The sequence below is a fragment of the Mixophyes fleayi genome, chromosome 4, assembly GCF_038048845.1.
Source record: "Mixophyes fleayi isolate aMixFle1 chromosome 4, aMixFle1.hap1, whole genome shotgun sequence".
Taxonomy (NCBI): Eukaryota; Metazoa; Chordata; class Amphibia; order Anura; family Limnodynastidae; genus Mixophyes; species Mixophyes fleayi.
The window spans coordinates 63,554,207-63,675,455 of record NC_134405.1 but is presented as its reverse complement, the minus strand read 5'-3'; the positions used below and the strand labels follow the sequence as shown (position 1 = coordinate 63,675,455).

Here is a 121,249-nt window from a genome sequence, read left to right as displayed (position 1 = left end):
CAGTTTGTTTGCCCCTCCCTTTAGATTGTAAGTTCCTTTGAGCAGGGCCCTCTCTCCTCCTGTCTCCACCACTTTTAACTTTGCTCTCCAGCTACTCAGCCCATCTCCTCTTGGACCTTCTGCCCTCTGTCTCCTCTCGCTTTTCTCTGCACCTCTCAGTGGCTCTTAACCTGTCAGCCGCATTCACCCTTTTGGGCACAGGTTTCTAGCTTGTGCTAAATATCCCTCACCCTCAACATTTAAACCTGTCCCTTTAGCTGTGCTTTGAGCTTCATGAGTTATAGGGCTTATTGTTAACTGTACTATACTGTTTTACCTTGCACTGTCCTATTGTTTGTCTCTGTACGGCGCTACGGACACTTTGTGGCACCTTATAAATAAAAATGAATAAATAATAGTGGTATGTTATACAGAGGGCGACATTATGAAACTAATGCATTTCAATATGCTTTTGACCAATAATACACTTGGTGGTGAGTTGGGCGTTACGGACTTGTATGTCCACAGCAGATGGAAAGCCGCAGGTTGGAGGTCAACAGTGAGATAGGTTTCGTCCTCCGCCAAATGCTAACTTATGTTAGTTTCAACTTCACCATACACTAATTGAAACATGCCCACTTGCTGCTTGAGAAGCCTATAGTAGGCTTACTATAAGTGGGTCAGCACAATGAAGAAAATGGCTGCAAAATGGAGTCATAGGTTATGCTAATAAAACAGTACAAGTAGAACATGTGCAGTGAATCAGTTATTAGTCTGAATATACTAGTGTTGGAGCTGGTGAATTCCAGTTGACCTCGTTCACCTCTATCATCACCGGAGGTATTCATAACAGTCCTGAAGAATCCAGTTGTGACAGCATTTGAAAAGGAACTTAGCAAAGCAAGTTTAACAGGTTAGTCTGGACTATTGTTTAGATGATCCAGTATTATGGTTGGATGCCCAGTTTTCAGCAAATGTCATCCCAATATTATTTATTAATTAAGCACTGATGCCTTCCATTTGCTGTTCAGTGAAATGGGCAAAGTGTGGTATACATGAAGTTTACAGTTAGACATTATTTAGGCTGAAGTGTTTCTTTAGGTCCAATCTAAAGCTTGAAGTTGAAAGGCAACAATTTCAGTGCAAACAGTGGAAAATACAGTCATGGATCATTGATCAGGATCAGGCCACAGAACCGATATAATTTCTTAAAAGGCAGGTAAATCTATTAAATATCCTAAACCATGGAGATTTAAATACCTGGCAGTTCTTGCCCACGTTATTTTCTAAAGACCTCTTGTTATTTATGTACAATGGACAACACAACTTTTGTATATCTCCAGGAAGCTGCCAGGATACCAAATCCAGAAGTGTTTCTTACCCACTCTAACCGGAACGAAGTGTATCCGGAGTTACCCGTCAATGACTCTCGCACCTGATCAGCGCTTATCGAGGAACCCTATTGATCTGGCCAAAAGCCATGGTATAGTGTTGTGTAACGTTTTCTTACACCCAGGCAAATATCTCAGTAAAAATCGAGTATTATTTATTATAACACTACAATCACCAATGCTATACACAATAATTCACGTACACTGAATATTACAATATAACACATAAAGATAACAATGCATAACACATAGAGGATTTGTGACAGGTCACCCAGCATGGAGTCTGGTTGATCCAATTATAAAGGGAGTTCTGCTTCTTCCAGCTTGGCAGCAATTTATTCCAATCTGCTTTTGGCGGGAACACACAGAAGAGGATGGACCTCTGGAGATCGATAGCGGGCAGCGCTCCTCATAGGCAAGCTCCTGCTTTGTCATCTTGGTTCCAGACAGTCCAACAAAAGCCGCAACCTCCAGCCAGTCCTGGCAATGCGTCTTTCTCCGGCCTCTGGCATCGTCCTTTTAAAGACCCCATCCCACAGTCTTGGTGTAGTGGAGCAATGTGGAAGTGACCAACTCCAGGATCGAGAGATATTTTGGGGAGTGGAAGTTTGTCCAGGGGTACCTCACGTAGCCCCGGATACCCTGCTGGTAAGGGCTTCTCAAAGTCTATGGCTAGAAGCTCTGCACAATAGAGGTAAAAAAAAAACCATACACATAGCTTTATCCCGCTGGATGAAATTAAGATATTGTAATCTCGTAAACTAGGTTAATGATAAAGGACAGTAAATTAGACAATGTGATTTCTGTATCAAGTGCGAAAATGAGGGAGATGTAAGAGTGTAAAGGATTTATGTGTATTATTTTTGCAAACAACTTACTAAGTATTTCTGTCCTGACCTAAATACTTATTACATTATTTTGACCCAACTACTTATAAAACGGGACTGCTCAGTAATTATTTTGGAGGGGTGCCTTGAAAAAAATATGCAGACTAAGGGTGCCACAAACTGAAAAAGTTTGAGAACCACTGTACTAGAGGGATACATGGAATAGGAGCTACAGAAATTAGAATAAGAGTATGAATAAGCAATACATAAACCAATAATAATATATAAATTCAATAGAAAAACACAAAAATGTTGCAAGTCCTAACTTGGGCATGGACTGCAGTGATATGCAGATATAATGTTATTGTGGAAACTTCCCTGCTGTGCAGAGCCGTAAGGAGGGTGGTGCAAGCGGTGCGACCGCCCAGGGCGCAAGGCCTAGTGTGGGCGCAACACCCGCCCACCCTTTACATATCATCAGTAAAATGGCAAAGTAGTCCTGCGGTACTACTTTGCCCATTGAAGAGAGCCAGCGCGAGGATGCCGGCTTCCAGCTATTGCAGCATCCTGACGTACAAATAATGACGTCAGGACGCTGTCAAAACACAGGTGACGAGAAGCCGGCGCAGAAGGAAGAGGAAGACAGACGAAAACACACTCAGGTAGGTAAAATATTGCAGTGCTGGAGCGGACAGTAGCGGGGGCTGGAGCGGACAGTAGCGGGGGCTGGTAGAGAGGACAGGAGCGGGGGCTGGTGGAGAGGGCAGGAGTGGGGGCTGGTGGAGAGGGCAGAAGCGGGGGCTGGTGGAGAGGACAGGAGCGGGGGCTGGTGGAGAGGACAGGGGCCAGGTCTGGAGAGGACAGGAGCGAGGGCTGAAGAGGAAGGTGTGTGGAGTGAATGGGGGGGGGGGCGAAAAGCAGGAGTGAAGGGTCTTGTAAGAAGGAGTGAGAGGTCTGGAGAGAGGGATTGTGATGTCAGAACTGGTTAGGGGAGGCTTATTTATTTAACGTGGGTGCTATTAATTTGATGTTGGGGCTATATGGGGGGAAATAGACATTTACTGTAAATGCTATTAATAGGATTCTCAAGCTGATTGGGTGGAAAGAGGCTTGTTTTTAAACAGAATAAGCTACTGATTTAAAGTCTGTCTGGTTGTGGGGAGGGAGACCTTGGTTCTTCACTCACTGTTCAACTTTCCAGGAGGTCAGTAATAACAATGTCTTTTCCAAACAGGCCCCCAATATTCCAGGATCCATTTAAGCAGCAACGGAGCATAAGATGCCAGCAGACAGAAGACACCGGCGATGCTTAACCACTGAGAAGCAGCATCTACTCCCATAAAGGTACGGGGGAGGGGGGTATCAAATTCTGTTTCGCCCAGGGCACTAAAATGTCTAGTCACGGCACTGCTGCTGTGTGTATCACACACAAGGCAGTTTTCCCCCATCGGTTTCCTTGCACTGCTTCCCATTTTGAATGCAGAGAGGGAACTGCTGTGCAGGTGAGGCCCTTGTGTCTGAGTTCTTGGACAAACGTCCGTGTTACTGCAGAGTTCTTCTTATATTTGAACATATATATGTACTCTGTATGTGCATAGACTGGTATAATTATCCTGCACTTCTATTTATTTAAGATAAGCATAATCTTGTTAAACCTTAGCAAAATAGAACATATTGTTATGGACAGACAGCAGCAATAAACTTATCTACAAAATGGATGAATTTTGTGGACTAAAGAAAAACTTAAATGCATACTTGCCGACTTTTTATACCTCCCTGCAGGAGACCCTGGAAGGGTGATCCAAGACCCAATTGTGGGGGCTGTGATGCCACATCATCGCAGCCCCACCTCCCAGCTGTATGATGATGTGATTTGCGTCACTGTGCAGCTTAGTACGGGGTCAGGGTGACGTGATTTGCAGCATGGCGTGCCAATTTATCAGAGAAGATAATTAGGATCTGGGAGGGTGGCCTTCTATCCTAGGAGGGGTCCTCGTGATCAAGTAAGTCATCATAAGACTTGTATTACAGGTAATTTTTCAGTGTTCTGTTTATATTTATTTTAGAAGGTAATTATATCTTATATTATGTATTATAAGTCCAAAATGTATATGTTAGCGTTTAATAGAGAGCTTTTTGATCATTAAAAAAATTAGGATCAATTTATGAAGCCCTATTGACACGATAAAACGTTTTCTCACCGTTTTCAGTGATATTTTTTCTTTTTTCTACTTATTTACCGTTATCGCATGTGATTGGACCCCCTAGCTTCTGCATGAGAGACATTATTTATCCAGCAGTGCGGCAGTAATTTCACTGCTGCGCTGCTTTATTTTTCCCAGCATTGATATAACTTTCAAAAATAATATAAAAATAATCTTCCCTTCTACTCTGCTTACATATTCTGGTGGCGAGCCACCCATACAAACCCTCTCTGGCAGCAGGCTGCACGCAGTACTGTAGGTTCCACCAGATGGAGCTAGACACACCTCTTGGCCAGAGCAGGACACATTGCTGCAATCTCCCTTAAATGATTTTTCAAAGGTAGGCAAGTATGCAGGCTCTGACAGCAGATCTGAAAGTACAGACATATGCTATACTTGCCAACTCTCCCTGATTGTCAGGGAGACTCCCTTAAATAGGGGTGATCTCCCTCACTCCCTGAAGAGTCTGGCATTCTCCCTGATGCTGAGCCAGTACAAGACGTGGTTGGCTTCGCTATCTGTGGCATGATGACACAGTTCAGAAATTGTGTCCTATGTCCATGTATTGATGCCTATGGAGGTGGCCATTTTCATGGAGACCAAGATTTAATCAAAGACTGACAGGTAAGACAACAGGACTTCAGTAATGAAGACAGAAATGTAAAAGACACTTCAGTCTCTAGAGATTCATTAGCTGCTTTTCTTTAACGCATAGTTGCCTACTCTCCCGGAATGTCCGGTAGACTCCCGCATTTCTGAGAGACCTCTGTGTCATCTTAGCCCTGCCCCTGCTGTAATTGGTGAAAATTGTGACAATCATTTAGGAGGGGGAGGGGGCAAAATGATGCTATTTGTGAAGCACCACCCCCGCACACCCACATCCTCTGGGATCTCCCTGAAGCCAACGAGAAAAAGTTGGCAAGTACAGAACATATGAAAGTCATAAATATACCAGCTTTCAAATGTATGAGTAGAGTTCCTCTTAGTTACAGTGAACAGTCATCTACACACAGAGGGGGGGGCATCCATTTTGGTGATCTGTACCTGATGGAAATGCCAAGCTTTCAATTCATTAGGAGCCAGTACTTTGAGTGTAGGATAATGGCAGCCATTATTTTTGTAGCGCACCTCTTTCTGTCTGCTGGAGAGTGTGGGCCATTTTCTTGTTGCGCATCTCTTTTTATGCGCTGTTTAGCAGTAGCCATTTTCTTGTGGTACACCTGTTTCTGTGTGCTGCACAACTGTGGCCATTTTCTTATAGTGGGGAACAGGGAGGCTAGCCTACCAGTCGGGGTGTACGGGAGTCTCCTGGATATTCTGAGAGAGTAGGCAACTATGGTACGCACTGACACTTTACGTAAGAACAGCACATTTATTATCGGGACCAGTTTCCCAGAGTCAGTTAAGTATGGGCCTTTAAGGGTACCTTACTTAACAAAGTAAGAGATCTTTAAAAAAATATGAGCAGCTATGCTGAATGCAAATTAGCTATCCTAAGTAACATCTCTTACTTAAACTAGAAACATACACACACACATATAGTAGTGGAAAAAACTATTGGCGCCTTTCAATTTTTTCTAATAATGTACCATTTCTTCTTTAGTATCTGCATATGTACAGTCATGGCCAAAAGTAATGAGAATGACAAATATAATTTTTCTGCTGCCTCAGTTTTTATGATGGCAATTTGCATATACTCCAGAATGTCATGAAGAGTGATCAGATGAATTGCAATTAATTTCAAAGTCCCTCTTTGCCATGACAATGAACTTTATCCCAAAAACATTTCCACTGCATTTCAGCCCTGCCACAAAAGGACCAGCTGACATCAGGTCAGTGATTCTCTCATCAACACAGCTGAGAGTGTTGACGAGGACAAGGCTGGAGATCACTGTGTCAGGCTAATTGAGTTAGAATAACAGACTGGAAGCTTTAAAAGGAGGGTGGTGCTTGAAATTGTTCTTCTTCTGTTAACTATGGTTATCTGCAAGGAAACACATGCAGTCATCATTGCTTTGCACAAAAAGGGCTTCACAGGCACAAATATTGCTGCTAGTAAGATTACACCTAAAATCAACCATTTATCGGATCATAAAGAACTTCAATGATAGAGGTTCAATAGTTGTGAAGAAGGCTTCAGGGTGCCCAAGAACGTCCAGCAAGAGCCAGGACCGTCTCCAAAAGTTGATTCAGCTGCGGAATCAGGCCACCACCAGTGCAGATCTTGCTCAGGAATGGGAGCAGGCAGGTACAGTGAGACGAAGACTTTTGAAGGATGGCCTGGTGTCAAGAAGGCCAGCAAAGAAGCCACTTCTCTCCAGGAAAAACATCAGGGACAGACTGATATTCTGCAAAATATACAGGAATTGGACTGCTGAGGACTGGGGTAAAGTTATTTTCTCTGATGAATTCCCTTTCAGATTGTTTGGGGCATCTGGAAAAACGTTTGTCCAGAGAAGGAAAGGTGAGTGCTACCATCAGTCCTGTGTCATGCCAACAGTAAAGCATCCCGAGACCATTTAGGTGTGGGGTTGCTTCTCAGCCAACGGAGTGGGCTCACTCACAATTTTGCCTAAGAACACAGCCATGAATAAAAGTACCAAAACATCCTCCAGGAGCAACTTCTCTCAAGGATCCAAGAACAGTTTGGTGATGAACAATGCCTTTTCCAGCATGATGGAGCATCTTGCCATAAGGCAAGTGATAACTAAGTGGCTCGGGGATCAAAATATCAAACAAACAAACAAAAACCCACAAATTCTGACAAACTCCAAGCATTGATTAGGTAAGAATGGGCGGCCATCAGTCAGTATGTGGCCGAGAAGTTGATTGACAGCAGGCCAGGGCGAATTGCAGAGGTCTTCAAAAAGAAGGGTCAATACTGCAAATATTGACTCTTAATGAAACTTAATGTAATTGTCAAGAAAAGCCTTGACACTTATAAAATGCTCGTAATTTTACTTCAGTATACCATAGCAACATCTGACAAACAGGTCTAAAAACACTGGAGCAGCAAACTTTGTGAAAACCAATACTTGTGTCATTCTCAAAACTTTTGGACATGATTGTATTTATTTGGTTTGCAGTGGAATAAAACACAAAATGCAGAAAAAGTGTACTAAGTCCTAGCTTATTCTACATAGAAATTCTTGAATGGGTGAGACAACATTTTGACATTTTTTAGAGGTAGGTAGAAATAATTTGAACAGAACTCACCTTAAACGAGCTTGAATAAAGAAAATTAGTCATTATACTGTTTTGTGTTACTGTGTGTACTGCATGGAGCATGGAGAAAAGAAAGATGATTGCATGAGGTCAAATAGAAGATTGCAGCCAAGCATGGACAATCTCAAGGCTACAAATCAATCTTCAGAGACCTTGATGTTCCTGTTTCCATCAAACGTAATGTTATTTGGATGCTTAAGGCACATGGCACTGCAGCTAACCTCCCTGGACATGGCTGCAAAAGAAAAGGTGATTGAAGATGATATCATCGTCATCAACATATATTTATATAGCGCCAGCAGATTCCATAGTGCTTTACGATTATTGCACAGGATTGTTCAAACAATAGAGAAAGCACTTCAATCAACTGCCAAAAACATTCAAGCTGACCCTCAGACACTAAGTACGACAGTTTCAACATGCACCATCCATCATTGACTCAGTGAAAGGGGGTTACATGGTTGGGAACCTTGGAGGACTGTTCAGAAGTGGCTAGCAATGAGTACATTTCAATGCAAAAATCACAGCTAAGGAGCCCAGAATAAGGTGAAATACACAATATTTATTGCAGATACGTTTCCAGAAAATGCAGTACGGTACAAACCCGATTGTGTAGATATAGCACATGGATTGCATGGAGAGGTAATAGGAGCACGGCTGATGCATGTGGACAGGTAGTAGAATCCTTGAGAACACGTGCACCAGGAGCACTACAAGGAACATGTAGCAACAACAATGACCAGCATGGTACAAGGGAAGCAACCGACATAAATACTGATAGACACAGGTGTATCATTAACGAGGAACAGAGATTGTTACTCACTAGTAGGAGTTAATGTTCATCCATAGTGAAAGAGCAGCACCTCTGGCGGCATGGAGGTACTGCATCCAGGAACACAAACACAGCACAGTTCAAAACAAACAGGGGCTGCAGAAGGTAAGCAGCATTCAAAAAGGGGATGTTGCAAAGCAAACGGGGGCAGATCGTGACAAAGATCCAAAAGTACAGATCCTATAGAACACTTGTGGAGAGATCTGGAAACACCATTTGGGAGAAGGCACCATCAAAATCTGAGAGAACTGTGTAAGTTTGCAGAAGAGAGGACCAGTATTGAGCTGCAGTATTAACTTTAGCATAAAAAACAAAGGTTATGTGATATTGACAGAGAAGCTGTAAATTTCTATTTAAAAATTGTGCATTATTTGAAGAAAGCGCATATTTTATATATATATATATATATATATATATATATATATATATATATATATCTCTTGTGACAAATGCGTCCTTCCTGTAGCACTTCTGACACCACTTCTAGTACTTCTGGCACTGACACCCCACAGACATCAGACACAGACAGCTTCAAATCAAACGGTGCTTTATTCTTTGCATCACAATAAAGAGCAATTCTTAGTCAGGATGACACCAGTAAACAATACCCTTTGCTTACATCTCCTGGTGACCCTAATGCTAAGCTAAACACAGTCCAGCTCTCTACTGATTGGCCAGCTCTTCCAGCATCAGTCACACACATAAAATGAACAACACAGTCCTTTAACCCCCACCCAAACACTGCAAACCAATCACAGACAATAAATCAATAACATGCATATGGTACACCTGTGTGTTTATGTTAGATGGGAAAGACTGTGTGGGAATTAACTCCATATGCAGCTTTCCCTTGCAGTCTTCCCAGGACCTCACCTGTCCCTATGCAGGAAAGCTGTGACAAATAGGCCTCTTTGCTACATACTCTTCCCCTTAGCGTTGTAAGATCTAAAATTCTGACCCAAGTCTGCCTGTGGTGTCAAGTATATCTGGAAGCTTCAATCAGCTGGAGAGAATTGACACAGACCAAGTTCTGTATACAAGGAATATTCTCTATTTTATTGATAGAAAGATACAAGTTTTTATAGCCTACTGAATAAATGAATCCTACGTCATATGCATACAATAGTTTATACCATTAGTTTATGAGAAGCGCTACTGATTAACTTTCTCACGTATTCTTGAGGTGTTTATTTTTCTCCCCCTTCTAAGGACAGATGAGTCTATTGTTTTTATCTCAAGGGGAGCTGGGGGTATGCAACATCAAGGGCACAGCTCCCATACTACCAGCTGGATATGAAACTGCTCATTGTTTGCATATCTTGATACATTTATTTTGGTGTTCTCTATGTCAGCTTAACTTCAAGGGCATAGCCTCACATCAGCAGAAAAATGAATAATCTTTTTTAGCAAATAATATTTCTATGGAAGTTACAATAAAATGGCTGAACAAAGGCCTTATGAGGCCTTAACAAAAAATCATATTTAACAGCGTCGCCAACCTTGGTGTCGCAGACACTACTTCTCTAAAAGAGAACCACTTTTATCAACTGTAATGTCCTCTCGACCATTTCTATCAGTGCCCTAACGGGAACCTTACCTTCTTTTAAACTGAGAACACTGTTCCTATACAGCCTGTCTTCTCTCTGTTTCCACTTACAGCCCCTTATGTTTCTAAAAGGACGTTTGTGAGCCCCTCCAAATTGTGGCTGTACTGTGACGTTGGGGTAGATTTTCTGGCACACCGCACAAGCCTACAGAACCTCTTCACTGCTAGGTAGACTCCGGGCCAGTAAAACCTGCGCAGAAAGTGTTCCCTTGTTCACCCTTCCCCTAAGTGTCCGCCAACCCCCTGCGTGTGTGTGTAGCTTCCAACACTAGGAGTACATGAACCCTTGGAACCACTAACTGTTCTACTCTTCTCCTCTTCACAGTAACAATACGAAACAAAACATTTTCTTTAACAACATATGTTGGCACACTGCCTGCTGAGTTGACAGGTTCTGCAACAACACCAGCATTAGCCAACGCATGTTATAAAAGCTCATCATCTCTTTGATCACGTGCAAAGTTAAAAACAATTAACAGTTCTGGATAATTAGTCCTCAGTCCAGGCTTGCCTGAACGGTGACACTTTTGTGGCAGTTTTGCCATGTCCACCAGGACAGCATTCCGGAATAGCAAGTTCCCATCACCAAGATTTACATGCTGTGAGTTCCCTAGCAGATCCTTTAAGACTGGGCGTCCGACCAGTGTTTCAATTACCGGCATGTCCAGTCGGACCCGCTCATTGCGTACCTCTTTCTGATCCTGTTTATGGGGTTTGTTGCACCTAGCTTTAAGGTGTCCCAGTTGTCCACACCTAAAACACCTTCTGTTCCACAACTTCACACCTGGACCTCCATGCAATCATGCTCTGCCATGCCTACATAGTCTGACTCAGGTAACACCAGGCTTGCTCAGAGAGCATCAAATACTTTAACTTTTCCATTCTGCAAAGTACCATGCAACTTTTCAAATTCACCCTGCTGGGAGCCAATTTCAGCCCCACATGTTTGTATACTTTATTTCTGACACAGTTTATTATTTTTCCTGCCAATCTTGACTGGAGTAAGAAAATTTAGGCTGGCAGCAAACTACTCTTGGTTTCTATTTGCAGTTTTTAAAACATCAAACTTTGTTGTTGTTTTTTTGTTTTTTTTAATACATCCAGAACTTTCCACAGACAATTAGTAAAACAGGTGCTTTAGCCTGCACACACAGGTAAACAGCAGACTTCTGAGGACCTCACTCAACTCACAGTTCAGAGAACAAACAGGGTATGGCACTGCAATGCCCAGCAATTTTTAAAACGTTTGTTTTGTTTTGCAAAACAACAGACACTGCACAGTTCCAGTAACATTGCTCATATATATCTCTTCATAGAAAAACATGTCACACAAAATCATGGGGAAGACTTCACCAGCTAAACCTAACGCTGTCGGAGGTTACCACTAGCTATAACCTTTTGATGTATAGGGCGATGCGAATACCTTAGAAGACACCTGTATATGGCAGTAGTAGGGTTTTGCACCATCCATCAAAACAACCATCCGACGTGTATAGCGCAACCTTCAAGACGGAATTCTGCTCCAGGAGCCTACATTATCTCTCAGAGCTCCAGTGTGACGCTCTGCCGCCTGAGATTGTCTGGAGACAGAGCCCCTTCCATGTCCAATATAGGCACAAGCGCTGCTAGATGGGGTTACAGTGCTGCTGCCCTCCGGTTCCTAATTAGTGAATCATTGCGTGGCAGCCAAAACATTCCAGACATTGCTCTAGCAGGGTTCATGAGAAAACTAGGGAGTGTCCAGGAGCCACCTGGTGCTGCCTTCTGCCCGTCCTTGTATCTGGGATTGGTGGGGGCAATCATACTCCACTGGGACTTCTCTCCACCTCTGGGTAATTGCTTGACTTTTAACATAAACATTATAAATACTTTGCACAAGGTGCACAATGTAAGTAGTCGGCACATTCACTTAACTGTCACAATAAATATTGTAGTTATTTCATATATATCATTTAGCTTATTTTAATGGTTGTCCAGTGTTGGACAATCCCTTCTCAATAAAACATTCCCCCTTGTACAACAAATAGGGATGTATCCCACACTTTCTGCCGGGAAATCATCCCTTACCTTAAATGTGCATTGTACGCCATCCATAGCTCTCCCGTAGGTGTGTATATGTCAGCATACAACCTCTAAATTATTTTCTGAGGAAACAGGGCTATTCCAATGTCCAAGATAATATCAAAATCTCCTCTACATATTATAATATTTTTTAGGTTTAGTTGCTATATAGATGATATAAGTGTGAACCTGTTACAATGATACACTGGTTTGATCTTTGACATGTGCCCAGTTAGCCAGGTTCCTAAATGATAGATACACATTATGTTGACATAGAAGAAGTTGCTTTCACTGTAAAATTACCAAGTAAAACTTTTTGTGCTATGGTAACTTTTCTCTGCTTGGCAGGTGGTTATGTGTGTAACTGTCTGGAAGGGATGTGGTTATTGAGAGAAGCAGACTCCTATTCTCTCATTTCTCAGTTATAATGAGGTTATTTCCTGCCGTTCCGGACAGCGGAGTTTGTGGTTCAACACAGACACATCTCAGAGCTTTTTCACAGTACACCAAAAACATGGATTCAGATAAAACTGTGTTTTATAACTATGTGCGAAGTACACTACAAGGCCAAGTGTCTGTGGACACAGCTTTCTGATTAATGTGTTTGTCCATTTCACCCAGTGCTAAGAGGTGCATCAAATTAAGCATACAGCCATACAGTCTCCATAGTCAAACATTAGCAGTAGAATGAGTAGTACTAAAGAACTCACTGACTTTTAATGTAGCACTGTCATAGGATACCACCTATCCAACAAGTCAGTTTGTTAAAATGTCTGCCCTGCTAGAGCTGCCCCCTTCAATTGTAAGTGCTGTTATTGTGAAGTGGAAATGTCTAGGAGCAACAACAGCTCAACCACAAAGTGGGAGGCCACACTAGCTTACAGAATAATAATGACAAGTGCTGAAGCGTGTATCACGTAAAAAACGTCTGTGAGCTTCTTGGATTTGGAAATCCATGGCCCAGCAGCTGTACACAAGCCTCAGTTCACTATGAGCAATGCCAAACGTAGATTAGAGTGTTGTAAAGCATACCAGCCCACCACCATTGGACTCTGGAGCAGTGGAAGACTGTTCTCTGGATGACGAATCACCCTTAACCAGCTGGTAGTCTGGTGGAGAGATCTGGGTGTGGCTGATGCTTTCTACCCAAATGCGTACTGCCAGCTGTTGAGTTTGGTGGAGGAGGAATAATGGTCTGGGACTGGTTTTCATAGTTTTTCCCGGGCCCCTTAGTTCCAGTAAAGGGGAATCTTAATGCTACAGCATGAAATAACATTCTAGAGAACTATGTGTTTCCAACTTTGTGGGTTTCAGCAATGACTGTCCTGCACAGAGTCCTGACTTGAACCCCATTGAACATATTTTGGATGAAAAGCAACGCCGTCTGAGAGCCAGGCCTTAGCACCCAACATCAGTGCCCAACCTCACTAATGTTCTTGTGGCTGAATTGATGCAAATGTTCCAAAATCTAGTGGAAAACTTCCCAGAACAGTAGAGGCTGTTATAACAGCAAAGGTGGGACCAAATCCATCTTAATGCGCATTGTTTTGGAATGAGATGGTCAACAAGCACATATAGATGTGATATCTGGGTGTTCACATACTGTTGGCCATGTAGTGTATGTGTGAATAAACTGATGCACATATTTAAAACTGTGGGTGTCATGTAGATTTGGACAGATTTTATGCAAAAAAGGCAAAATGATATTATGATACGTGTGGCTCAGCATATTATGTTAAACATGTGGCTCAATTCACTAGTGGAATAGGGTCCCCTAGAAGAAAACAGCCCCATGCTGAAACCACCCTTGTCGGTGGGTGTTGGCGAATTTAAGTGATTTAAAGGCATAAAATTCAGCATTGTTTCCTATGGCACGTCTGATTCCAGATAGCCAACATACCGATCACTGCATTGATTAGTAGCTGATGGGCCACCAGACCTGTCATTCCGGTTTCAATGGCACAAAAAAAAATCCAATCAGGCACATTTTGTGTCCCCAGTAATCCCTTCCTACACGTACACAGATCAGCCACAACATTAAAACCTAATATTGTGTATGTCCTCCTCGTGCTACCAAAACAGCTCTGAATCGTCGAGGCGTGGACTGCACAAGACCTCTGAAGGTGTCCTGTTCTATCTGGCACCAAGACGTTAGATCCTTTAAGCCCTGTAAGTTGCGAGGTGGGGCCTCCATGACTCTGACTTGTTTTTCCAGCACATCCCACAGATGCTCGATCGGATTGATAACTGGGGAATTTGGAAGTCAACACCTTGTCATGTTCCTTAAATCATTTCTGAACAATTTTTGCAGTGTGGCAGGGCGCATTATCCTGCCACACTGCCATCAGGGAATACCGTTACCATGAAGGGGTGTACTTTGTCTGCAGCAATGTTTATGTAAATAGTACGTGTCAAAGTAACATCCACATGAATGCCAGGACCCAAGGTTTCCCAGCAGAGCATTACCCAGAGCATCACACTGCCTCTGCGGGCTTGCATTCTTCCCATAGTGCATCCTGGTGTCATCTCTTCCCCAGGTAAGAGACGCACATTCCCCCGGCCGTCAACATGATGTAAAAAAAAAAAAACGTGATTCATCAGACCAGGCCAGTTTCTTACATTGCTCCATGGTCCAGTTCTGGTGCTCATGTGCCCATTGTAGGCGCTTTCAGCGGTGGGATCAGCATTGGCAATCTGGACAGCTACACAGCCGCATAAGCAGCAAGCTGTGATGCACTATGTGTTCTGACACCTTTCTATCATAGCCCACACTAACTTTTTCAGCAATTTGTGCTACAGTAGCTCTTCTGTGGGATTGGATCAGATGGGCTAGCCTTCGTTCCCCACCCGCATCAATGAGCCTTGGGCTCCCATGACTCTGTCACTGGTTGTCCTGACTTTTTGGAGATGCTCTAATTCAGTCATCGAGCTATCACAACTTCGTCAAAGTTGCTCAGATCCTTGCATTTGCCCACTTTTCCTGCCTCCAACACATCAATTAAGGAAAGTAGGGCAAAAAAAGGAGTAGATTTTCTCCTGGACAAACCATGTTACACTGCAAGAGGTGCAAATCAGTTTATTATTTTGCACATAAGGAAAATACTGGCTGTGGTTTCATGTAGCACACAAATACTTGATAGTTTTATTTTCACATGGAAATGTAAAAAATGTAAGATTGATCTAGGACATGCCCTACCCCAACTATAAACCTATCCCCACATTTTAGATTTGCCTCTCCCTCCAATGCAACATGGTTTTGCCTAGGTGCAAAGTTACTCCATTTTCATTGTAGTTCAATTCAAACACAATAATGAATAGCCGTTCAGGGCAATAAGGTGCAGGGGGTGTCCCAAAACCACCATAACTAGAAAAGAGAGGAGAGGTGAGTGAATGAAATAGAACAAACTGAACCTGTGTCCAGGAGTGTAGGCGCATCTAACAGGATCAGAGTCAGTGAATGAGGTGCGAAGATAAGGGAAATGTGGAGACCCAGGGCTACATATTAACAATGGCCTGATTGGGCTGCAGCCCCAGGCCTTCCCATATATATAGGCCCAGGCCAGCCAGGAGGAATCACATTTTCTATTTTTTTAGTGATGGCACTCGCAGAGTTGGGGTGGGGGGGGGGGGCTGGAAGTGTTGGGGTGATGAGTGGTGCCCTGTCGGCTACCATTTGGTCCCAATCGCGAGGCTGTCTGTTGCTGAATGTGGTGGGGTCTGGCCCTGCAGAGGATGTATGTGACTCTTGCTGTGCCAGCTGCCACCCATTCCCGGACTGAGGTCATCAGTGCTCATCAAGGCGGTAGGAACAATTTATTTTTAACAGGGATATGTGGCATTTTGCGAGAGTCTCACGGACTCCCAGGAGAGTGTGGCAATCTCCCGCATCTTGCAGAATTATGCCCACTTCCTAGTGAAGTGGGCAGAATTAGGTCCAAATCACTGTGATTCACCGGGAATCGCGGCGTTTGGCCCCGTCCCCTACTGTCAAATGGCGCGTTTGCGTCATTATGTCACGAGGTGGGGCCAAAATTACTCAAATTTTTGGAGCCCAGCCCCCATCACGCCCACCTCCCGCGGCAGGCTCTAGGAGCAAGTCTTCAGCAAGTTGGCAAGTATGGCATATGTGACAACAGGTTCAACATGGCATATGTGACAACAGGGAATATGTGACAACAGGGGATATGTGACAACCGGGGATATGTGACAACTGGGAATATGTGACAACAGGGGATATGTGACTTCAGGCGATATGTGACAACAGGGGATATGTGACAACAGGGGATATGTGACAACATGGCATATGTGACAACAGGGAATATGTGACAACAGGGAATATGTGACTTCAGGCGATATGTGACAATAGGGCATTTGTGACAACAGGGGATATGTGACAACAGGGGATATGTGACAACAGGGAATATGTGACAACAGGCGATATGTGACAACAGGGGATATGTGACAACAGGGAATATGTGACAACAGGCGATATGTGACAACAGGCGATATGTGACAACAGGCGATATGTGACAACAGGTGATATGTGACAACAGGGGATATGTGACAACAGGGGATATGTGACAATAGGGCATTTGTGACAACAGGTGATATGTGACAACAGGGAATATGTGACAACAGGGAATATGTGACAACAGGGAATATGTGACAACCGGGGATATGTGACAATAGGGCATTTATGATAACAGGGGATATGTGACAACAGGCGATATGTGACAATAGGGGATATGTGACAATAGGGCATTTGTGACAACAGGGGATATGTGACAACAGGCGATATGTGACAATAGGGCATTTGTGACAACAGGGGATATGTGACAATAGGGCATTTGTGACAACAGGGAATATGTGACAATCGGGGATATGTGACAACAGGACCAAAAGGGGATATGTGACAATAGGGCATTTGGGACAACAGGGGATATGTGACAACAGGGATATGTGACAACAGAGGATATGTAAAATATAATATGCATGTGTGAGTGGCCTGTGTGTTTTGGCATAGAGATCAGTTCCTTTTCTTTTTTTTCCTTTTTAAAGATTTATTTATTAAAGATCATCAACATATGAAACAGATGATACATCAACAACAAGTACATATCATTGGTGGTAACAAAATCAACATAGATATAGCAAGCTACAGTATATGAAGATGTGGATTAACCAATTAAAGAGACCATAGTTTTTCAAGGGGTTTGGTACAGGAGAAAAGAGAAGAGAGAGTGAATAAAAGGAGAGAAACAAATAAAAGAGAAGAAGTGGGGAGATGAGAGCGAGAAGGTGGAAAAGGGAGGAAGAATAGTTGGAGAAGAGGAGTAGGTGGCTGAAACTGCAGAGAGGGGGGGGATAGGTATTTAGAGGGCAATGGTTCTCGTTGTGCTATGGGAGGGAGGAGTAGTATTAAAAGAAGGACAGCCAAGGGTTCCATACTTTATTAAAAATTTTAGAGGAGTTATTGATTATGCTTGTCATAAATTCCATACGGTGAACATGCCCTGTTTGATTGACGATAGCCTGGAGGGAGGGAGGCTCAGTTTGTTTCCATTCCACAGCGATTTGGCATGTGGCGGCTGAAATTATGTGATGCGCTAGTTTATTTTGATGATGAGTCACAGCAGGGAATCCAAAGGGGCATGAAAGAGCTGGTGATGACATTTAGTTAAGAAGACACCTAAATATTTCAGTTTCTGAAGTCGACAATTGAAGGGGAATTGTTGTTCTAGCAGTAATTTGTCTGATTGTGGGATATAAAAGTCCAGTGTCTCAGATTTGTCAGCATTGATTTTATACCCTGAAAATTGCCCATAAGTAATACAGAAGTGCTTTAAAAAGTGGGGTTATCCTAAAAGGAACAAATAGAGAGAAAATCCCCCAGCACACTGCTATAGCCAGCAAAGAAGCTGCCATTTCTACTTGTACATAAAAATGCAGAAGTCTCAGTTGCACACATTTGCAAATGTATGGAAAGCCACCCACTACACAACGGCGTTTCTGCTAATAGGGTGGTCCCACCACCGGAACCTGCAGGAAAAAAGAGAGAATACTCACCGCTGGAACGCCAGTATGGTGAGTAGTTTCCTCCTACTTCTTTCTTCGCCCTCTTCTCGGGCACAGCCGTTGCAACGCCCCTCTCCACAAAAAGGCACACGAAGAGGGGATATAAAGACAGCAAGGGAGTGGTTACCCAGTGGGATGATAGGCTTTAATAAACAGTTGGGTTTTAAGTGATTGTTTAAGCTATGCAGGCCAAGGTATAGTGTGATAGAATAAGGGAGATCATTCCAGATTTGGGGGCAGCCTAGGAGAAATCTTGAATGCAGAAGTGAGACGAGGTTACCGAATGGGAGACGGTGGTCATTGGCCAATCACAGAGGGCAAGAAAGAGTGTGTATGGATGTTGGAGATGTAGGCGGCAGAGGAATTGGAGAGGGCCTTGTAGCTGAGGGTGAGGAGTTTGAAGAGAATTCTGTAGGGAGAAGGGAGCCAGTGTAAGGCTTGTCAGAGAGGGGTGGTAGAAATGCAGCAGTGAGAAAGGAAGATAATTGTTGCCGCAGCAAGTAGTATAGTATAGAGTAAAGTATAGATTGAAGACGGGTGTGGGGGAGACCTGTCAAGAGAAGATAGCAGTAAATAAGGCGGAGAAGTGATCAAGGAATGGATGAGCGTTTTGGTGTTATCATAGGAGAGGTAGGGTCAGATAAGAGTGATGTTGCAGATATGGAATTCATTATTCGTCCTATTTTTTAAACAATGATATATAGAAACATTAGGTAACAGCCCTACTACAAGATCTTAGAATATTTTCATTTGTTGCTGTTGCAGTACATATTTTGTGACATTAGATGTCTCTTCAGCAATACAATTTGTTGACAATCATACCATAAAAATACAAGTAGTAGTTAGCAACTGAGGACACTAGATGGAGCTCTTTTCAATTTCCTGTGAAGGAAAATAATGTTTTTCAATTCATTCTGCAGAGTGAAAATAAATAAGTTAGCTCCTTGCCCACATATCATATAATACATATGTTTCAGCATGTGTTCTGTTTCATCATTGTCACAAAAGAAAGGACAGGTGCAAAGCCGTTTAAATGATAATGCTTTGTATTCAGGGAAGATCTGCTACATAAATACATTTGGTGTAACATATTATAGCAATGTCTGTAACACAAGATGAATGAAGCCACTATAAGAGCCTATGTACTACTGAAATGAGGTAAAAGCTACCATATGTAAGGCTGTATAGTGGTGCAGCTATCTTGCATCACTCTAGTATGAAGAAGGTAGGAGGAACAGTAGACAAACACCTAAAACTTGATGGATGCCAGTGATTGGCTTGCATGCTTTTAGGTAATGGAAATACTGTTTATAACACTTATATTCATGTTTGACAGAAAAGAACTATTTTTGTTGTCCCATATCAGTGACTGTTTAGTTACTATGCTTTAGTTTTAACAAAGCTGCAGTAAAGATCACATACTTTAGAATATCTGCAGAACTCAAATATAGATTTTGACTGGCTGTGCGCCTTGATTTGCACAAATGTGCCTAGATTTACACTAGTTTCCCCAGGCAGAGGGGAGACGTTAGCAGAGAAAAGTTGGATGCACTGATACGTCTACTGCAGAGCAGTGCAGAAATTAGATTTAATTTTGTGGATTAAGATTATTGTAATGGGAAAAAAGGGTGAGGAGGGCATGACCACTTCCCCTCTGCAAAAGGATTTCAATTTCTCCACTAACTCAGAGCTGGCATAAATCGGGTCTTGTCTTATACTTTTACTGAAACAAAACATTTCCAAATAAAATGCACTGTGTAATAAAAATAAATAATTTCATTAATGGGCAGTGAAATCATCAACCAGCCCCTGCATTAGACAGCCTAGACATGTTTCCAATGTATTTCCAATGTATTTGGAGCTCTCCTGCTATAGTAAAAAATAGACCCCAGGCGTGTCCGTACCCAGCTGGCACATCTAAGAGGGGAAGGGGTGGGGACTGTATGGCATAAAAGTCTGGCCCATCCCAGAGGCTACCACCCTACACTGAATGTGCCGTGGCTCTTATTATTATTATTATTATTATTATCCTTTATTTATTAGGCGCCACAAGAGTTCCGCAGCGCCGTACACAGCACAAACAGTAGACTAAACAAGGTGACACATTACAAACGGTTAACAAAAAATACCAAAACTTCAGAGGCTCCAGGCAGGCTAATGCAGTAAAGACGGAGCAGAAGAGCAGGTATGGAGAACAGAGGGAAGAGGGCCCTGCTCAAATGAGCTTACATCCTAAGGGAGGGTAGACAGATCTCAGGCACACAGGGAGCAAGTTGAATTAAGTGGGGAGAGAACAGGGGGGCGGGAGGAGAGAGGGGAAGAACAGGTGGAGGAGAGGTTAGGTGGAAGGTTGGTAAGCCTTTAGGAACAGGTAAGTTTTGAGTGCCCTCTTGAAGGAGGACAGATTGGGAGAAAGACGGACGGAGCAAGGGAGGTCGTTCCAGTGAAGGGGGGCAGCACGGGAGAAGTCTTGGATTCTGGAGTGGGAAGAAGTGATCAGAGTGGAGGAGAGGCGATGGTCATTGGCCGAGCGCAGGGAACGGGCAGGGGTGTGAATGGAGAGGAGGTTAGAGATATAGGGAGCAGTAGACTGGGAGAGAGCCTTGTAAGTGACGGTCAGGAGTTTGAAGAGGATTCTGTAAGGAATGGGGAGCCAGTGTAGGGCAAGGCAGAGAGGGGAGGCAGACGAGGAGCGGCGAGAAAGGAAGATGAGTCTTGCAGCCGCATTGAGTATAGAGCGGAGGGGGGCGAGATGGGAATGGGGGAGGCCGGTAAGAAGAAGGTTGCAATAATCAAGGCGGGAGATGATGAGTGCGTGGATGATAGATTTGGTGGCATCCTGGGAGAGGAAGGGCCGGATGCGGGCAATGTTGCGTAGCTGGTAGCGACAGGCTTGGGCGAGGGATTGGATGTGGGGGGCGAAGGAGATTGAGGCCTATTGAGTTTTACTATTCCCCTGGCCAGGACTTACAATAATTACACAATGTGGGATAGGTGCAGTTTCATTTATATGTCTGGCTGCCCAAAGCCTGTTTTTTAAGGCCTTGAATGTCCAGCCTTCCTGAGGTAAGTGGTGCACTTGTGTCATGATGTAGAGTCCATTCAACCAATGCTGTGGTCTTTGCACTTTATCCGTACTTTATCTCTTCGCTATGCTCAATACCTTGATATTTTCTTTTAGCCCCATTATTTACCTCAGAATGTCACCGTATGTGACTGTTCTTTCTCTCTCTACCTGTCACTCTCTCTCTCACTCCTGTCAGTTCTGTTTATGTCTCCTCTATACTCTTACTCACGCCATCACTATTTGCATCTTCCCTTCATAAGTGGTATCCTGTCATTTCTCTGTCTTTATCTCCTTCTCTCTCAGTCCTCTCATCCTCTTTGTTGTTTCTCTTCCTAAGTGTAGAAGTGGTTGAAGGTGGTAATCAACAATTTCTGTACACTAATATCATTTGCGATGCGATTAATATGCAATTGAATAATTATCTTAGTAAACAATAGCATAAAAATAAGATCAATTTTCTTTTAGTTTATATATAATACAATATGGTAAAGAAGGTATTTAATGTTTCCAAAATGATAATCACACAGAGTTCACAATCAGATAAGAATGTTTCCGGTAGTATTTATGAAGCATTCACACATTGCAAACGCTAGGTATAACTAATATTAGATTTCATATACCAAATTGCAATTCCACCCATGCCATAAAGAAACCAGTTTATACAGGTCCAGGGGAGGGAGCCTGAGTATATACACCTGGCTACACATGGAAAGATGACCCCACCTCAGGAAACAATTGCCAGAGGAATCAACCAATGGAGCAGTGAGTTCTTGGAAGGTAATGACCCATCGACCTATGGATGTGGACAATAATACTGTATCTGTGTGATATCACTGCTTTTTATTACTGTACAGTTTATAATTGTTCACCTCTGGCTTTGGAAACCAGAGCGTTCTTATAGAAGTTTGTTGTCGGTACTGACCGCGCAGGCGTATGCATGCAATATTTTGCCCTGTTATATATTTTGCAAATAAAACTGTTGTGCTTTGGAACCACAGCAATCGCATAGGAAAATCTGTTATTTCATACGATACAACAGACGTATCATAAGGTATCTTGTCAGTTCACTTTTTTATCTCTTTCTCTCTGCCCGCACATCCTCTTTGTTGCTTCCCTTTTTAGTGTGCCCTTATTTTCTCTTTCCTCACTTTCATATTCACTCTCCCACTCATTCAATATTGTTCTATCTGCATCCATTTTACCTTCTAAATTATTATTTTAGCTCTTTTCTCTCCTTTCTCCTTCCTTTCACTTCACTGTTCCACACCCTCTCTGTCCCTAGCTTTCTCTCCCAGTTCTCAAATCTCTCTGGTGTTGCGGCTCAGGCCACGCGACCACTTGGTTTGGTGTCCCACTCAGCTCTGCAAATTCAAGTGGAGTCAGTATTGGATGGCATATTAGAAAAAAGCAGAAGAAGAGAAAAACCTTCTGGATAAAGAAAAAGATTTTCCAAATGGTGACTTCAGAAAGGTGTGTGACGTAAAAGTTTCTTTTATTCCCAACAACTTTGATGGCAGACAAACATTCACCCAACAATGACACCAGATGTTCAGTGGGAGTCTAGCTTAAGTTTTTTTTTCACAACCAGGAGAATACTTATTTCAGCACATGTATTTGATATTAGAACTGGAGACTAATCCAACAAAGAGAAAAGATCATCATCATCATTATCATCAACATTTATTTATATAGCGCCAGCAGATTCCATAGCGCTTTACAATTGGGAACAAACATTAATAAGGCAATACTGGGTAATTGTCATGGGCACTAGGAGTCTTGCCCAGGATTTCACCAGATGACTGGGCTTACCAGAGTCGTGAAGTTCACACAACGGTCCTCTGGTAGCGGGGTGACTAGCGGAACAGATATCACAGCAGATGGAGAGAGAATGCCAATAAATAATAGGAAAGTCAGTGACTTGCAGCAATCTTTGGTCAATGAATCAGCGACTAGCTGATATAGTGGAAAGGCAGATTTGAACACGGAGATCAGGATGGACGTGAGTAGATGCAGGGAGGTGCAGGGGAGTCAGTGGTCTGCGTACAGCAAGTTGTACCACTGCTTATGGTGAAGAGACTTGTCCAGGTGCAGGTAGGTAGCGGGGAAGTCAGTGGTCTGCGTATAGCAAGTTGTACCACTGCTTATGGTGAGAAGACTTGTCCAGGTGCAGGTAGGTAGCGGGGAAGTCAGTGGTCTGCGTATAGCAAGTTGTACCACTGCTTATGGTGAGAAGACTTGTCCAGGTGCAGGTAGGTAGCGGGGAAGTCAGTGGTCTGCGTATAGCAAGTTGTACCACTGCTTAATAGGTGAGGAGGTGTACAAGTGTTGATGAGTGGAAGCATACAAAGATAATAGGATGCAGACACTGAGAGCACAGAGGAACTTGATCCCAATAGGTATGCAGCGTATCCAACAAAGTCTATATAATGGTATGTGTGGCGCTGCTTGGTAGAGACTTGCTCAGCACAGATATGCAGGCCAATAATGGATAGTCAATCACAGTTATGCATATAACGACTGAGTAGTACGGTTAATTCCAAACAGGTATGCAGCGTAACAATAACAGTCTATAGCAGATATGGATACCGCTGCTGAGCGTGGAAACTTGTCCTAGCGGATATGCAGAGTAAACGGAGAAAGTCAATAACAGATAGGCATACCGCTATTCAGTAGAACAGTCTGTCCACAGGGAGATGCAGGAACTGCAGAGACGCTGGACGGCAGAGACGAGTGTAGGAACCACAGGTGAGTAGATCCGGTAATCAGAGTCCAGCTGAGGACACAGGCAGGAAACAGGAGACTGTAGCAGGTATGGAAACCAGTGATGAGTAGCACAGGGAATCCACAGGAACTGAAGACACTAGTAGTACACAGGAGATAGTAGCGGGTATGAAAACCAGCGATGAGAAACATGAGGAATCAGCAGGAAACTGAAGACACTAGTAGAACACAGGGAACACCTTCAGAGACTCACAGGGAATGAGACTCCAAGATCAGGCAATGAGGTAATGCACACAGGTGCCTTAAATAGGGAGTTGCCTGATCAACCAATTTGGATTAAAAGCAACAGTCACAAGAGTTCTTGGGAGCTGCGCATGCGCAGACCATCAGGATGGCGGACGGCCGCGGTTCAGGATAGGTGCCGGCAGGAAGGCTAGGGAGCCACGCACCAGCGCAGAGGCACTCACGGTCCGGTGAGTGACAGTAATACACACAGACAGAGAGGTAAGAGAACCCTGCTCGCAAGCTTACAATCTATAGGACAAGAGTCTTCATCTAGGTTCTGCTGGATATAGAATTCAGACATCATTATTACCACCAGACAGATGTTAGTTCTTCTTGTAACCTTAAAGATAAAAAAAGAAGATGGAAATTCTGTGTTTTGTGACCCCCAGCAGTCAGGTAGGCCCTAGTGCATTCAAGGGTTTTTCAAGGAGAAATCTCAAGAACTTGGAAAAAAGAGAGAGACTACCTGGATCATCAGATGAAAGCAGGGAATAGACCAAAAGATAACAGAAAAAAGGGGTACCAGGAATAGACCTGTTTGCCACATCTTATATATAAAAATCATTGGTCTGTTTGTTTGTCTGTCCGGTTATGCATTAGGACACCCCTGCACCGATTGGGGTGGAACCAACACACGGTCGTCCAGTTGGCTCCTGGCCAGGTTTTAGAAGCATTAGGGTTCTAGTTGGATCTCCTGTTGGTGTTTGCTGGACAGAACTTTCACCAAGGGACGCTGTTCTGAGCCTGCATTCGGAATCCCCTGCACCGATTGGGATGAATCCAACAAGAGGTGATACAGTTGGATCTTGGCCAGGTTTTAGGAAGATTAGGGTCCCAGTCGGACTTCCCATTGGTGTACTTTGACCCGTGGAGCCTGTTCAGCACCTTTTACTTGATGGATTTGGGTGAAAACTTCACAGACTGGTAACATTGGATCCCAGAAGACACACTAGGGGGTTGAGTTCCCAGATCGGACCTCCCATTGGTGTTCGCTGGGCTGAACTTTTACCTTTTGGAGTAGATTTATCAAACTTTCTAAAAAGAAGAGTGGAGATGTTGCCCATAGCAACCAAATGAATTCTAGCTATCATTTAGCACATGATAGAAAATTATAGCTAAAATCTGGTTGCTATAGGCAACACCCCACTTTTCCTTTGTAGAAGGTTTAATAAATATGTACCGTTGATTGTAAACTTTTCTACTAATACAGTCCATGACATATTGTTGCGGCCGTTATTAAGTTTTGGCACACAATTTAATGAACAGGCTCTACGGAAGCTGGTCTCAGGTTGCTAACTCATTGGAATTCCTAAGACTTAGGGACTCCAAATTCCAACTCTAAAACCTCCCACTTCTGCCACAAGACTGCATTGGTTATCATATTGTGTTTGGACATTGCTCCCTGTCAAGCGCGATCCTCCTTTTTGAAGGACAAATTCTGAATGACCTAAACTTCATCACCACCTTCTTGGGCACCAAGTCCGTAGGTAAGATTACTGAACCTTTTATAGGTCCCCATTTCTCCCCTGTATGTTCTTCTCTCTCAACTTCTATGACTTTCTCACCATTCCTCCTCATTGAAGGCTCCTCTCTCTGTCACCTCCGACTATCAACTACTTCTCCACAGAAGCAGGTCTTTTGCTTTTAGCAGCCACATTGGCTGAGCTTGAACTTCCCACAGCTCAAGCTCTCTTCTAATTGGTTGTCAATGGAAGAGGGTCAATCATGTGTGGTGGTCTGTGTCTAGTTAGACCCGGAAGCCTCTTTCTTACAGCTGTCTCATCTAGCTCTCATTTAAATGCATAGTTACTATAGTTACTGTACTATGTAACGTGAACACCACTGTACATTGTCACAAGGTCTGCATATCATTATCCTACACAACATCAATGATATGCATCTCCCCAGTAATCATTAAATGTAAAAAAAGGTTTCTCAATTTGTAAGGCACGTCACTAAAATATACCTAAGCTGATAGTTGCACGTTCCATATTTAACTTTGAATATGTGTTTTACTTAGTAATGTGTCTTACCATATATGAATTGTTATTTCCACAATTATATACTTTAAAAAGATTGGGAGGAGAAAAGAAAATTTTCTAATGTCATGTCAGTACTTATTTTTAGAAATGTATATCCATTTTTATCTTATTGAACAATACAATTAAGGAATTATCTGATCAACACACCCAAAATTTCCCTCTATTGATGTTTCCATGACGCAAGCTAGCAGTGGATCATTATTATCAGTGATCTATTAATGCAGGCATACCAGTGAGAATTGGATTGTTATTCCTGTGCCCTGGCATGTCCCTCTCCATTCCCTAAGTGCAGGAAGGTTCTCTATCCCACCAAAGGTATAAAGAATAGTGTTGTTACACCCATATGCAGAGTCGTACACATTAGCAGCATATGCGCCTGATTTACGACAAGTCATCCTCATCAGAGAGTGTTTGCACCACCTGCTCTATAGCATGTGCAACAGATACGCCTCCTAAGAAGTGTATATGCAATTGACAGACACTCAAGTTTGAATTACTGGGCTTGGGGGCTACATCAGTCATCTAGTCATCCCCACCAGATGTGTCGGTGATGAAGTTCAATATACTCTTGCCTCCTCCAGCAGGAAAGTTTACCACAGAGGTTGTGCTAGATCCTCTCTGTTTTTCTAGTTGGGGGGATTAGGTCTTGCTTCTTAACTTATGGTCAAGATTGAGATCTTCTTTAAGTATATGTTAAAAATATCTTGATAATGTAACCTACAAAAAATACATGTGTGCCGTGCTTTAGTTAAACAAACTCACCTATAAGGCAGCATGACTTACTGTGACCCCGTCACCAAGAATTGACATTTTACTATTAAATACTACTTAAAAATGACCTATATATGTAACTCGTTCGCTTTCCTAGTGTCATTGACATTATATATTATGGGCATATGCTGGGAAAATGGGAAAAATCCACCAAATAATTGTACATAGTGATAAAAGTTTTCACGGATTCTACATTATTGTGAAATTTAATTAATTAGCTGTACTCCACGTATAACAACAATATATGACTAAGCCTTGGCTTGTGTCACCGTTAACCACAGGAAGGAAAGACGCAATGGCATATATACGACATTGTTTTCAGATCTTGGAAAATCTGGCTTACAAATATCTTGTATAATATTATAATGTCAAAATAAACAGCTCAGTTTCAGATGCTGTCTTTTCTGAGAACGTTATTTACATGGTAACTCTTAAGTCACACTGGGATTTGTGACCAGGCTGAGATCCATGCAATGGACACACATGCTTAGGCCTGCAGATTATGCCTTTACAGCTCACATGTTGTGGTGACTGGAACCTAGGACTACTGCATTAGGCAGAATGAGAGCAGCCCAGAGGACAGAAATTTTAATCTTGCCAAGTTTGTGACCATAAAATTGGTTAGTTATGTGACACAATCCAAAGCTGTTTCACCTTTTTGGGGCTCATTATTGTAGGTTATGGGAAATATGCTCAACTTGTGAGTATGGGAATAGTAATGTCTGTAGTCCCAAAACCTAAAAAGTAAGATACATGATCTATCATTGTACTAAATGTAGGGTTTACATACAAATCAAGAGTACAATTGTACAATATAAAATGACAGCAGTTACCGCCACTGCAGTGGGTGAAGCTGCTACAAGGCCCAGAGGTGAGGGGGTCCCAGCACCTGTATACTCTCCCAAAGCTACCCATTCTGTTCTTCTAAACAAACAGGTCCTGAGATGGCGATAACAGAAAAAGTATTGCAGCAGTACAAGTACCAGCATGATACTTGTTAAACAGGCTTCCCATGGGGAAACCTTCACTGGTAAAAATTACTGTAACCCTTTGGTGTATCAGGCATATCTAAAAAATAAGCCCTAGCGCCTTGAAAATGGGAGCTTATTGCTCATTGATAAATCAGCCTCTAAGTTTTTATTTTTATTGGTCGGAACCAGCCGAAAAAAAAGTGGAACTTTCACGAACACGGTCCCAGCTTTCGTGACTTTGGGGTGTTTGCTGTATGAGGTTACACACGATTCCAGCCCGCAGTCTCTCACACCAGCAATCAAAGGGTTAACTCTTCACAACTCCAGACTGTTACACAGATGTAAATGCAAGCACATTCTAGGCTTGTAATTCAAATGTATTAACAATTCACACACCGACATTTAAAGGGCTAACTTGGTCGAGCTATATTCTGCTAAAGAGGCTAATGGATTTGTTAGAGTATCAAGGACGCCACTTACTAAATTTATAGATTTAATATACAAAGGTACAGAGCATTCAGATGTAAAAAAAAAACACATAATAAACAATTGACATAACATACATAAGCAAAACAGTTTAAAATAAAAAGGGTTACATTCAGAGTATAACTTACATAAATTGTATAATCTGTGCCATGGGAAATTGGCTAGGCAGATGGACAGCTTATCAATGTGGATTGATTTTCCCAAAAGACTGAAATTTGTCCCTTCACAACACAGGTTTTTAATTAAAACTCAAATGGGACGGCATTCACAGCGGCAGTGTGGATGCTAATGTGGGGGCGGAAATGTCTTTTCGTTGTCACCTAAGGCTTGTTCAAAACTATTCCTAAGCTTTGATCTGTCTTAACTTTTTCTCAGATATATCCCAGAAACATAACTCCCCCGTCAATAAACCGGTCATAATCTCCTGCACATTTAAACTAGCTTGTGTCAGGATATATCACACCGCAGGGCCCTTTGAAGCTGCTACAGGTGACACTGCTATCTTCTAACACTGGGATGTGCAGAGCCACCAAATACACAGCCACACAGACTCGCTGGCACAGACACTTTACACTTTAGTAGCTCAACTTATCAATGGATTCATTTGATATACCATATTTACACTGCAGTTATGATTTAGGCCTTATTCCCCACAATTATGTGATGGTTTAATCCTTATAAATAACTGTAAGTTCTCTATGTTCATGACAGGAACATAAAGAGTAAAAAAAACCCCAGTCGAACATAAAGTGTAAAACAATACAGATTATGCAATGCGTAAAACTACAAAAGAGATGTTACAATATAACATTGATTAAACAAAATGTGGTAGAAACTTTAAGAGAGATGGGGCAGGGGAGAAGGGGGGGGGGTGCCACTGATAACAATGGGTTGATTGATCCTGAGTGTACACTGAATGTAGAGGAGATTGACGAAACTAGGCAGGGCAGTCGCAAATCATGTATCAAGATAGAAAAAGCCTGTCGACCAAGACCTGAGTGAAAGTATTTTCTTTATCGTGTAGGAAGTAGGTAACTTTTTCCACCCGTACAATGAAGCTGATATAATATTTAAGGGAGGAGATGTGGCGTGTGTCTAGTTTCTTCCAGAATTTTAGAGGCTAATTTAGCTGAATGTTTGTTTGAGCCTGTAATGGATAACCAAGAAGAAGGGTCCAAGGGTCTTATCACCGGGCACAGATGAAGTGAGGCCAAGAGATCCCGATCCCTGTCAACGAAAGCTGCGATTTTTCATGTCCACCAAATACGGAGAAAGAAGCCCCACTGGTCACAAGGTCTCCAGCAGTCTGGAGTGGCAGAAGGGTACATAGCTGAAAGTTTATCTTGGGTATGGTACCATCTATTATAAACCTTATAAGCATTTTCTTTAATCAAGGTGTAGATGGTGCTGGCTGAGAGATCACAAGCAAAATGGTAGCACTCAGGCCCTGAGTCATATCTATTTATATCACTTCTCGAGTGATTGGCATTACAAAGTAAAGTAAAGGGAGACGATCAAATCTGGACAGGCTGCTTCAAAATTCTAATTGTGTGGACATTGCATAATGTAACTGTATTTCCACATGGAAAACCTCTACCAAATAAAACAAAGAAGCAGATCCAATGGTTTATTTTTTCCACAAGTGTGAAATAAAGAATTAGCCGCCAACCAAACATAGAATCATAATATGTGGGTGGAGCCAACTGGTGAACTGTATGAACAGTATCAGACTGTCCAGCGTTTGAGAACTGATGTAAAAAAGAAAACGTTCCTACGCTATTATTATTATTATTTGACCAGTTACGTACCAGGAATGAGCACACTGTTCAAAAGGGTTTACACACTAAAAGAAGAGGTATATAAAAGCGTAAGATAACACATAGAGAAAAGGTGTGGAGTTATGTGACATAAAAAAGTGTCAACAGGTGAGATGAGTTAAACATATATGCTTCAGTATAGAGATTACTTTTCAGGGAGCATTTAAAAGCTCGGTGACTATGAGGCTGATGTAGACTTAGCCACAATTGTGCCCCAAAATATCACAAGATACATGCAGGTCTGCACCAGTAGTATATACCATCACGTTATACCAGACATACGTCACATGCACTTACGTGAATGCTTATAACCATTTGTTTTGCTAGTAGAATACATATTCCCTCTTAGGCATCTGTGAAACTCCAAAAACCTCCCTACCACCAGAAAAACAACTCCCCGTCTCATGTACCTGAAAAAAGTTGCTTAAACAGAGTAAAAAAAAACAGCATAATATATGAACTTGTAATGAAGAAAGCACCTATCAGCACCAGTGGAACATTCTCATACAGCCAATCACTAGTTCTGTCAAATGTCATCATCATTACCCGCTATTTGCACTTGCTCTTAACGACCCACTGCTTGGGCATGTGTATATGTGTCTGTGTCCCTGTCTGCATCTGTTCCCAATTGCTCGTACTCTGCCTACGTTAGGACACCGCTTCCCTCCCCCATCCCACCTCTCCAGGCACCAGTGGGCTTATGTGCCAGAATCCCACAAATTTGCATATACGTATATGCGTGCAGCCACTGTTCTGGGCATACGCAGAGCAATTTTATGTAAGATATGCTACACAAACTAGCATAGTGCTGGCTCTGCATCAGCCCCTATCTGAGTGTCTAATGGTATATGGAAAAGAGTTCTAGAGGTTTAGATTGTAATCCTTTACAGGTAGGGCTCTCTTTCCCCTAGGTTACCTGGCTACCCCTATCCTGTGAATACAAAAGGAAAGATAGTCCAGCAGTCTAAAACAAATAATATATAAATCACTATGTGTCAGCATAGACATAAATAGGAGAATTTTGTGCACAATATAACTACGTTGGGATAAGGTCACCTGCCAACATCAAGGAATCTCCTGTAGGTAAGTCCCTAGAATGTGGAACAAATGTATATTCAGGTTGTTACAATAAAACCTTCCCATGTCTAATGCTCGCAGCACCTATGACTTCCAAGTCCAGCCAGGACAATTAAGACCACAATGTATGTAAAAACAAAAGAAAAGCGCTCTGAAACAAACAAACAACCTTCTGCCTGGTCCCTGTTCTCCTCCTTGTTTGTTACGTCTGTGTTCCTGCACACAGGCTTGTCCCCGTTCTTCACCCAGTTCATGTAACTTGTTGTCTTGTTCATTGGGTAATTCATTGTTGTTTTGTTTTACTCCCCATTGTACGGTGCAGCGCCTTATAAATATTTGATAATAATAATAGGTGCAGCACAAGTCCTGTAGACATAAATGAGAAGAAGTGATCAGAAAATTATGAATCTATTGTCATAAATAGTTTATTGGCATTATTTTATTTATTAACTTGTCACAATTTTAAGTATTAATGTATTGCCGAAATTCTGGGGTCTCCCGGACTTTCTGGGAGAATAGGCAAACATGCTCTATCCCCTCCTCTAAAAATAACCTTACATGCCGTGCACACCAGTGGTAATTGTACTGAATGGGATAAACCCGTCAGTAGTCCCAGCAGTCGGGACCAACTGTTGAGTCGACAGGGCAGTCCCTTAAAAGCAGAAGAGTCCACTAAATCAGGACAATTGGGAGCTGTGGGACCGGTCATATCAGATTGTATCCAGGGGTAAAACAAAATATGAATAACTCACTGGGATGTTATTAAGGGTTTGGTGAGACGAATTTAAAGCAATGTATTCAGTTAAAGTTGAAGGAAGGATAGAAATTTACCTACCAATAAAGAAGTGTATTCTGGTAAGTGGAAACACCCTTTTAAATTAAGTGACCGAAACATTCCTTTCTGTAATTTTACACGGTACTAGTTCAGCTCACCTGTCCTGTCTGAGCAGCGTAATTTCCTGAAATATTAGCTATTAAACTAGGGATAGGTGCAGATCAGACTTAGAGAATGTGAGTCATCCCCTTAGAGTCGTTGCAGGAGGAAGTATGGACTGAGAAGATATTGTGTATTGGGACTTCCTGGCTTCTCACACTGCAGAACAATGAGCCGACAAGTAATGACAGCTGGGGATCAGTACCATTCTTACCGAGGAATTACTTTATTAACTCCTTTCTCCTTCGCATGGATCATGTTACCTTTTACAGAATAATAAAGACAAAATAGAGAACTGGACAGGGGAAGAAAATGTGTACCTATGATTTTATATTTTAGTCCTTAGTGTTATAAAAATATAGTATAGTATTTTAGTGTAATAAAGAGGGGTACCAGATAAATAAGGGCATTTGTCAAGTCTGAGATATAATAGCTATTAGTCTTTGTGCTTGCAAACTTTTACAAATATTGTTACTGAACACCTTATAAAAATGAACTGACGGACAACATTTTTACTGTCACATTGTAAGTTTATGTCAATATGTTTCTGGAAGTGAAGTAATGTCATCCTCTAGAGGAGCGGCTGTTGGCCTGTTTGGCTGTTTGGCGGCCAGCACCCCTTTGATTCTGAAAATATGATCTTGCCCCTCCAAGAAAAATTTGTTTCAGATTTTTATATCACTAAAACATACATTTATTTAGAAATACTTTTACATATATGTATGTTTATTATTGCTCAGTGGCGTCATGTCATATGAAACTTTTTGGTAACTAATTACTTATGTGATCTACAAATTTAGATGTTAAAAATAATTTTCTGATAAAAATCTAGCATCAAGGCTCGCACCCCCAGAACTGTTGTCTCGCACCCCTGGTTAAGAACGATGGTCAGGTAAGGGGTAAGGCTTGTTTTTTAAAGATGCACATTGATTTTGTAAACTTGCTCCTGTGCAAAAATGCACAGATGTAGGTTAAATATGTCCGCTACTATGCTTAGGCACATCTCAACTCTAAATATGGAAGTCACTGATAACTGATGTGCAACTAGTCGTTACATAGCAAGAATAGAACTACTTTTTGTATGCCTGAAAAACCTACAAGTCAGGTGTCCCTCAACCCAAAATACGTCTGCAGTTAAAGTGGCGTGATTAGCTTACATCTCTATACCCTACATACACCCCCCACACTGTACTCCATTTGCATGTGAATGCCCCTGATCAGCTTCTAAAAGCACAGGATTCTGCAAGTGTTATATACGTGCAACTACAAATACAGGTGCAAGTTGTGCATATGCTCAGTGCAGGGCCATAACTAGGGCTGTGCGACAGGGGCGACCGCCCAGGGCGCAGCACTGAAGGGGGGCGCAATTTAGGAATATTTTAGGTTAATTTGGTTAAAATTGAGGGCTAGGGGGGCGCAATTTGTCTTTCTCGCCCAGGGCGCTAGAATTCTAAGTTACGGCTCTGGCTCAGTGTGACAGATTTACAAAATTAAGATGTGCAAGTGCACTTGTGTCTAACTCTAAATCAAGCCTAAGTGTCTCCAAATCTTTAATCTTTGGTGTAGTACTTCATAATGGAGTGAAGCAATGTTGGGAAGTTGTCAGATTTGTACTGATGTCTAGTTTTTTTCTTATTGTTTTCACCGACTGTCAATAAATTTACTGATGGATGGCAACTCTGTTAGCCCTTATTTTTGACATAGAAATGTAGTGGCCATTTACCTTTTTTAACTGTTATTATTGATCAAACAATATCTAAATTCAAAAGGGATCCAACAAAACATCATGTCGCGCAAATGTGTAACACGCCATCAATTAGCCAGATTAAGCGGCTTGGTTAAGTGATAAATGTAAAATAAGATTAGAAAAAAAGAAAGTCAACAAATGGGTATATGGAGATACATTAGTTAGCTACAATAAATAACATTTAAAGTCAAATAGAAATGCCCAATGAAGCGTAAAGGACATACAGTACTGAACTTAGTTATTATAAATGTGAATATAAATAAATATAAACAATTAAGGCAGTAGGGCGTATCAGGTCTTCTAAGGGAGTCTTTAGGAAAAGGGAGGGCAGATACACGGGGTCATGAATGGGTAGATAAAGGGGGAATGGGGGATGGTGTGAATGTTGCCTTACTCTACATATAATAAAGTAAATTAATGCAATATATCTTGGTTTATGGATGTTCAAAGAGTAATGTGGTTTCATACCAGCCAGTTGTCTTTTTTTATTTGTAATTTAGTGGAAGTAAGGGAGTGGTCCAATTCAAGAAATCTGTACTCTAGGTGATTTATGGAGTGACAATTGCCTAAATCTTAAAGGGAAAGAATACTTTATCTCTGAATAGGGCCAGTGATGGTGGATTGGTATAAATCCAATCTTGCAAAATATACTTTTTAGCTGCTGCTGAGATTATCAGTAATCATTTTTGCTGCTTTTCTTGTGTTTGGCTTTTGTAGAAGTTATCCCAAGGAAAGTCTATTCTGATGAGAGGGGAACAAGGTGTAAGAGATGGAGAGTTGTATCATGTTTAGCCTGCATACAAAATCTTTTGATCACTGGGCTATCCCAAACACAATGATAGAGGGACGCATCTCTCCCCTTAGGGTAGCCTGGTGAAGGTTGTATTAGAAATTGAGAGGGGGTCAGGCAGCCTCTGTAATACATTCCATAGCACATACTTGCTGGTAAGGCTTTATCGACAATGATGATGTCATTGTGATCTCTTAGAGCTGAGGGAAATGTTACAACCATTGGGAGATATCAATCTCTCTGCTACAAGAGAAGTGAAGAATGCAAATCATTTTGTAGAGATAAGAAATTGCATTGGGCAGAATTTGTCTATTTACTACTACATAGTCTGAACCAGGCAGGAAGGCCAAGACCTTATGCGTATAGTCTTGAGCTTGAAGGAATGTTAAGTTGTGAGATAGGATCAAAGCAAATTTAGTTAGCTGTGTAGTATGTTAGTAGTTTTTTAAATTGTGTCAGTAACAGATTGGATAGTAGTGTCTCCTCTTTGTGTCCAAATGTTTAAAGGAGAGATGATTTAAATTAAGTATCCTGTTTATGGTTCTAATTTCTTCTTTAAGGATTTCTCAATACATTAAGGGTTGGCCTTTGCAAATGCAGAGCCCTGTGCAATATCCCTTTGTAAAAGCTTAGCCCTGTAAAATACACACAGAAGCAACGTTTCCAGGGGCTCCTCTGTTTCTGTGTGAGGTAATGGACTATTTGGCTGCATAAAAATAATAACCAGCTAAATATGTCTGCCAGATGCAGGTGGGTGTGACCCTGTGCACCAATAGGAAGGCTCTCGGCTTCCTGTTGGCCCACATGGTCACACATTGACGATGTATTAACATTTCAAAGACCCAACCGGGAGTTTGAAATAGTATCAGCTGACACAATATGATGTGGCCGGGGTACCTGGGCCATCATTATGTTCTGCTGTGAGAATCTCTGCCCTGTATTGTAAAGTCAGAGGGACTTTGGGGATTTATAACATATTTGGGGGTAAGTATTGTATAGTGGACTCCAGAATAGGGCCTGCATTCTATAATGGTCACTTGTATGTACTGTGTTCTATTGTGTAGTGGTCACTAGAATTATCTGTTTTGTATATTGTATATGATACTCTTTGTATATCATATTGGTCACTAAGATGCTCTCAGTAGAGTATATTAGTATAGCTGGGCAGCATGGTGGCTAGTGGTTAGCACTTCTGCCTCACAGCGCTGGGGTCATGAGTTCAATTCCTGACCATGGCCTTATCTGTGTGGAGTTTGTATGTTCTCCACGTGTTTGCGTGGGTTTCCTCCGGGTGCTTCGGTTTCCTCCCACACTCCAAAAACATACTGGTAGGTTAATTGGCTGCTATCAAAAATTAACCCTAGTCTCTCTCTCTCTCTCTCTCTCTCTCTCTCTCTCTCTCTGTCTGTGTGTATATTAGGCAATTTAGACTGTAAGCTCCAAAGGGCCAGGGACAAATGTGAATGAATTATCTGTACAGCGTTGCGGAATCAGTGGCGCTATATAAATAAATGATGATGATGATGATGATGATGATGATTAGTATAGTGGTCAGCAGAAGCCTCTCTGTATTGTATATCTGTTATCAGAATGCCCTTTGTCTCTTATATCTCTCACTATAATGTTCTCTGTCCTTTATATCTCTCATTAAAATGCTTTCTGTATTCTAGATTAGTCAGTAGAATAAGTTCTACAGTAAATAAGGAACAGATGTGACTGCGTTGTAGTTGATTATACCTCTTTCAAATAAAGGTTTTATATATTTAATAGGCTATGTAAACCCTGCTCACATGTTTTGACCACACCCATTTTCACCGTTGCATGCAAAATGTCTTACATTTTCCTCATGGCAGGCTGACGTCTCTGTATAAAGGAATTATAGCTATAACTATATCAGACCATTTATTCTTATACTGTCAGGTATGATAATATAGCAGTGTGTTATGTAGGGTGACACTCTCTTTCGTAAGGCTTATAGATACTTTATTTGAAATAACAAAACAAACAAGTCTAGTTCTATTACAAAGAACTAGAGCAGACAGTGGGATAAATGTTCCAGATATTACGCGTTATAGCCGGGCAACAATTTCTCGATACATTAACCCTGTTAGCTTTAGTGCCAGTTTTATTATTAAAAATCAGATAATTAAACTATTGAACTTTTAGAAGAATGACACTTGTAGATGGGAGCCACCTGCAAGGCTTAATGGGATGGATTATGAGTGACTTGTCATCTTGTTCTTATTGTTAGGAGGGGTTGAACAGTAAATTAGCAGAGATCAGCAGGTAATTCCCGAAAATACATGTCAGTTGAATGCATCAATCAAAAAGTAGTTTTATTAGTACTTGTGTCCATGACTAGACAGCTGTTAGCTATGTAAGGCATTAAACCAAACCAGTATGTTGATTGAGAGGCTGCACGACGGTTCAACACAACTCAGATAACAGGAAATTGTATAATCATCATCATTTATTTATATAGCGCCACTAATTCCGCTTCTGATGGAACGAGGAAGTGACGACAACTTTCATATTGGGAGCAGCGTGTGTAAGGGCTATAAGACCATAGTTGCCAACATTTTACAATTATTTCCATTGAATTTCCATTGAGCTGGTCCAATGAAAAATAATGGTATTATCTAAGTGGACTTGGTGTAGATAATATCTATCATAACAGGTTTAGTAAACTTTGCTATAATGTAATGTTTGCATTTTAAATACATATATTCCATTAAATATTAACTTATAAAGCCCATAGAACAGATGGTGATAATTGAATCTAACATACAGAGTGAGAAGAAAAGTATTGTGCAGTTGGTCAGTGTTAGAAAATAGGAGCATTTCTAGGGACAGAAACTTCAAGACATATATATTTCAAACCTATTACACACACAAATGTCTCTTATACTTTGCCCAGTGCAGCCAAGTCCAGCATCACATGACCGCTTCCGCGCAACGCAGAGCCAACATAGCGCCTACAGCACACCTCGGATCAGAGGGGCAGGGAGTTCTGCCATTAGAGAGGCTGTCACGCATTACAGATTTTCTGCTATGTGTGAACCAAGCTTTCCCATACAGTGCTCATGGATCTCCTTACACAACGATTCTCACACCTGTAGGATAAATGGCTTCACTCTATTGAAATCCCCACCAGATTTTTAGATTTAGGGTTATTATTAGTTCCTCACTGCCTTATCCTCTTCCCTGCTCCCGTTAGACAACTTGAAACCCTTCCCTGATAATCGTGGCTGGTAGATCTACATAACAGGGTGGGTGGGGTACGAAATAACAGGGTTACTGTCTCCCCCTTTTTTTATTGTGTGTGCTAAAAGGCTATGACTATGACTATGGCAAAATGATAACAAAATGTTAAAGAGCACAAGTACAGAGGCAAAATGTCCTTAGGAAATGCCTAGAATAGTTTTGATCCACCCCTAACTCCCTTCACCCAGTGTTACTCCTTTTGTTTTGTTTCTTCCTTGCAATGCAGTTTATAAACTGGCAATCACAAGCAACTGCTGTGTGTTCCCTCTCTCTTTTGCTATCCACATCCCCTCCATGGGGTAAATGTATGAAAGTCCGATTTTTTTAACTTGCCGGAAATCTGGGACTTTGCAGTTAAAATTTAAAGCGGCGATTGCTTGTAAAGGCAAGTTTGCCTTTACAAGCCATCGCCGCTTTAAATTTTAGCTGCAAAGTCTCCGATTTTCGGTGAGTTCAAAAAATCGGACTTTCATACATTTACCCCCATGTCTTTGGAAAATTAATAAAAAATAAATCAATATCTGTATCAGACAAACGGATTCCATCATAATATGTTCCTCAAGTTCATTATGCCTAACAGAGGGAATCCCTGTCAGATCTAAATGTTTGGCTAATGTCTTGTTAACCTTTTTGAAAGTTTTATTAATTATCTTTGATGACAACACACTTATATCTTTAATTGAACTCTGACCACACATATATCTTTGAATGACTGGCTTGCAAATGCCATATCCCTCTTTATGTTAATAAATAAATCTATACATCTCACATCGCCTAAGTAATTTGTTCCTGTATGTAGTAGGATCACATCCGACAATTACGCATTCCTTGCGAACCATTCCACGTCTGTCCAGTCAGCAGGGATGCCCAATTTTTCCAGTCTGGCCATTTGTCCACCCTTCCTGCCGTCCCAGTGGTAAAGGTATCCCCAGAAATCCATACAAATAGTAGTTATTGGTCCCTTTCAGCTTTTTCTGTTGTTTGTTGACCTGGATAGAGAGCTCTATCTAGCTGCCAATTGTTCCTGTGTTGTTCCTACAGTCATTGGTTTTCTTCCTTTGTCTCCTCACTTACAGCCCTTGCTCCTGGAGTAGGTTTAGTGTCTCCTGCTAACATAAGCTAGTTCATCAAGTATGGTAAATTCATTTTAAGTGATAACCCCATGTCTCCTTCCAAAAACATCAAGACAGTCTGTTTTGGTTGGGGCTGTCGGCATTTGCTTATGTTTTAAAACTGAACAAAGTCTATAAGGAAATATAATTAACAACTCTTAGCCGCTGTTACCATTATCAATGTAAGTATGTTTCCTCTATTTTCTTTTCTCTGTGCAGCTCTGAAGATTTAATAGTTACTAAAATAGCACCGGTCATGTATATATACTGTACAAGGGGAGGGAAAACCCAATGATCATTGCGTGATGCAAGATTCAATCCACTGTGAGCAACATTTGGAGATTCCAAGAACTCAGAAAAAACTGAAGAGTTGGCTAAATGAAAGGAGAAGAAGAAAATGAATTGCTAAAATGTGACATTTTTTGCAATACAATGCATGTAGCACGATTAAACATTTCCCGAACATTGGTGTATAAAGTAATAATGCTGACCGCATGACAGACAATATGGGGTAATTGACCTGGCATGTGCTGGAAAACCAGTATGTCTGATAATAATTCGGTCATCATTTATCTGATGGTTATCGATCATGTTAGTAGATTTGTTTGGAAGATGGTGCTATCGGCCCGTCGGTCCGGTCATTTGTCATCAGCACTAACAGTCCTCGGCGATAACGGAAATTATTCAGCTTTTGGCGTGAGGGGCTGATTGGTCGGATCTTGTCCAAATAGAACATCGACGTCAGGGTCCTCATAGAACAGTGATTCTGTCGTACAGCTGCAAAACTGAAGGCCAGAATCACTACAAGTGTGTTTGGGGTAGAGTAGAAAGTCTGTATTACAAGATTTCTTTCTTCATCTCCACCACGGGCATAATGATAGTAATGTAATACGGGCCATTTGCCCCAAGGCACTGGTCTACAGGGGGTGCCATCTGGTGGCTGAGTGTGCCACCCACAAGTTGAGAGAGAGAGAATGCAGCCCCCAGTGTATCTATATTTGATTGTGGATTGTGCAGGATGTGCCACTGTTACAGTCTTACTGGCTGGAACCTCAGATTTACCAGACTCATACACACATCAGCCCAGTGGCACCCGCTCTGGCACTGTCACAATTCACAGCTGAAGTAAAACTAAGCTCGGCTATGATTGGCAGACATGTGCAGAACATTGAAGTTTCCATGGCATTCCAAACTAATCAGTGCAGACCTACCGTGTGTTGCTGTGTCTGAGAGAGTTAATAGCGTTACCACCACCATGTATGACAGTGTCATGGCTGTCATTTTGAATAGGACAAGAAACAAACTCTTGCACTGCTAATATATATATTATCTCCAAAGGTGCTGCAAAAAGGGACATTTCCAAACCAAACCAACAAAGAAAATATTTGAAAAAACAAAAAACAAACTTATATACAAATCTAAGGTAGATAATGATATCGGTAGTAAAAAAAAAAACTTAGTGACACATAGTCCTAACTTCCACTCATTTTTAAGACTATTTTAAGGCATAAACAAGGCCAGTAGAAGCAGCTTTATAAAAATAAACCGAAAAAGTTTAAAGTACTTAAGGGGTGGCCCTAAAGTGATTATAGCCTGGTAGCCTGGACCTATAGCTGACATTTTAATGTTACTATTATTTCCAGACAAATCTGCGCCAACAAAGTTCTTTCCTGGCCGCAGTCACCAAAGCTGGAGTGTGGCAGTGCACCCATGTACATGCAGGTATATTTCTGAATTGCACAAAATAAAACCAAAGCCTACACCACTGATATGAATCTAATATAAAAAGTACTGCTGCTTTACAAGATATCCTATTAATTATGTCACTCATACAGTGCTTTAGGCAGCCCCTGGCATACAGGGCAACCGACTAGGTTTGCCTAAAGGTAGCGACAGCCTTACCCTTAGTGCCGCTCTATGATTGGTTGCCAGTGCTCAAGTTACTTTTTAGAGGCACATCACCCGGAGCGGAGTTCTGTAGGATGTTATATTGAGTGACATTAATGAGAGAAAGGAGATGCTGGGACAGTGCATAACTAAGTGCAGACATATAATGGTTGCAGCTCAGATCAGCCTGGAACACAAGGTCTCAGAAATGCCACTGCATTGACTCCTGTCGCTATGCCACAGTCTTGAAATGTTAGTGGACAACATACCTTTGCAGTATATTAGAGCTATATCCAAGAGAGTGCAGGAGCAGCCATTTACAGGACTCATATATAGGGTGAAAAAGGGTCTTTTAAATTAATATGTCAGTATTCTCAGAATAAGTAATGGATGTTATTGCAGACCATGGGACTCTAATATTGCTACCTATTAGGTACAATAAAATCCATTTATGAAAATGGGTGCATAGGAGAAAGGTGTTGTAACCCAAAGTAACCAATCAGATTCCGTAATTTTATTGTTCTTTAATGTAGCATATAACTGCCAGCTTCACGCGCCTGAGAATGACCTGGTTGTATACAGGTGAATAACTGACATTTCCAAACATGACCTTTTGCCTCTGCTTGGCAGGGTAGAAAAATGCAGAGATAATTTTTAATTGAAATCCTTACATTGAAGCATACCCTTACATTGAAGCATACTGTGTGGACTCACAGTGTATTTTGTGTTCTGAGAAACTACTTATGAGAAAGCAGCTTATCCATTCACTGGGAACAAGGAGAGGAAGTGTGTGTGGGTGACAGGTACAATAGATTGTTGCTGGATGACTTGACCTATACTCCATTCACACTGCCTAATAGACCCGGGTGTTTGCCGGGGCGAGCCCCGATGACCTGGGTCTAGGCTCAGTGTGAATGGGTCCCGGGGCATCTACCCAGGACGGATAACCCGGGAATTAGACCTGGGTCTTTTACAGGGTTATTCCCGGGTCCGACCCAGGTAGCCACCAGTGTGTACGGTGAGACCTGGATATTTCAATCTGGATCTCACCGATCACCATTTAAAAGTAAAAAACAAAATAAAAAAAATTCATCATCACAAGAGGAGCCAATCAGAGCTCCTCTTGTGATGTTGCCAGGGAGACCCAGGCAGACCCGTGTTCAGTGTGAATACGGTTCACCCGGCTATTTGTCTGGGTGTCCTGAACTGTCCCCGGTAATATCCCGGGTTCCTATACCTGGGATACTGCCGGGGTGGCGGTCTGAAAGTGGTATAAGGTAAGTAATGGTGACGTTATTGCCTGAGATTTCCAACATCTGATCTCACAACAGACAGCGTCAAAGTGGTTCTTCTGAAATATGTAAAACAGCATAAGATACAACTTTGAATGAAGGTGAGTAATACTTTCTGTGAATTTTGTTAAACATATGTTGTGTTTATAGGTACAGGGGAAGTGTGAGTTTTACTGCTTATTTCCTCCAGTTATGCAATTATGACATCATTCTATTACCAGCCTCTCCTAGACAGCCGAAGTACCCGACAACAAGGAGCTGGATGCAGCAAATTAGGTATCACCGTTGCCTGAAACATCTTGTACACAGAGCTGGATTAAGGCTCTGGGGGGCCCGGGGCACTTTAGACAGAGGGGCCCCCTAAGGTGTACTATGGCTATAATTTTAGACAAATACACAGGCAAAACTGTTTGCACTACTGTGCGCAGCTCTGCCTTCACCAGTAGTACAGTGTGAAGCGGGACATACCTCCTAATTGTCCTTGTAGTTGGACCAAATCCTGACTAAGCAAGACAGTTACTCAAATTCGGGACTGCCCCACCAGATTCAGGATAGATGGCAGACTGTCTTGCTCTCTCCTACCTGTTCTGATCACTTTCATCACCTCTGGCTGCTGGTGTCTTAAACTCAGTTGTTGCTTGTCTGGATCCTGGAATGTTCGTGAAAATCTAAAACAGCCCTGGCATTAACTTAATAGCACCCACATTTAATAAGTAGGCCTCACTCCCTGCAAATAGGCCTGAATATTACATGAAATAAAATAAATAGTATACAAATTTAATAATAGAACTGTTTCTCCCAACTAGCCCTGACATTGAATTAATAGCATACACATTTAATAAAAAAACAACTATTTCCCTCCCCACAAAACAGCCCAGCAATAGATTAACAGCATTCACATGTAATAAAGAAACCCATTTCACACAATCATTGCTGACAATATTTCATATTCACGTTTAATAAATTAGCCCTCCTTCTCCCCAAACTTAGACCCAAATTGAATAATTCTCTCTCTCTCGTTTTTCAAAGCGCTGGGAAGAGCAGAAGCACCGCACAGACTGACTGTTAAAGACCTTTTAGATATTCATTCTCAAAACACAACACATCCACAAATTTCCAGGTAGGTAAAACACCAGCTTTTGTCATCAATTTGTTCAGCATCTCAGGGTTAATTTCCATTGCTACCAACTCCATGTCTGCTACTTCTGAGCTACAACTCACACAACATATCAGCACTGACTGAGCCTTTCTCCTGTTTTTGCACCTGTGAGTCTCCCCCCCCACCAGGTGCGCACCTCTCTTCAATACAAAGCCTCTCTGGACGGACCAAATCCTTACCAGCAGCCGACATGTACAGCAGCACCACGGGTGCTGTACATTTTCAGATTGCCGAATGGTAGTTGCTGCATATGCGCAGCAGCTTCTCTCCTCCCAGCCGGCGACGGTGGGGGGCCTTCAGAGAGGTGGGGGGCCTTCAGAGAGAGGGGGCCCAGGGCATGTCCCCCCTGTGCCCCCCCTTAATCCGGCCATGCTTGTACACGCAACTTTCAATGCAACTAAAGAATGTTAAGGAGGGTCCATACACAGGGCAATAATTCATTCATTTTACATTTATTTATATAGCACCAGCATACACTGCAGCCCTTAACAACAAACACAGTAATAAAACAAGATTGGGTATTACCAGACAAAGAGGTAAGAGCTCCCTGCTCACAAGCTAACTGTAGAATAAGATGAGTTTGATACATGAGGTTAAGTGCCACAGATTGCATTTTGGTCCAGCCAGATTGTAATGGGAAAGGTGCTTAATCAGGCTATATAATCCAGTCACACAGCAATTTTGGTTTGGGGTTAGATGATTGTGATTGCATATAAAGCACACATGTAAGCTTTGTGTGAGCTGTATAGAGGGCTGGTGATCAGATAGAATAGCCTAGGGTGGTTAAGAGGGTGGTTTGTGAAATTGATAAGCTTGCCTGAACAGGTGAGCTTACAGGTGAGCTTACAGGTGAGCTTACAGGCAAGAAGTGACTTGTGTGTGACCACCTCTACCATCTTTCTGACAGATAACAGATGGGAAGTCGAAGGATGTAGATCCACATGGCCATACACAGCTCTGACTGGCATTCCAAATATATGTTTGTGCATAATCTGTTCTGTTCATAACGTTATCTCTTTTTTGAATTATCCATTATTCCCACTGCCTCTTAGTGAGTATTCCCTATTAGTGAGATATTAGTATTTCTATTCATGGTCGCCTCTAGAGATCTCTATCTTTGGGCCCTATTTATGAAAGATCTCAGATATAACCTGCTATCATTTCTTATTGCCGCTTTTTACATCATTAGACATGAATTCTCGGATCAATTTATCAATTTACTTATGCAAGGACAGCGCCTCTGATAACTGTCTGTCCTGTGAAGACTGCATAACATGCATAAGAATGAGATACCTCTTATCACTTGCTGAAAGCATCTTGGAAAGACTTAACCTCCAGGGCAATGGTATGGATGGTTAGTTTATAGCACACCAGAGATTTATGTCATATCTTCTACTCTGTTAATGTATAGCTCTGTTGCTTCAATTTGCCATTAACTGCTGTTTTCCCAGGATTTAAGGCTATAAAATCATTGATAAATAGCCCCTTTAAGTTATGCATTCTCTCCATATTCTCCTATGGACACCTCTCTTTTGTATATGTGAACATGTTTATTACTTTTGTCGAACTGTGCTTACATTTCCCCCAGCAGTGCATCCCTTAATAAGTACAGGGGGCAAGACCTGATCACTGGGACCGCAGAGATGATGGAGAATTCAAGGCCTTTTGCAGGGAACAAAAAGGCCCTTCACCAAAGCAGGGAAACCCTGTAAATTTGTCCTCTTCACCCATTGCCTCATTAAATTGATCTTATTTGCAAAATTAAATCTTGTTTCAGCACTTCAGAGCAAAACTAGGCCTGAGTAGAAAGGAACGCCCTCTACCCATCCAACTCTTCACATCGGCTGGTGCAAATGTTTGTGCTTCACTGCAAAACTAGTCATGTGACATCACCTACAAATGCACTCCCCCATTAAGCCCTTCATACTTTCAGCCTCAAAAAGCCCACGCCCCTCCCCTACCACCATGCTGGCCACGCCTCTTATCTTGGCAGTGTGGGGGCGGAGATTATTGTAGCATGCCATTGTTCCACGCTACACCTCTACCCAGGGCCGGTGCTAGGGTCCATGGCGCCCTAGGCAAAATTGGCGGCCTCTCCCCCCCCCCTCGCAAAAATCGGCGCCCTCCTCCCCCCTCACCCCGTCTTTTCTTACCTTGTCTCACCACCGCCGCCTCTCTGCTCCGTCTCCTCCCCTCCACTCACTGACACTAGTGAGTGGAGGGGAGGAGACGGAGCAGAGAGGCGGCGGTGGTGAGCAATAGCCTCTTCCCCCCCTCCCCATGCATCTGAATGCTGTGCGGCGGCCGTGACAGGTATGGTCAGCGGTCGCCGCACAGTTTTAAAATTAATTTCCAGTTCTGTGGCGCCCTCTAGGCGCCCTCCAGAGCCCGGCGCCCTAGGCAAGTGCCTAACCTTGCCTAATGGGAGCGCCGGGCCTGCCTCTACCTAAAAGTTCCATCTCTAGGAACGACACCCACAGGCTTCAACACTTTACAAATCATCACAAATAGTAGAAGTATCATCAACATTAATGCTATAACAGAATGTATTTGTATTCTAATTATAATACACAAGTCATGCTAATATATGGATAAACACTTATAAATATTATCAATATAAACTGTGAGTTCTGCTGTCATTAATTATAATTAGTTCTAATGTTATTGCAATAGTCATTAGAAAAACTTTTTATTATAAAACATTCATTATAAGGAATAAAATTCCTCTACTGTAAATTATTACAGATATTAGAAGTCACCTCGGATTTCTGTAACCTGCGGCCTTTATATGGTCATTGAACTCTTTTTAGTGAGTTCTAAATTCCTTATAATTTATAGTAAGTTATACATTATCCCATTTATAGCCACTGTAATGTCTAATGTTATTGACTATTCATCATCATCATCAACAACATTTATTTATATAGCGCCAGCAAATTCCGCAGCGCTTTACAATTGGGAACAAACATTAATAAAACAATACTGGGTAATACATATAGACAGAGAGGTAAGAGGGCCCTGCTCACAAGCTTACAATCTATGGGACAATGGGACTTTGATACACAAGGGCACTTGCTACATCATACTACACATTGATTCAGCGAGAATGCAAAGGTAAAAAGTATTGAGTGGGCTGTGTGATCAGTCACACAGCAATGTTGGTCAGAGGGTTGTGGCCTTGTGTTAGCTGTGCAGAGTGTGGTAATAGGGTAACAAAGGGGGGTTTAGAGGTTGGTTGGTTGAGGAATATTATAAGCTTGTCTGAAGAGGTGGGTTTTCAGAGAACACTTGAAGGTTTTTGAAAACTAGAGAAAAGTCTTACTGTGCGAAGGAGGGAATTCCACCAAGTGGGTGTAGCCCGAAAAAAGTCCTGTAACCGGGAATGGGATGATGTGATGAGAGCGGAAGAGAGGCGCAGATCTTGTGCAGAACGGAGGTGTCGAGTGAGGAGATATTTCGAGACAGGTGAAGAGATGTATGTTGGTGCAATTTGTTGATGGCCTTGTATGTTAGTAGAAGACTTTTATTTAAGACTATTACAATAATACTCTTAGAATAATCAGTTATAACTCATATTTATTCATTATAGTTATTCTTCCAAGATAAATAACATTTGTATATTAAATATGAAAATAAGAGATGACGATTGATCAATGTGGAGTAAATCGTCCTCTTCCTGATTGAGTAAGAAGCTGAGAAAGCAGGTGAATCAGATAAATCTTGGTGTGTGACCTGCTTTTCAGGAAAATATGCACCGCCCAAGCAGCACATTATAAATATCGTGTGTTCTTCATATGTCACACAGAGACACGGGAAACCTGATACTGAGGAGGAAATCAGGTGAGTTGCTGGGTTTCATCATTCTATTATCAAAGAGTTATTGTTGGTTCAGTCAGTCCTGACACCTCTTTCACAACATTTTTTCAGAGAGCAGTGTTAAGAGAATGGCAACAGATGAAAAAAGTGCACAACAGACAGATTTGTGTTTAGAGAAAGTATAAAAAGCAAAGTACTGTATTGTAGGGTTAATAACCTAATTGTAACTATTGTAGTGATAATAAAGTATTTATATGTGCTACCAGAGTAATGGATGCAAATACTATGTAGCCACAAATACTTAATAGCTTTATTGTACACTGAAATGTAAAGTTGATCTAGGACATGCCCTATCCCAACTATCTAACTACCAACTATATCTGCCATCACATTTTAAATTTACCTCCCCCTCCAATGCAACATGGTTTTGCCAGGTGCAAAGTTACTACTTTTTTTTGCTTTCCTTTCCTTAATATCTCAGGCCCTTTCATTGGAAGTGTCTTATAAAGAGGGACATGTGTAATTAACTGTTTAATTCTCCCCTTTAAATGTCCCATGTTATCAAATAACACATTGGGGCTCATTTAGAGGTGGATTACTATGGGCTTAGATTATATGTAGGGAAAAGACACGTACATGCATGTGATGAGCCAGACACATCTCAAGATGTATCCAGATAACAATACTAGCAATTGTGGCAGTCATATGTCAGGTGTAACAAGTATGTATACTTCAGCACCACAAAAGTATACAGATGACAGAGAAAGGCGTAGAAATAACATAGAGATGCACTTGCAGTATTAGTAAATACCAGGGCCTGATTAAGGGTTCTGGCAGCCCTAGGCTAATACACCAATAGCGCCCCCCCCCACCCCCACTGTTTACATTCATATTCAGCAACAAACAAAATATCATTCTGCACATGTACAACAACCAATTAATGTACAAAAGGAGCAATATGTTGACATTCAGCACATCATATAAGGCATATATCTGGGACTCGTTAATGAATATTTAAGTGTATTCTCCAGCATTCAAATTCTCTTACTTTTACTTGTTCTTGCAGCTTTGATTACCTATTGTTCTCTCTTGCTTTTACTTGCAGCTTTGCTGTCATCTAGCTGGCTTCCAGAAAGTTGAGGTTCTGTTATGCAGAGATTATATTATAATGCAAACAGTTAACAAACCCTGAATGATTACCCTCTTTAGTTCAAACACAACACTCCTTTATGGACAGATAAAACTACCCCATAGCACAGGCATATATAGACAATAAAATACATAAAATTGTGTTGTCAAAGAGCTATAATCAAATACTAACATCTACCAGTCCCATCTGACTAGTATTTAGCATTCTGGTGACCACTGAGAACACAGAGACCATCCATGTAACCGCCACACAATAGAGACAACAATCCCATGCTAATTCAGCCTTTTCATCTGAGAGTTACCAACACTTCTTTTTGGCTTGAATGCACAGAAGGGGGTTGTTAGCCTTTCATACTGTGTCTTGGAGAAATAGGAAACCTATCTGTATAACGTAACAGCAAGTACTTTAAGAAATCCCAGATTGATGTAAATTTAAGTTACGGTAAATCCAAGTTTAGAGAACATATTATATCCTGATGATCAATGAATGTAATATCTCAGACTTTGTGGTGCCAGGAAGGAAAGGGGGCTGGTTTACCCCCCGCCAACATGTGTATCAGAAACAGTACATAAAGCTGTATTTTGTATTTTAACTGTATTATACCATCTGAACTTCTGGAGATCAAGTGTGTAAAAATCCTTGTCAGGACCCTTGAGCAATAAACGTCACTGCTGAAGATTCTGCCTGATGCCTATTACTTGCTGTGTCCTGTGACCAACAGATAAGAGCTTACATTTTAATCAGTTCCCTGACTGTTCTGTATTGAACCGAGCTTCTCTGTGTCAAAGCTCTACCAGCTACCCAGCAGTCCTGATCCATAGTAAGCGGTTAGGAAGTACCAGACAACTCACAGCAAAGAGGCCCTGTAGCAGTTATACCAACTACCCAGAAGTAAGCAGTTTTAGGTGCCATGAAGGAGCCTGGTGGGGGCAGCAAGATTCTTCTACAACTATTGGGCAGTTGGCATTCAGTCTGCGAGTACCCAGAAATAAGCGGTTTTAGGTGCCATGAAGGAGCCTAGTGGTGGCAGTAATATTCTCCTACAACTATTGGGCAGCTGGCATTTGTAGTCTGCGAGTACCCAGAAATAAGCGGTTTTAGGTGCCATGAAGGAGCCTAGTGGTGGCAGTAATATTCTCCTACAACTATTGGGCAGCTGGCATTTGTAGTCTATGAGTACCCAGTAGTAAGCAGTTTTAGGTGCCATGAAGGAGCTTGGTGGTGGCAGCAAGATTCTTCTACAACTATTGGGCAGTTGGCATTCGCAGTCTGCGAGTACCCAGAAGTAAACAGTTTTAGGTGCCGTAAAGGAGCCTGGTGGTGACAGTAAGATTCTCCTACAACTATTTGGCAGCTGGCATTTGCAGTCTGCGAGTACCCAGAAGTAAGCGGTTTTAGGTGCCATGAAGGATGCCTAGTGGTGGCAGTAAGATTCTCCTACAACTATTGGGCAGCTGTCATTTGCAGTCTGCGAGTACCGAGAAGTAAGCGGTTTTAGGTGCCCTGAAGGAGCCTGGTGGTGGCAGTAAGATTCTCCTACAACTATTGGGCAGCTGGTATTTGCAGTCTGCGAGTGTCTGGTGGCAGGTGACACCAGTAGGAGTGGTCAGTAACAATCAGTTACTGACCGTGAGAAAGAAATCTAGATAAACCGTTTAAGAAGAACATCCCTTCATATTCTTCCCTCACAAACCTAGTGGTGAAGTAAGCCCATCCGGTCACAGGGGCATTATTGTGCCCCACTTTGTTTAGAGTGGCCTACTGCCCATATGTATCAGAGCACTTTAAGAAGCTATTTTTCTGAGCAAAATTCAAACCCCACATATTGGTAGCAGCTGGGACAATGGTATTTTACATTCTGGGAAAAGTAGCCTTGTCTGGGTGGAAAGTGCTGGTGTTTTTACAAAATGATGGACATGGACTTGGTAGAGTCCAGTTGGCTTTAGAGAAGACTTTCTTTGATGTACCTTGACGTAGACCCAGTTTCCAGGCTTTATTGAGTGACAAGATTCTTCTGGTTCCTTGCTTTGAGTCTCGCAGACCTAAAAAAACTTGACACATTTAATTACAGTAGTCCAAGATAAGTTCATCAGTAAAATTGTCAAAAAAGTCAAGAGAAGATAAAAAAATATTGATGAAGACAAAGGTAATTTCTTATTTTTAGTATTTCAGGAAAGCTTCAAGTGAAATTCCCTTAATCTCTCAAAATGGTCTGCTGCTGCTTCCAGTTTACCCTGCTTGCAGGCATTCATTTTAGACTGAATTGTTTTTACAGAAATTATTGACTGTTCTTTAAAAGCCTCTTCTGTAGTCACTCAAATCATCACCTCCTGGATCCTAGCAGCAGTAGCAGGGAGTGCTGCTCTCCCCAACTGATTTACATCTCCCCAACTGGTATTATAACACTCAACCTTAACTTCTTCTTCTTCTACCTACTCTTCTGGTTTTTCCCTAATTTTAGGCAGCCCTCTAACAATGCATTAGATCAGTAACTGACCATGGAACATGTACTATTTGAGACTGATCTCTTGGTTAGGAAAATTCCCTTAATGGGTTTGTTTAAATATTCCCAGTCTAATTAATCCTACCTTCTCTTTCTGAATAGTTGACACTCTATGAGGATGGGGTCTGATAGGATGTGTTGGCCAATTTGTGACTTGATAGATGGCTATAACAAGGTGTATTTTTGAACCACACTGATTGGGAAGTGGAGTTAGAAATGGTGATATTGCATATGTATGTAGTGTGTTAAATGCTTTAGGTTGTTGTAGTTGGGTGGTTGTTGGATTGTTGTAACTAGTGTCAGCACTTGTGCTATTTGTGGTTGTGGAAATTGAGTGAGAGTTTGTGCCGCACTGGATGAAGAGATTTGTTCTCTCTCTACTCTCACTCTTTTCTCTGCCATGAATGTCAAGTGAAATGGGGATGATGGTGGAGAGTCAGGTAGTTGACTATGTGTCTGTCTCTTTAAAATTGGACATATACAAATCTTGGTAGATGTATTTGGTAAATGTTGTGGTGGTGTTACAACAAAATGTTTCTTAAGTTCCTTTTTCTGTTTGTATTTTCCCCCTTATGATGGGCTTCTAAGCATCTATAAATAGAATCCTCATTCTTTTTAGAGGCTTCTTTATGTATTTATTTATTTTTTAAATATCTTTATTTTCACACTTTGCTCAAAAAACCAGCAATGCAGAATATTTCCACTGAATAAAACAGTACATTGTAAAGATGGTTCCGCAATACAACTTTCCAAGATTAGACACAACACGGTGAGTTTTCAAAGTGGGAAGGATTAAAAGGGGGAGACAGAGGGGGAAGACAAACTAAGCGCCAAGAGTCTGGAACTACATGCTGCCCGGAGAAGGGTCAGAGCAGTGTCCCAAAACGACTGTATGATGGGACAACCCTACCAGATGTGTAGGTGGGAACCTTGTCAGGCGCAGTCTCTCCAGCACCTGTTTGACGTGGTTGGGAAAATACTGTGAAGCTTAGTTGGGACTAGGTACCACCCTGAGTATACTTTATAGGCCATTTCCCTAACACTCACATTCTTTTAGAGGCTCCTATCAACCCTGTGCATACATCCATTGTGCACTACTCACTCTAAAATGCTTGTTTTAAAGCTCAGGTGACACATTTTACCTTTTCTAACTCAAAGGTACCTTTACGGTTTGCTCCTTTTGCAACTCAGTGCAGCTGTTGTACCATAATGTATACACATAGAAGCTACTGGTGTACCAGATGGCAGGTCTCTATTTTTCCCTGCCCCATTCTTATAAATTCAATTCATCTGGGAAAACACACAAAGAAAGATTGTTTAGGAGTTCCATCAAGAATAGAGAACAACCTGATTAGCCCATACAACCATAAACACAGCTCTGAGTTTACATCTTAAATGTTGTTAATATATTTACATAATTGTGAATAATATACTTTTTAATACCTGGTAACAGTATATATAAAAACATTACTTTCTCTATTCTTTCTAGATTTCAAAATATTTTCATTGTGCACTAACATGGACATCTGTTATCTATAGGGTCAGAATGTAGGTCTTTATGAAAGATTCTGTGTTTTCTATCCACAGTTCCTGTGACCTGTGAATTATCACCATGGCTACCCCAATATACAGGTATTGATAAGTGTTTGCTTATTCATTTATATTCAGTGCACATGTCAGTTGTCATAGTGGGGGACATTCATGTTTACTGGGGCCCAAGTAACTGTCAACAAATGTCTGGTTGACAGCCTCAGTTTCAAATAAATACCTTATACATGTGCACCAGAAGTGTCCCTTAGTCAGCCCAAGATGATCGTTCTAATCTTTGTAATATTTAGAAAATACGTAATCTGACTATTGGAAGATATACCATTGGGAGATTTGCTATAATTGGGGTTAACTTTTTCTTACATTTATAGATAATCTTCTACTACGAATGATCAGAACGCCCAAGTTACTATCCAAATACTGTAAAATACCAAAACATAATAATATACCAGGATGAGTGCTAAAGTGATACAGTATGTTAGGGGGTGGGGAGCAAGCCATTTGGGGCCATAAGTGGGACAAAATAGAATTTCGTTCACCTCGTATTTAAGTAAAACATTTTGGAGTTATATGCCTTCTTCTTAAGACTGAAATTAGCAAAGGACACAGTGTGTCACTATGTAAAAGATCTTGAAAAACAAAGGTGTCTGAAGTAGAAAAATAATTAAATGTTGTTGTATTTTGTCTTATACAAAGTGCTAGCTTCCATCGTATACCAAACATACGTGATTCGTTATCTTGCAATGTAGCAGTGTTAGACCTGAATACATGGACTACATGATAGTTGACACTTTGAGTCTGCAATTTGACACTTTGCCCGCATACCTTTAAGTCATATTTAATGCAATAAAATAAATGCAACATTGCTCTTACATTTCAGAGTACCCTGCCAGACAGCATGCACCTATAGTAAGGTAAGAACCTATACAAATATAATGTGTTTTATGTAAATGAAAACTTGAAGTAAGTGACACACAAATATACTAAATACAATATGTCACTGATAATTCTCAGTAGCCATAGAAAATCATCACAGGTGTAGATTGGGACTTTCTAAACAAGCTGACCGACCCTGGGATGCTTTATAGCAGTGGTGAGCAACACGTGGTCCAAGAGCCACATATGGCCCTCTAGAAAAGAACAATTTCCTCCTTGTCATGTAATGTGTTAGCACATACTTGCCAATTTTTCCTCGTTGGCTTCAGTAAGATCCCAGGGGAGGTGGGCGTAGGGGGGCTCGAATTGCATCATTTGACCCCGCCCCTAAACGATTGTCTCAATTACAACTGGGGGTGGGGCTAAAATGACGTGATATTTGCATCATTAAGCCCCGCCCACGGCCACTAATCTATTGTGGAGGAGAGAATCGGGAGGTTGGGGTAGGTAACCGCACTAGGTAGAATAATATAAGCACTGAGTATAATAATCACTTGTTAACCCGAAGAGAAAGTCTAATCGGGGGGTGCACCCAACACTGTAACAATTAAATGTAAGGAGGAGAAAAGGGAAGGAAAGACAGTGTAATTTGAGGCACTCCGTGGGTGCTTATTAAAATGTAACTTTTATTGAGTATGATTAAAATGGAAAGTAGATGAGCGAAATAATACAAATTAGTGAACTGTGGTTTAAAAATGCAAAAAATGGGGGGGAAGGTTTTTTGCAAGGTCCAACCTATATCCTAATAAATATTCAATAGTATGCTAAAATAGCACTAATAATTATATCTATTGCATACAGTATGTGTGAAAACTCTGTTGCCTGTGATTCAAGAGGCACTGTAAACTGATAGTGATATTCAGAATGTTATATTACCGGGTTTATATAGCGATCTGATGTTTAAGAAATCGCCAAATAACCCGAATCTGCAGTGCCCCTTACAATAATATACAGAGTAACATAGCGGGATTGATAAAATAAAGCCTTCCACGGACTAATAAGCCAGAGTTGTATCATGGAAAGGCTCCCGATGGGAGCTATATAAAAATCCCACTAGGTACTTAAAGACCGCATCAGGCTCTAGTAAGCTTTTGCGAAGGCATCAGAGGTTGCAAATGCTGTATCCAGGAATCGCGGGATTATGTGAAAATTCCCTACCTATATAAAACTGGGGAGCGATTCCTGGAAGAGGTAATAGAATTAGGAATTGGTGAGACAAAACGCCCTGCTCTCAATGGGAGGTCTTCCAGAAATGTGGGAGTCTCCCGGACATTCCGGGAAAGTAGGCAACTATGCGTTAAAGAAAAGCAGCTAATTAATCTCTAGAGACTTAAGTGTCTTTTACATTTCTGTCTCCATTACTGAAGTCATGTTGTCTAACCTGTCAGTCTTTGATTAAATCTTGGTCTCCATGAAAATGGCCACCTCGATAGGCATCAATACATGGACATAGGACACAATTTATGAGCTGTGTCATCATGCAACAGATGGCTAAGCCAACTATGTCTTGTACTGGCTCAGCATCAGGGAGAATGCCAGACTCTTCAGGGAGTGAGGGAGATTACCCCTATTTCAGGGAGTCTCCCTGACATTCATGGAGAGTTGGCAAGTATGTGTTAGCACAGATATATAGCAGGCCTCTTTACCAGCCTGACTAGACAGCCATACTATAACCAATCGTCAGGGCTAACACTTGTGATCTCACAATTTGATCTGATGCCTCTCTGTAGAAGTAATTGTATAGGTCTGATGTCTAAGGGGCATTTCAATTAAGCCGACACATTGCGGCTACGCGTGGCTAGTGTCAACATGTTACCGCAACACCGCGGATTTCTATTCGTACCCTGTAGGGTTGTGAAGGGAAATCCGCAATGTTGCGGTACCGATTTCACACTTTAAATGCACAGCCACGCGCAGCCACTATGTGCAGGCTTAATTGTATATTGCCACTACTGTATGGAGCCTAAAATAGTAATAGTATATCACTCAAAAGAAAAGATTCACGTTTTTAGAACTCGTGGTCTAAAAATCACAATATATAATGCTTTTGTCGGAAATATCACATTAATTAATTTAAATGAGCGTTTCCTTTCATTACTGTTTATACAGCACTCATAACTATGGTTTATATAAGGAGCTCACCAACATACAGGTGCTATGAATTACAAAACATTGAAGAGGTGTCAAAAGCAGCAAAACGTCAGTCAAAACTATCAAATAAGGGTGACTGGGCAGAGTAATCCTAAATTTTTAACATAATAAAATTCCTAGCAAATACTTGATTATCAGTGTCAGAAGTGAGGGTTCCCAGATGTACTTACATTGATGAGTCTGTGTTGTGGTACAGGAGTACCTGTTTCCTGATACCCCCCCTGATTAGTGCGGTTCAGGTTGTCACTTATACTATGACAGGCATAAGAACCTGGGGGCGGCCATTTTATTTCAAAGATGTTTAAAGCTCATTGTCATCGAATATTACATAACTGCTTATAATTCGTATCCTTTCCTTTTCACCTTTATGAACCCAGAATTATGTGGACATCTCGCCAGGAAGGAGACATTTTTCTTTAAAATATCTGTTTCCTAGTAAGCCAATCACCTACTCAACCCCCCCATACATGACCGTGCTGGAGAATGTGGTAATTGTACGATTTCCTGTGAGGAGACGGAAATTAATGGATATGATAAAGAAATTTGATCCAAATGGTAAGAAAATATATTTTCTACAATATAATAACTGTTATAGACAATGTCATTAATGTGGATAAAGACAGATTTTATTGTGTTGGATTTTGAGATTTTTAAGGTGATTTTTTCACCCAGATTTGCAGTAGAGAGGTGTGTACTAGGGCTGCTCTTAAAATTATTATTGTAAATTCTAGTACTGTATCCTGACAGTCTTTGTGGTTGAGCCAAAACCCTGCATGAATAGAAAGAACTAAATAACCCTGAACCTCAAATTTGCCAGGTTTAATATGATTACAAAGCTTCGAAATGCCCTCAGAATGAATCTTACTTAGCATTATCTAAGTGTGCCCTACAAAACATACTGGTAGGTTAATTGGATGACAAGAAATTAACTAGTGTGTGTTTAGGAATTTAGACTGTAAGATGCAGAGCAGCAGTGAACAGACAATACTTAAAAACATTTCCACCGATCGGAACAAAGCTCTCAGATCAGGACTGTCCTGCCTAAAGTCTCTGTCACTTACCAGAGATCCAATAACATCCTAAACACTTGGATGGATAAAGTGTAAGCTCTCTCCTGGTATCACTTCTCCTGATACCAGGAGAGAGCTTACACTGTTACAGACAAAACCTTCTGTTGTGTAATTCACTCCACTGAAAGGAATTTGACTGCCATATGCGGACATCGATGTTGGAGAGGAAGGGATTAAAGTGGAACCAATTCCGAAAGTTCTAATATCGGGAGGAGCTCTGCTAATATTTTATATGCCTATATAATCCAAAATTCTGGTAGGAATCCATTTTTATTATTTCCACGAAGGTGATGGGAAGGTGTATATTACGTTGAAGCACAACATTTGTGTCATGGAACAAGCTACCTTCTATACTTCATAAGAGTGGAACTTTTATTATGGACATGTTTGATATATATGTGTTGATTTTGATATAATATTGTCACCTATGAGAACCTATAAGCTCTGAATGTCTTGATGTAACACTGTTGCTATTGATATTATTTAGGCTGTATACCCTTGTATCAGGATTTTGGCTGCATTTAGGACCATAGAGCGCTGTATTATTGGTCATCTATTTTCTATGTATAGTGCATTCTCAGTATGTTATTACCCAGCCTAATCTCTAGGCATGGATTATTATTGCTCATTTTTCTCTGTTATATATTTCAGATATCTCATACATCACAGAATACGAGAGTAGAATTATTCGTGTTAACCCTCAGCCTCAGCCAGTTTCTGTCCGAGAAAAGTTTGTGCTAAATGGTGACAAACGCAAGTTAAAATTCTCGCAAGGTGATTCTCATGCCTAAGCCTCTTTTGCCTTCTCTGACTGGTATGACTGGCAGTTTATGACACATAAGTTAAGTGGTAACTTGGTGTGCCCTGTTTGCGTACATAAAAGTGGGTAGCAGAAAAGATGGTTCTAAAGATAAATTTTGTATATAGCAATTGTCTTGAGGCATTGAAGAGAAAGTCTTTATTATAGGAAATACTGAATTTCAAGATATACATTTTTATTTTGTAGAGAAAAACTTTATAATATTAATAGAGAGAGTCATCAGAGAATGAATTGAGTTTCATAGTAAATTGCATTTTCTTTTGGTGCTTTGCACATCGCCAGCGGTTTTACTCCACCCACCAGCTTCTACTCAAACTCTAATCAATACCCAAATCTGCAACTCAGTAATTACATGGATGCCTGGCACAGTAGCTACTGCATTAAATTGCTGGATGAATAAATTAATCAAATGCAGCCAGGCTGCTGTTGTCTCTTGTTAATGTTGGACCCTATAGGTGTCACGTGTGCTGATATGGCTATAGATACTTGCTTAGGGACTGTAATCATGGATGGACTATACATGCAGTGTATTGACCTGCACTCACTGGAAGGTGAACTGATTGTAAGCAGATGTGCTAAAACATTAGACAGGCTAAAAATAAAGGAAGTTTCAGGGCAACACAATGGGATGTAAGCACATACACTCATACCTCCCAACATTTGGTAGACAGCATCAGCAGGGCCATCTTTTCCATTGGGCACGATGGGCAGGTGCCCGGGGGCCCCACGGGCAAGGGGGCCCCATAGGCAAGGCTCTTAATAAGAATAAATAATCCTGCAAAAAAAAAATCCTGCAAAAGAAAAACTTCAAGGGTCACTGAGCGAGTACATTTAAAAAAAGCAGTGCATCGGGGCCCCTATATATATATTATATGGGCCCCGATGCACTGCTTTGCCCGGGGGCCCGTAATGTTGTTAAGATGGCCCTGGGCATCAGGACAGGGTAGCATGGCCATGTTATGATGGGCCGCGCCTGGCTGCATCATGATGTGGTGTGTCCAGACCAGGGACGTCTCTAGTGCTTTTGAAGTGCTAGGCTGTCCAGTACTGTCCTCCCCTCCCCTCCAAGCACCTGTTCACCGCTGCTCTGTCATGCAGAGGAACCGTTGGGAGGTATGTACTCTTAGGAGGTCGCTGTCACTTACCAGAGATCCAAAAACATCCTAACCACTTTAATGGATAGTGTGCAATGTTTATGATTGGTGGTGTATTTACATTTTACCCATAATACCTGACCAACAGGGCTATATCAACAACATTATGGGCCCCCGGGCAAAGCAGTGCACTGGGGCCCCTACCTATATCTATAAATATATATATATATATATATATATATATATATATATATAGGGATATATAGATATATATAGGGATATATAGATATATAAAGGGATATATAGATATATATAGGGATATATATATATATATATATATATATATATATATATATATATATATATATATATATATATATATAGGGATATATAGATATATAGGGATATATAGATATATAGGGATATATAGATATATCTATAGAAATATATATAGGGATATATAGATATATCTATAGAAATACATCTATCTCTCTATCTCTCTATCTCTCTATCTCTCTCTCTCTCTCTCTCTCTCTCTCTCTATATATATATATATATATATATATATATATATATATATATATAAAAAGAGGACAAGAAATAAAACTAAACAGAAAATACTTAATGAAAAAGAGTGCAACACACAAAAATAAAAGGAAGAAATGAAGGTAAAATAAAAGATCCAGGAAGCAGCGTATAGAATAACACATCAAACCTAAGTACATATAGACATCAGTAGTACATTCTCAGTATGTTATTACCCAGCTTAAGTTCTAGGCATGGATTATTATTGTTTATTTTTCTCTGTTATATATTTCAGATATCTCATACATCAAAGGATACGAGAGTAGAATTATTCGTGTTAACCCTCAGCCTCAGCCAACTTCTATCCGAGAAAAGTTTGTGCTAAATGGTGACAACCTCAAGTTAAAATTCTCGCAAGGTGATTCTCATGCCTAAGCCTCTTTTGCCTTCTCTGACTTGTATGAATGACACTTTATGACACATAAGTGAAGTGGTAACTTGGTGTGCCCCGTTTGCGTACATAAAAGTGGGTAGCAGAAAAGATGGTTCTAAAGATAAATTTTGTATATAGCAATTGTCTTGAGGCATTGAAGAGAAAATCTTTATTATAAGAAATACTGAATTTCGAGATATACATTTTTATTTTGTAGAGAAAAACTTTATAATATTAATAGAGAGGGTGATCAGAGAATGAATTGAGTTTAATAGTAAATTGCATTTTTTTTTGGGTGCTTTGCAAATCGACACACATCGCCAGAGGTTTTAATCCACCCACCAGGTTCTACTCCAACTCGAATCAATACCCAAATCTGCAACTCACTAATTGCATGGCTGCCTGGCACAGTAGCTACTGCATTAAATTGCTGGATGAATAAATTAATCAAAATGCAGCCAGGCTGCTGTTGTCTGGTTGGCGTGGCTACATCATGATGTGGTGTGTTCAGACCAGGGACGTCTATAGTGCTTTTGAAGTGTTAGGCTGTCCAGTACTGTCCTCCCCTCCCCTCCAAGCACCTGTTCACCGCTGCTCTGTCATGCAGAGGAACCATTGGGAGGTATGTACTCTTAGGAGGTTGCTGTCACTTACCAGAGATTCATTAACTTCCTAACCACTTTAATGGATAACGTGCAATGTTTATTATTGGTGGTGTATTTACATTTTACCCATAATGCCTGAACAACAGGGCTATCTCAACAACATTATGGGCCCCCGGGCAAAGCAGTGCACTGGGGCCCCTACCTATATCTATATATATCTATATATCTATATATCTAATATCGATATATAGATATAATCTATATATATATATATATATATATATATATATATATATATATATATATATATATATAATATATAGAGAGAGTGAGAGAGGGAGGGAGATATATATTTTTGGTGTATTTGCATTTTACCCATAATGCCTGAACAAAGTACCACACAGTGGTTGAAGTGGGCTACAATCAAGGGATACGCCATACCGCCACATCTCCTAATACTTTGATTGAAAATCTATCAAATTCCATTCACTTACATTTTCCATACCGCCGCTGCTAAATTTCCACTTCGACCACTGCTCCCACATATATCTGTACAATCACCCATATTGGAATTATGCTAAGTTTTGTGAAGATAAAGAGGACACGCAATAAAAATACACAGAAAATACTTTATGAAAAAAATGTGCCACACACAAAAAGAGAAGGAAGAAAAGATGGTAAAATAAAAGATCCAGGAAGTAGGTTTTATTATTATTATTATTATTATTATTATTATAGATTTGTAAGGCGCCACAGTGCTCTGCAGTGCCGTATAGTTGTGAAAACAGTAAATACATGAAACAGGGACATACAAGGTAGACAAAATAAACGCAGTCATGAAAACAAATGGTGTGAAGGACCCTGCTCATTAGAGAGCTTACATTCTAAGTGGAAGAGGACACAGCTGAAACAATAGGAGCAAATGTGGTTCAGAGTAGAGATTGGGACAGTTGTGAGGGTGTATTAGTATGAATAGTATCATCAGGAATAAGGTCACCTCTAAAAAAGAGATGGGTTTTTAGAGAATGTCTAAAGATATGAAGGCTGTGAGAAAGTCTGATTGGGCATGGTAGGAAATTCCATAAGTGGGGACCAGCACAGGAGAAGTCTTGTTTTCAGGAGTGAGTGGTGTTTACCAGAGACGAGACATGGCACAGATCAGAGGTAGATCTAAGAGGGTGGGAGAGTATTTTGATATGAGATTTGAGATATATGCAGGTGTAGTGTTGTTGAGGACTTTGTAGGGAAGGGTGAGTAATTTGAATTTGATTCTGGAGGACATATGAAGCCAGTGTAATGATTTGCAAAGTGGTGCAGCAGATGTGGAATGGTAAGAGGAAGATCAGTCTTGCAGCAGCATTTAGGATGGATTGAAGTGTGGATATTTGGTTGTCAGGAATGCCAGATAGCAGGATGTTGCAATAGTCAAGACGGGATATGATTAGAGAATGGATAAGAGTTTTGGTAGCATGTTGAGTAAGAAAAGAGCCTATTCTGGCAATGTTTTTAAGATGGAGTCGACAGGACTGGGTGAGAGTCTAGATGTGAGGAATAAAGCAGAGGGGCGAGTCAAGTGTGACACCAAGGCAGCGGGCTTGGGAGACTGATGAAATTGTGGTGTTATTGACAGTGATGGAGATTTGAGGGCAGGTGGTGACTCTGGTAGGAGGGATGATAACAAGCTCTGATTTGGACATGTTGTGCTTTAGGTAGCGTTGGGACATCCATGTGGAGATAACAGAAAGACAGTTGGTTACAAAAGATAGTACAGAAGGAGAGAGGTCAGGGGAAGAGATATAGATTTGAGTGTCATCAGCGGAGAGAAGGTATTGGAGACAGAATGAGCTAATTTGTGCCCCAAGAGAAGATGTGCGCAATGGAAAAAGTAAAGGATCAAGAACAGAGCCTTTTGGGACCCCAACAGATAGTGGGAGTGGAATGGAGGATGTGCCAGAGGTAGAAACACTAAATGAGCGGTTTGATAGGTAGGAAGTGAGCCAAGAAAGAACTGTGTCACGAAGGCCAATGGAGTGAAGGGTGTGTAGGAGAAGAGGGTGATCAACAGGCTCAAAAGCAGCAGGGAGGTCCAGGAGAATGAGTATAGAGAAATGGCCCTTAGACTTTGCAGTAAGTAGATCATTGATCACTTTTGTGAGAGCCGTTTTAGTGGAATGTTGGAGGCGGAAGTCTGAGAGAGTCAAAAATGGAAAGAGAGGAGAGAAAGTGAGAAGGTTATAGAAGAATACATCAAACTTAAGCACTTATAGATATCAGTAGTACATTTATAATATGTTTTTACCTAACTTAATCTCTAGGTATGTATTATTATTGTTCATTTTCCTCTGTTATATATTTCAGATTTCTCACTGATCAGAGATACTGAAAGAATTATTGGTATTAACCTTCCTACAACTTCTATGCAAGATCAGTCCAACAGAAAATTTGTGGTAAATGGTGACATACTCATGTCAAAATTCCTGGTAGGCAGCAATGACGATATTGAAAGGATGCAAGGTGATTCTCATGCCTAAGCCTCTTTTGCCTTCTTTGACTGGTATGACTGGCACTTTATAACACAAAAGTGAGGTGGTAAATTGGTGTGCCCTGTTTGTGTACATAAGTGAGTAGCAGAAAAGATGGTTCTAAAAATAGCTTTTGTATATAATAATTGTCCTGAGGCAATGAAGAGAAAATCTTTACTATAATAAATACTGCATTTTGAGATATACTTGCTTTATTTTGTAGAGAAAAACATTATAATAATGGAGAGGGTGATCAGAGAATTAAATGAGTTTCATGGTAAATTGTGTTATTTTTGGTGCTTTGCAAATCGACACACATTGCCAGCTGTTTTATTCCCCAAACTTTGGGATTTACCTGCAGTTTGGAGGGGGAAATCTCAAACCTCTGGTGATGTGTGGTGGTTTTAAAACCCCTAAATTGGCTGCAGTTTAGGTTAAACTGCATGGGAAGACCAGATGGAAAAAACATCCAGTTTTACCAAATAAATTGGGCATCAGGCAGATTCTACGGTGGGGATAGCAGAGATGTTCTGGAACTTAGCCAGCAGTCTGTAGTGGTTAAAATTACATGCCTCTGCATAGCGAACACCAGTGTCTAGGCATCACCATTATTAGTTCTGCAAATAAGATATAAAACTAATTAGTGTCACATTTTATATAAAGAATAGATTATAGTTTCTCCAGAGTTGACGTCACTTTTTATTACTATAAATTTTTTAAATGTACTGTTAATGTAGTTTCCATTGCACACCAATATAAATTTCCTAATATATGTTATGTTTTCCCCAACAGCAAAATTCATAATTAGAATACACAGACAACGGGTAAGTCCACGGACCGCTGTTACTGTGAAAGTTGACAACAAGGACTTGTATCTCTCATACACACCAAGCGAAGACAGAGGGCTGAAACTGGTGGTGAGTTCTTTAAATTTCACAATTGTAAATTATATATATATAACTTCATATTAAATTTCTTCTCATCCTCTACTTTTATCACACACCTCTCCACTTACAACCCCACCCCTAACCTCCTCCTAATGTGCCCTCTCTTTAACCTACAACCTCACACACACTAGATAAAACCTCTGATACAATTATCTTACCATATGGGAGAACAATTGTGATTCGAGTGTGTGTGTCCACGTGTGTGTGTGGGGGGTGGGGTGGAGGGGGGTTGGGGCAACTTGGGTGGGGAGGCTTTGGACAACCCCCCCTAAGTGCACCCCTGATGTCAACCAAAATGACTCTCTACCACATTCTCCTTTGCCAAGCATAAGCAATATGACATAATGAGTAAAATAGGCATTAAGTGGAAAGACTTGATTAACTTTTTGTTCTTTTTAGGTATTTTCATTCTGTTACAGCTTCCTTTCATGATTTATGTATATTTAGTGCTATAGTAATATAAATCCACTACCAATCTTTTGCTATGTTAAAATAATATTTTTGTTGCAAAATGGGTCAAAGGCTACAGATTGGGGCATGGCTACGTTGAATATGTGGTTGCAGAGACCAGGGGGTAAATGTATCAAAGTCCGTTTTTTTCATCTCGTGGGAGATCGGCATCTTTGCAGCTAAAATTTAAAGTGGCGATGGCTTGTAAAGGCAAGTTTGCCTTTGCCTGTGATACATTTACCCTCAGATGTGTCCTAATTTTTCAGCTGAGATTATTGGCAAATATATACCAATTCTATATACTAATGGGAAAAAAATCTTCTCTGGTCTGGAATTTCATAACATCTTTCTGATTGAGTTAACCTTGAAAGAAACAAGTAATTGGTGTAAAGAGATAGATACATCACAATCCCGATCCAGGGTCATGTTGGCATGTCTGGAGTTGAGAGCCTTGAAGGCAAACTGATAAGTATTTTTTTAAAGGCTGTCCTGGATTGTAGCAAAGTAGGGAGAACTCTTAAAAGGAGTTTACAGTATTTCAGGTGGGCCAGAATAAGATGTTGGCATGATTGTTCTAATACTTTGATCTATAGGCATGGTTTTGTTTTGTTTTATTTTCATTCTAATTAGAGATGCTTGGAAAACCGAGCACACCCGTACTTTGCCGATCCAATTACCGAGCCGACTCGGTACTTTTGCGCGCTCTCGAAAGTGAAAACAAGGCAAAACATCTTTGTTGCGTCGTTGAATCTCGCAAGATTTGGATTCTATATGTACCCCCCTCCACGGAGATCCAGCGCCATTTCACAGATAGACACAGAAGGTGTAACAGGGTTGTTGGCAGTCTCCAGTGCAGTTGGGCAGTGTCAAAGCTAAAACAGAAAAAGGAGGGTTGGCAGTTTTCTTCAAAGTCTCCAGTGACATTTTATAGAGTTACAGCTCACACAAAAACAGGAGAGGTGGCAGTGTTCAGTGCTGATGGACAAATTGTAGGGCTGGCAGTGTTCTTGAAAGGCTCCAGTGACATTCTACAGAGATATACCTCACCCAGAAACAGGAGAGGTGGCAGTGTTCAGTGCTGAAACAGAGATTCAAATAATAGGTCTGGCAGTGTTATTAAAAGTCCCCAGTCACATTCTACTCTGCCATAACTCACCCAGAAATAGGAGAGGTGGCATTCTTCAGTGCTGAAACAGAAATTTTAATATTAGGGCTTGCAGTGTTATTAAAAGTCTACTGTGACATTTTACTGTGCCATAGCTCACACAAAAACAGGAGGGGTGGCAGTGTCCTTGTCACTCTCCCATCTTCAATCACATTGTTCTTGTCACTCTCCAGTCTCAGTCATAATGGTACTAATCCCTCTATGTCATGTGCTAAAGCCTATGTCCAAGTGCATAGTGGTTTTAAGTCAAGGAGAAAATTGTAAAAAAAAAAGATTGTACCTTTTTAAAGACAAATATACTTCTCTAATAAAGGTGAAAGTTTACTGTAGAAAAACATTAAATTGCCAAGATGCCATTCTACCTAAAATATTATGAAGCATACCATCATCAGCTAGCTCCCTTCTCTCAGCTAGATGCAATCTACACTGTCATCATCATCACCCTCATCGGAGTGTTCATCATCCTCACACAATACTAATTCATCCCGGCTGGAATCCACCATTACAGAAGTCTCTGTATTTTGATGTAATTGCTGGTAATGGCCTTCCCCATGGAATTGGTAGTTCATTTTAGGACAGAGCTGTCATGGTTTTTGGCCAATTATTTTACACCAGACCAAATGTTAAAATATTGTGCTAACTCATCTGCATCACCACTGGGCGTCTTGGGAAAGCTAAGTTTTTTCCTAGCAGCAGTTGCCAGAAAAACTGAGGGAGGATGTCATTTACCACTTGAGCTGTCAGCTGCTAACCAGGACCTCATGGCATCTCTTGATCAGTCGGAAAGAAGGCCCTGAGTACATACTTCTTCAAATTCGATTCTTCTTGCAGCAGCTGCAATCTCCTACATGCTGTTGCAGAATGCCGATAATGACCCAAATTATTTCGGGATACAGACAGCATCTCCTGCATGTCACTGTCACTTTTTAAAAAGCTTGGTACCGCCAAGTTGATTGTGTGAGCAAAGTGAGCAAAACAGGGAATGTGATGAAATTCTTCCCGCTGTAATGCTTTCACAATATTGGTGGTGTTATCACAAATGACATATCCTCAGGAGAGTCCAAGCGGGATAAGCCATGTTGCAATGACATCTCTTAGTTTTTCAAACAGAGGCATACTGATGACTACCTTAGTGTAGCCGCTGATACACAAATGTAGGATACCACTTTGTATTTGCAACAGTATGAGGGGGATATTTGTGTAGCTGACGACGGCGCTAATGAGGATGTTGATGAGGATGATGATGAGGATGATGTTGTTTGTGTAAGTCCTGCACCAGTGGAAGCAGTTCTTGCCAGTGATAAGAAGAAGGCCATTGTCATGCCGGGCATAAGACCAAAAAATCCATCTCTTATGTGTGAAATAATTTTTACCCAATCCTGAAAACAGTTGTCTAGCCATTTGTAGTGTTTGTAAAGCCACATTGACAACACCTTCCTCATCAATATTCTCACTAGTGATCAGAGTTAGTCCTGCATCCAAGTTGCTAAGGCTAGATGACTTCTCCCTTATCCAGGATTACTATGAAGAATTCTTGAGCATTAGTCCCGCTGCTGCTGCTGCTGGCGGTGGGAGGATGTTCTGATCAAACCCTCCGATAAAAGAGGGAATGTCGTAATATAGCCAGCGGACATGTACATAAGAGAAATGGACAGACAGCTTAATGATCAAAAATGCTATAAATGCCTTTTCTCTAATCCTGTACAAGATTTTAAGATTAAATATGACCATATTATTGATAAAGCTTACAACACTGGTGTGATTAATAAAATAGAGTGGAATTTTTTGAAAACGGAGAACCCTAAAATTCCCACCATTTATCTGTTGCCCAAAGTCCATAAAAACAGGGTAACCCCACCAGGAAGACCGATTTTGTCCGGAATATCTAGCCTATCAGAACAAGCTAGTATATTTGTGGATACACACCTCAGAAAATTCGTGACTACTCTTCTGTCTTATATTAAGGACACCTCAGGCGTACTTAAATTGGTGGATGGTCCATCCTTGGAAAAAGATGTTTGGTTGATTACTACGGATGTAGAATCATTATATACAAGCATAGACCACCAAATAGGTATTGAGGCGGTCAGGTCTTTCTTGAGGACAGAACATGATCAGGACTTCAGTACCTTTTTGATTGAATTGTTGGATTTCATACTCACAAGAAACTTCTTTGTCTTTTCAAATCGTTTCTATCCGCAAATCCGTGGCACAGCTATGGGGGTGGCTTGTGCCCCCACTTTTGCAAATTTATACCTTGAAAAATGGGAGTCTGATATTGTCTTCAATGAAAACTTGTCTATGTATACTGATCACATTTTAATGTGGGTCAGATACATAGACGATATTCTGATTTTCTGGAATGGTAGTAGTGAATCATTTCATGAACTTATAGCTACTTAAAGCTATACTGAATGATAATTCGAACAATCTCAGACTTACTTTCAATATGAGTCTTACTGAGATAGACTTTCTGGATATGACTATCCGGAAAAAATCTGATGGCCTTTTGGAGACAGATCTTTTCAGAAAAACCATGGCCACTAACAGTGTATTACATCAAAATAGCTTTCATGACCCCCCCTCTCCCCCGGTGGTACGTAATATCCCCAAAAGCGAGTTCCTCAGACTAAGGAAGAACTGCTCTAGTTTCACTAATTATGATATTCAAGCAAAAGATTGATTAAAAGAGTATCCGAAAGTGTCAAGAGGGAAGATAGAAACAGTTTAATTCATCATAAGAAAGTGTTGAAGGATCAAAATCCGATTAGATTTATAGTAGATTTTTGCTGTGAGTGGAAGGAAATCCAGAGCATTATTCAGAAAAATTGGCCAATCTTACTATCTGATGACGATCTGAAAAATATTCTAGGAGAGAGAGTGTCCTTCAGTTGGTGACGTGCGCCGAATCTGAGGGACAAATTGGTTCAGAGTCATTTTGGAGGCAAAAATTCCAAGGATTGCATCAAAGGCTCTTATCGATGTGGAGGCTGTAAAGCCTGTAACCACATGGATAAAACCACCAGTGTTAGAGACAGATATGGAACAACACATCCTATTGATGGATATATAAACTGTAACACCTCTGGTGTTATCTATGTACTGAGATGTCCATGCCCAAAAATGTATGTGGGAAAAACTAAGAGGAAACTTAAATTAAGAGTTTTGGAACATGTAGGATCTATTAGGAATGCTCGGAGGGATAAGGAACGTTTAAAACAACTACCACCTGTGGCGAAACACTTCTTCTATAAGCATAACTGCAACTGTGAAAGTTTGATATGTTATGGCATAGAGAAAAGTAACTTAGGAATTAGAGGAGATAATATTGATCAACATCTGCTGCAACGCGAGAGCAGATGGATTTTCCTACTCAATTCACTTTCCTCACAGGGACTTAACGAGTACAATAGCTACGTTAGTTTCTTATAATTACAAATATGGATTAGGAATTAATGTGTTGGTATATTTGGGATGAATTATAATGAATATTTTATATCATCTGTTAACATATTTCTAATAATTTGAAATATAATAAATCCTACAGACAAAGAACATATATGTGTATCTACTTATATAAAGGGAATATTATTCCTGATCACACCAAAATATACCTTCCTGTCTCCGTTGGAACAATTTAAATAGTTTCATTTACAATTTCGGATTTTATATGATTCCTCTCCTCTGCTTAATTATATACATCGTTATTAGCGTGTGGGTTTCCTCAAATAAAGTGGAGATGAGGAAATCAGCCCTATAACACATTGGGCTTATCTGAGATATATAGTCCCCCTTGTTTTACTTACCTTGATGGCTCTTAATGAATAAATATAGGTAGGACTTATCCAAATAGGCTTCCCTTGTGAGATATGTATCTTTATCCATCTATTCTGACTAATAATATAAACAGTACACTTTCTCTCTGTTTTCCTTTTTTGCTACTATGGTGTTCCTTAATCATTGGCACTTGTAACTTACAGAGAAGATTTCATACACTTACCTCCCTGGACCAATTATTGGATTAAACTGAATATTATAACTGTACTAACATACAGAGTCTTGTAGTATGTTCAATTTATTAATGAAGTATTGGCATGAGAGTGAAATAGAGGAATTGTCGCTTTTTTACTATTGGTTATTATACTCTCTAATTATAAATATCCGTGATTGGCGAGGTGATCTGTCAATCAAAAATGTCATACCTTTGATTGGACGGGCTTGCTTTATTAGTAACCAGGGTAAACCACCTCTGGTTACTTCCTTTGAGAAAGCATATTGCGTTTCGCCGGAGATGGGAGCTATGTGATTTCAGATATGCGCTAAAGGTATCTGATCACATTTATTATTGGAGTTTTGTATTTATCCTGATTAGGCAGAGAATTTTGGACGGATAGTACTCAACGTGCATGTTACTATTCATAGGGGGACACACACTGGTTTTGAGTTTTCTCCTTATATATATATATATACTTTGCGCACTATACTAACTAGGGGTTATTATCCGCCCATATGCACTTCTATATGGTGCAGGTTTTTCTATATATATTATAAGAAGGAATATTCAGGGGTTATAATCTGCCCATATGCACTTCTATATGGTGCAGGTTTTCCTAAATATATTATAAGAAGGGATAATGTTTGGTACTCTATATGAACTTTTGATATCTGTATCTTGATTTTCCAATGTTATCAGTACATTAACTGTTGATATTGTGGTAATTAATAGACCTGTCTTCTATGGTACCTATTTTGCTTAAGGCTAATAGGCACACCTTTATATATGAGGGTATTTATGTGTGTACTATACACTAGGGGACAGAGTAACGTGTATAGAGTTTTCCAAAGGGTTCTATAATAAACTCCCGATTTTTGAATAACTATCCCCTTGGAAAGATAACCTTCTTGTGACAGACTAAGACCTAATATAGAGATTTAAGGGAGAATCATTTTTTCTAGGATGGATGTACTCCCCTTTTGTGTGTTTCACTACTATATGATACTATCTATGCCGTCTGTTTGGGTACTTTTGTTTTAATACACAACATATACACTTTTTATTTTTAGATTTCGCTGCTTTTTAATAGAAATCAATAAAATTTAAGTTTTAATATCTGGTTTGTTATGGTTACAATCCTATTACCTATAGTTTTTCTGGGAACTGGAGCGCCTCTCTTGTTCTTTTCTTTTTGTTTTGATGTGCCTCTGCCATAACACCAACTGATCCTACTATCAACATCCAAAGATTAGTGGTGAATTATTTTGCCGACAGCATAGAAATAGACACATCAGACAGTCCTTTTACATACTGGGAGGAAAACAAGGCAATTTGGAGAGCCATGTACAAACTCACTTTGCAATACTTAAGCTGCCCACCCTCCAGTGTGGTACTCTCGGTACTCTCCCGCCCATTCCGAATCCAAATCGAGGCCGAACGTCATTGTGACGTCGTCGGATCTCGGGGCTCGGTTCTCGCGATACTTCAACTTTATAAATACACGCCTCCACAGCAATCCATCGCCATTTGACAGAGGGAGAGAGCAGGGTGTAGTCATAGGCTAATTAGAGCAGGGACAGAGAATACAATATTGTTCTTGCAATTGCTCTAACCAAAATCGCTAGTGCAGAGAGGAGGATAGAGATTTATTATTTTTTCTTCATATTTGGCACTCCCCAGCGCTTTTGGGGTGTCCCCCATAATTGTGCATAAATATTTCTAGCTGTCAAAAGTCATATCTGTCAGCAGTATCTACTAAATAATTTTTAGCACTCCTCAGTGCTTTTGGGGTGTCCTCCCTAATTGTGCATTAATATTTCTGGCTGTCAAAAGTCATATCTGTCAGCAGTATCTACTAAATAATTTGTAGCACTCCTCAGTGCTTTTGGGGTGTCCTCCCTAATTGTGCATTAATATTTCTGGCTGTCAAAAGTCATATCTGTCAGCAGTATCTACTAAATAATTTGTAGCACACCTCAGTGCTTTTGGGGTGTCCTCCCTAATTGTGCATTAATATTTCTGGCTGTCAAAAGTCATATCTGTCAGCAGTATCTACTAAATAATTTGTAGCACTCCTCAGTGCTTTTGGGGTGTCCTCCCTAATTGTGCATTAATATTTCTGGCTGTCAAAAGTCATATCTGTCAGCAGTATCTACTAAATAATTTGTAGCACACCTCAGTGCTTTTGGGGTGTCCTCCCTAATTGTGCATTAATATTTCTGGCTGTCAAAAGTCATATCTGTCAGCAGTATCTACTAAATAATTTGTAGCACTCCTCAGTGCTTTTGGGGTGTCCTCCCTAATTGTGCATTAATATTTCTGGCTGTCAAAAGTCATTTCTGTCAGCAGTATCTACTAAATAATTTGTAGCACTCCTCAGTGCTTTTGGGGTGTCCTCCCTAATTGTGCATTAATATTTCTGGCTGTCAAAAGTCATTTCTGTCAGCAGTATCTACTAAATAATTTTTAGCACTCCTCAGTGCTTTTGGGGTGTCCTCCCTAATTGTGCATTAATATTTCTGGCTGTCAAAAGTCATATCTGTCAGCAGTATCTACTAAATAATTTTTAGCACTCCTCAGTGCTTTTGGGGTGTCCTCCCTAATTGTGCATTAATATTTCTGGCTGTCAAAAGTCATATCTGTCAGCAGTATCTACTAAATAATTTGTAGCACTCCTCAGTGCTTTTGGGGTGTCCTCCCTAATTGTGCATTAATATTTCTGGCTGTCAAAAGTCATTTCTGTCAGCAGTATCTACTAAATAATTTGTAGCACTCCTCAGTGCTTTTGGGGTGTCCTCCCTAATTGTGCATTAATATTTCTGGCTGTCAAAAGTCATTTCTGTCAGCAGTATCTACTAAATAATTTTTAGCACTCCTCAGTGCTTTTGGGGTGTCCTCCCTAATTGTGCATTAATATTTCTGGCTGTCAAAAGTCATATCTGTCAGCAGTATCTACTAAATAATTTTTAGCACTCCTCAGTGCTTTTGGGGTGTCCTCCCTAATTGTGCATTAATATTTCTGGCTGTCAAAAGTCATATCTGTCAGCAGTATCTACTAAATAATTTTTAGCACTCCTCAGTGCTTTTGGGGTGTCCTCCCTAATTGTGCATTAATATTTCTGGCTGTCAAAAGTCATAACTGTCAGCAGAATCTACTAAATAATTTTTAGCACTCCCCAGTGGTTTGCGCTCAGAATGGATTCAAAGCAGTCCACATATGATCTGAATGAGCAACCAGGTTCTGTCACCAGTCCTGATGTTAGTGTTCCCAGTACGTCATCTGGCCAAGGCGATGTCAAACAACAGAGTGTTTTCAAATTAGTGCAAAAAACAAAAACCAAAAAAAAATTTACTGTATTGAAGCGAAAAAGAAGTGTAACTGAGCAAAAGTTAAGTGACGATAAAAAAAAAATTGCAAGCATGCCATTCTACACACGCAGTGGCAAAGAGAGAATGAGGCCTTCACCTTTGGCTATTAGTGGCAGATCCCAAAAAGTTACCCAGCCTACAATTGGTGCACAACTAGTGTTACGAGTCAAAGCCGAGCTGCAAGATAACAGTGAGGCATTACAGGAGAATATTTGCTCTGATTCACAAATGACAACAATCCCTGTGGAGAGTCCATCCAACAGTGGGATGTCTAATCGTGAGCATTCTGCTGATGTGTGCCTTAATAGCCCGAGTGTAGCCGGTGATACCCAAATTGAGGATGCCACTTTGGAATTAGAAGAGGATGAGGGGGAGATTTGTGTAGGCGACGAGGGCGCTAATGAGGATGTTGATGAGGATGAGGTTGTTTGTGTAAGTCCTGCACCAGTGGCAGCAGTTCTGGCACGTGACAAGAAAAAGGCCATTGTCATGCCTGGGCATAAAACAAAAAAATCCACTTCTTATGTGTGGAATTATTTCTACCCAAATCCAGACAACAATTGTATAGCCATTTGTAGTGTATGTGAAGCCACAGTCAGTCGAGGGAGGGACCTTAACCATCTTGGAACCTCGTCTATGTTACGCCATTTAACGAGAGTTCATGGCAAAGTGTTGGGAAAAGCTGAAAGTTCTTCCCAAAAGAATACAAGCACTCCCTCTTCAGCTAAGACCCTCCGCTCACCGACATACCGACGGCTACAAAATACACCCACAACACCATCCTCATCAATATCCTCAGTAGCGCTCGGAGTTAGCCCGGCATCCCACTTAAGGCTGGATGACTCCGGCACTATTATTGATTCCTCTGAAGAAAGCGTTAGTCCTGCTGCTGCTGTTGCTGCTGCTGGGGGTGAATCGTCATCCCAGAGGCAGGTTAATAAAATGAGCAGTCCTACATTTCAGCAATTAACTGTGAAACAATCATTTGCGAGGGGAAGCAAATATGATAGCAGTCACCCAGTCGCCAAGCGAATCACAGACGCCATGGCTGCAATGTTAGTGTTAGATCTGCGTCCAATCTCCACAATAAACGCAGCTGGTTTTTCACAGTTAATTGAGGTTTTGTGTCCGCGTTACAGAATTCCATCGCGACACCATTTCTCCCATAAAGCTATTCCACAACTATACCAAAAAGTGTGTAAAAATGTAGAGATTGCGCTGAAAAATGCCATTCTGCCCACTGTTCACTTAACCACAGATATGTGGACAAGTGGAAGTGGCCAAACCAAAGACTATATGACTGTGACAGCCCACTGGGTTGGTCATTCACCTTCACCAGCAGGAACAGCAGCAGCATGTACACCACTACGTAACATTTGTCAGAGGCAGGCCACTCTTTGTATCACCGGCTTCACTAACAGGCATACGGCTGACAATTTGTTACGCAAACTGAGAGATGTGATTGATGCATGGCTTATACCACTCGGACTCTCCCCAGGGTATGTCATTTCAGATAACGCCAACAATATAGTGCGAGCATTACAGCTGGGTGATTTCCAACATATTCCCTGTTTTGCTCACACCATCAACTTGGTGGTGCAGAGCTTCCTACGAAATAACCGTGAGGTGCAGGAGATGCTTTCGGTGGCCCGTAAAATTTCAGGCCATTTCAGGCATTCAGCCACAGCATGTAGGAGATTACAGCAGCTCCAAGAGCAGTTTAACTTGCCCTGCCACCAACTTAAGCAAGAGGTGGTAACTCGGTGGAATTCCACCCTGTACATGCTTCAGAGGATGGAGGAACAGCGCAAAGCCATCCAAGCATATTGCACAAGTCATGACATTGGGAAAGGAGGGGGGATGTATTTCACTCTTGCACAGTGGGGAATCCTTTCAGTGCTGTGCAAGGTGCTGAAACCATTTGAAGTTGTGACATGTGAGGTCAGTGCAGACTCTGCTAGTTTGAGCCAAGTCATTCCTTTAATTAGACTATTGGAAAAGCAGCTTGAGAAAATGAAGGAGGAGCTGAAAGCAAGCAATTCAGCAAAGTATGTTGGCCTTGTCGATCAAGTACTTAATTCGCTTCACAATGATCCTCGAGTTATTAAGATCTTGAACTCGGATCAGTACGTTTTGGCCACTGTGCTTGATCCAAGGTTTAAAACCTACATTGAGTCTTTACTTGTAAATGAGCGAGATGTGAACTTTTGCAAGGAGCTATTGCTCAGCAAGTTGGCCGCTGAACTGGGCTTTGGCTTGACGACGTGTCCTCCTTCACTTTCTCAAGCTGTTGCTCGTAAAAAATTAAATTTCAAAAAAAGAAGCAGGGAAGACACAGGGGGCAGACGAGAACAATTTAACATCTGGGCTGGTTTGAAGGATTTTTCAAAAAAATGTGTCACTTTGCCCATAACTCCATCCAATATGAGTATAAACATGCAAAGGATGGTGGAGGATTACTTTCAAGAGGTAGTTGATATGGAAATGTCAGACAATCCCTTTCCTTACTGGGAAGAAAAGCAGGCCATTTGGAAACCCATGTACAAACTTGCTTTGCAATACCTAAGCTGCCCACCCTCCAGTGTGTACTCTGAACGAGTGTTCAGCACAGCAGGGAACTTAGTCAGTGATCGCCGTAGAAGGTTACTTCCCAAAAATGTGGAGAAAATGATGTTTATAAAAATGAACTACATCTTCCACGAGGAAGGCCTTCACCATCCAAGACATCCAAGCACTGACTGTTCTCTAATGGCGGATTCAAGCGGCGATGAATTGATAGTCTGTGATGATGACGTACACACTGATGAGGGTGAGGATTAAGCTGAAGATGATGCCGATAACATCTTTTTAAAACTTTCTATGTAAGTGTAGGGTGCAATCTACCCCCAAAGAGGAAAGGGACTTGTGGCATTTCCATATCACATACCATCTTGAAAGGCTGCTGTTAGGGCAATTTATCCTTAAGGGTAGGGTGTCATAGACAGAGTGACCCTAAACTGGCTTTGTCCATTTTTCATAATATTGTAAAGTCTATAATGGCTGAATTTTTGGGTATTTTATACAAGTGGAGGGGGGCCTAGAGAGACAGAAACAAAACTGGCTTTTTCCATGTCAATTAATATTGTACAGTCTATAATGGCTGAATTTTTTGGTATTTTATACAAGTGGAGGGGGGCCTAGAGAGACAGAGTGACCCCAAACTGTCTTTCTCCATGTCAATTAATATTGTACAGTCTATAATGGCTGAATTTTTTAGTATTTTATACAAGTGGAGGGGGGCCTAGAGAGACAGAAACCAAACTGGCTTTCTCCATGTCAATTAATATTGTACAGTCTATAATGGCTGAATTTTTTGGTATTTTATACAAGTGGAGGGGGGCCTTGAGAGACAGAAACCAAACTGGCTTTTTCCATTTCTTTACATATTTAACTATAAGTGTAGGGTGTAATATACATTCAAAGACGATGGCTGCATTGCCAATATGCATAGATGGAGAGGAAGACAATCTGTTTTGTGTGTAGAATAGGCCTACCAACGAAGAATTAAACTGTTTTTTTGGATGATTTATTACCTCAACAATTAGATTACTTGTCTCTAAAACAGTTGGAGCACTAAATTGGGTTAATTTAGGCCCAAAAACATGGATTTTCCCAAAAAATAGCAAAACAAAACCAAACAAAACCAAAACCAAAACCAAAACACGCAATGGCGGTTTTGCAAAACCAAAACCAAAACCAAAACACAACGGTAATCCAGATCCAAAACCGAATCCAAAACCAAAACACGGAGGTCAGTGACCATCTCTAGTTAAAATGTGCATGTCTTCTTTAAGATCCATTATAAGGGTTGCTGGGAGGATCCCAAGAACAATTCCATCTTGCACCACTTTTCCTTTCAGCTACCGCTGTGTGCCAATGTTACCTACATGTCCTATAAGTGCTGAAGTTTGTTTTCAATCATCCTTTCAATTGCTTCTCTCTAGTACATGTGACCACATACTTTGTTTTTCACTGGGTTCACCATCTCCAACTGTGTTACATGAGTGCTCTGTGTGACAACGATCTCCTCATCTTCATCTTCCAAATCTTCGTCTGCAGGGGCCGGTGACACCCCTATTTGTTTTCTCAGGTCTCTTAGCTGTTCCTTAAACTGGACATATTTATCATCCTGCCTCAGGGTCTCCTCTGTATTATTCTTCTGTAGCGCAGTGTATCTCTTGTATACAGGCTCCCTTAAATCCGGGATCTCAGCTGGTGGGTCACGTTTTAATTTAAGTATGGTCTCCTCAACTTCATCAATATATTGGTTTAAATCTCTGTTCAATGCAGTGAATTCCAGCATGATGGATTTCATGCTGTCCACATGTTCCGTGTCAGTCTGTCTGAAGCAGATGTAATGCCACTCCTATTGTAATATCCATTCCTGTGTCTACATAAGTTTGGCAGTTCTTCAGGGATGAGAGGGAGGTATCCAGAGAGGAGAAGGAAATTAAAGATGCAACAGCAGTAGACATGGTTTAATAATGTAGAGTTCATTGACAGCACTGTTGGGCTTAAGGCAGCTAAGCTATTGGTAGCTTGTTTTGTGGGGGCCCAAACAAACCAAGCACTTCAGCCATAAAAGTGGCACTCCTTGTCGCTGGAGTGCTTGCTTTGTTAAACTGTACATGTCCTTTTTCATATCTTACATAAGGGTGGATGGGAGGGACCAAGGACAATTCCATCTTGCACCACATTTCTTTCTGCCACTGCTGTGTGTCAATGTTTCCTAGATGTGCTATGAACTGCCATGTGTTTGTGTCGTTGCTCTGTCGCTTAGCATCCAGCAGCTCGCTGCAGTCTTTGTCCGAAAGTGGATGACAATAATATTGTGACCTGTGAGATGGTCGAAATTGACTGGAAATTACTGGAAATTAGTGCTATTGAGGTTAATAATAATGTAGGAACAAAAAAAGAGCAAAATTATGTAATTTTAGCATATTTTAGCTATTTGTCTAAAAAATATGGATCCAAAACTAAAACCAGAGCACGCGGGGCTGTTTTGCCAAAACCAAAACCTAAACACAAACTTAATCCAGATATAAAACCAAAACATGGGGTCAGTGAACATCTCTAGTTCTAATGGATTATTTTCGCAAATTCTAACAAATTCTCTTCCTCTTCCTTAGCCGCTGGGACAGATGACTCTCGACCTCACAAACCCTGAAGCAAGACCCTTCTTTTTCTTCATTACTGACACCAGCAATAGTAAACACTCATTTGAGTCGGCCGCAGAGTTAGACTGTTTCATAAGCACTTCAACTCAGAAAAATGATCGTGTAACTGTACAGCCCAAATCACAGCAGAACACCTATTATATGGACTTTACATTTGACTCAGGAAACAACAACTCTGTTGGCAATGGATTTGAATTTGCACAGAAACCGTCCAGTAAGTTGTCAGTGCTTACACTGGAGAATTTATCTGGATACTAAGTTTCAAGATCTGTCTTCATTATATATGAGTGTTTGTCATTTTCATTAGTTTCCTTATTGAGATGGAAATCTGGTTAAAGGCAGATTCTGAGCTATAAAATGCCTCTTTTGTCCATACTTCCTGCATATCTGGGCAATGGAGTGATCTGTGTGAATTTGAACATTGGCTGCACAAGAGACCGCAGTGTAACATTATTGAATGAGAATAGTATATAATCATCATCAGCTATTTATATAGCACCACTTATTCCGTAGCGCTGTATAGAGAACACACTCACATCAGTCCCTGCCCCATTGGAGCTTACAGTCCAAATTCCCTAACATACATACACACACAGACAGACTGAGGGAGACTTAGGTCAATTTTAAAAACAGCCAATTAACCTACTAGTATGTTTTTGGAGTGTGGGAGGAAACCGGAGCACCTGGAGGTAACCCACCCAAATACAGGAAGAACATATAAACTCCACACAGATAAGGCCATGGTCAGGAATCAAACTCATGTCCCCAGTGCTACGAGGCAGAAGTGCTAACCACTGAGCCACCGTGCTACCTATGGTGCCATTTATGAAAACTGATGCATAAGAAAAACTACTGCCCATAGTAGCCAATCAAATTATAGGTGTCATTTTGCTAGTCTTTTGAAAATGAAAGCACATATCTGACTGGTTACTAGGTTTTATTGTATTTTTCCCTGTTTAATCATCTTTCTAAATTATCCCCAAATAAGCCTAGTACAAGTGATATGATAGAGACAGCAAAGATGGTATCTGTGGTACTTGCCAAAACGTTTGGTGTGCCTAAGAGTGTAAGTGGGCTGCTCTGGGTTTCTAACCTCTTGGTAGAATGGGGTCCTCAGCCTCCCAGCTCTGCTTTCAGTAGTGCTGCAGCTCTGTATTTAGCTCTCCCTACAGTATTGGTTTCATGGTGGCACCAATAGATAACTACATACTGATGATGATGATGATACTGCCCAATTACTGTTAAAGCAGTTTGTGGCTGAGGGAAATTATTTATTTATTACTTAATAGTTTCAAATGCATGTATAAATATAGGATGATTGTGGATTGTTCTCCAGGGATGTTTATTAGTTGCATTCAGTCTCTGGTTTCCGCCTGCCCTCCCCCCACTCCACACATACAAATTAATAGCAGTATTAATTGCATATGCTTCTGCCAGTACATGCTGTGTTCATGCTATTGGCTAAGCGCAGCTTCCAGCGCCATCAGATTTCCAAACATTGCTGCTTAGACAAATAATTCCATTTTTTCTATGGTCTTCCTTTCTTTAGTAAATGACTGGATTGATTACTTCAACGAGAGAATCTTCCATGAAATGGATGAATCAATAATCGAGGAACGAGATTTTGAAATGTTTGGAAATGAAATGACTTCAAAGCTAGCGTCTTCATCCACATTGCCTGGACAACTCTTCCGCTATCAAAGGAATTGCAGGAGGCCACAATTAACATGAAAGGTCAGTTCAAGGTCAAGTGGATTCCCAAGTGATCATGTGGTACAGAACTGATCTAGCCACTTGGCTTTGGCACTGAAAGGCCAGGTGTCGTTTTAGTCTTAGCTAGAAAAGTTACGTAAACCGCACTGGGTGAACCCTGAAGGAAAGCCAGGAATATTTGATATAATCAATAAAGATAATGATTTATATAAATAATTGTTCACTGGCAATGATGCACCCTCACATATATTACTATATGTCTTAGTCTTACCAGAAAATATTCACTTCTCACTTCATCAGCATAACATCAATAGAAACTATGAAAACTCACACATAATCCTGTGTACACTTATGGGTCTATTTATTATTTGAACCCCGATCACGTGATAAGTCTGTTCCAAATGTATTTTTTTGCAGTGATAAAAATCAGTTATTGCTGCAATTGTAACAAAAAATATTTCGATATTCAACTGCCTTTGTAGATGTGTGGCCGTGTGGGCTCACTTGTCGGTTGGGCATGCTCAGTGGAGCTGAAAGCTTTCAGATTGGGCTTTCAGTTCCACTAACATAGTGGGAAGGAAAATTTAATTAGATTAAAAATAATTTTTATCTATTTAAAAAAATATATATATTTGAAAGCACTGATATATTAATATATATTAACCCCTTTCTTGTAGAGGGAGAATGGAAAATTAGCCCTATTACCAGCCAAAGGCCCTTCGATAAATCTGGCTTTATCTCTAGGCTGAGCTCTCACAAGGTTTTCCCCTTCTTGGGAAATATACTTTACTGGTTTCACAGAAACCTGAAGTCAAAGAGATCTTAATAAAAAATACCCCTCCTCCCAGTACACACCAATGATTGGATATTGGTAAACATTCTCTTGTAACCGGTAATATTTAAAGGGACTCTATAAAATAATGTTACGGTCTTGTAATCAATGTTCCACAAAATCTGATATTAAGTAGTTTATTTTCTATACTGTTGACTTGGAATCAGTGAGGGTTGTTTCCCAACAAACTGCAAATGTGCAGTATCCCATAGCTACTTGTAAAAAATCAGCTTTGATCAATTCAATGCACGCTGGACAATTAAAGCTAATGGCCGGAGTTCTGAACCACGTATATAACTATAAATTAAAGATTTAAAACCATAATCAGCTTTAGGGCCCATTTATATTATTTTCTCTCTGATTCTTGTGTATTTTAAAGCAGTTTGCAAGTACTGACATTTGTTTATAAAGGCTGATGGTGAAAGCAAAGCTTTTCACCGCTTGTTAAATTGGGTCAAAAGAGCTGGCTCATCTCAACTTAATAAATAGATCCCTTAAGTCTGTTTTTAAATTTTTTAGTACCATTACTATATACAGTATATGTCCATGTTTTGTACGCTATATTTACAGATATTTGTCAGAAGTTTCTTTGCTGCCTTTTTATTCCTTTATAAAATAGTGCCTTGTACAGTACTTTTGTAGGAAATGAATACAGAGCCCCTTCTCATTTAGGATAACACACTCTATGGAGCTAAGCTCTCTCCCAGCTTTCCCTAGAAGCTGGGAGAGAGCTTAGCTGCTGTGCAGTACTGTGGGAGAGAGCACATCGTAGTCTGAGTTGGGGTATCAGCATAGTGACTGCTATATTCTGTGCCCCCTGCTAAATATATAAGCCCTATATAATAAGGTAATAAAAATACAATGGAGAATCTGACAGGTTTTCTTCAACTCCACATAGACCCAAAAGGGCAAATATCCTTGGTAATACTCCATACTCTCCACTAGAGATCTGGGCATTGCGCTGTTGTATGGTGTCGGTCACTGTATACTGTGAGGTCATTGCTTGCTTTAGTTGAGTATTGGCCTAATGTTTTTATAGTGATGGTAAATGGAATGGGATAGTGCAAATTACCAACTTCACTATGGGTACCAAAACAACTTGTCCTACCCCTGTATTAACAGATCATTATGAATAACACAGCTAATTATTATTTGTAAAAATGGCAAGCTATTAACTGTTATTAGCTATTAAACACCTCTTTATATACATTTACTGTTTATTTTAGCTCAACATGCCTTTGAAGTGTAATGTTCTGTTTGCTGTTGTCCAGCACTCGTCAAAATACTAACAATGTGTGTTTTACCTGCAGACAGTGGAATGGAAGTCTGCTAAATACAAAAATGGACAACAGTCATCGGTCAACAAATACACAAGAAAGATTTGTCAGCTCGTCACCAAACAAGACCTTATCCATCATTGCACTGCTAATAATATACCTATGTACAAAGTGGTTGTAGTCACTTCACCGACTACAGAAAACCCAACAGAAAATTGCTCTTTAAAATATGCATTACTCTACTGTAAAATGATATGTGCATGTACTTGTGTGATGTATCTGGTAGTTTAAATATGTTTTACAGACAAGTATAATCAAGATACATTATTCAATGTGTATATAAGATTATTGTGTATTGGAGATATATTGTATTTAATAAAATTCAGTTTTTATTATATTTTTAATTTGTTACAAAAGTTCTTGCCTATGGAGAACTATTAGCAGTACACTACTACACCTCCTTGTGAATAGCAAAATACTTCAAGCCAATGCAAGAAAAGGAGTATTATAATAAAACAATAACAACTAGTTGATTTCATTAGATAAATTCCAGACTTTTCTAATATTACATTTCGATCAGATTTCTCAAAAAGGTCCCATTTCAAGAATCATTATACAAAGATACATTGCTGGACCTATTTACAGTTCCAGCCATTAGACAGTGATTCTGTTCACAACTTCAGCTGTTAGATAGTGGCCCTGCTCTCACCTAAAGCCATTAGACACTTGTCCTATTTGCATCATAAGCTGTTAGACACTGGACCAATTTCCAACTTCTGTCTTTATACACTGATCATATTTTAATCTCTACCCATTACATAGTATAATTAAAACTTCAGCCATAACAATCTGGTCCTATACCACACCTCTAGCTGACATGTTTGCAAATCCAGCCTTCAGTGGTCCTATTTTAAACTTCTGTCTACAAACACTAGTCCTAATTGCATGTCCATCTGTTAGCAACTGGTCCTATTTATAATTTCAGCCATTAGACGCTGGTCCTATTTGCAATTTAAGCCAGTAGATACTAGACAAATTTGCAATCACATCTGTTAGACACTGGTCCTATTCACACCGTCAGCCATTAGACACTGGTCGCATTCAGAACTCCGGCCATTAGCACTGGTCCTATTCACACCGTCAGACATTAGACACTGGTCGCATTAATTTCCCTCAACAAGACTCTCCCACTCAGTCTTTTTTCTTCTTCTGTGCCTTTGCATATTTGATTACCTTCTTAGAGTTTTATTTACTAAACTGCGGATTTGAAAAAGTGGAGATGTTGCCTATAGTAACCAATCAGATTCTAACTGTCATTTATTTAGCACATTCTACAAAATTACAGCTAGAATCTGATTGGTTGCCATAGGCAACATCTCCACTTTTTCAAACTCAGTTTAGTAAATATACCCCTTAGTCTCCTTCTGTCTAGCAAGATACACCTATCTGTCTTCATTATTCTGAGTCTGCTTATGTTTTCTAAAGGCCATCTTTTTTTTCTTTCACAATACTTGCTACTTCATTAGCAAACCACACAGGCTTCCTCTTAACCCTTTTGATACAAAGGTCTGGTGCTTTAAGAATTATACTTTTTATTTTAATTTTTTCCACCTCTCCCTCACTCCTTTCAGGTTCTTCCATTCTACCAAAGAGTCACTTACACATTTTCCCATTTCTAAACATCAGCCTTCCTAAAATCTAACACCTTTGTTTTTGTGTGATACGAGTCGGTCTCTGTCTTTATACTAAACCATACTGCTTGATGATCACTGGATCTTAGGTTCTCACCCACATTTACATCAGACATTCTGTCACCATTTGTAAGAATAAAGTCTAATATTGTTGTTAGGAACCCCTCCAGTCGGCACAACACAACCCGGAGTCTACTCTGCCAGTCAGGTGTTCACTGGAGCCACTTATGGTGGGGACAGACTGGGCCGCAGACTGGCAGAGGGTCGTGAAGTGTGTACCGGCTGGGGAGAACCCAGGCAAGTGGAGTGGAATCCAAGCAGAGGTCAGGGGCCGGCAGCAGACAACAGTACCAATATACAAGCTGAGGTCAGGGGTCACGAGCAGACAGGGAGGTCGGTATTCAAGCCAGAGGTCAGGGTCACGAGATTCACAAGCAAAGTCCAAATCCAAGCCAAAGGTCATACATGGGTAAACAGCAAGTCCAATAGACAGGAACATGGCAGAGAGCAGGTCTAGCAGACTGGATACAGGAACTATAACCGGCAATGAGGCAGCAGACCTCATTGCCTTAAATACAGCCAACAGCCAATCAGAACCTGCTCCTAGACAGAGCCACACTTGCAGGCTAATTGCCAGATACTCAGAAAGACCAATCAGGGCTTAGCCCTGACATCCACACTTGCAGGCTAATGCCTGCTAATTCAGCCACAGGCTGAATCTGATTATTTGCCCCTAGTGCGCATGCGCGCCCGGCTGCCGAGATGCGGCGCTGAGGAGGCGTCCGGCTGTTGCCTGGTGTTCAATGTTCTGTATACTAATAGAGGTCCACTCTTATTATGGTATAGTCTCTGTTGCACAGTAATGCTGTAAATCTTAAATGTCCAGATGGATAACAAAAGGACAAACCCAAATACTTGCAGTCAGTCCTGTCTTAGCTTGATGTAACCGAGTAGGTGCCGTGGAGTCCTTCTCTTTAATGTTGCATGTCTTGTGTGAAACAAGTCTTGTAGGCGGCAGCTCAGCGTGCGTTCCAGCGTGGAGCGCACGTGTCTAATTCCGGAAGTGGGCATGGTTTGCCGACGCGTTTCGTCACATATGTGTGACTTTCTCAAGGCTTGTGTTACGTTCTGACTGTATTCTTCCTAAATAGAGTAGAAGGAATATGTAACTTTGGTATTGAACATTTTATATAATTGATGTATCATATGTCCTAGCAATGCCCAGTTCATCAACAATCTAAATTAGAGATGAGCAGAAGCTATTGTTTTGCAGCAGAACAGGTCATTTTGCAGAGATGTGAAGTTCTGGTGGGATAAACTTAGAATTCTGCCTTTACTACCCCATTGCACGGAATGCCCGTTTTGCAATGAATTTGCAAATTAACATTTTACAAAGTTTATGAACAGAGCTGGAACAGTGATGGTCAATTCATTCCGGTACCTGGTGTGACTGGGTAAGCCTGGAAATTCTAGATGGAACCAAAGTGATAGGGAGAATTCCACCTGGAACAATCCTAGTCAAATTATACCATAGAAACTAGCATAGTTTTGTGGCAAAAAAATGGAATGAAGCGCACATTCCACAAAACCGTATTGCACTTACCTCTAATACAATGAATGTAAATCAAATCTTTATTCATATATATGTGGTGTGTGGTGTTATAATGCTGTTTGTGTTGTGTTTCTGCATCATTACAAATGTCCTCAACAAGCACACGGTTTTCATAGATGGGATTTCACCTTTATCATTTATCAGATGCAGCTCCCAATTTACACCCTACAGGAATGCACTATATAGATATAATAGAAAACAAAGCTGTGGAATAAATGGACATTTTTGGCTGCATCCAATTAATATTAGGGTTTAAAAAAATAAGTACTGGAAGATTGGTTTGGCTCTGTAGTGCCACTGTTGGGCTCAGGTGCAGCAGCTGTTCCTAGCTTTAGGTAAATTTTAGGAATTTCCATACCATTCAATTATCCCCATTTAGATGGGACAGTCCTGATTTCAGAGGACTGACCCTCCATCCCAGCAGTCAGCTGTTCCTAGCTTATGCATATGCCACTGGTGCGCATAGCAGTGCAGTTTTTTAAGGGAGTGAAGATGAATTGAGGCCAGCCTAGCACTTCAGAAGCAGCAATGTCCTAACGTCCATTATGTCATCCCCTATTTGGTTGCTCACCTCCACCGCAAGAAACGGAGCACACAGTGTCCTGATATGCACCCGGGACAATATTGCGAAGTATGAATTGCCTCTAAAGTAAGAAACATGCATTGTTTAATAATACAGAATGCAGGGACTGCTGCTTTTCTTATTGGTGATTTGTCTTGTGTCATTCTTTAGTGCCTCCAACTTCAGATCTTACATCCTGCTGTGAGTCACGCTTCTGTATTTGTGATAACAGTTCCCTGTGCAGTCATCTGCCTTGCTAACACATTTTACAGTGGGAGCATGAGAGTAATATCCAGGAACCCTTTTAACTGAGTTTCAAAATCACGGAACAATAACATTGGTGTGTGTGTGTGAGGAGTGGGGGGGAAAGGAACCAGGATTTTAAATTAAAGGTAAATTAGTTTTTACCTAATGCGTATTAGCCCAGCATGCATGAAGAGGGGGGCGTTACAAGCACATTAGCCTAGGGCGGCCTGAACCCTTGCCCAGATTACTAGTCATGCCCTGATCACTAGTATTAATCTTTTGCTTCTTCATGGTTGAAAACAATATTTAAAAGGATGAGCTTCTCTTACTACATACAGCAGACTTCCTGTCATTAATCCCATTGGAGGACACTGCAACCAGCCCCTTTTAGCTTAATTTTGTCTAAAACGGATGGCAACATAGAGCAATAGCTATATTGCAAATATGTAAATACAATGTCAAATATCTCATGTTCTTTACAGGTATTGGAATGTTTACATATATATTTGTTAATGTTATAAACTGCATACTGCTGATTCCCTCAGCATTACAGTATACCTTAATAGGGATGTGCACCGGCGACTTTTGGTGTCTCGTGTTTTGTGTTTTGGATTCGGATTTGCTTGAGGTTTTGGGTTCGGATTTGTCTCGCAAAACACCTGCCGAAAGGTTTTGGTTCGGATTTAAGGTTTTGGATTCGGATTTTTTTTGAAAAAAGCATAAAAAGTTCAAAAATCAAGTTTTTGGGCTTATTTTCACTCCTACGCTATTATTAACCTCAATAACATTCAATAACAATCATTTCCACTAATTTACAGTGTATTCTGAACACCTCACAATATTGTTATTAGTCCAAAACGTTGCAACGAGGTATCTTTCTGGACTGCGTAGTGGAGTGGTCCCCACAATATAATAAGAAAATTATCAACTGTCCTTAATCGCACCAAAAAATGAACCTGGATTGCGTAAAGGAGTGGTCACCACAATATAATTTAAAAACCCTGAACTTGTATGAATCGCACCAAATAATGTACCTGGACTGCGTAGAGGAGTGGTCACCACAATATAATAAGAAAACCATCAACTGGTCTGAATCGCACCAAAAAATGTATCTGGACTGCGTAGAGGAGTGGTCACCACAATATAATTAATAAAAAACCCTCCACGGGTCTGAATTCCCCCCAAAAAAATTCTGGACTGCGTAGTGGGGTGGCCCCGGTACCCAATTTGATACCGGGGCCACAATATAATAAATACACCCTCAACTGGTCAGAATTCCACCAAACAAGTATCTGGACTGCGTAGTGGGGTGGCCCCGGTACTAAATTTGGTACCGGGGCCACAATACCTCCTCCAAGTTCCAAGTGTAGTGTTTATAACATATTAACACTACACTAATTCTAGCACGTCAATACCTCTTGTTTTAAATTATGACAGGGCATTTAACTTTTGATTTAATTTTTTGAATTTGTTGACATTTTGTTTTACTTTTTGAACATGGCAAACGACTGTTGAATGGTCACATAATGCCAAAAAAAGAGTTGCAAGATAGAATTGTCCTTGGGCCCTCCCACCCATCCTTATGTTGTTGAAATAGGACATACACACTTTAACAAACCAATCATTTCAGCGACAGGGCCTACCAAATAACTGTGGCTGAAATAATTGGTTTGTTTGGGCCCCCACACCAAAAAAACAATTCATCTCTCCCTGTACAAACTAAACAGGCTCTACTGAGGAAAGATGTCGTCCTCATCCTCAACCTCTGATTCCTCTCCCCCTACAGTGTGTACTTCCTCCTCCTCACACATTATCAATTTTTATAATTTAAAAACCCTGAACTTGTATGAATCGCACCAAATAATGTACCTGGACTGCGTAGAGGAGTGGTCACCACAATATAATAAGAAAACCATCAACTGGTCTGAATCGCACCAAAAAATGTATCTGGACTGCGTAGAGGAGTGGTCACCACAATATAATTAATAAAAAACCCTCCACGGGTCTGAATTCCCCCCAAAAAAATTCTGGACTGCGTAGTGGGGTGGCCCCGGTACCCAATTTGATACCGGGGCCACAATATAATAAATACACCCTCAACTGGTCAGAATTCCACCAAACAAGTATCTGGACTGCGTAGTGGGGTGGCCCCGGTACTAAATTTGGTACCGGGACCACAATACCTCCTCCAAGTTCCAAGTGTAGTGTTTATAACATATTAACACTACACTAATTCTAGCACGTCAATACCTCTTGTTTTAAATTATGACAGGGCATTTAACTTTTGATTTAATTTTTTGAATTTGTTGACATTTTGTTTTACTTTTTGAACATGGCAAACGACTGTTGAATGGTCACATAATGCCAAAAAAAGAGTTGCAAGATGGAATTGTCCTTGGGCCCTCCCACCCACCCTTATGTTGTTGAAATAGGACATACACACTTTAACAAACCAATCATTTCAGCGACAGGGCCTACCAAACAACTGTGGCTGAAATGATTGGTTTGTTTGGGCCCCCACACCAAAAAAACAATTCATCTCTCCCTGTACAAACTAAACAGGCTCTACTGAGGAAAGATGTCGTCCTCATCCTCAACCTCTGATTCCTCTCCCCCTACAGTGTGTACTTCCTCCTCCTCACACATTGTCAATTCGTCCCCGCTGGACTCCACAACCACAGGTCCCTCTGTACTGTCTGGAGGGCAGTGCTGTACTTCATTGAGGAATTGATTATTCATTTTTATAAACATCATTTTTTCAACGTTGTGAGGAAGCAACCTCCTTCGCCGCTCACTGACCAGGTTCCCCGCTGCACTAAAAACTCTTTCCGAGTACACACTGGAGGGGGGACAACTCAGGTAAAATAGAGCCAGTTTGTACAGGGGCTTCCAAACTGCCTTTTTTTCCTGCCAGTAACAATATGGACTGTCTGACATGTCTATTTGGATGGTGTCAGCAAAATAATCCTCCACCATTTTTTCAATTGTGACAGCATCCAATGCAGCAACAGTAGACATGTCTGCAATGATTGGCAGGTCCTTCAGTCCGGACCAGATGTTATCAGCATCCCCGCCAGCGGGTCTTTTAGGAAAACTGAGCTTTTTCCTCGCAGCTTTATCCTCCAAATTTTTGTTTTCCATTATATGTAGCACAAGAGAGCATACCCCTAAGCCACACACACTCGGCAAAGCCTTTAAAAATTATATGCGGCACAGGAGAGTACCACTGGACTTATACTGCAGAATCAGTGAACTTTGTAATATTGCAGTACCACTGGACTTATACTGCAGAATCAGTGAACTTTGTAATATTGCAGTACCACTGGTGGACTTATACTGCAGAATTAGTGAACTTTGTAATATTGCAGTACCAATGGACTTATACTGCAGGATTGTTTTTGGATATTTTTTTTTAATTTCTTTTTTTTATAATTTTTTTTTTTTTTTTATAACTTTTTTTTTAATTTTTTATAACTTGGGAATAATGGGGAAATAACAATGCCCTTAGAAGGACAGAGCACAGGACACAGCACCACTGGACTGAACAGGACACAGCACATGACCCAGCAGCACCACTGAACTCAGAAGGACAGAGCACAGGACACAGCACCACTGGACTGAACAGGACACAGCACAGGACCCAGCAGCACCACTGAACTCAGAAGGACAGAGCACAGGACACAGCACCACTGGACTGAGCACAGCACAGCACAGCACAGGATATAGCAGGGCAGAGGACCACCTAACACACCCTCCCTCTACCCTGATCAATGCCTGAGTGAAGATGGCGGCGGCCAGCGGGGAATTTATAGAATCCGAGTATCGCGAGATCCGACAACGGGATTATGACTCGGAGCCTCGCTTTCAGTTTTGCAATTGGCGGGAATACCCGGATCTGTCTTGGATCCGGCTCGGATCGGCAAGGTTCGGGTGGGCTCGGATTTCAGATATCCGAGCCCGCTCATCCCTATACCTTAACAATATTAATCTTAACAATAAACATTCTTAACTACAAATAAAGACACCGACAACTTTGTAGTGGCAAATAAAGTAAACTTTTTATTTATTTATTATTTATTTATTTATTTATTATTAATTAACTATGAAAGGGTGGCGGCGAGAGTGATACAATCAGCTAACAACTAATAGCGAAACCGAACAATGTATGGCCCACAGGCACTAACCACTGGTCCCAGGCACCACAGTCCTTTACGATCGGCCGGTGCTAAATCTGGCGTCATGGTGACCACTCCCCTCTGGGCTCCCCAAGACGTACGCGCACAGTGCAGATCAAGGGGTCCTCGCACAGAGGTACCAAGAGCCAGGGTGCTTTGGAAGGAGCAGTGACGTGCAGCCAATCAGCGGTAGCCAGGCCCGGCGCTCCCATTAGGCAAGGTTAGGCACTTGCCTAGGGCGCCGGGCTCTGGAGGGCGCCTGGAGGGCGTCACAGAATTCTAAAATACTTTAAAACTGTGCGGCGACCGCTGACCATACCTGTCACGGCCGCCGCACAGCATTTCGATGCACGGGGAGGGGGGGAAGAGGCTATTTTGTCACCACCGCCGCCTCTCTGCTCCGTCTCCTCCCCTCCACTTACTAGTGTCAGTGAGTGGAGGGGAGGAGACGGAGCAGAGAGGCGGCGGTGGTGAGACAAGGTAAGGAGAGGAGGGATTTTTGCGGGGGGGGGGGCGCCGCTTTTTTAAAAATGACTAGGGCGCCGTGGACCCTAGCACCGGCCCTGGCGGTAGCACCGTATGAATTAGTCGCTGATTGTAAAAGCTCTCCTGCCTGCCAACCTTTCCTATTTCTTTCTTCTACTTATCCCTAACTTTATGCAAAAAAAGGGAGGGTGGGCGGGAAATCCCGTTTACTAGAGGAAGTTGAACTGCCTAGTCCGTGGTATATATCAAAGACCCCTCCTACTCCTCCCCCTAACATCCGGGAACTATAAACCTCCCACATTGATTGAACCCTGTAATGTCCGTCCCTGCTTCGTGACAAGCAGATGCGTTTATCTGCATTCAGCTTAAGGGCTTCATTTTTAATTAGCATCTCATTATCATAAGGCAACAGTAAATTTTAGGTTTAAGGGCCCTTTAAATACTCTTATGCCCTTCACTGGTTAGTTCTAGAAGCGTTATCATTAATCACTGCAGGATTCCTAGAAGATCACTTGTGGAATTCTTAGAAGATCATAATATATTCTGTGACCTCACTGAAGTATTAAATACTCGCAACTAGTTGGCAAACTCTCCCCTTCTGAGAATCTGCATTTATGTCAAATGTATAATGATCTGATAAGAGTCATAATGACTGACCAGAAATATCAGCATGAAGTCTGTGCAGTCACATCTTGTGTAAAACGCCTGATGCATTTAAACCACAGTTTCCTGTCTAATGTTTGTCATCAGCAGTGTGGTAAATCAGTCCACAATATGTCATGCTAAGCACGATGCCTGCTCATAATCTGAATACACATCTGAGACACCTTTCTCTTTCTAATATATTCATTACAAGGATGATGACACTGGCGGGATAAACTTGCTTTTAAGTTTGAGATTAAAGTCATGTTGCCACATTAAAGGTTGGAAATGATAGTTTGAACTGTATTTGTGAATGAATAAATGGAAAGGTGCATTCTTCTAACCTTTAAAAGCAAGACAAGAAATTCAAGTTAAAGTAATTATTTGTTCTATATTTCTGCTGCCAGGATTTCAAGTGGTTGGTTTCCAATGTTTGCCGCAATTCTTGTTCTATTGAATTAGTGGGATTTAAAAAATACTTTATCATTTGAATAAAGCATTTTTTAATGTATTGAGGTTTTTAAAGTGTTTTTTTAAATCTATTTATTTACATAAAAAAAAAATTCCACACAAACACAATGGGGGCAGAGACAGGGCAGGCTGTGCTGGGGGGCATCTGCCAGTGTCACTAACCTGAGTAGACGTGGGGGTGAAATCTGCATTGTTTACACTAAATGGCTGCGCTCTGCCCTCTTTATGGTAATAGGCAGCTCGTGGTGCTAAGGAAGGGGGTCCCTTTAGAAGGTGGACCCACCAGAGCAGAGGTAAGGGGCCATGTGCAGCAGCAATAGGCTACACAGTTCCTGCGTTCTTCTAGTAGCCCTATGACATCACTGCAGCTGCCAGACTACAAAAACTCCTCCGGTGGGGGTTTTCTGGCAAATGGAACCCCCCCAAAGTGCGCACCAGCGCTAAACAGTGCTGGTATTAGCAAGTGCTGCCTAACAGGATGTAACGAATGTCTGTAAGATGATTTATTTCTCTATAATGTGCTTACTTAAATTGTCATTAGAATACAAGATAAACCCGTATACAAGAATGCACCTGAAAATATTAACTAATATGCTGTCTGTATAAGTGTTCCTTTAAATTAACAGAACTTTCAAGAGAACTATGGTCAATCTAATTATATTACCCCAAAACCCTCTCATCCAACTTGTTATAACAATAGAATTGCTCCAGCAAGACTTATGCTGTACGAAAAGTACTAAATTGGCTGACGCCCCCCTCATGTAACAAAAGAAAAGTCATAATATTAATAATAATAATAATAATAATAATAATAATAATAATAATAATTATCTCCACACAAGGTAGGAAGCAGGTGACATAAATCGGCATTGACTACATTGACAGACGGTGAGTAACAGCAATAGATTGTATCAGGGCAGAGACCGGAAGGATTTTATTTCCCAGCTCTACTCCTCCCTCTCTCACACTTTACTCCTTGCTAGAGGCGAGTTTTCAGAGACAAAATATTTCCCCTATGACTCACAACTTTGTTTCAAATAGGTTCCTTAATCTTCTACACACATTTTTGAGATGTTACTAGCTGTATATTGAAAGCAGATTGTATTATAGAGTCCTTTCCTCTCACTTCCCTTCCATCTATACCCGAGCAGGCAGGGGTGATGACCCTTCGTAAGAGGATGTTACATCTTGCTGTCTAGCATCTTTCTGTGCTTTTCAGCTATGTGTCTACATCATCATATTGTTTCTTTTCATTGGGATATGACACAAAACTGCTGTCTATATATAATTGTGTGTCTAATACAGAGAGAACAGCAGATCCAATTCCAATGAAAATATCTATGCCTGGTGACATACATAACTGACTATAACACAAAGACGGAAGGTATAAAACATAGACAATAGGGCTAATGTAGAGTGGGATATACTCCAGTTTCTGCAGAGTATCTTGCGCTCTGCACATGCCCGGTAACGTGGGAGCGCACTTATCTGTCTGTGATTCTGCCACTTGCGCATCTGGAGAGCCAGGATGCGGGAGGGAAAAGGGTGTTCTAACGAAGGTCTACTACAGTAAGGGTGAGTTTGCGCAATTGCGTACAGATGCAGACCTGGACACAGACACTTATATGCCTTTCCTAGCCGCATTATCATTATTTATTAAGGGTGGTCAAGGACAGCTGCAAAAAGCTGATGATGACGTGAGGCAGGGAGTTGCTTATTCTGTATTCAAGAGGTTTTTGAAAATTTAATGATGTCTACTAACAAATACCTATTTTGCAAACAAGACAAATGGATGTAACCCCGGGCATAAGTGTAGATGAAGTATGCGCTGTGATAGTTGCAGCTTTGCATATGTCCCGCAATTGCATCTTTTACATCAATTTGTGCATGTGATCTGGGGAGCAATTGCAGCCGCCAAACCGGTATCAGTCCCAATGTATTTAGTAAATGTGGAAGGAAGGTATGTACAAATCAATATACTAAAGTTATCTGAAGATAAAAATCCCTTTTAAATACAAGCAATTGTTGATAGAGACTCAATATCTTTATAAATCCTGCAATGAAAACCAAGAAAATACAAGGACTGGAAGGAGGAACATGCCTGTAGCAAAGAAATGTTAGAAAAGTGCAAATGACCTCAGTCAGGAAAGTACTGTGTAATGATTCTCATTGTAACCCGTCTGCTTTAACCTATTTGACATTAATCAGCAGAGTTGCCAGAATGTAGTAATGAGGTAATTATTTGTTTATAACTCTCATGTAAAAAAACATACAAAATGTGGCAATGTGATAGAGCCCTGACTCTGTCATGATTCACTCTGTTAACAATAAGGTCAGCTAGGTCACATAGTCACAGGCCTATCAACAGTGATTTTAATGCTAACATTAATGCCTTGATAGGATATTGAGTTGTATTATCTTTTTAGAAGACCATCTGAGCTTTCTGATTTACATGCAGTGAACACAAAAATTAGAACAAGTTAACCAATCAGGATCAGACTAGATGTGACTGGGCCAATAAACAGGGGACTTATGCTCATGAGCAGCTAATTTCTTCCCTGGCTAGCCTAGAATTCAGACCTCTCTTCATGCCAACAGGAGGTCTTACAACACAGGAATAAAAATATTAATGTTTAGCATTAGGGAGTAGCTCTAGCCACAGAAAGGGATGCATTACCTTTAATGGGTTTAAAACACAATTTACAGTAACCTGTGATTCACAGATATGCATGCTTTATTATTGGAGCAGCTTCCCTATTATCTCTAATAAAGACACACAGGACAAGAGTTGTCAAGGTGATACCTTCCTCCTGATCCTGGCCCAGAAGGGATGCTAGTTTACATACGATTTCCAGTTTCAGTGTCACACAATATGTTGTCTCAAATAGTGGCAATACGTTCATACCCTTTTTGCATTTACAATATTATACACTAGGCACGCTGTGCCAATAAAAGAAGTACAGTTATATAATAAGTTGTTTCTTCCCATTCCTGTGTGGGGGAAGATGGATCCGGTCACAGGGGGTGTTCCTTGTTATATGGCGCGGTGCACAGATATTTTCATTCAGCAACAGGATTTGACTTTTGCATTATCTCTGAGCCAGTGCACTTGGGTGTAGAAGTAGATTTCTAGATGTGCTTTGTCTAATGTAAAGCAAAGCTTCAAACACAAAACGTGCCACGTGTAATAAAGACTATCCCAATGTCCCTTTGCTCTCATGATTAATTAAGTCATAATTAATTAAGGCCTTCATGGATCAGTCGGACAGTTTTACATGGCTTATTTCTGAGATCTGAAGCATTGTACTTACAAAGAGAAGAAGCATTATTTAATACTATTATTATTTATTATTTTAATAATTTTATTTACATTATTTCCTTTGTGATGGGAAAGTAGCCCCGTGCCTTCCATCAGGGGCTATCCCCATGTTGTACATCTGGGCTCTCTGGCCCCTTAAACTTTGGTTTGGCATGGTGACAGTGTCCATAGGGTCCCCTGGGCATCATGAAGCTGTCTATGGCATGTGATTGGTAGTCTAGCCCTTTATAACAGAACACAATAGAATGTAACATACATGGAGATTCCAGATGTAATCTTACTAACCAACAATGGGAATCTGACATATCAAAATAGGTCCCATCCATAGATAGATATGTATATATATATATATATATATATATATATATATATATATATATATATATATATATATATATATATGTTAAACAGGCATAGTGACACTGTGTAGTCATAGTGAATGTGGCCAAACATCATACATGATGCTTTGTACTGAGAGATTACTGTAGATTATTCTGGTTATACATACAACTAAATGCTTCTAAGCATTTACAGCCTAGATGCTGCATACGCAGGGACTGATGTGAATGAGTTCTCTGTACAGCGCTACGGAATCAGTGGCGCTATATAAATAAATGATGATGATGATACAAAGAATCATTCTTGAAACTCAACACATCCCAGTGCACTCCTGTACACTTTACAATATTGCTCTTTAACATAAACGTCACATGCTGTATCTTTTCCCATAGCAAGAAACCCTGCTTACTGAGTATTTGTAAGTAAAATCCTATATAAGATGCTTGTCTGTTTATCATTATTGTATCACACAAGCTGAATTCTTCAGACATAGTCAAATGTTATACTGTACAGACAATCACTCATAGGTGGTCTATATTGTACTTTTATGTGATATACTGTTTTGTATGCTAATGTTAATGATATTCAGTGTTTGCTGCCTCATGGAAAAAAAGTATGAAATGATGAAACACGTTTTTGGCACAAGCTGATTAGCAATTTACAGAGTTTTGTTGCTTGTTTCAACTGGTAATTATCTAACTAGAATAGTCAGACTATATCATAAATCTCCTATCTGTCCCAATTTAGACAGGATAGGGTCATACACAGGGTCAAACACAAAGACATGTAAACTGTCACATACACAGACAAGCACAGACTCACACATACACAGACACAGGGTAAAACACACAGACATGTACACTGTCACACACACACTCCTACCATCTCCTGCCTCCTGCATAACACCCATGCTGTCCGTGTAGGAGGAAGGGTCGGGCCATCTGCCCGGCAGAGAGCTGTGCTCACACAGCAGGGGAGGGGACTGGGTGATGATTGTGTAACGGATTACTGGATACACTACTAATCTTGGCTTACCTGAGGTGCGGAGTCTAACGATCTCCCCGGTATTCACCAAGAACCTTGCGGGATGGGCTTTGGTGCCAGGAGTCGCAGGTCGCGGTCCTCAGGTTTGCCCCAAGTTGTAGTACAGCAGAATAAGAGCAGGATGAGAATAGTTGGACAGGCCGGGTTGGTACACAGGCAGCCAATGCAGACAGAATCAGGAGGCAATCTCGGAGTCAATCAAACCAGGTCGGTACACGGGTCACCAGAACAGATGCGAAGTCAGCTAGCCGGGTCGGTACACAGAAATGGCAGATAAACGTAAAGAGGGAGGAGCGTGAGACAATCCGGGTCAGGAGCACAGGCAATCAGGGAGGTCAGCAAGCCAGGTCGGTACACAGGAGAAACGGAATCCAGAAGGGTCAGCAAGCTGGGTCGGTACACAGGAGGTCAAACACACATGAAGCAGGTACAAGGAGGACACAGGAATCAGAAGCCAAGAACAGGTAAGTTGCTCTGACACTCCTCTGTCAGAGCGCTGTTTAAATAGGAAGTCCCTGTTTGAATTCCCCGCCCTTAGGTCTGGCGGTCATGTGACCACCGAACCCGGAAGTGTGGCTTCCGTGTCCGACGGAGCGGCAGGGGAACGAGGAAAGGTAAGTATCGTTACAGATTGCAGCTACAAGCAGCAGTGGCTGGTCCCGGGAGAGGGGCCACTGTAAGCATACGGCACCCCAGGCAGGACAGGGGTTTTGGGTCTAGGAAACCCCCACTGAGTGAGCTCCTGGGAGGGGAGGTGAGACCAATACAAAAACAAGCACATGCAGTTTCCTTACATTCCTTGAGCACTGTGCAGTGAAATTCTTGGGCAATATACCAAAAACATGTCACCGGGGCTGCTGAGCAATGTTGGCCAGCAGCAGAAAGTGCACTCTTACCGCTTGAGAGCCTCTGCACATGTGTGAGCCAGCGTACCAGCTCGCACATGTGTACTGGAACTGGAAGCCCAGATTTGAGGTTCTAGTTCCAGATTCCATGTTAAAAAAATGAACACAAAAGAAATGTTAAAGAATAAGAAAGAATAAAAATTAACTTTATTAGAAATAAAGAAAAACATGCTTTATTTTTTTTAAACTCTTTATTTTCAGCAAAAAGAACATGGGTTCTGAACATTGCACAATAGGCATAGAGGAACAGAAAAGACATAGCAAATCAGGGAGAACATACAAAATATTAATCCAGTGAATGATACGAAACAAAATCAAACATACGAGAATATGTTACATATCTAATTTTGTAAAAATATTAAACCAAAATATTCGACCTGATCAGGGTGTGGTCGGTGTACCTCTCTACTGCCGTGGAACCCCAAATTGTTGCTTTTTCTTTTTCTCATTTTATTGAAGGAAAAAGGAGGGGTGGGAGGAGAGAGAGGGGGGAGAGAGTATAAAAAGAGGGGGTGAGAATGACAGATTGGGGAGGAGAAGGATGTTTGTCAGACCTTTCTTCTGAGAGTGGAGCAGCAATCCTTTGGGAAGTTTGCAAAGCATGCCGGTTTTCATATCTGAACTTCTAAGAAGCTGGAAGTGGAGCCTGATGAAAAGTGTACCAGGGGTCCCAGATCTTGTGGAAATTTAGAATTTTATCATGGAGCAAGCTGGTGATATATTCCATTGAGGCTATGTACCAGGTACGTGAGACTATGCTGTTGAGGCTTGGGGGATGCAAGCGGGTAGCGGCACATAGGTGCTGTATAAGTCTGTCTGCCCTTTTGTTGAGCGACTTGACCCGGGAGCACAGCAGTGTGACCATTGGGTCAGGGGTTATTTCAAATTCTAAAATTCTCGAGATTAAATCAGCGACCTGGGACCAAATATTGAAAATACCAGGGCATGTCCACCAAATGTGGTAGAATGAGCCCACCTCTCCACAGCCCCTCCAGCATAGGTCCGAGGCACCAGGGTATATTGTGCGCAGTTTAGTTGGGACTAAGTACCATCTTGTGTACACTTTAAATGTGTTCTCTCTAATTGAGGTATTGATGGAGATTTTAGAGATCCTCGTTCTAAGCCGGGACCATCCCTCCTGACTCAAGTCTCTACCAGTGTCCTGAAGCCAAGCAACCTCGAATGGTTCAATGAGCTCAGGATCAGGGCGCAGAAAAACATGGTATACCAAAGAAATCAACCCAGAAGCTCCTATACGGTTCACACAGCTCCTCTCAAAAGGTGTAGAATCACGTAGTTTAGATGATCTACACAGTGCCTGTATAAAGCCTCTGATTTGGATATAAGCAAAATGCAAGGACGAAGGAAGGCCTTTTTTCTCTCTCATTTCCGAGAAGGTTCGGGGTGAATATTTTCCAAGAATGTGGGTGAATTGAGTGATACCCACGTCCTGCCAAGGACGCATTTGTACGATTTGACATTTCCTAGAGGGAAGTCTGGATGGTGCCATAGTGGGGTTAATGGAGAAGGGAACGTAGTAAGCTCCCATTTTCTGTTAAGTTTGTCCCAAAGGTTAAGTGTAAATTGGATGGACGGATGCAAGTAGACCGAGGCCGGCCTCTGATTCCTGGGGAGCCAAGGGAGCGAGTTCAAATTGTGATCTGGGGGAGAATGCCAGGAAATTATGTGGCTAAGATTGACTGCCTGAAAGTATCTTTCAAAAATTGGGAGTCCATATCCTCCCGAGTGGGTGGATTTAGCCAAACAAGCGCGTTTAAGTCTCGATTTTATCCCCTGCCAGATAAATTTGCCACACATTGATTGTAGATTTGCTAGTACTGTGCCTGGGATTGTTATGGGCAACGTCTGGAACAGATATAGGACTCTAGGTAAAACATTCATCTTAATTACACTAATTCTGCCGAACCAAGAGATAAAGAGCGGGTCCCACTTATTAAGATCTTTTTTTATAGATTCAAGAAGGGGGGTATAATTAGCATGGAACAGTTGGTTGTATTCTTTCGTAATTTGGACTCCTAGGTAGCGAAGTGCCTTGGGGCGCCATTGAAACTTGAATGAGGTTTCGAGTATGTTTTTGGTAACTACGGGAACTTGGAGTGAGAGAGCTTCTGATTTAGTATTATTAATTTTGTAATCTGACAGAGATCCATATTCCTTGAGTTCTACAAGTAGGTTTGGAAGTGAGATGAGGGGATTGGAAAGTGTCAGCAGGACGTCGTCAGCGAATAAAGAGATTTTAAAGTGCCGGGGTCCTATTCTGATCCCAGTGATGTCAGGATTACGTCTTATGGCAGCGGCTAATGGTTCGATGCACAAGGCATATAATAAAGGGGACAGGGGACACCCCTGTCTGGTGCCGTTACTTAAGGAAAAAGCCTGGGATAAAAGCCCGTTAGTCAATACTGAAGATGAGGGGCAATTATACAGGGCCTGAATGGCCGCTAGGAAAGCCCCATTTAACCCAAAGCGTCTAAGTGTGCGAAACATGAAGGGCCATGAGAGTCTGTCGAAGGCCTTTTAAGCGTCCAGAGCCAAAACAACAGATGGGATCCTATTATGATTGATATGGGCTATGATGTCAATTGTACGTCTTGTGTTGTCTAGAGCCTGCCTAAAGGGGACAAAGCCCACCTGGTCCGGAAAAACCAGAGTTGGCATATATGTGTTTAGACGGTTAGCCAGGATTTTAGCGAATAATTTAATATCGGCGTTAATTAGTGAGATTGGCCGATAACTGGAGCAGCATGTTGGGTCTTTATTTGGCTTAGGAATTACCACTATGGTAGAGCGGGAGGAGTCAGCATGAAATTTACCCCCCGTTAAAATATAATTAAACAACTGGGTCAGCTGGGGCACTAGTTCCTTGGAGAATGTCTTATAATACAACATCGTATACCCGTCGGGGCCAGGGGCCTTAGAGTTCTTTTGTGATTTTAGTGCCAAGGTTACCTCCTCTCCGGAGATGGCGTCATTAAGAGTAGAGGCCTGATGAGGAGATAGTGTAGGTAGAGAACATTTGTCTAGGTATGAGTTAATAGCTTGGGGGGAGGCTCCAGAAGAGGTATTTTCCCTATAGAGATTGTACAGGTTCTCATAATAGTCATGAAAAGCATCATTTATTGTCCTAGGATCATGGGACAAATTCCCTTTTTTATTTCTAATTGAGCTAATTAATTGAGAGGCCCGTTTAGCTCTTAATCTCCTGGCCAGAATGGAATCGGCTTTGTTGCCTTTCTCATAAAAAGTTTGACTTAGCCATCTAAGTTGGCGTTCAGTTTTTTCTGCTAAAATCGATTGAATTTCCCCCCGAGTTTTTTGGATCTTTTGTAATAGTGAGTGGACGTTAGACTTCTTATGTAAAGTTTCTAGGTCTTGGAGATGAAGGGTAAGCTTATTAAGAGACTCGTTCTGCTCTTTTTTCCTACGAGAGGCAAACTGAATGATATCTCCCCGAATAACCGCCTTGTGCGCTTCCCAAATTGAGGAGATCCGAGCCTCAGAGTTAGAATTAATTTCAAAATATCTTGTTATATTGCTAGCTATGAGATCTTTAAACCCAGGGAGTTTAAGGAGAGTCTCGTTCAATCTCCAAGAGGTTCTACCCCTAGGGTTCTGCAAGAGGTCGACCGTGAGTGATAGAATGGAGTGGTCAGACCAAGTATTAGGGACTATGTCTGCCTTCTTTATATGTTGGAAAATGTTCGCACAGCCCATAAACATATCGATCCGGGAGTATGATTGATGGGGAAAAGAGTAGAACGTATAATCCCTAGAGGTGGGGTATAGAGCTCGCCAAATATCAAATAGGCCGGCCTCGATCGCCTTTTTTTGTAGGCTTTTAGTATGTGAGGATGAGGGGGAGGAGTATCGAGAAGCTGATCTGTCTAGGAGAGGGGACATAACAGTGTTAAAGTCCCCCCCTAGAAGGAGCAAGCCCTTCCGGGACTGATGTAGCTCCGCAAAAAAATGTGTAAAGAAAGACGTCTGACCTGTATTGGGAGCATAAATGTTGGCCAGGGTTATGTCCAGATGACCAATCTTTCCCGTCAGGATGAGAAATCGGCCTTCGGGGTCGTCCTTGATTGTTGACACGGTAAAAGGAACCGAGTTGCGAAGAAGAATGGCAACTCCGTTCTTCTTTGAGGGGTGAGAGGAGTAGTAGACGTTGGAGTACCTTCTTGAGGTCAGGGAAGGATGGCCGCCGGCTCTGAGATGGGTCTCCTGTAAAAAGACTATATCGCCACTAAGTTTATGTAATGTGTGAAACAACATAGAGCGTTTCTGAGGTGTGTTCAGCCCCTTAGCATTAAGGGAGAGCGATGTGAAAGACATAGTCGGTAGTTTACAGGGGGACACCAAGTATTGAGATGCTATCTGCTAGACTGAAGAAAAAGAAAAAAGGGAGGGAGAGGGGCGAGAAGACAAGGTAGGGAGGATTAGAGAGGAAAACAAAGGAGGGGAGAGATGATAATATCTGGGAGGGGAAGGTAGGGGAGTAGGTTCAAGCCTCACAGGCAGAGGTGAGACCTACTAGGTTCGTGCCTATAAACCAAAATAAACTGAAAAACTAGGCAATCTATGCCTACTAGATAATCTAGAACAAGGCACAGGGTGTGGGAATGCGTCTAAGTTTTGAACTTAACTGTAAACAGTAACTAATTCCCGAGGTAAGTGGGTGTGCGGCTGAGAGGACAGGATGCGTCCCCCGCCTGGCTATATAGAAAGTAATAAAGTTGAACAACAGCAAATTAGTAAATCAGTGGACTCTGTATCTACTGTGAAGAGGAGCATACATAACAATAGCAACATTAACTATATGTAGAAAAAATGTAATAAGATAAGGACATTTATAATTTGAAGAAAATATTAACGTTACAATCCTCCCTTGCAGGAGAAACAATTATTCAAATCAGGGGGGGCGAAGAGACGAGCTTCGGGCGTCTCCTTCGCCAGTCCTGTCGAGACGGGAGAGGTTCAACTTGTGGATTAGATCTTTTCCTTCATTTGGCGTGCAAAGCGACTCTTGCCGACCTTCTATTTCAATTATAAGGCGGAAAGGAAAACCCCATCGGTATTTATATCCATTTTCCCTAAGGAGACGTGTAACGTCCCTGAGGTCGCGCCTTTTGGCTATCGTTGATGGGGCCAGGTCCTGGAATACTTGTATCCGGCATCCCTCATGTAAGGTATAAGAGGTGTTCCTGACTGCATTGGATATAAGTTCCTTGGTCTTAAAAGAGAGTAAACGCAATATCACATCCCGAGGGGGTTCGGAGTCCTTTGGACGGGGTCTCAAGGCCCTGTGGATTCGCTCAATCTGTATCGGGTGATTAGAGAGTGAGGAGTTTAGTGAGGAGCAAAATTTGCACGCATATTCCTCAAGATCTCTAGGTTCGACAGATTCGGGGATGTTACGTAGTCTCAAGTTGTTTCGACGTTCTCTATTTTCCACATCCTCAAGCTTGTCCCTCATGAAGTCATTTTCTTTTAATAGGAAGTCCAAATCCTGTGAAGCATTATTTTGGAATTTAGCCGAAGACTCCATCTTGTCTTCAAGAACCGTGGTTCTTTTGGAAATTATGGCCATCTCTGATTTGAGATCCCCTATTGCTTTCTGAAGGTCTTCGGAGAATGCATTAGTACGCTCCACTATCAGGTTACGTAATTCTGCAAAATCTGCCTTGGTAGAGGGAGCTGTAGTAACTGGAGGATCTTGATCGCCGTGATCTTCCTGAGGAGAACGGGGGGGAGGAGTGGGCGCTTTGTCGTGACGGGAGAAGTGTTGTGTTATTTCTCCTGTTGCGCCCTTGCGACCTCTACCCGCTGATTTATTCATGTTGGATGCAGAGTCTGTGATGAAGCTCTTTGCTGTTGCTGGGAGTAAAACAGACAGGCGGGGGACTAACCCATGTGGTCTAGGTATACATAATTATTAGCGAGGGTGTGAAGTAGAACGGTGGGCGATTATTTTAATGTCCAGCGATAGAATTCCTAGAAATTCTTGCAGATCTATATAGCTCCGGGGGCTCAAACATACAGTTGTGTGGATTTGGTTAAAGAAATCCAAACTCAGCCTTTTCTGGGGATAATAAGCGTAGATGCCATATACACTTGTGCTTGTGAGCTCTTTTGCAGCAAAAAATCTGTATCTGGGAAGCGACCCGTAGCTAAGCCGACTGTTCCGGCCCAGCAAACTCGTCCCCTAGAAAGGGTACCCGGTGGGGGTCTGAATTATAACAAATGGTTCCCTCTGTAGGCTTCTTTGCCTCAGGGCAATTGATGTCAGCCGAGAGTGGGGTTATGGGTGATAGGGACTACTTCAGCAGGCTGCTGGAGTGGATTGTAGGCTTATGGGTGGTGAGGGCCTTTCTCCACAGGGCCTAACAGGCAGCTTATCTTTTTACACACTACAGGAGTGGACTGTATTGTAGTTGATCTAGACAGAGGTAGGGAATATTGACTCACCGCCTGGTGGACCACAAAAGCAGGCCAATTCAACTCACTGGGAGCAGGACAGGAGAATCAGGTCTCCACTCAGATATCTGCGTCCCGGCTGCAGCTTTCACCATGTAAGTCCCGAGTGAGTCCTGGTGCCAAAGGAGGGTGAGTCCTAGTTGCAGGATGCAGGTCTCAGCCGACCAGTTCAGAGGAGGGACCGTGGAGGGAGACAATTCCGGAACAAGATGGAGTCCGGGCGGGCCAAAAATTGAGGCCGCGGCTTCCCACAGCGGGATAGGCCTCACGGGTGCGGGAGAGCTTGGGAGTGCAGAGCTCACTCCAGGGTGGATCCGGAGCGCAGCGGCGGCTGCCGGTAAGTAGCGGGAGTTCCGTGTGGCTATTTTCCAGGTCTCAGCACCAATATAGGCACTTAGTGGGGCAGGAGACCGCTCTGAACGCGGGGATGTGTGTCGGAGCCACGGTCTCTGGAGGGCTCAGTATGCCGCCATAGCGGAGGGGGATTCAGTGCTGCCCAGGAACGCTCACAGCGGGGCCTCAGTGGCTCAATAACAGGGGGTCTGCTGTCTTAGAAGCCGGAGCTCAGTCCCCACACGTCCGATACCGATGGCTACCAAGCCACGCCCCAAAACATGCTTTATTTTAATAATAAATAATACGCTTTTCCATTACTTCCCCCATGGATAAGAGCAATCAGAGCACAGTGGCAGCAGGCGTGCACTTATGGGGGTTACCAGTTGCCCGGAACCCCACCTCCATCCAGGACTCTAACGGTCTAATCCCTTCCTTGAAACCAGCTATTTCACTGCCGCAGATCTACAGATCCGTTCTGCCCTCCTCTCTACACTGTATGCTCTGTCCCCTTCACTTGTGGGGCAGGCAGCACATGACATTGCAGTTCCATGTGTGCAGGAAATGAGAAGCAGACAGAAGACTCTGCCTCTGAAACCTGCTCTTACTGCAATAGGAATGGATGCTGGGCATTAATTCAATGGTGAGGTTAGGTGATAATCATTTAATAGTGGATAAATATTAATTTATTGGTGGGGGGACAATTTATTTGCTGGTGGGGATGATTTCATATAATAGTGGGGGTCATAGTAATGACTATTAATTTAAGGTGGTATGATGGCATTATTAATTAATGCTAGGTGGTTTGGGGATTATTGGTTTAACGTGAGGCTGAGTTTAGGGAGAAGAAGCGCTATTTATTAATTGTGAATATCAGTTATGTAATATTGGGGCAACTTGGGGGGAATAGGTTTAATTATTTAATGTGAATACCATTCATTTAATGTCAGGGGACATTGGGGTGGGGATTAGGTATATTAATTCTGAATGCTATTAATTTAATGTTGGAACTTATTGGGGAGAACTAGGGGTCTGATTCATTAAGGATCTTAACTTAAGAAACTTCTTATTTCAGTCTCCTGGACAAAACCATGTTACAATGCAAGGGGTGCAAATGAGTATTCTGTTTTGCACATAAGTTAAATACTGTCTCTTTTTTCATGTAGCACACAAATATCAACTTTAAATTTCAGTGTACAATTAAGTATCAAGTATTTGTGTGCTACATGAAAAAACAGTCAGTATTTAACAGTATTTCTGCAAAACAGAAACTAATTTGCACCCCTTGCATTATAACATGGTTTTGTCCAGGAGACTGAAATAATAAGTTTCTTAAGCTAAGATTAATGAATCAGGCCATAGGTGTTTAGCTACTAAGAATGCTATTAATTTAATGTTGAGCCTGGTAGGTAATACATTTTTTATTAAATGTGACTGCTATTAATTTAATATCTGGGCATGTTTCAGGTAGGGAGGCCTAATTATTAAACATAGATGCTATTGATTTAACGTCGGGGCCCCAAAATCCCAGAATCCAGACAAGCAGCAGCTGAGACCAGCAGCCGCAGGTAGTGACAGCTGCAATAACATGAAAGAAAGAACGGCTCAGTCTCCCAACTGCTCTCATTCTGGTGGAACTTTGTGTGACTGCCCTGCTCAGTTAGGGCTTTGTTCCAACTGGAAGGATATTTGGGACGTATGTCCTGCTTCACACTGTACTGCTCATTAAGGGCATGCTGCATGCACTACAGTTAGATGCAAACAGATCGCCCATAATAAGCAGTACAATCACACAAAGACGGAACTACCCCATCAGAATCAGGACAGTTGGCTACCATTGCCCGTGTATTTGAAGGGGATGGGAAGAGTTGGAGAGCAGTCTAGCAGTCTCAAATGAGACACACTCTAGAGGCGTGGCATGGGAACCCCCTGTAGAAATCCTGCGTTTGCCCCTTGGCGGTATTTACACTGCCGCTGTCCATAATATAGGCATTGGGAAGCAGGAGGCCCCCGACGAAGGCTGGTGATAGTGATCGCTAGGAGGGGCTTTGATAAATAGGCAGAAGCCCTAAATCCTGTAATATCTCCTGTTTTCACAGGATTTAGGGCTTTTGTCCCTTTGATAAATAAATGTATGATTGATACGAAACTTAAATGAAAGCTGCTTTATATATGTGTTACTAGAAACATTCATAAATATAAATGCAACCGTTTCAGATACTTCTGAGAACTGAAGATATTACAGTTTAGGCATTTTGTTTCTGAGCACCAAAGGGTGATTGTCACATCTGCGTAAATACATATAACCAGTGTTTCCCCGATACCTTCACTTTCCACCCAATAGTTCTGGGGTAGACTGAAAATTTATTTCAACATCAGCAACACGTTAATGAAAGAGGAATAAGCTTTTATTTCCTGTTGGCACAACTTCGGTTACAGCTGGTACTTCTCGTTTTCACAACAGCTACAGGCTTTCTCAGTTCAGTGTTTCACACGGTTACTGCAAATAGTTTTAGTGGTGTATATTACTGTATTTACTTGTAGCTTCTCTTCCTTTACTATAGAACAATACACTCTCTGGGCCTGATTCATCAAGACACGCATACAGAGCTCATTGTGTCTTTGTTTTAAAACTCGCGTAAATCGCGTACACGTACGTCTGAATTCAAGGAGCAAATCTATAGATCATACTTGCTTACTTCCAGTAGGCGACGTCCGGGAGAGGAGCGTAGCTAGAGGGTGGGAGGGGGCGGTGTGCTTTGAATCGCGTCATTTTGCCCCTGTCCCCTTGAGTAAAATGCCGATTTTTTTGCGGGGGCGGGGCCAAAATGACGTGATTCCCAGTGAATCGCGTCATTTTAGCAAGTTAATTTCAGGATGCGGGAAAAATGCCAGCTCTCCCGGGAGTCCGGGAGACTGACCTGAATTTTGGGAGTCTCCCGGACATCCCGGGAGAGTTGTCAGGTATGCTATAGATACATGTGCTCATGAAAATGAGTGTTGGTCTGCTCTGGTCTACTACACAGGACTCTGCAGGATCCAATACCTATGTGGAACATTAAATCACAAAAGAACACACAGATAAAAAAAACTAAGAGAAAGAATACACAACACAACCCAGCAAATACTAATCTAATAAAAAAAACTCTCTGAAACTGCACTGCCTATAACACCAGCCCATGTGTGAGTGAGAGAGTGCATCTGTGTGTGTGTGTTCATGCAGCTCACCTTTATGTGGCAAAATGATGATTAGGACTAGAGATGCTCACTGACCCCCATGTTTTGGTTTTGGTTTTGGTTTTTTATCTGGATTACCGTTGTGCTTTGGTTTTGCCAAACCGTCATTGCGGGTTTTGGTTTTGGTTTTGGTTTTGTTTGGTTTTGTTTTGCCATTTTGTTCAAAAATCAATGTTTTTGGTCATAAAAGAACCAAATTTAGTGCTCCACCTGTTTCTTGGATAAGTAATGTAGTTGTAAAGGTAATAAATTATCAAAAAAACAGTTTAATTCCTGGTAGGCCGTCATTAATTCGACACACAAACCAGATTGTCTTCCTCTCCATCTATGCATATTGGCAATGCAGCCATCGTCTTTGGATGTATATTACACCCTACACTTATAGTTAAATATGTAATGAAATGCGCTACGGAATATGTTGGCGCTATATAAATAAATGATGATGATGATGATGATGAAATGGACAAAGGCAGTTTGGTTTCTGTCTCTCTAGGCCCCCCTCCACTTGTATAAAATACCAAAAAATTCAGCCGTTATAGACTGTACAATATTAATAGAAATGGACAAAGGCAGTATCGTTTCTGTCTCTATAGGCCCCCCTTCCACTTGTAGAAAATGCCAAAAAATTCAGCCGTTATAGACTGTACAATATGAATTGAAATGGACAAAGCCACTTTGGTTTCTGTCTCTCTAGGCCCCCCTCCACTGGTATAAAATACCAAAAATTCAGCTGTTATAGACTGTACAATATTAATTGAAATGGACAAAGGCAGTTTGGTTTCTGTCTCTATAGGCCCCACTCCACTTGTCGAAAATACCAAAAATTCAGCCGTTATAGACTGTACAATATTAATTGAAATGGACAAAGGCATTTTGGGGTCACTGTGTGTATGACACCCTACCCTTAAGGATAAATTGCTCAAACAGCAGCCTTTCAAGATGGTACGTGATATGGAAATGCCCCAAGTCCCTTTCCTCTTTGGGGGTACACTTAAATAGAAAGTTGTTATCGTCATCATTTTCAGCTTCATCCTCACCCTCAGTGTGTACGTCATCATCACAGACTATCAATTGATCGCCGCTTGAATCCGCCATTAGAGAACAGTCAGTGCTTGCATGTCTTGGATGGTGAAGGCCTTCCTCGTGGAAGATGTAGTTCATTTTTATAAACATCATTTTCTCAACATTTTTGGGAAGTAACCTTATACGGGGATCACTGACAAAGTTCCCTGCTGTGCTGAACACTCGTTCAGAGTACACACTGGAGGGTGGGCAGCTAAAGTATTGCAAAGCAAGTTTGTACATGGGTTTCCAAATGGCCTGCTTTTCTTCCCAGTAAGGAAAGGGACTGTCTGACATTTCCATATCAATTACGTCTTGAAAATAATCCTCCACCATCCTTTTCATGTTAATTCTCATATTGGATGGAGTTATGGGCAAGGTCACACATTTTTTAGAAAAATCCTTCAAACCAGCCCAGATGTTAAACTGTTCTGGTCTGCCCTCTGCGTCTTCCCTGCTTCTTTTTTGAAAATTCAATTTTTTATGAGCAGCAGTTGCTTGAGAAACTAAAGGAGGACACGTCGTCAAGCCAAGGCCCAGTTCAGCGGACAACTTCTCGTTCATTTTGAAGCAAAGACTCAATGTAGGTCTTAAACCTTGGATCAAGCACAGTGACCAAAACGTACTGATCCTAGTTCAGGATCTTAATAACTCAAGGATCATTGTGAAGTGAATTAAGTACTTGATCGACAAGGCCAACATACTTTGCGGAATTGCTTGCTTTTTTTTTTAACAGGAGGTAGCAAGCGATTTCATTGAGCTTGTGATTTCACTGCTTTTTTGATTTCAAGTGCTGTTTTTGTTTAAAGTGTGGATTTGGTTCCAGTAAGGAGTTGAATCCAGGAAGGGGTTTAATCTGGTAAGTTGCTAGGAAAGGCTAGTACTAAAGTTCACTGTAGGCTATAAGAAGTTAGATTAGCCATAATAAGATGAGTAGTAGCAGGCTTGATGATCTCACTCAATGCATATCTTGTCATATGTATGCACACTTGGAGCAAGTGTTCCAAGGTTTATACCTCTGTGAGAAATGTGAGCAATTGGTCTCTTTGGAAGCCCAGGTAACTGATCTAAAGCAGACCATTGCAACATTGAGAGACATTGCCAACCTGGAGCAGAGTTTACAGCTCACCGTTGATGCGTTAGCTCAGCAGGGTGGAGCAGAGACAGAGGAGGATGCACAGGTAGGCAGCTGGGTAACAGTTACTAGGGGTAGCAGAGGGAGGAAGAGGCAGGCCAGTTCTGAGCTAGGTAATCCCAGCAGATTTGCCAGATTGGATGAAGATACTGTGGAAGGCAGTTCAGAATTGGTAGAGTTGGATGACACTGCTTCCTCTAGCAACCAGGGGAATGGTCTCTCCAGCATAGAGGGGACCAAAGTTACTCAGGGACCCAGGCAGATTGTGGTGGTAGGGGATTCAATTATTAGGAAGGTAGATAGGGCAATCTGTTACCGGGACCGTGCATGCCGAACAATGTGTTGTCTCCCGGGTGCTCGGGCTCGGCATATTGCGGATCAGGTGGACAGATTGTTGGGAGGGGCTGGGAATGACCCAGCGGTTTTGGTGCATGTTGGCACCAATGACCGAGTTAGAGGAAGAAGGGGTGTCCTAAAGAATGATTTCAGGGACATAGGTCGCAAACTTAAGGCAAGGACATCCAAGGTAGTATTTTCGGAAATACTACCTGTGCCACGCGATAGTCCAGGGAGGCAGCGGGAGATTAGGGAGGTTAATGCGTGGCTAAAAGATTGGTGTAGGAAGGAGGGTTTTGGATTCTTAGAGCACTGGGCTGATTTCTCGGTCAGTTGCCATCTTTATTGTCGTGATGGATTGCACCTGAATGAGGAGGGGGCTGCAGTGCTAGGGGAGAGGATGGTTAGAAGGTTGGAGGAGATTTTAAACTAGGCTCCGGGGGGGAGGGGCAAGCAAGTATTTATGGGATAGACATTGAGAGTAGTAAGGAGGAATTTAACAAGAGTAAAGGGGGTGGAGAGAGGGGAAAGGGAAGCATAGCCGATAAGGAGCGGCCCTTTTTAAAGCAAAAAGAAATACCTAAGGGAGGCAATAGACTTAAGTGTATGCTTGCAAATGCAAGAAGCCTGACAGGTAAAATGGGGGAGTTAGAACTAGTAGCAATGAATGAGCAGTATGATATTATAGGTATTACTGAGACCTGGTGGGATGATACACATGACTGGGCAGTCAACTTGGAAGGGTATTCTCTCTTCAGGAGGGATAGGGTAAATAAAAGGGGAGGAGGAGTATGTCTTTATATTAAGCCAGAATTAAAACCAAGTATTCAGGAAGTTATATACGAGAATATTGGTGATAATATAGAGGCATTGTGGGTGGAAATATCCAGCGGAGGAAAAAGTTCAGAGAAGTTTCTGATAGGGATATGCTATAAACCGCCAGATATTAGTACGATTGAGGAAGCCCAACTTCTACAGCAAATTGAAAAGGCTACACAACTAGGTCAAATTTTAATTATGGGGGATTTTAATTATCCGAACATTGATTGGAGTACTGAGACCTGTGGTACAGCTAGGGGAAATAGGTTTCTGAGCATGCTAAAAGACCATTACATGTCCCAATTAGTTGAGGAACCAACTAGGAACCGGACTATACTGGACCTAGTAATAACAAACAATGTAGACGTAATATCAAATATTCAAGTAAAGGAGCACTTGGGAAACAGTGATCATAATATGGTCTCATTTGAAATTAGTTTCCAGAAACAACAGTATAAGGGATCAACTAGGACTTTAAACTTTAAAAAGGCAAATTTTAATATGCTAAAGGAGTCTATAAAGAGCATAGACTGGGACAAAGCCTTTGAAAGAAAAAATACGGAAGAAATGTGGGCTGTCTTTAAAATGTTGTTGGAAACATACACGTATAAGTTCATTCCTAAGGGAAATAAATGTAAAAGAATTAAGTCTAAACCAATGTGGCTAAATAAAAAGGTAAGGGAAGAAATGCAAAGGAAGAAGCGTGCATTTAAATTGTTTAAGTCTGAAGGGTCAGAGGAGTCCTTCCATAGGTACAAGGAATGTAATAAAACATGCAAAAAGGAAATTAGATTGGCTAAATTAGAAAATGAAAGGCACGTTGCAAAAGAAAGTAAGACAAACCCCAAAATGTTTTTTAAGTATATAAATGGCAAAAGGATTAAAAAAGATAATATAGGACCCCTAAGAAGTGAGATGGGTGAATTGATAAATGATACTAAGGAAAAAGCAGAGATATTAAACACGTTCTTTTCTTCAGTATTTACCAGAGAGGAACAAATGGCAGGAGTAATACATAAAAATGGAAATGAAACCATGCCATTAATTAATACTTGGTTGTCAGAGGAAGAAGTCCAAAGGCGACTGAAGAATATTAAGATAAATAAAGCTCCAGGTCCAGATGGCATACACCCAAGGGTCCTTATGGAATTAAACTCGGAAATAGCTAGACCGCTATTCTTAATTTTCAGAGATTCAATCTCATCAGGCTCAGTACCAAGGGATTGGCGAATAGCAGATGTGGTGCCGTTGTTTAAAAAGGGGACGAGATCACAACCAGAGAATTATAGACCTGTAAGCCTGACATCAATAGTGGGGAAACTACTGGAAGGTATTTTAAGGGACAGTATTCAGGATTACTTGGTACGCAATAAAATTATTAGTGGGAATCAACATGGATTTGTGAGGGATAGGTCATGTCAAACTAATCTAATTAGTTTCTACGAGGAAGTTAGTGGGAACTTAGACCAGGGCAGGACAGTAGATGTGGTCTACTTAGATTTTGCAAAGGCCTTTGATACAGTGCCACACAAGAGGTTGGTTTACAAAATAAGGGAACTGGGTCTAGAAATCAAAATTTGTACTTGGATCGAAAACTGGTTAGAGGATAGGGAACGGAGAGTTGTGATAAATGGAACATTTTCTAATTGGTCAAAGGTCTTAAGTGGAGTTCCTCAAGGTTCCGTGCTGGGACCACTCCTTTTTAATATATTTATTAATGACCTTGGTGATGGTTTAGAGAGTAAAGTTTCTATTTTTGCAGATGACACTAAACTCTGTAAGGTAATAAAATCAGAGCAAGATGTAGCTTCTCTACAGAGGGACTTAAATAAACTGGAGGATTGGGCGGCTAAATGGAATATGAGGTTTAACACAGATAAATGTAAGGTTATGCATTCAGGGATCAAAAACAAGAACGCAATCTATAAATTAAATGGAATTAATTTGGGAGAATCTATAATGGAAAAGGATTTGGGAGTGCTCGTAGACAGTAGACTTAGCAATAGTGCTCAATGTCAAGCAGCAGCTGCAAGGGCAAACAAAGTATTGGCATGCATAAAAAGGGGCATAGATGCAAGGGAAGACAGTGTAATTTTGCCACTGTATAAATCATTGGTAAGACCTCATCTTGAATATGCAGTACAGTTCTGGGCCCCACTCTATAAAAAAGATAATTTGGAACTAGAAAGGGTTCAGAGAAGGGCGACAAAATTGATAAAGGGTATAGAGTCATTAAGTTATGAGGAAAGGTTAGCTAGTTTAGGCATGTTTACTTTAGAAAAGAGGCGTCTAAGGGGAGATATGATTACTATGTACAAATACATTAGGGGTCAATACAGAGAGCTTTCATGGGAACTTTTTACCCCAAGGACCATACACAGGACACGTGGTCATCCCCTAAGGTTAGAGGAGTGGAAATTTCACAACCAGCAAAGGAAGGGGTTCTTTACAGTAAGGGCAGTCAAGATATGGAATTCATTGCCAGGGAAGGTTGTGATGGCAGATTCAATAGATATGTTTAAGAAAGGGTTAGACAAATTTTTAGCGGAAAGGTGTATCCAGGGATACGACCGTTAATTTAAAATAAAGGATAGTAGTGGATATAGGGTAAAAATTGGATTGCAATATTGAGTCTGGGGGGATTTTCAAAATTGAAACAGATGGGCGGTTGCCTACTCTGGATTAATTTCAAATATAAGTGCAGGATCGCAGGAGATCCAAAATAGGTTAAACTTGATGGACTGGTGTCTTTTTTCAACCTCATCAACTATGTTACTATGTTACTATGTTACATGCCCCCTCCTTTCCCAATGTCATGGCTTGTGCAATACGCTTGGATGGCTTTGCGCTGTTCCTCCATCCTCTGAAGCATGTACAGGGTGGAATTCCACCTAGTTACCACCTCTTGCTTAAATTAGTGGCAGGGCAAGTTAAACTGCTCTTGGAGCTGCTCCAATCTATTACATGCTGTGGCAGAATGCCTGAAATGGCCTGAAATCTTACGGGCCACCGAAAGCATCTCCTGCACCTCACGGTTATTTCATAGGAGGCTCTGCACCACCAATTTGATGGTGTGAGCAAAACAGGGAATGTGCTGGAATGTGCTGGAAATCACCCAGCTGTAATGCTTGCACTATATTGTTGGCGTTATCAGAAATGACATATCCTGGGGAGAGTCCAAGTGGTATAAGCCATGTATAAATCACATCTCTTAGTTTGCGTAACAAATTGTCAGCTGTATGCCTGTTAGTGAAGCCGGTGATACAAAGAGTGGCCTGTCTGTGACAAATGTTACGTAGTGGTGTACATGTTGCTGCTGTTCCTGCTGGTGAAGGTGAATGACCAACCCAGTGGGCTGTCACAGTCATATAGTCTTTGGTTTGCCCACTTCCACTTGTCCACATACCTGTGGTTAAGTGGACAGTGGGCAGAATGGCATTTTTCAGCGCAAGCTCTACATTTGTACACACATTTTGGTATAGTTGTGGAATAGCTTTATGGGAAAAATGGTGTCACGATGGAATTCTGTAACGCGGACACAAAACCTCAATTAACTATGAAAAACTAGCTGCGTTTATTGTGGATATTGGACGCAGATCTTACACTAACATGGTAGCCATGGCGTCTGTGATTCGCTTGGTGACTGGGTGACTGCAGTCATATTTGCTTCCCCTAGCAAATGATTGTTTCACAGTTAATTGTTGAAATATAGGACTGCTCTTTTTCTTGGCCGTCCTCTGGGCTGACGATTCACCCCCAGCAGCAGTAACAGCAGCAGCAGTGGGACTAATGCTTTCTTCAGAGGAATCAATAATAGTGCAGGAGTCATCCAGCCTTAATAAGTGGGATGCAGGGCTAACTCCGAGCGCTACTGAGGATATTGATGAGGATCGTGTTGTGGGTGTATTTTGTAGCCGTCGGGATGTCAGTGACCGGAGGGTCCTAGCTGATGATGGAGTGCTTGTAAATTTTTTGGAAGAACTTTCAACTTTTCCCAACACTTTGCCATGAACTCTCGTTAAATGGCATAACATAGACGAGGTTCCAAGAGGGTTAAGGTCCCTCCCTCGGCTGACTGTGGCTTGACATACACTACAAATTGCTATACAATTGTTGTCTGGATTGGGGTAGAAATAATTCCACACATAAGAGGTGGATTTTTTTGTTTTATGGCCAGGCATGACAATGGCCTGTATCTTGTCACGTGCCAGAACTGCTGCCACTGGTGCAGGACTTACACAAACAACCTCATCCTCATCAACATCCTCATTAGCGCCCTCGTCGCCTACACAAATCTCCCCCTCATCCTCTTCTATCTCCAAAGTGTCATCCTCAATTTGTGTATCACCGGCTACACTCGGGCTGTTCAGGCACACATCAGCAGAACTGTTGAAAGGGCCCCTCTTTATGGATACACTAACAGAATGCTCACGATTAGACATCCCACTGTTGGATGGACTCTCCACAGGGATTGCTGTCATTTCTTATTCAGAGCAAACATTATCCTCTAATGCCTTACTGTTATCTTGCAGCTCGGCTTTGACGCGTAACAGTAGTTGTGCACCACTTGTAGGCTCGGTAACATTTTTGGATCTGCCACTAATAGAGAAAGGTGAAGGCCTCATTCTCTCTTTGCCACTGCGTGTGTAGAATGGCATGTTGGCAATTTTTTTTTTATCGGCAGTTAACTTTTCCTCAGTTACACTTCTTTTTCGCTTCAACACGGTAAAAAAAAAATTGGTGTGTGTTTTTTTGCCTGATTTCAAAAGACTGTGTAGTTTGACATCGCCTTTCCCAGATGACGTACTGGGAACACTACAATCAGGACTGGTGACAGAACCTGGTTGCTGATTCTGCTCATATGTGGAAGGCTTTGAATCCATTATAATGAGGCCAAATCACTTGTAGTGCTACAAATTGTTTTAGATACTGCTGACAAATATGACTTTTGACAGCCAGAAAAATTACAGTAAAACACTGGGGAATATGGGACACCCCAAAAGCACTTGGAGTGCTAAAAAATGTTTTTTATACTGCTGACAAATATGACTTTTGACAGCCAGAAAAATTACATTAAAACACTGGGGAATATGGGACACCCCAAAAGCACTTGTAGTGCTACAAATTGTTTTTTATACTGCTGACAAATCTGACTTTTGACAGCCAGAAAAATTACAGTAAAACACTGGGGAATATGGGACACCCCAAAAGCACTTGTAGTGCTAAAATTGTTTTTTATACTGCTGACAAATATGACTTTTGACAGCCAGAAAAATTAATGCAAAAGAATGGGGAATAAGGGACACCCCAAAAGCACTTGGAGTGTCAGAAATTGAAAAAAAAAACCCTCCTCTTACTGCTGTAACAATTGGTATTAAGATCAGAATTGTATTGAATCGAAACAATAATGTGTCCAATTACTGCTCTGTCCCTGCGCTGACATAGTCTGTGACCTAACCCTGCTCTCTCCCTCTGTCATATGGCGATGGATTGCTGTGGAGGCGTGTATTTATGCTTTTCAAATCTCGCGAGAACCGAGCTCAGAAATACGAATACATCACGATGACGTTTTGCCTTGATTTCGATTACGAATGCTCGGCTCGGTACTCGGATAGGCTAAATTGGGATGGATTCGGATCTCGAGGAACGAGCCCGCCCATCTCTAATTAGGACAGAGTTTGTCTGCCGAAGGGTCTGGGCCATAATATGTTGAGGACGCAAGTGAGATGAAAAGTAGAAACACAGCAAGGGATGGACAGGACATCTAGGAAGGTGAGAGATGAGGACAGCAAGTTTGAGGGGGAGAGAAAGGAAAAGAGAGCGTAATAAAGGTTAGAAACAAATTTAGGGAAGCTAAAAGATGTTTCTTCACAGCATTCTGAGACATTAATCTAATATTAGTGTTGGGGTCATAAGCAGCTTTCTGCGGCCTATCATACTTACACATCTAAACAAAGAAACACTCTGGCACAAAATAATCTGGATCAATGGATAAGGAATAAACTTATTAGACAGTCTTACTACACCTTTTATATTCAAGATGGGATCAAAGATCTCACTTTATCTATAAAACTAAAATCATATATAAAAAATCATTAAAATAAATACATATCCACCAGTATATATAGAAAACATGGACAATCCATTACTATCAAAAAAGCTAAAATGCGTCACAGTTCAAGGAGTTTTACGTTGTAAAAAGTCCCTGTAGTGCAGTTCAATATGATGAAATATATTACAATAGTTTATCTCCAACCAATGTTAAAATGAGTTCATAAATCAAAAGAAATTCCTGCACTTCTCAAATGCAGCATGGTTAGCTAAGTGGTTAGCACTTCTGCCTCTCAGCACTGGGGTCATGAGTTCAATTCCCGACCACGGCCTTATCTGTGTGGAGTTTGTATGTTCTCCCCGTGTTTGTGTGGGTTCCCTCCGGGTGCTCTGGTTTCCTCCCACATTCCAAAAACATACTAGTAGGTTAATTGGCTGTTTTCAAATTGACCCTAGTCTCTCTCTCTCTTTGTATGTGTGTATGTTTGGGAATTTAGACTGTAATCTCCAATAGGCCAGGGACTGATGTGAATGAGTTCTCTGTACAGTGCTGTGGAATTAGTGGCGCTATATAAATAAATGGTGATGATGATGATGATGAAAAGCAGGAATAGCATATGCAAGCAATCCAAACCAACAACAACAGCTTCAAAGATATTCAAATTGATTAGTACATATTAAGAGTTCTTGCTTACAAGCATGCAGTTTCTAATAATGTTATCTTGCCATTTGGAAAACATTCAGTCCTAATATCTCTTCTGCATCTTATATACACAGCAGAGTTCACAGTGGAACGACACTGGAACACACTTTGCTTCCAGCCTGTTTCCTTTCTATGGATGCATCTGAGGCTCCAAATATGCCCAAATGTGTTTCCGATGGCTACTTCCTTCTGGGGAACTTTCATTTTGTGGAGGGACAGAAGACGCTGGAGCCGGTGCCCGTGAAGAGGGCGAAGATATCCGGCAGCGCTGTGCCCCTGGAGGGGCTGAAGAGGTCCCCGATGGTGCCCAGCTACAAGAAAGAAGAGGAGAAGTACTCACCCGTCCATCGATCCAGCGGCGGTGAGTATAACTTCTTTTTTGCAGGTCCTGTGCGCGGGGGAAGGATGAGCCAATCAGGGCTCATCTTTCCCCGCTGGCCAATCAGCGGCCGGATGCGCGAGCCAATCGCGGCTCGCGCCCGGCCATTCAAAAGATTGGCGCCGACGCGAGCCAATCAGCGCTCGCGCCGGCTAATGACGTCACGCCGGCGACTATATAAGTCGCCGGGTGGCGCCATTTTGCCAGAAGTCCGTCGGCGGAGAAGAGAGAGGACGTCTCTCCACGACGTCGAGCCAGAAGACCAGCGGCAGCGGCGGCAGGGGGCCCTTGTAAGGGCCGTGAGCTACCCTGCCGCCAGAAGACTTCTATCAAGGCACCGGAGCGGAGATCGTCGGCGGGGAGCCCTTGTCAGGGCTGAGAGCGCCCCCGCCCCAGCTGCAAGTGGAGACCCAGCGCCGAAGCGGAGAAGAGGCGCCGCCGGCTGGAGGGTCTGGAAGACCCGCAGAAGGAAACAGAAGACGGCGTGTCAAGTTGAGTATCCTGCGCAGAGCAGGTAAGTATACTCAACGTAAATTCGGGCACTAGGCCCGTGGGCACAGTCGGGCACAAGGCCCGTGGCACACTGTAAAGTAGGGGGCACAAGGCCCAGGGACCTGGGCACTAGGCCCCAACGTGGTAGTGGGCCAGTAGGCCATTAGTATCTGTATAAAGGGGACAAGCCCCTGTTAGTTAGAGAGGGGGACTCAGAGCCCCAGGTGTACAAGGGCACAAGGCCCTTAGGTAGTTAGGGGCCTAGAGGCCATAGGAAGGCCAGAGGGCCTGGTTAGGGGCTGGTAGCCCATCTGCTATTAAGGGCACAAGGCCCCCAGTCAGTTAGGAAGGCCACAGGCCTCAGGCAGGGGCTAGGACCCCTAGGTAGTAGGGCATAAGGCCCTAGTGAGTGGGCTCAGAGCCCTGGGTTAGAGAGGGGGCTGAGGCCCATTAGTCAGAGCAGAAGGCTATGTGTGTAGCTGGGCAGAGACCCATGGTGTGTAGGGCCTAAGGCCCTGGTGGTGTGAGGTAGAGGCGTGGGAGCCTCGTGAGAGTAGGCGCGGTCCTGTGTGAGGTGAGCACACGTGGTTAGGAGGTACGGTCGAGCGTAGGCTCCCGTGGTGCTGTAGCAACCTGCTGGTTGGCTAGCAGCGGTGTGTTCGGGTAAGTAGCGGCAAAGTACTGTAGACTGTATACATTTATTCTGTCTGTGTGGCGAGTGTAGTTTACATTACAGTATTTTGGTGTGCTTTCTAACTGTGTCCAGGGGCAAGACGTCAGGCCCCCATTAAAGGTAGGCTCTTGTTTCCTGTGGTTTTCCTGTGCTAACCCGTGCTGTGTGGGGACAAGTGTAAGTAACAGCATACACATAGTCAGGGGAGAACACATGTAGTTTCCCTGTCCCTTAGGTCCCCGGGGTCACACTGGTACCCAAGGGGGGTGGCTGAGTGAGTTGGTGGCAGTGCAGCACACCTTGAGGCAGTTCCAGGGGCGGCCGTGGTTCTGATCAAGGGTCCTCAAGGCCGGTTCCGTGCAGGTGGACCTGTGGTTCCGGACGAAGGGACACGTGTGAGATACCCGAGTACAGGCAGTCGGGCGGTTCAGTTCGATCGGCTGTTCCGTGCGGCAGTCGGCCCGCGGGTTAGTGTGCTGTTTTACTGAGCCTCAGCCGGGCTTAAAGAACCCGTACTTGGGGCCTGTGTGTGACTCCATAGCAAGAAGGCAGCTTCTTGGTAAGACCTGGGTGAGGGGGTTAGGAACCGCCCTCCGGTTTAGGCTGTGAACACCGGCTGGTGTTCCCCGTAGCGTGTAACTAGTAGTTCCGTTAGTGCACCACATTTAGTTAGTCCTAGTGTTTGACGTAGTTGCGTTGCCGACCATTAGAACGTTGTTAGGGTCGGGTCGCCGTTGTAGCTAGTCCAGTTTGTGGGTGCCATCTTAGTTCACGGAGAGTGTAGAGGGAGGCTGTGTGTCTTGTCATCCGCAGGAGTCGGGAAGGTGCAGGAGAACCGGATCGGAAGTGGGAGTGTCCCGGTGAGTATCACGCTCGATTCCTCCTTTCGGTTAGGCCCTCACCGGCAGGTGTGTGAGGCACTTGAGGCGGGATTAGTCCTCGGATTAGTCTTGGCCTTCAGTGCCTGTAGTCCCCCGCGTCTTGGCAAGAATAAACTGAGGAGGCGGCAAGGAGTTTGGACTGACCGTGTCCTTGTGCTTTGCCGTAGTCTCGGACAGCCCTTACCTGGTAGGCACGGCCGTAATCTCTGTCTCTATCTCAGAGGGACGTGATTGGAGGTGACTGCGGCTGCGGATCTGCTGGGATAGGATCGCAGCTGGGAAAGTGGAAGCGGACTGGAGGTGACCATCGTTTACAAGGTAAATTCTTTTGTGTGCGTCTGTCCCTGTCTTTTCCCCGCAGGGGGCGTTACATTTTGGCGTAGTCGGCAGGATCAACGATGGCTCATCGGGGGATCATTCCGCTGTACGAGGGATACAGCTGTGTCATCTCTCGTGACGAAGTGGCAGCGTTCACGAAGCAAATCCTGGAACGTTGTGAGACAAGGAAGAAGAAGAGCAAAGGTACTAAACGGCAACCGGTGGAAGAAATGCTTTGCTGGAAGTGTGGGTTGCCTGGACACTTCGCATACCAGTGCCCAGTTGCCGAGGAGCTCTTTGATGAATGGGAGGACGAAGAAGTCTCCGATGAATGGGAAGACGTAGAAGTCTTCGAGTGGAAGGACGAGGAAGCCTTCCATCCATGGTCTCAAGAGAAGTCGGAATCTGGAGGGAAGGATCGGCAGAGCCTGCTGACTGTCGGATCGCAGGTGATCGTCCCGTCCAAGCAAGATTCGCGACAGGAATACCCGCGTCAGCCGGATGCTGGAGCCGGGGTATTGGAGACGTCGGATACGTCAGACGACTTGTCCGTGGCTGTGGAAGAGTTGGTCCCTGAAGACGAAGGGAGAACTGAGCAGACCCTCCACGGGGCAACGTTGTGTCCGGAGACATGTGAAGATGTCTGCCCGGTGGTACCTGAGAGGATGGAAGCCATCAGTACCCCGGAAGAGAGAGCTGCTGAAGAAGTACTGCCTGACGAAGACTGTACTTTAGAGAGCGCAGCTGGAGAGTGGTGGATGTTGTCACCTTCTGAAGAAGCTTCCCGCACAACCGAGGAGGTATCGGACGGATGGGAGGTTCCGGCAGGTGCTGAGGAAGAGACTCCCTGGATACCGACTTCGGGCGAGGAAGTTGCCAGGATGGTGTGGATCCTGCGCGAGAGGGCTTTACCGCGAAGGACCCGGTGGACGCAAGTCAGGGATGCCGGTAAGCGACCCTTGGAGGTGGACGTAGAGGAGAAGACGTTGATTGTGGGGACCACAATGGAAAAAGGCGGCGGAAATGTGGAGGGACAGAAGACGCTGGAGCCGGTGCCCGTGAAGAGGGCGAAGATATCCGGCAGC

At 41.8% G+C, this 121,249-nt stretch overlaps 1 protein-coding gene across 3 annotated transcripts; it reads left to right on the top strand.

Moving 5' to 3' along the window:
* The first annotated feature begins 25,566 nt into the window (after nucleotides 1-25,566).
* LOC142149878 (uncharacterized) lies at nucleotides 25,567-82,115 on the top strand. Of its 3 annotated transcripts, none has more exons than XM_075205182.1 (11): nucleotides 25,567-25,760; nucleotides 52,679-52,723; nucleotides 53,520-53,553; nucleotides 56,104-56,281; nucleotides 57,448-57,570; nucleotides 59,531-59,653; nucleotides 62,632-62,787; nucleotides 63,588-63,712; nucleotides 77,889-78,150; nucleotides 79,486-79,670; nucleotides 81,792-82,115. In XM_075205182.1, the coding sequence occupies exons 2-10, from the start codon at nucleotides 52,704-52,706 to the stop codon at nucleotides 79,665-79,667; spliced, it is 1,203 nt and encodes a 400-aa protein (XP_075061283.1). In that variant the 5' UTR covers nucleotides 25,567-25,760; nucleotides 52,679-52,703; the 3' UTR covers nucleotides 79,668-79,670; nucleotides 81,792-82,115. The 3 variants fall into 3 exon arrangements, with proteins under 3 accessions (XP_075061283.1, XP_075061284.1, XP_075061282.1); XM_075205183.1 differs by lacking the exon at nucleotides 25,567-25,760 and adding an exon at nucleotides 47,378-47,462 and having other exon boundaries at nucleotides 59,531-59,623; XM_075205181.1 differs by lacking the exon at nucleotides 25,567-25,760 and adding an exon at nucleotides 47,378-47,462.
* Nucleotides 82,116-121,249: the final 39,134 nt, after the last annotated feature.

Bases quoted from the DNA above. Each gene is read 5' to 3' on its own strand.
- LOC142149878 (XM_075205182.1), top strand. From the start codon at position 52,704: ATGGCTACCCCAATATACAG. The intron at 57,571-59,530 runs GTGATTCTCATG...TATATATTTCAG, and splicing joins CAAGTTAAAATTCTCGCAAG to ATATCTCATACATCAAAGGA. The intron at 63,713-77,888 runs GTGAGTTCTTTA...CCTCTTCCTTAG, and splicing joins ACAGAGGGCTGAAACTGGTG to CCGCTGGGACAGATGACTCT.